The 144,179-nt window shown below is 43.6% G+C and overlaps 2 protein-coding genes across 7 annotated transcripts; one reads left to right on the top strand and one right to left on the bottom strand.

Moving 5' to 3' along the window:
- Window positions 1-23,479: 23,479 nt before the first annotated feature.
- Window positions 23,480-99,495, top strand: CEP162 (centrosomal protein 162). Of its 4 annotated transcripts, none has more exons than XM_084827022.1 (28): window positions 23,480-23,634; window positions 29,782-29,876; window positions 31,654-31,764; window positions 37,659-37,785; window positions 45,313-45,462; window positions 46,169-46,355; window positions 47,881-47,945; window positions 48,697-48,776; window positions 49,949-49,976; window positions 54,620-54,742; window positions 55,746-55,937; window positions 65,242-65,323; window positions 70,530-70,809; window positions 72,431-72,686; window positions 73,738-73,868; window positions 74,393-74,620; window positions 75,142-75,279; window positions 76,555-76,667; window positions 78,046-78,151; window positions 78,874-79,000; window positions 80,474-80,637; window positions 81,881-81,985; window positions 83,498-83,728; window positions 86,004-86,674; window positions 89,060-89,201; window positions 94,478-94,576; window positions 96,729-96,863; window positions 98,086-99,495. In XM_084827022.1, the coding sequence occupies exons 3-28, from the start codon at window positions 31,705-31,707 to the stop codon at window positions 98,293-98,295; spliced, it is 4,230 nt and encodes a 1,409-aa protein (XP_084683148.1). In that variant the 5' UTR covers window positions 23,480-23,634; window positions 29,782-29,876; window positions 31,654-31,704; the 3' UTR covers window positions 98,296-99,495. The 4 variants fall into 4 exon arrangements, with proteins under 4 accessions (XP_084683148.1, XP_084683146.1, XP_084683145.1 ...); XM_084827020.1 differs by lacking the exon at window positions 23,480-23,634 and adding an exon at window positions 44,160-44,312 and having other exon boundaries at window positions 29,792-29,876; XM_084827019.1 differs by lacking the exon at window positions 23,480-23,634 and adding an exon at window positions 44,160-44,312 and having other exon boundaries at window positions 29,792-29,876; window positions 70,527-70,809.
- A 1,565-nt stretch (window positions 99,496-101,060) lies between these two features.
- MRAP2 (melanocortin 2 receptor accessory protein 2) lies at window positions 101,061-125,842 on the bottom strand. 3 transcript variants are annotated; one of them, XM_084827023.1, is made up of 7 exons: window positions 125,407-125,560; window positions 115,489-115,610; window positions 115,144-115,319; window positions 110,551-110,673; window positions 109,459-109,595; window positions 104,241-104,340; window positions 101,067-103,385 (listed from the first exon to the last, which is right to left on the bottom strand). In XM_084827023.1, the coding sequence occupies exons 4-7, from the start codon at window positions 110,571-110,573 to the stop codon at window positions 102,992-102,994; spliced, it is 654 nt and encodes a 217-aa protein (XP_084683149.1). In that variant the 5' UTR covers window positions 110,574-110,673; window positions 115,144-115,319; window positions 115,489-115,610; window positions 125,407-125,560; the 3' UTR covers window positions 101,067-102,991. The 3 variants fall into 3 exon arrangements, with proteins under 3 accessions (XP_084683150.1, XP_084683149.1, XP_084683151.1); XM_084827025.1 differs by lacking the exons at window positions 110,551-110,673; window positions 115,144-115,319 and having other exon boundaries at window positions 125,407-125,842; XM_084827024.1 differs by lacking the exons at window positions 110,551-110,673; window positions 115,144-115,319; window positions 115,489-115,610 and having other exon boundaries at window positions 101,061-103,385; window positions 125,407-125,709.
- Window positions 125,843-144,179: the final 18,337 nt, after the last annotated feature.

The following is a 144,179-nucleotide window of genomic DNA, read 5'->3' as shown; positions in this document are numbered from 1 at the left end:
GGGGACTCGTAAGAGTCTTCTCCAGCACCACAGTTCGAAAGCATCAATTCTTCGGCGCTCAGCCTTCCTTATCGTCCAGCTCTCACAGCCATACATTACTACTGGGAAAACCATAGCTTTGATTAGACGGACCTTTGTCGGCAAGGTGATGTCTCTGCTTCTTACTATGCTGTCTAGGTTGGCCATAGCTTTCCTCCCAAGGAGCAAGCGTCTTTTAATTTCATGGCTACAGTCACCGGCTGCAGTGATCTTGGAGCCCAAGAAAGTAAAATCTGTCACTGCTTCCATTTCTTCCCCTTCTATATGCCAGGAAGTGATAGGGCCAGATGACATGATCTTAGTTTTTTTAATGTTGAGTTTCAAACCAGCTTTTGCACTCTCCTCTTTCACCCTCAACAAGAGGCTCTTGAGATCCTCTTCGCTTTCTGCCATTAGGGTGGTATCGTCTGCATATCGGAGGTTGTTGATAATTCTCCCAGCAATCTTAATTCCGACCTCTGATTCATCCAACCCGGCGTTTCTCATGATGTACTCTGCATATAAGTTAAATAAGCAGGGTGACAATATGCAGCCTTGTTGTACTCCTTTCCCAATTTTGAACCAATTGGTTGTTCCATGTCTGGTTCCTACTGTTGCTTCTTGACCCTCGTACAGGTTTCTCAGGAGACAGGTAAGGTGGTCTGGTACTCCCATCACTTTAAGAATTTGCCACAGTTTGTTGTGATCCACACAATCAAAGGCTTTAGCGTAGTCAATGAAGCAGAAATAGACGTTTTTCTGGAATTCTCTTGCTTTCTCCATGATCCAGCGAATGTTGGCGATTTGATCTCTAGTTCCTCTGCCTCTTCGGAACCCAGCTTGTACTTCCGGTAGTTCTCGGTTCGCATACTGCTGAAGCCTAGCTTGTAGGATTTTGAGCATCACCTTGCTGGCATGTGAAATGAGCGCAATTGTGCGGTAGTTTGAACACTCTTTGGCGTTGCCCTTCTTTGGAATTGGAATGTAAACTGACCTTTTCCAGTCTTGTGGCCACTGTTGAGTGTTCCAGATTTGTTGGCATATGGAATGCAGCACTTTAACAGCATCATCTTTTAGGATTTTAAATAGCTCGGCTGGAATACTGTCATCTCCGCTAGCTTTGTTGTTACTAATGCTTCCTAAGGCCCACTTGACTTCACTCTCTAGGATGTCCGGCTCAACTTCAGTGACCGCACTATCATGGCTATCAGGGACATTCAGATCTTTCCTGTATAGTTCTTCTGTGTATTCTTGCCACCTCTTCTTAATCTCATCTGCTTCTGTTAGGTCCCTGCCTTCTTTGTCCTTTATCATGCCCGTCTTTGCACAAAACGTTCCCTTGAGATCTCCGATTTTCTTGAAGAGATCTCTAGTCTTTCCCATTCTGTTGTTTTCCTCGATTTCTTTGCATTGTTCATTTAAGAAGGCCTTCTTGTCTCTCCTTGCTATTCTCTGGAACTCTGCATTCAGTTGGGTATATCTTCCCCTTTCTCCCTTGCTTTTCGCTTCCCTTCTTTCTTCAGCTACTTGTAACCCTCATCAGACAGCCACTTGGCTTTCTTGCATTTCTTTTTCTTTGGGATGGATTGAGTTGCTGCCTCCTGAACAATGTTACGGACCTCCGTCCATAGTTCCTCAGGCACTCTGTCTATCAGGTCTAATCCCTGAAATCTATTCCTCACCTCCACTGTATATTCATCAGGGATATGATTTAGGTCATACCTGAACGGTTTAGTGGTTTTCCCTATGTTCTTCAATTTAAGCCGAAATTTTGCAAGAAGCAGCTCATGATCTGAGCTACAGTCAGCTCCAGGTCTTGTTTTTACTGACTGTATGGAGCTTCTCCATCTTTGGCTGCAAAGGACATAATCAATCTGATTTCGATATTGACCATCTGGTGACGTCCATGTGTAGAGTCGCCTCTTGTGCTGTTGGAAAAGAGTGTTTGCTATGATCAGCATGTTCTCTTGGGAAACCTCTATTAGCTTTTGTCCTGCTTCATTTTGTACACCAAGGCCATGCCTGCCTGTTATCCCGGTGATTTCTTGACTTCCTCCTTTAGCATTCCAATCCCCTATGATGAAGAGGACATCTTTTTTTGGTGTTAGTTCTAGAAGGTGTTGTAGGTCTTCATAGAACCGATCAACCTCAGCTTCTTCGGCCTCAGTGGTTGGGGCATAGACTTGAATTACTGTGATGTTGAATGGTTTGCCTTGGATTCGTACTGAGATCATTCTATCGTTTTTAAGATTGTACCCCAGTACTGCTTTTCCCACCCTTTTGTTGACTATGAGTGCTACTCCATTTCTTCTAAGGGATTCTTGGCCACAATAGTAGATATGATGGTCACCTGAATTAAATTCGCCCATGCCTGTCCATTTTAGTTCGCTGATTCCCAAGATGTCGATGTTCAATCTTGCCATCTCATGTTTGACCACCTCCAGCTTACCTTGATTCATTGATCTGACATTCCAGGTTCCTAAACAATATTGTTCTTTACAGCATCGGATTTTCTTTTCAAGTTAGAGTAACACTAGATAAAACCCATTGGATACAATCCATTGTTTTCAATACTCTTAGTGGTGCCATTTCCTTTGTCCTCTTAGTGAGCCAGCAGCCACGGGGACAAAAGGCAACAAACAGCATCGATGCAATGCTACAGTCTGGTAAAGGGAGTATTTTTTCAGTTATTGATCTGGCTGCATTTTTAATGTTGACTTTGAGGCAAATAGCAAAGTTAAAGAACATGTGGTGTAGCCCTTGTAATAACACACACACACGCAACACACACACACGCAACATTACAAGACAGAATATCAGTCTATGACCCACACACTGGCCCTGTTTGTATGTAACCATGGCAAATTGTGGATTAATTAATTAACCCATGATGTGCCAGATCACATGCCTGGTGTGTGCTGCTTCCACATTGCATAATCCACCTCCAATCAGCTTGATCAGAAGCTGTTTCATTACGTGCGAATGCAGACACTATGAGTTATTCATGGATTAAACAACTGACAGTTAACCTAAGAACTAATAGTAGGTTCCAGATCTTGTGCAATTTGCCGGAGCCAATCAGAATCAGTGATAGAGCAGGATAAGATTCATTCTGAGCAACGAGCTGCTGGCCCAGGCCCTTCTCTGCAACAGAGAGGGTGAGCCTGTACAGTTAAACCAGGACTTGTAGTGTGATATACAACAGAGATTTGTGCTTCCCTATGTGACATGCTCTCTCATGAACAATCAGTCCCGGAGTTCCTTGTGCATAGGCAGGAGGGAGGGAGAGCTGGCAGGAGGGACAAAGCACCTTAATAATCAGGGAAATTGATCCCAGGGACAGTGGAACCGAGTGCTGGTTTTACCTAAATAAGTAATCCTATATGCCATGGGAGAGGAACCTCTGGCCCTAATCTGGCCTGTGGAGGCTCTCTGTCTGACCGGGAGAGCTTCCTTGGATTCTTCCAGGGGGCAGGGTTTGGCCCCCAGATCAAAGAGAAATGTGAGGAGTAGCAGTGAGGAGGTGGGCAGCAGGATTGCACTGTAAATGTCTAGTTCCCATTCATACACACCATCCTGCCATGTTTGGGTATAAATACAAATTTGGATGGGATGGGATTGTGGTATGTATGCTTGTACTGGGCCCGTAAAATTATGCTTAGCTCCTGGTTGCAGCCATGCCTGCTTCCTGATGAGTCCTCCTGTATGGTACCAATGTTTGTTGCATTCACACTCTAGAGCCTATATTTTTAGATGTGTACTTGAAATATCATAGGTGTATACCTATAAACCCCTTCATGGATCACTGCCTTGTTGTGGCGAAGGCGCTTGCGTAACTCAGTGAAGCCATAAGCTATGCCGTGCAGGGCCACCCAAGACGGACAGGTTATGGCAGAGAGTTCTGACAAAATGTGGTCCACTGGAGAAGGAAATGGCAACCCACTCCAGTATTCTTGCCAAGAAAACCCCATGGAACATATCATAAGGCTAAAAGATATGATGCCGGAAGATGAGCCCCTCAGGTCAGAAGGTGTCCAATATACTACTGGGGAAGAGCAGAGGGTATTTCCAAGTAGCGCCAGAAAGAGTGAAGCGGCTGGGCCAAAGCTGAAAGGACACTCAACTGTGGATGTGTCTGGTGGTGAAAAGAAAATCCGATGCTGTAAAGAACAATATTGTTTAGGAACCTGGAATGTCAGATCAATGAATCAAGGTAAGCTGGAGGTGGTCAAACATGAGATGGCAAGATTGAACATCGACATCTTGGGAATCAGCGAACTGAAATGGACAGGCATGGGTGGATTTAATTCAGGTGACCATTATATCTACTACTGTGGGCAAGAATCCCTTAGAAGAAATGGAGTAGCACTCATAGTCAACAAAAGGGTGGGAAAAGCAGTACTGGGGTACAATCTTCAAAATGATAGAATGATCTCAGTACGAATCCAAGGCAAACCATTCAACATCACAGTAATTCAAGTCTATGCCCCAACCACTGATGCTGAAGAAGCTGAAGTTGATCGGTTCTATGAAGACCTACAACACCTTCTAGAACTAACACCAAAAAAAGATGTCCTCTTCATCATAGGGGATTGGAATGCTAAAGTAGGAAGTCAAGAAATCACTGGGATAACAGGCAAGCATGGCCTTGGTGTACAAAATGAAGCAGGACAAAGGCTAATAGAGTTTTGCCAAGAGAACACGCTGATCATAGCAAACACACTTCCAACAGCACAAGAGGCGACTCTACACATGGACATCACCAGATGGTCAATATCGAAATCAGATTGATTATGTCCTTTGCAGCCAAAGATGGAGAAGCTCCATACAGTCAGTAAAAACAAGACCTGGAGCTGACTGTGGCTCAGATCATGAGCTTCTTGTTGCAAAATTTCGGCTTAAATTGAAGAACGTAGGGAAAACCACTAAACCATTAAGGTATGACCAAAATCCCCCTTCATGGATCACTGCCTTGTTGTGGCGAAGGGGCTTGCGTAACTCAGTGAAGCCATAAGCTATGCCGTGCAGGGCCACCCAAGACGGACAGGTCATGGCAGAGAGTTCTGACAAAATGTGGTCCACTGGAGAAGGAAATGGCAACCCACTCCAGTATTCTTGCCAAGAAAACCCCATGGAACGTATCACAAGGCTAAAAGAGATGACGCCGGAAGATGAGCCCCTCAGGTCGGAAGGTGTCCAATATGCTACTGGGGAAGAGCAGAGGGTATTTCCAAGTAGCGCCAGAAAGAGTGAAGCGGCTGGGCCAAACCCGAAAGGACACTCAGCTGTGGATGTGTCTGGTGGTGAAAAGAAAATCCGATGCTGTAAAGAACAATATTGTTTAGGAACCTGGAATGTCAGATCAATGAATCAAGGTAAGCTGGAGGTGGTCAAACATGAGATGGCAAGATTGAACATCGACATCTTGGGAATCAGCGAACTAAAATGGACAGGCATGGGTGAATTTAATTCAGGTGACCATCATATCTACTATTGTGGCCAAGAATCCCTTAGAAGAAATGGAGTAGCACTCATAGTCAACAAAAGGGTGGGAAAAGCAGTACTGGGGTACAATCTTAAAAATGATAGAATGATCTCAGTACGAATCCAAGGCAAACCATTCAACATCACAGTAATTCAAGTCTATGCCCCAACCACTGAGGCCGAAGAAGCTGAGGTTGATCGGTTCTATGAAGACCTACAACACCTTCTAGAACTAACACCAAAAAAAGATGTCCTCTTCATCATAGGGGATTGGAATGCTAAAGTAGGAAGTCAAGAAATCACCGGGATAACAGGCAGGCATGGCCTTGGTGTACAAAATGAAGCAGGACAAAAGCTAATAGAGTTTTGCCAAGAGAACATGCTGATCATTGCAAACACTCTTTTCCAACAGCACAAGAGGCGACTCTACACATGGACGTCACCAGATGGTCAATATCGAAATCAGATTGATTATGTCCTTTGCAGCCAAAGATGGAGAAGCTCCATACAGTCAGTAAAAACAAGACCTGGAGCTGACTGTGGCTCAGATCATGAGCTGCTTCTTGCAAAATTTCGGCTTAAATTGAAGAACATAGGGAAAACCACTAAACCGTTCAGGTATGACCTAAATCATATCCCTGATGAATATACAGTGGAGGTGAGGAATAGATTTCAGGGATTAGACCTGATAGACAGAGTGCCTGAGGAACTATGGACGGAGGTCCGTAACATTGTTCAGGAGGCAGCAACTCAATCCATCCCAAAGAAAAAGAAATGCAAGAAAGCCAAGTGGCTGTCTGATGAGGGTTACAAGTAGCTGAAGAAAGAAGGGAAGCGAAAAGCAAGGGAGAAAGGGGAAGATATACCCAACTGAATGCAGAGTTCCAGAGAATAGCAAGGAGAGACAAGAAGGCCTTCTTAAATGAACAATGCAAAGAAATCGAGGAAAACAACAGAATGGGAAAGACAAGCGATCTCTTCAAGAAAATCGGAGATCTCAAGGGAACGTTTTGTGCAAAGACAGGCATGATAAAGGACAAAGAAGGCAGGGACCTCACAGAAGCAGATGAGATTAAGAAGAGGTGGCAAGAATACACAGAAGAACTATACAGGAAAGATCTGAATGTCCCTGATAGCCATGATAGTGTGGTCACTGAACTTGAGCCGGACATTCTAGAGAGTGAAGTCAAGTGGGCCTTAGGAAGCATTAGTAACAACAAAGCTAGCGGAGATGACAGTATTCCAGCCGAGCTATTTAAAATCCTAAAAGATGATGCTGTTAAAGTGCTGCATTCCATATGCCAACAAATCTGGAACACTCAACAGTGGCCACAAGACTGGAAAAGGTCAGTTTACATTCCAATTCCAAAGAAGGGCAACGCCAAAGAGTGTTCAAACTACCGCACCATTGCGCTCATTTCACATGCCAGCAAGGTGATGCTCAAAATCCTACAAGCTAGGCTTCAGCAGTATGCGAACCGAGAACTACCGGAAGTACAAGCTGGGTTTAGAAGAGGCAGAGGAACTAGAGATCAAATCGCCAACATTCGCTGCATCATGGAGAAAGCAAGAGAATTCCAGAAAAACGTCTATTTCTGCTTCATTGACTACGCTAAAGCCTTTGATTGTGTGGATCACAACAAACTGTGGCAAATTCTTAAAGTGATGGGAGTACCAGACCACCTTACCTGTCTCCTGAGAAACCTGTACGAGGGTCAAGAAGCAACAGTAAGAACCAGACATGGAACAACCGAGTGGTTCAAAATTGGGAAAGGAGTACGACAAGGCTGCATATTGTCACCCTGCTTATTTAACTTATATGCAGAGTACATCATGAGAAATGCCGGGTTGGATGAATCAGAGGTCGGAATTAAGATTGCTGGGAGAATTATCAACAACCTCCGATATGCAGACGATACCACCCTAATGGCAGAAAGCGAAGAGGATCTCAAGAGCCTCTTGTTGAGGGTGAAAGAGGAGAGTGCAAAAGCTGGTTTGAAACTCAACATTAAAAAAACTAAGATCATGGCATCTGGCCCCATCACTTCCTGGCATATAGAAGGGGAAGAAATGGAAGCAGTGACAGATTTTACTTTCTTGGGCTCCAAGATCACCGCAGACGGTGACTGTAGCCATGAAATTAAAAGACGCTTGCTCCTTGGGAGGAAAGCTATGGCCAACCTAGACAGCATAGTAAGAAGCAGAGACATCACCTTGCCGACAAAGGTCCGTCTAATCAAAGCTATGGTTTTCCCAGTAGTAACGTATGGCTGTGAGAGCTGGACTATAAGGAAGGCTGAGCGCCGAAGAATTGATGCTTTCGAACTGTGGTGCTGGAGAAGACTCTTACGAGTCCCCTGGACTGCAAGGAGGTCAAATCAGTCCATCCTAAAGGAAATCAACCCTGAGTGCTCATTGGAAGGACAGATACTGAAGCTGAAGCTCCAGTATTTTGGCCACCTAATGCGAAGAGAAAACTCCCTGGAAAAGACCCTGATGCTGGGAAAGACTGAAGGCAAAAGGAGAAGGGGACGGCAGAGGATGAGATGGCTAGATAGCATCACGGATGCAATGAATATGAACTTGAGCACACTCCGGGAGAGAGTGCAGGACAGGAAGGCCTGGCGTGCTATGGTCCATGGGGTCACAAAGAGTCGGACACGACTGAACGACTGAACAACAACATGACCAAAATCATATCCCTTATGAATATACAGTGGAGGTGAGGAATAGATTTAAGGGATTAGACCTGATAGACAGAGTGCCTGAGGAACTATGGACGGAGGTCCGTAACATTGTTCAGGAGGCAGCAACTCAATCCATCCCAAAGAAAAAGAAATGCAAGAAAGCAAAGTGGCTGTCTGATGAGGCTTTACAAGTAGCTGAGGAAAGAAGGGAAGCGAAAAGCAAGGGAGAACAGGGAAGATATATCCAACTGAATGCAGAGTTCCAGAGAATAGCAAGGAGAAACAAGAAGGCCTTCTTAAATGAACAATGCAAAGAAATCAAGGAAAACAACAGAATGGGAAAGACTAGAGATCTCTTCAAGAAAATCGGAGATCTCAAGGGAATGTTTTGTGCAAAGACGGGCATGATAAAGAACAAAGAAGGCGGGGACCTAACAGACGCAGATGAGATTAAGAAGAGGTGGAAAGAATACACAGAAGAACTATACAGGAAAGATTTGAATGTCCCTGATAGCCATGATAGTGCGTTCACTGAACTTGAGCCGGACATCCTCGAGAGTGAAGTCAAGTGGGCCTTAGGAAGCATTAGTAACAACAAAGCTAGCGGAGATGACAGTATTCCAGCTGAGCTATTTAAAATCCTAAAAGATGATGCTGTTAAAGTTCTGCATTCAATATGCCAACAAATTTGGAACGCTCACCAATGGCCGCAAGACTGGAAAAGGTCAGTTTACATTCCAATTCCAAAGAAGGGCAACGCCAAAGAGTGTTCAAACTACCGCACAATTGCGCTCATTTCACATGCCAGCAAGGTGATGCTCAAAATCCTACAAGCTAGTAGGGGTGGACGAAAGGCACTTACCTTTCGTCGAAGCTTGTTCGCGGTGGGGGGGAGGCGCTTCGCAGCTCCCCCCACGAAGTTCAGGCCGGGGGGGGAGGTTTCCCGCCTCGCCCCGGCCGAAATTCAGGCCAGGGGGGAGGCTTCCCGCCTCGCCCGGCCGCGAACGCCATTGTTTAAAAAAAAAAAAAAAAACCGCCCCCGTGACAGGCTACGTGACGATTAACGTAGCCTATGACGGCTAGATCTGCAAAGTCAGCCGTGATAGGCTACGTTAATCGTCACGTAGCCTATCACAGGTGACTTTAAAAAAAAAAGCGCGTACACTAATGGCGGCCCCCATAGGGAGCCGCCATTCGCGTTCCTTATTTAGTCGCTGTAGTCTACGTAAATGTTTACGTAGACTACAGCGACCAAATAAGGAACGGGAATGGCGGCTCCCTATGGGGGCCGCCATTATCCATATGCGCTTTTTTTTTTTTTAAAGTCACCTGTGATAGGCTACGTGACGATTAACGTAGCCTATCACGGCTGACTTTGCAGATCTAGCCGTGATAGGCTACGTTAATCGTCACGTAGCCTATCACGGGGGCGGGGTTTTTTTTTTCTTTTATTGGAATGGCGGGGGCGGCAGCCGGTCGAAAGACCGGCTGCCGCTCCCGCCCCACTCGAACACCCGCCGAACCGCCGGCCGGACCCGCCGCCGGGAGGGACATTCGGCGAAGGTAAGTCCCATCCCGGGGAGGGGGCGGGGTGCGGGGGGGTGCGGAGGATTTCTCCCCGAAACTTGTTCAGGAGGCCGAACACGTTGGCGCTCGCCCCCCGAAGTTTCGGGGAGAAATTCTCCGCCATCCCTACAAGCTAGGCTTCAGCAGCATGCGAACCAAGAACTACCGGAAGTACAAGCTGGTTTTCGAAGAGGCAGAGGAACTAGAGATCAAATCACCAACATTTGCTGCATCATGGAGAAAGCAAGAGAATTCCAGAAAAATGTCTATTTCTGCTTCATTGACTAAGCTAAAGCCTTTGATTGTGTGGATCACAACAAACTGTGGCAAATTCTTAAAGTGATGGGAGTACCAGACCACCTTACCTGTCTCCTGAGAAACCTGTACGAGGGTCAAGAAGCAACAGTAAGAACCAGACAAGGAACAACCGAGTGGTTCAAAATTGGGAAAGGAGTACGACAAGGCTGCATATTGTCACCCTGCTTATTTAACTTATATGCAGAGTACATCATGAGAAACGCCGGGTTGGATGAATCACAGGTCGGAATTAAGATTGCCAGGAGAATTATCCACAACCTCCGATATGCAGATGATACCACCCTAATGGCAGAAAGCGAAGAGGATCTAAAGAGCCTCTTGTTGAGGGTGAAAGAAGAGAGTGCAAAAGCTGGTTTGAAACTCAACATTAAAAACCTAAGATCATGGCATCTGGCCCCATCACTTCCTGGCGTATAGAAGGGGAAGAAATGGAAGCAGTGACAGATTTTACTTTCTTGGGCTCCAAGATCACCGCAGACGGTGACTGCAGCCATGAAATTAAAAGACGCTTGATCCTTGGGAGGAAAGCTATGGCAAACCTAAACAGCATAGTAAGAAGCAGAGACATCACCTTGCCGACAAAGGTCCGTCTAATCAAAGCTATGGTTTTCCCAGTAGTAATATATGGCTGTGAGAGCTGGACTATAAGGAAGGCTGAGCGCCGAAGAATTGATGCTTTCGAACTGTGGTGCTGGAGAAGACTCTTACGAGTCCCCTGGACTGCAAGGAGGTCAAATCAGTCCATCCTAAAGGAAATCAACCCTGAGTGCTCATTGGAAAGACAGATACTGAAGCTGAAGCTCAAATATTTTGGCCACCTAATGCGAAGAGAAAACTCTCTGGAAAAGACCCTGATGCTGGGAAAGACTGAAGGCAAAAGGAGAAGGGGACGGCAGAGGATGAGATGGCTAGAAAGCATCACCGATGCAATGAATATGAACTTGAGCACACTCCAGGACAGAGCGCAGGACAGGAAGGCCTGGTGTGCTATGGTCCATGGGGTCATGAAGAGTCGGACACGACTGAATGACTGAACAACAACAAATACCTATAAAAGGTTTTGGAAGAAGCCTTAAGCGCACAAACCTAAAGCTCAATGATAATTTACTCTGGAACATATGGTATATCCACCCAGAGATGTACTAAATGACTATGCCTGTTGCATTATCCAGCTCAATTAGGCAATTGGGCCTCTTCCTGCCGGCCTGCCGGCCTGCCTGCTGCGTTCAGAGCAGGAAGCTAACTATTTTGCATGGATCAGCTTAGACAGCCGGAACTTACATTAATAAGTATTTCATTTTAGTTGTTCATTTGGATGTCTCCCCTAAACATTCCTGGTTTGATCCCACAATCCTTGTAAGAATACAACACTAGAGCCCATTTAAGGAAAAAATGCAACTGAGTGTAATTCCAATTAAATTTCTGGTTTACCAAAAAGAGAACTGTAATCAACTTTGTGTTCAGTGTCTTTCCATAAAATGTGCAGTCATTACTTCTTTTTTTTAATCTTTCTTGAAATGCCAGAGAAATACTGATAGAAAGTCATTTGGTACCATTCATAACAGACATGAAATCATGAAAACTGTAGAATGATTTAGCAACATCCCAGTAATGCAAATAAATTATGGCAAATAAATTATTATAAATTATAATAAATTATAAATTTATTAATTAAGCTAAATTATAGCTCTTCCCATCATCTTGAAGGGAAACAAGATAAAAGCATAGCATGTAGCAAAGCAGCTATTCCATCAGCAAGCACTGAACTGTATATTTAAAAAATATTATTATTATTATTATTATTATTTACATTTCTATACCGCCCAATAGCCGGAACTCTCTGAGCGGTTTAAAATATTAAAAAACATTAAAAATGCAATATACAGAGATTAAAAACCATATATATATTTCTCAAGTTCAGTGGACTGGTTCACACATTATGTATTTTATGCGCACAACCTGTACGCATTAAAATGCAAAATGTGAATGTGACAAACAGCTGTTAGAAACAGATATATACAGGATTGGCTATGGCTCTCTGTTAAGTTTGCACTCAATGATAAAACTGAGCTGGTTGCTGCATAGTCTGTAAAAAGGACTATTATTGTTATTTATCTATAACAATAAAAGAGGAGGTCTGTCTGCCAGCACCATAGCACCAAGACCATGAAACCTAACCATGATTCCCTAACCAGTTTGAAACTAGGGAAGAGTAGTCCAAGAGACAGAGTTATATGGCTGTTCCCTTCCCACAGGAAAGGAGTGGACAGACCCAACCCTCAGGGGACTATAGGGGTACACCATGGCAGGGACCATGCCTAGGAGTGCCAGTGGGCTGTACCATTTCACGCATGGATTGTGATGATGCTCTGTGATGCGGCTTGGGCTATGCTAGGGGTTCTGCTGTGGCATCCTGATGACCTGAGTCCTTAGAGACTGAGGACAGTGATGCAACCTCCTCTGGATGCAGGGGAGTTGGCCCCTCGGGTCTTTGGAGAACGGGCCCCCGGGAAGTTGGACGTCTCATGATGCCTCTCCGTAGCTGAGTCTTCTCCCTGAACCATTAACTCTAGAGCCTCTTCCTCTGAGGACAAGAGATTGGAATCCTCTAAGGATGAAGGGTTCATGGTGCTGGGTCCAGGACATGGACATGGCTTCACTCAAATGGGGCAGGCACAATGAGTCCACTTCTGACAGCTACGTCGCTTTGTTTGAAAGCATGGCTGTATCAAACAAAGGGCTATTCCAATCTGTGTGAAGCTGGGTCCATTCACTAGTTATTTATATAACACGATCAGCATGCATGGTGCTTTACAAAGGACAGATCCCTGCCCTGAGGAGGAGTCTCAAGGCAAGCTCAGCTGTCTATTATCTAAGACTAGGAGTGGGAATAGATGACCACCTACCACATAGTGGGCTGGTTCATACTTTACTTCAGATGTCCAATCTGGCTCTATGCATAGAGCTAGTGTGCTAACCCTGCATTCACTGTCTGAAGGGGGGCTACACACATGCATACCCCCAAATTGTATGGGCAATTTCCCAAATAAAATCCAGGAACTGACCACATGATTATGGCGTACCCGTATGGGATGGTATATGTGTAAGCCCTGTTCAGATGGCCACCACTGTGTGGACAGCAGAGTCCAGATCAGACCTTGAAAGCATTGTCTGAATCAGCCCATGAGACTCTGCTTAAATCTCCCATTTGGCAGCTGTAGCTACACAGAAGGCCAACCATCTATAAGACTCGGCTGCACTGTGAGCAAAGAACAGCCATATCAGTAGGCATTCCCTGGCAGACATGGGACAGGCACACGGTTTGCATGCAGAAAGTCCCAGGTTCAATCCCCGATTTCTCTAGGGTAGGGCGGAAAACCACACCTAAAACCCTGGAAAGCTGCTGCCTGTCAGTGTTGACAACACTGGGTTAGATGCACCAAAGGTCTGACTCAGTATAAAGCAGCTTCCTATGAAGCACCAACACTTTTATCATTTAAAAGACAAAACTTCTATATTTTCTCAAATGTTTAGTGGCTTTTAGAGGATTCAGGCCACAATCCTATACACACATACTTGGGAATAAGTCCCATAGGACTCAATGGGGCTTTCTTCTGAGAAGACATGTGTAGGATTGCACTGTCAGTGGCTTTAGATGATTTTTCTGGTTATAATGTTGCATTTATACTGCTTATATCTTTGTCTTATTGGTCATCTCTATTTTTAAGTTTGATTGTTGTTTCTAGCTGCTGCTGGGTTTATTATTGTTTCTTCTTTTTAATTTTGGTAGCTGCTTTGTATACTACTTTATTAGAACAGTGGCAGAGAAATAGTTTGAATAAATAAATTAAATACTCTGCAAAGAAGCAAGGTGTTGGTAACACTTGGCTCAGCGTGTGGGGAGAGCCTGCAGGCGCCCAGCTGTACACATACTTAGAACTTGTGGACAGACATGTGAAAGTGGCAACAGCACGGGAAAGTGGTCTGTTTTCACCCAAGGCTTGCTAAGGGCTGGCAAAAGGGTCTAGAATTTAACACACTTTAGAATCAATAGAGTTATAGCAAACATGGTACAGTACAATCCACTACATATCTACTCAGAAGTAAGATCCATTATGTTCAATGGAGCTTACTCCCTAGTAAGCGTTTACTTACTCTTAGGTAAGTGGATATAGGATTGAAATTAGGGTTGCAGTCTTAATGTTCAATTAAGAAGTTAGAATGCAAATGTAGTTGGTAGATTTGACAAATAAATCATTTTTGCGTCATTAATTATTAGAGGAGTTTTACTAGCTATCCTAAAAGGAATGATAATAGAAGAGAGGCTTTTTTCTTCTTCTTTTTAAGGTTGCTGTAACAAAGACCACTATTCTGAATCACATGTTCTTTGTAGACCATCATGCTTTTTTTTTTTTTTTTTTTTTTACCATGTCCGCACCTTGTGGAATCTTGCTTGAAAAGTACTGCAGTTCAGTTGTCCTTTGTGGCTGTGATCCATTAAAGCAGCCCTAGTTTCAAAAGCCCTCTGCATGTGATCAGTTCAGACTTCTGGCAAGAGTGATCTGTCTCTTCCCTGGATGCCCACTGGGCAGGAAGGAAGAGGAAGAGAGAGAAAAGGAGGTGGCAGAAAGAGAAAAGGGGTGAGGTGTCTGCCACTGCCCACCAATGACATGTGGCCCTTGACAGATTATCCCTGAGGGAATGTGGCCCTGGACAGAAAAAAAAGGTTGCCCACCCCTGCATTAAAGCTATAGGTGCATATAAGAGAAAAGTGTGCACACCACTGCGAGCGCCTTTGAAGTTTCTACCACATCCATCTGGAATGCGGAAGGGACACGCTGCTATTCAATTTTAGATGTTAACATTTTTCAGCTAACTAGTGAGCTCCCTCTTTGGAATGTCAAATAAATCTAGATCCCCAGCTTTTTCCTCTATGCTTTCCAGTGAGTTATTGGGGACACTTTAAAGTGGTGATCCCTAGGCCCTACAATTAAAGAACCACTGACACAGGAATTGGAAGTCCATACCAAACTATCGTGATTGAAGAGCAAGGTTGCCAGATCCACACTGAAAGGTGGATTCTGAGGTAAGAAGACCCATCTTGTTCAATAGAGCTGTGATATCCTGAAAGGACGGACATTCTCTTAAACTAAGGGATGGCTCTTAAACAAGAGAACATATCTACTGATTAATCAAATATATTAATACATTAGCAACACCAGGCGATTTACATATAATCTTGATTCTGCCATTTTGACGGGTGCTATTGCAATGGGCTTCTTTGTTTTCTAAGATCTAGATTACCGAAGCACGTATTTTAGAAGACTGGTGAGGATCTCTTCCCTGAGATTCTTAGAAGAAACACCCATTCATGTGCTGTTTATTATACTTTAAAAGTACAAAAAAAATGAGCGGAAATAACTTTTTTCAGGCTGAAGAGTGACCTCAAGATGTGGGAAAGTTGTCTATTGCTTATGTTATTTTTACACCCACTTTTGAGTGCTTTGAGGCTACATTTCCCCTGAGTTATGACAGATATTGCCACCCACCTCAGTTCTTCCTGCCTCTGCCCTAACAGAACCTCTTTGTTGTTTTATCTAATCAAATTCAGAGGCTCTGCTAAAGTTGGCTCTTTAGACTGTTCAAAGTGGTTATATTTCTGATTTCCCAGGCTTCAGAAGAACTAAAAATAACCAAGCAAGAATCTGAAATGGAAGGCTGAAGCCTCTGCCAGCATTTTGAAGCAACTAAAGTTAGAATTAAAAACTGATTGCCTACAACATACAAGGTCTATACCTTTGATTCTGGCATGATGGTAGGAAAACAGGCCAAAAGAGATGCCTGACCAGGTGGCCAATTCTACTTTGTTAAGAAACACAGTCTTCCAACAGGAGCAGTTAAAAAAAAACATTCTCTTCTAAAAGACGAAATTGACTTCAATGGAACTTGTTCTAATTCAGGACTCAGTCATATGATCTGAGCATGAGATAGCATATATCGGGTCCTAACTCATGGTGAGTGGGAGATCCGCTACCACAGCAGCTCACCACAAATGTCACCTTTTGAGATGTCACTTTTTGCGCGTTTGCAGTGACTCACTGAATCCTGTGCATGGCAGTGGCCTGGGTCAGCACGGATTGAGTGCCTTAGAGTTCTCACACAGAGGATTTTTACACATTTCCTGGAGCTACCATGTATCCAATAGTCAACTGAATGGGTTTCAAGTGTGTCTAGGTATATACCCAATGCTCTCCATCAAGGTCTCATGCATTCCACATGAATTTTTACTGAATTTCCAAAATGCAGTGTTGCTCCCCTCCTTTAATATGTCATAAAAAGCCATTATGATGCTGGGCAGGAGGGTGGTGGTTTGGGAGATGTCAATAAGAAGCTATACTGTACACACAGAACTTCCTTCATGCCTCCTTGGACTAGGGATACTGGCTCTTACGCTGATTGTAGTTTGAAGTGCCATACATGACGTTCTGCACCTACCACTCTGCACTCCTGCCATGCCCCCAAGGTCAAAGTCCCTCTGGAGTGGTACCCCATGGGGTGGTGGGTGGGGATACTGCCAGAGGGAACTATCAACTCTTCTCATCATATTTATGGAAGTACTTTCCACTTACACATAAGAGAATTTGGATCCCAGCCCATAAGACTCACATATGATTTATTGTCTTTAGATTGAAAGCTTTGAGCATAGTTATTCAGAAGAAATATAATCATAATAATTAGTTTCATTAATTACCACCTCCATCTAAGCGCTGTCCAAAAGTAAAATAAAATAAAAACAAAAACAGACAGTCCCTATTGCTCATAGGCTTACCATCTGAAGGACAGAATTTTTGTCCCATTGCTGAGGCAGCCACACTTCGTTGGCAGTGGCTAAAGTTGCTCTACTTTAACAATTTTGGATTAAGCAAATCTGAATATGTCAAAAGATTTACAAAGCTCAGGATCTTTCCTACACATTTTCCTCACGGTCTACTGCTCTAACACAACAATGACGAGCATTTACAGCTGTTCTCTGGCTGCTTTCCCTATACCCATTTTCAGAACACAAGTTTGGACATCTAACTTCAGAAGCAGCCTTTCCAGCAGGAAGACACTGGAATGGATTTGTCAGAAATGGAATTTCTCTGGATGGGGCAGTCTACTGCTTATATAACTTAAATAACTTGCCTCCTATATTGGTATGTGGTATGTTCACACCAACATACTTATCCTGGGGAGTGCATTTGTGTCACCATTTTGGAACAGCCCCTTCATCGCCCACTGCCTTCTTAAACCCTGAGAGCCAGAGTTAGTTGTGGCAATAAAATCTATTGAATTTACAGATTTTCATTTTTCTTAAAAATGAATGCCTTCCAGCAAGCTAGTGGAAATTCTGAGCTCTACATGGCTGTACATGTGTGGTAAGCTCTTCCCACCACTAACCCTCCTATTTTTTGGATGGACATGCTCTGTGTTATTTTTATTGCATAGTCATGTAAGGAAGTAGCAGCTCTGGCCACGAACAGAGAATCAGAGAACGCAGTTTAAGGAACATTCTCCATTCACTGCTGTTTGTTTGCTTTTCATCCAGTATGAAACTTCTAACCTTTTTTTTAATGGCTTTGAAAATGGCCCAAGATTTATTATCATAATATCTTATTTCACATATTTGCAAGTTCAGTCCTGAAATACTATCTAATCAGATGCCTCGGCCAGGCTCAGCAGTCTTTCCCAATGTCTCTCTCTGTTTTAAAGCCTTATCACCATTTGGACATATTACAGTTCTGGAAATAAAACATACAAAAGAATAAGCATAGATTATTTTTTACGTAATACTACATTACTGCTACAAAATACTCACATTAAACATATTGTTTAACAAATCTGGAAGAAACTACCCAAGAGCAATGCATATTATGTGAGAATTGAATCACTTTTTGTTCGGGGGAGGGGTGCATTTTTAAGAGTCCAGTTCTGGTTCTGTTATAACATCAGCATACACTGTCTTTCTGTGTCATTGGCAGCCCTCATGCAAGGCAAACTTGAAAATGTTATTTCATAGGCCTTGGGAGTAGTTACATATCAGTATAACAGCTGCCAAGTCACTGTCTTGGGTTGATTAGAGACAAATTCCAGAAGGGTAGCCATGTTGAGCTATTATAGCCAAAGCAGTCCTATGGCTATAATAGCATCTTAAAGACTGACAACTTTATTATGGCACAAACTTTTGTGGGCTAGACAAAGCATCTGATACAGTGGGCCCTAGTCCTCATAAGCTTCACTATTGGAGACAAAAGCACATCTAAGTTTTGGTCATGCTTTATGTCTTGTATTGATTATTTCAAAAATATGCACAAAGGCTTGTTCCTACAATATACTCTGTACCTTCACCCTATCAGTATAGACCTTAACCAGAGAAAGACAGTAATGATTATATACTAGATCCCTGGTAATTGAGTTTTGTACCACTCAGTTGCTCCTGGATCCATCTGTGTTCCTACGTAGGTGGATGCTTATGGCTCCAGGCACTTTCAGTCAGTCCTGTCTAATGCAAAGGCTGAAGTCTTTTTCTTCCACATTCACATCTGGCATTGTATCTTTGTATTAACTCCGAGATTACTCTAATGTGTGAGACTGTTTTTGAAGACAGTTTAAGAAGTTGGACTAAATTATAAGAGGGTCACTTCTTGCCCTTTGATTCTGCATATGTTTCTGTTAATTTCAAAAGAAACCTACTTATGTATATATATATGAAACCTGAAAGCCTTGACCAAAGTAGATGGAGAAATAGAATTCCAAACCAGAATCCTCAACAGTAATTCCTATTGGACCTTGCAAAATGTCTTGATCTTTTCATATGAGTGGACACAGAATTCAGGCACATGAACAAGGCAAAATATTCAGCAAAATTGTTTTATTAAACAGTGTTACAAAATTTCTGAAGCCACATGACCCTCAAAACAAACACTTTGGCCAGATGGTTTTGTTTCAAAGATATTTGAGAGATGATATGGTCGTAGAGATAAAGATCATCACTTTTTCTGACCTAAAAAAAAATGCAGGTAGATACTAAGATGTATTCACACCAAAATAATGAAATATATAAAATAAAAGGGCTAGAGATTTTGAACAGAGATTGGGAGTGTGAGATTGCAGGTACAAACGACTGCAAGGAACTGCAAATACAAATGCAACCAGAGCAATTTTTCCAGTGAGTTGATCTGCCACCAAGTGTAGTGCTGGGGATGATCATAGGAAGCCCTCGCTCAAATACACCTCAGCACGAAACTCACTGGGTTGCCATGGGCAAGGCACCACCCCTCAGCCTCATAGGGTTTGTTGTAAACCTGAATGAAATAAGAATCAGAATACTTTGTAAACTGAAGAGTGCTATAGACATGATACATAATACGAAGTCAGTTAGAGGAGACAGCTCTTAAGTCTCTGAACATAACCCGAATAAAAACAAAGAGAGTGTATCTGGAAGACCTGAAAGGGTAAATACATTAAGGGCGCAATCCTATGCATGTTTAGACACACACAAAAAGTCCTACAATTCCCAGCATGCCCCAGGCAGCATGGCTGCCTGAGGCATGCTGGGAGTTATAGGACTTTTTTTCTGTCTAAACATGCATAGGATTGCGCCCTAAATTGAATTAGCTGCTATGTTGGATCTGTGATTTTCGATATAGCATCCGGATGAGCAAACTGAAAGACAGCTCACTTTTCTATACTTAGAAGAGCGGCCTGCCGTGGAATGAAAAACAAAGCCAAATGCTTGTATCTCCACTCCTGCTGCTCACTTGTAGCCTCAGGCTTCAAGCAACCTAGCCACAAATTTGCCAGAGGACCACCAACTCGGTCCCTGCTGAACAAAGTAGATACAGATGGAGCCATGTTGAGCAGTGATGCCAAATATCCATGCCAAAAAACACATTCTGTTTTACAGTTCTGTCACTGCTAAACTCTGCTTTTTTCATGCTGCTGCCAGTAGAACACCCTCACATCTGTTTACTTTAGTATTGGTCATAAGAACATAAGAAGAGCCATGCTGGATCAGACCAAGGCTCCATCTAGTCCAGCATTCTGTTCACACAGAGGCCAATCAGCTGTCAGCCAGGAGCCCACAAGCAGGACACGAGCGCAACAGCACCCTCCCACCCATGTTCCCCAGCAACTGGTGTACATAGGCTCACTGCCTCTGGTACTGGAGGTAGCACATTTGATCAACATTTTTGGTCAAACAAAAAAGGTTTTTTTAACACCCTGATCCTACCATCTATACTTCCTTAGATTGCAAAGTTTATGTAACGGTAATTATAGCAGAATCTTGGGCTGCAATCCTAAACACACTTACTAAAGAGTAAGCTCCATTGAACATCATGGGACTTCCTTCCAAGTGAACATACATAGAATTGTGCATCTGGGTACATAGGTAATCCACACTTGCTTGAGCCAAGCACCTCTGTATGTTCATTAAGCTTTGCTTTCTGCAAAGGCCAAAGGAATTCCAAACCCATTACTATATTCCAAACTCTTCCATTTCCATCTGGTTTCAGTATCTTGATACTACAAAACAAACTTCCCTTCATTCAGAGCAGGACTGGATAAAGATGCTGTAGGACTGGGCTACCAGGCTGTAGTCCCCACTCCCTGCTACTTGGCCCCAACACTGAACTCACACACAACATTTGCATGCACACAAAGATTCAAAGAAAATGCACACATAAAGAAACACATGTTATATACAACAATGCGTGGAGGTGGGAAGGAACCCTCCATATCTTACAGCGGAGGGGGCTGAACCTCAGGCCAATGGCCAAATTGTGGGGTTCCAATCCTGCCCTCTGAGGTGGTTTCCTGGCTTTTGCACAGGTTTTCCCCCCATTATAAAAGGTTGAAGTGCCTCTCCTGCAGCTTAGTTGCTGGGAGTAAGAGCTTTAAACCAAAATATGCTAGCATTTTGGGCCCACCCCGTTTGCTTTTTCCCCACCCCCTTTTGCTTTCAGTCCTGCTCACCACTGGAATGCAGCCCTCAAGAGTTTCTCCAACACTGAATTTGGCCCTTCATCTGAAGGAAGCCCCCCCCCCCCCATCATCTTCCTTGCTTTCCTGGAAGCCAAAGACTTTAAAAAAACAACACCTTCACACATTCATTGCATGCTGGCCAAAGGGTCTTGAATTCAAGGGGACACAGTGCTGCTGGCCCTACTCCTGATTTCATGCGGCTTCCCTGGCCCCACCCTTGTTGTCCACATGTTGAATGTGGATACAGGGGAAGCCTACGCAAAGTGGCCCAATTTTTTTTTAATAAACCAAAGACAAAGTTTGTTTAAAAGGAATTATTTATGTTTTAAAAGGTCTGGAATGCTCTGAATGGAAAGTGTGGACTCTCCCTTATGCTTTTTGTGCATGTGAATAGCAAATGCAGAGAAGGGAGGGTACGAGACAGCAAAACAAAATGCTGTGCTGTAAGAATTTGCTGCGTGCACAGTAGTTTGGAGGAGGATGTGCTGGTACCCCCCCCCCCAAAAAAAAACAGAGGGCCCTGGGCTGCAGCCCACTTTGCCTTAATCCTGCTTCAGTTTAGAATAAGCAACTTCCCTGTTCCTCCAAAATATGCAGGATGAGTGAACATGTGTACAGGGGGAGCAGAATCATGATGGCAAGCTCCACCATAATCAACATGCATGCACCCAGTTGAACGTCTAGGGATGTCCATGCGACTCTAGACTGGTTCACAAACATGTGAGGGGGGAATGGGGTCAAGCCCCCTGGGAGTGTGAGCATGATCATGGAGATGTGGAGGTCAGGAGGTCCCTGTCTCTCCCTAATTTTTTTCTATTCTATCCTCCCCAGATTCTTAAAGTTAGTCTGTTTGTGCTGGAGTGGCCCTCTTCCTTACAATCAGGATCTCTATCAAGTGACTTGGCCATTTGCTTTTGTGTGTGAAATGGATTTGTGCTGGAGCAAAAAGAGGTTCAGAGTAGTGGCTATGCGTTGCAGTGCTCAGACCACTGGCTCTGCCTACCATTTGCTGCCCTGCTGTATGCCCCATCAGCCATAATGGGAACCAGCTGCCATGGGTGGGGCGGGGAGCCCCACTTCATTGAAAGGGGCCTTGCTCCCAAATTTAACTCTGCCTAGGAGAGCAAGCATGATCATCTTCAACCGTAAACTCCTTGACAGAAGTAAAAATCCAGGGATTTGAAGTAAATGTGACACAATGAGAAGCAGCAGTGCTTGTAGAACAGCCTTTCCTAACCTGGTGCCCTCCAGATGTGTTGAGCCACACTTCCCGGGGGGTGCTTGGAGTTGTAATCCCAACACATCTGGAAGGCACATCTGGAAGGGTTGGGGAAGGTTGTCGTGGCATATTTGATGACGACCATGGCATGGTCCGGCAGCAAGTTGCCATCACCAGATGGAAGTTACAAACAGGCCTCTCTAATCTCTGGATTGCCTTACTTCCTTCCCCCCACCCTCCAACCCCTAACCCACTTCTTCTCTTGCCCTCTCTCCTTCCCCGTGTTACGTGGCTCTGCACCATGTCTTCCGCAACCTGAACACGAGGTGCGGGGATGCCACTGCCAATGCCTCCATCCCCCCATCCTATACGGTATCTCCCTTTCGGTGGATGTCTCTACATGTAACGGGGAGACTAAGAAACAGGGCCGGCTCCCGCTTTCAAGAGGCCTCTTTTCTTTTTCTTCTTCCCCATTGAGCTCTGCCCACAGAAATCAATCGAGCAATTCTAGACTTTGCCTGTGATGGCTGCGCAGCAGCATGCCCGCCCTCAAACAAAAAGTAGCAGCGAAGAGTAGAGTTCATTCATTCTCTGGCATTTTCGGGTGGGGAAGAAGCGTTTCTTAAGGGTCTAAACATTAAAAAGTGCCCGTCTGCATGCAAGACAGTGAAGTACGAGGCTTCTGTATGCAAGACGCTGGATTCGGGCTGGGAGGAGGCCTACAGATGAAGAACTCCAAAATCCGTGGTATTGCAATTCCTTTACTAGGCCAGCCAAAAGAGCACATTCCCCACCCACACATCTTTTTGGAGGGGGTGATACGTTGGTTGGCTTAATACAGTCAATACACTAATAATGGATTTTGGAATTTTCCTTATGGCCAACACGACTACCTTTGCTTTTTGATACATGCACTTTGATCTTCTGTCGGGGGGACGGGGGACGGGGGGGCGTCATTTTAAAATGGAGTCTCTTATATGAACCCGGAAGTCACCCATAGAGACAATTCTAATTTTTCTTATCTCTGTGCTCTATGCTCCCTCCTTCCCATCGTCTGCAGTCACGTTGTCGTACGCGAAGAGAGAAATCGTTTATACCACGTGACAGCGGACGGCGAAGGCGCTTTTTTCCTCCATATATTTTCCCTCTCCCGTCGGGGGTTGTCTCACGTGACCAACACGTAGCCTATCACGGAATGGAGCGCTTCCGCCACGGTGGCCCGGGGGGCTCAGTTTGTTTCCAAGGAAACCTCTCCGCTGACGCCTGCGGTGGATGGGCTCAAGTTGTGCCGTTCCGCGGAGAGCTCCGCCTCGTCAGGTGAAGTCCGAGGAGGGGATTCTGGAAGCGAAGCGAGTCTTGCCTTCGCTTATTGTCAGTTCCCGGGGCAGACGGGCAGCGGCCTCGTCCGGTGGCTCCTCCGGCAACGGGAGGGGAGGGCGGCCCATGTCACCTCGCGGGCTGCTGGTGATTGATGGGGCTGGCGGGGGAGTTCCCCGCAGCTCGAGCAGCGCTCCCTGCTTCGCGGTTCCTGAGGGAATCCTGACGTATGAACCCTTCTGCTTCATACGTCCCTGAGCCGAACCCCCGGTGGCACCAGTCACGCAGCTAGGTACCGATTTGCCAAAAGAACCGGGGTTGGATGCAATCATAAACCAGGGTTGAAAGCCACCAGGAATGGCTTGGCCCAGAGTAAGGGGAGTTTGGGCAAAACACGTCTCCCAATCCTAAAGTCAGACTTGAGACCCAGTAGCACGATGGTGTCCACCGTGCCTGGAGGGCAGGGCAAGCTAATGGGAGATAGGTAGAACCAGGTGCAATAGGGTATGAGCACCAAGACGCATTTCCACTTCATTGACCCCGTGGGTTTCTCCTCTTGCGCAAATCCATTCTGCACAAAGGGAAACAGGCAAGTGACTTGATTAAGATCCTATGTGCAAAGCAGATGATGGTGTGTATGTGGGTGGGGGGTGGAGGGATTGTCTGATCCATGCCAGAACACAGAAAACCACTCCTTTGAACCCACTTTTTTATTTCTGCTCCAGAACAAGCCCTTTTTGCACAAAGGCAAACTGAGGCTAGGTTTAAAGCAGAGATGGGGAACTTGTGGCCCTCCAGATGTTGTTGGACTGCCATTCCGATCATCCCTCACCATTGGCTATGCTCCACTCTTGAAAAGAAACCACCCTGTTTAGGATTTAGCTAAATTATAAGTGAACTAGAATTAGAGGGGGAAAGCCAAGTTTGCAGCTGACATCAAATAGTACTACTACTAGTAGTAGTAATAATAGCAATAACAACAACATTTGATTGCTTGAAGGAGCTTAAGCTGATGTACATTTTTTTAATTCTCACAACAACCCTGTGAAGTAGAATAGGCTGCAAGACAGTGATAGCCCCAAGGTCACCCAGTGAGCTTCATGGCTGAGTGGGGATTTGAATCCAGGCCTCCTGAGTACTAGACCAACACTCTAACCACTCTGTCACACTGGCTGTCACTAAGGATAGTAAAATCCCAAGTAGACTGTGAAGAGCTCTGAAAGAATATCTCCAGACTGAATGGGCAGAAGAACATCAGATGAAATTCAGTCTGAGCCTAACCATACTTATTCAGAAATAAGCCCCACTGGGTTCTATGAAACATACTCTTTAGTAAGTGTGTTTACGATTGCAGCCTCTGTAGGTAAGTTCAATGTGTGTTGAAGTCTAAATTAGATGTGATCACTTTGGGAAAAAGAAATTGGGGCTGGGAGGAGATTGTGATCTATTGGATCACAATAGAAAGGTCACTGAAATGTTAAGTCAGTGCAACAGGCAAACTGTTAGGAAAGATTAGGAAAGGAGCAGTACGTAAAATAAATATTTTTTGCTATTATCTAAATGTGGTGTGTGTAGCATAAGTATATGGTGTAAGTTCAGATAACCTCAACTCAAAATCGGTATGGAGTACTGGAAAAAATATAGAAAATGGCGACTAAAATGATCAAGAGGTTGGCGCGATTTCCCTACAAAAACAGCTGAAGTCCTTGAGTCTTTTTCATAAAGAAAATAATACAACTTGTGAACATGCTTGAAATTCATAAAGTTACAAATAGTATAGAAAGAATGAAGAGAATTTTTTCTCTCCTAATATTCAAATGTGAGATCACCCAATGTTGTTTTGCAGTTTGTTCAGGATGAGAAAAGGAAGTATTACTCTGTATGATGTCATATTTAACTTAGGGATTTCGCTACCCCACCATTTGTTGATGGCTATTAGCTTTAAAAGGGAATTGCCAAATTTGTGGAGCATAGATCTGTTAATAGCTCTTAGCCATGATAGTTAATAACTATCATGGCTAAGAGCTATTTGCCTTGTTGTGGCGAAGGGGCTTGCGTAACTCAGTGAAGCCATAAGCTATGCCGTGCAGGGCCACCCAAGACGGACAGGTCATGGCAGAGAGTTCTGACAAAATGTGGTCCACTGGAGAAGGAAATGGCAACCCACTCCAGTATTCTTGCCAAGAAAACCCCATGGAACGTATCACAAGGCTAAAAGAGATGACGCCGGAAGATGAGCCCCTCAGGTCGGAAGGTGTCCAATATGCTACTGGGGAAGAGCAGAGGGTATTTCCAAGTAGCACCAGAAAGAGTGAAGCGGCTGGGCCAAACCCGAAAGGACACTCAGCTGTGGATGTGTCTGGTGGTGAAAAGAAAATCCGATGCTGTAAAGAACAATATTGTTTAGGAACCTGGAATGTCAGATCAATGAATCAAGGTAAGCTGGAGGTGGTCAAACATGAGATGGCAAGATTGAACATCGACATCTTGGGAATCAGCGCACTAAAATGGACAGGCATGGGTGAATTTAATTCAGGTGACCATCATATCTACTATTGTGGGCAAGAATCCCTTAGAAGAAATGGAGTAGCACTCATAGTCAACAAAAGGGTGGGAAAAGCAGTACTGGGGTACAATCTTAAAAATGATAGAATGATCTCAGTACGAATCCAAGGCAAACCATTCAACATCACAGTAATTCAAGTCTATGCCCCAACCACTGAGGCCGAAGAAGCTGAGGTTGATCGGTTCTATGAAGACCTACAACACCTTCTAGAACTAACACCAAAAAAACATGTCCTCTTCATCATAGGGGATTGGAATGCTAAAGTAGGAAGTCAAGAAATCACCGGGATAACAGGCAGGCATGGCCTTGGTGTACAAAATGAAGCAGGACAAAAGCTAATAGAGTTTTGCCAAGAGAACATGCTGATCATAGCAAACACTCTTTTCCAACAGCACAAGAGGCGACTCTACACATGGACGTCACCAGATGGTCAATATCGAAATCAGATTGATTATGTCCTTTGCAGCCAAAGATGGAGAAGCTCCATACAGTCAGTCAAAACAAGACCTGGAGCTGACTGTGGCTCAGATCATGAGCTGCTTCTTGCAAAATTTCGGCTTAAATTGAAGAACGTCGGGAAAACCACTAAACCGTTCAGGTATGACCTAAATCATATCCCTGATGAATATACAGTGGAGGTGAGGAACAGATTTCAGGGATTAGACCTGATAGACAGAGTGCCTGAGGAACTATGGACGGAGGTCCGTAACATTGTTCAGGAGGCAGCAACGAAATCCGTCCCAAAGAAAAAGAAATGCAAGAAAGCCAAGTGGCTGTCTGATGAGGCTTTACAAGTAGCTCACGAAAGAAGGGAAGCGAAAAGCAAGGGAGAAAGGGGAAGATATACCCAACTGAATGCAGAGTTCCAGAGAATAGCAAGGAGAGACAAGAAGGCCTTCTTAAATGAACAATGCAAAGAAATCGAGGAAAACAACAGAATGGGAAAGACTAGAGATCTCTTCAAGAAAATCGGAGATCTCAAGGGAACGTTTTGTGCAAAGACGGGCATGATAAAGGACAAAGAAGGCAGGGACCTAACAGAAGCAGATGAGATTAAGAAGAGGTGGCAAGAATACACAGAAGAGCTATACAGGAAAGATCTGAATGTCCCTGATAGCCATGATAGTGTGGTCACTGAACTTGAGCCGGACATCCTAGAGAGTGAAGTCAAGTGGGCCTTAGGAAGCATTAGTAACAACAAAGCTAGCGGAGATGACAGTATTCCAGCCGAGCTATTTAAAATCCTAAAAGATGATGCTGTTAAAGTGCTGCATTCAATATGCCAACAAATCTGGAACACTCAACAGTGGCCACAAGACTGGAAAAGGTCAGTTTACATTCCAATTCCAAAGAAGGGCAACGCCAAAGAGTGTTCAAACTACCGCACCATTGCGCTCATTTCACATGCCAGCAAGGTGATGCTCAAAATCCTACAAGCTAGGCTTCAGCAGTATGCGAACCGAGAACTACCGGAAGTACAAGCTGGGTTTCGAAGAGGCAGAGGAACTAGAGATCAAATCGCCAACATTCGCTGCATCATGGAGAAAGCAAGAGAATTCCAGAAAAACGTCTATTTCTGCTTCATTGACTACGCTAAAGCCTTTGATTGTGTGGATCACAACAAACTGTGGCAAATTCTTAAAGTGATGGGAGTACCAGACCACCTTACCTGTCTCCTGAGAAACCTGTACGAGGGTCAAGAAGCAACAGTAAGAACCAGACATGAAACAACCGATTGGTTCAAAATTGGGAAAGGAGTACGACAAGGCTGCATATTGTCACCCTGCTTATTTAACTTATATGCAGAGTACATCATGAGAAATGCCGGGTTGGATGAATCAGAGGTCGGAATTAAGATTGCTGGGAGAATTATCAACAACCTCCGATATGCAGACGATACCACCCTAATGGCAGAAAGCGAAGAGGATCTAAAGAGCCTCTTGTTGAGGGTGAAAGAGGAGAGTGCAAAAGCTGGTTTGAAACTCAACATTAAAAAAACTAAGATCATGGCATCTGGTCCCATCACTTCCTGGCATATAGAAGGGGAAGAAATGGAAGCAGTGACAGATTTTACTTTCTTGGGCTCCAAGATCACTGCAGCCGGTGACTGTAGCCATGAAATTAAAAGACGCTTGCTCCTTGGGAGGAAAGCTATGGCCAACCTAGACAGCATAGTAAGAAGCAGAGACATCACCTTGCCGACAAAGGTCCGTCTAATCAAAGCTATGGTTTTCCCAGTAGTAACGTATGGCTGTGAGAGCTGGACTATAAGGAAGGCTGAGCGCCGAAGAATTGATGCTTTCGAACTGTGGTGCTGGAGAAGACTCTTACGAGTCCCCTGGACTGCAAGGAGGTCAAATCAGTCCATCCTAAAGGAAATCAACCCTGAGTGCTCATTGGAAGGACAGATAATGAAGCTGAAGCTCCAGTATTTTGGCCACCTAATGCGAAGAGAAAACTCCCTGGAAAAGACCCTGATGCTGGGAAAGACTGAAGGCAAAAGGAGAAGGGGACGGCAGAGGATGAGATGGCTAGATAGCATCACGGATGCAATGAATATGAACTTGAGCACACTCCGGGAGAGAGTGCAGGACAGGAAGGCCTGGCGTGCTATGGTCCATGGGGTCACGAAGAGTCGGACACGACTGAACGACTGAACAACAACAAATGATAGTTAATGGATTCTGTATCTGAGGGACAAAGAAGAGGAGATGGCCCTCAACTTCATATACTGCTTGTAAGCTCTGTATACTAGATGCATCTGGCTGCTCACTGTGGAGATCAGAATGTTGGACTAGATGGATCTTTGATCTGACCAAGCAAGGCTATTCTTATCACCCATGATTAGCCCTGATCAGATCTACGTACATGTAAGTCTGCTTAGGATTGGGTCTATGCAGTTGGAATTTTCAAAAGCCTTTGATCTTAATAATTTCAGTAGTACTGTTGGGTTTAGTAGAACGACTGGATTCTTGCTTTCAGCTCAAAATATCATTACAGCTTTATAGGCACTGTGCTAAATTTGTAGAAAGAAATACCTGCACAGTGCATAGGAAAATCAGATACATTTTATGAAGAAAACTGAAGTTAATTTTTACAAAAGCCTGAGATTAAAAAAATCTTGCTTTGCTTAGTTGTATGCATTGTCAGTAAAGCAATTCAATATTATTTCTTGTACCCTTTAAAAAGGCAGATTACACTATGTGTCATGAAAGGTGCCTTTGTAATCTTCTTACCATGTTTTCTAAGACTTTTTTCATGTGCTTACATAACAATATATTTAATTTAATTCTGTGCACTTGTTCCTGTTCTGTATTGTGCTACCAATGTGCTGTGTAGGTATCAGTTGAGCACTCAGATATAGAAATTGGGGGGGGGGGTGTTTTTTATTAAATTTCTTCATCGCCCATCTGGCTGGTCACCCAGCCATGCTGGGTGATGTACAACAGTACAATTTAAAACAGTAAAACAGTTTTGTTCTGGGGAACACCTTGTGTAAGCAGTTGTCATATTGAAAGAGCTTTAAAGTGTCATATTGGGAACTAATCTGGACATTCATCATTTACTTTTTATTTATAAAGCACGTTTTTCCATGGATCCTGAACTGCTTTCAGAAAGTCTTCTGTAGTTCTGTCCATCCATCTGTATTGGCACAGGAACAATTCTTCATTGGCAGGTAAGTGTGCCAATGAATTTATATTTGTAATGAGAGCGGGTGGAATTCAATTATGGGGAGTATTTTAGTAGGGCTGTGCATGGACCCCCTGATCGGACTCGGAGGCCACTTCAGGGCTTCTGAGGCAGACCCAATTCAGCTCGGGCTGATTGGGGGCGGGGGGCTGACTCATTTCAGCCTACAAAGCCGAAGCCGGATTTGGACATACAAATCCCGCTTCAGCCCCCCCGCCCCAACACACCACCCAGCCCCCAGCTCCTTACCTGGGCCCAGGGGAGCCGGTGCTGCCGGCAGGAGCTGCCACTGCCGGTGCCACCAAGGGCGCAAGTACCAGCACTGCTGGGAGAGCTGGCTCCAGGGGAGCCACCGGTGCTGTGGGGGAGCTGCCGCCGCCGCCAGCTCCTAAGCTGTTTGGACATGTGCCAGCAGCCATCTTGTTGTTCTGGAGCGGGGGGGGAGCCATTTTTAAAATGGTGATTCCCTGTATTTCCGGAAATACAGGGAGTCACCATTTTAAAAATGGCCTCCCCTCTCCAGAACAACAAGACACCTGCTGGCATGCATCCATAGGACCCAGGTAAGGAGCTGGGGGCTGGGCAGCGGCAATAGCGGCGGCGTGGTGGCTGGGCTTCTGGATCACACTGAAGTGCTTCAGAGCAACCCACTTCACTTCAGGCTTCTTTGGGCCCCCTCTGCTTTGCCTCGGAGGCGGCCGAAAGCACCCCACTTCAACTCAGAGCTCGGGCTTCTGGCTGAAGCAGTGCACAGCCCTATGTTTAAGTAATTTACTGATCTGTGCAAACATATATGAGAACTGTACAGCTAGAAAGTAACTCGGGAGATATCCAAGTAACACAATGCTATGAAATATGCTGCCTAGACTTAGGGCACAATCCTATAGAGATAGACAAGTGCCCTCGACCTCCCTTGAAGTCGAAGGCAACCGCCTATCCAATGCAGGGCCAAGGCAGCATGGAGGAGAGAATTTCCTCCATGCTGCAGCCGCCCTGCACTTTCTTCCTAATGTGGCATCAGGGAGGGGGTGGGAACAGGGCTCAAGACCACAGAGGAAGCTATCTAAAACTGCTTCCGTGGTCTCCTTCCACCTCCACCCCCAGGAACACCCCATTTTCACCCCTTCGTGCTCCGTGTTACAAGCACAGGCAGGCATGGAAGGGCAGCCACCATGGTTCTCTCTGTCCTCATATAGCTGGGGCAGTTTCCCAGCTATGAGCTCGTAGTGCTGTCTACAAGATCATAGCTGAGAAGCCGAAAAATCCGATCTCCCCCAGATGCTGCCTAGGGAACGTAAGATTGCTCTCATTATATTAAATAAGTTCATAATGATCCAATAATAAGGACCATTTTTGTAGTGTTGGTTGGAGTAAGTGGCTTCTTAGATATAACTAATCTTGTTTGCTTGCTTGCTTGCTTGCTTGCTTATTTATATAGGGCCATCAGCATTCATGGCTCTTTACAAAGTAATTAACAAAAAAAATATTTGCGTGCCAAGGAGCTTTTGTTGACCTCAGTCTCCCCAAACTAGTGCCTTCCAGATGTGTTGGACTGCACCTCCCATCATCCTCAGCCAGCATGACCATGCTGGCTGTGAATGATGGTAATTATAGTCCAACACATCTGGAGGGCACCAGGTTGGGGAAGGCTAGTCTACCCCAAGGATAGAAGCTTGGCTGAGAAGAGTTTTCATTTTAAGGCTGTGGTCCTTCTTGTAATAATTACTTTGCTGCAGCAATTACATTTTGCTTTTTCATTTTAGTGTCTGCTTAGTAATTTCAGTGATTTGGGAGTTTAAACCCAGTTGCTGACTATGGCTCACCAATTTTCAGAAGAAGACTCGGACGAATTGTTTGAAAAGTTCTTGAAAGAGGTACAACTATCTTTTTCTTTAAGTGTATATTTTAAGTGTAATACCACCCTGCCATTGCCCCATTCTAAGGGCTTCCAGAGTGTCCCCATCTCCTAACGTCACCTCAGTCTGGTGTCAGTCGCTAGCTCCATCAAGAGGGTTTCCCAATATGTTTAGCAGCATGTAGCGCAAAGCTGTCCCACTACTGCTCTATTTGCCTTGCCTTGCATGTCAATGTAGATCTTGGCTATCCATTACCAAAATGCTGTATTTTGTGACATGAATCTACACTGCAGAATTTGTGTATTTAATTGTGGGTAAGATCACAACTGTAGTCCATTCAAGTGAATAGGCATAAGCTAGCCTAAATCTGAGTATTTCTGCTCAAGTGGGTTATGGACCAAGCTGCTATTTATGTTCTGAGGGTGTATATGTAAGATGTTACAACACAAATTAGTTATCCTTTATTGCATTCCCTTTTACTGCTGGTCATTGTGAGATCCATGGCTGAGAACAATGAGTCAGTAAAACTCTTCTTAAGTTACCATTTTGTGTTGGATGTTGGGACATTGTTACCAAATGTGCTTCTTCTAAATATGTGTAGAAACTTGTGCACATTCTAAAGACATTCATTGAGACCTGTCTGGTGTAGAGGTTAAAAGTGTCGGGCTCGGACTCAGGAGATCTGAGTTCTAGCCCTCACTTGGCCATGAAACTCACTGAGTGACTTTGGACAGTCATTGACTCTTATCCTAACCTACCTCACAGGGTTGTTGTGAGGTTAAAATGGAGAGGAAGGGAGAAGAATCATGTATGCTGCCTTGGGCTCCTTGGAGGAAAAGGTGGGATATAAATGAAATAAATAAATAATTAAAGCGTCTTTTAACCTTGGCAGTAGTGTGCCTTTGGCAAAGACGGGGAACCCAAATAATCCACACCACACAAACATCTTTAAATAATGGCAAATTTAATAACCACAAGCAAGAATTTAAAATGTACATTCATTACATCGGGGAATGTAACTCAGTAGAGCAATTGTAATTAAAAAACAAGCAAGGAAAATATTGAAAATCTTTAGAGCCTGCAGAGAGAACTGTATTTGAGGGGAAATTAATGCTGATCTCTCAGAGACTGACTCTGCAATTTAAACTAGGCCACAGACACGTGTTGACTGTTCAGCCTGCTAGGTGTGTGGGGTGAGAGGTTAAAGAGGTGAGGATTAGAGAAACCGGGGTCCCTAACACTCTTGGAAACAGAAAATACATTATTGGGGTGAGCTTTAGAAACTGTGGAGGAAAGAAGGGGATTGAAGGAACATACCAGCATATTTTAGCATAAAGCTCTTACTGACAGTAACAAGCCTTGGGAGAGGCATTTCAACCTTTTTGGATAGGGTAAGAAACAACATAAAAATCAGGAAACCACCAAACAATCAGTGGTTGGGGGAAAGGGGTGAGGTGAGGGGAATGGAGTGTGGCCATCTGAGGAACCCAGGAGGGCCAAACTAGGACCTTCAGAGGGCCAAATTTGGCCCCCGGTGTACGTGTGTGTATGTATGATATATATGAGCATATGTGTTTGTATTTAAAGAGAGAAAGAAAGAGCTTGGGAGAGAGAGCAGGTGTGTGTGTGTGTGTACACGCACACAAAGATGTTTGTTGTCTGAGATAGAACAGATACTTATGTATTGCTGTGGCTGGGGTGGGGCCTTGTCCCTCCATGCCTTCTACTCCTAGCCATCTGCTCCTAATTCTTTGGAAATTTGTACCCATATATTTAGTGTACTTCAGGGACATTAATGCAGCCAGCCTATTTATTCATATTAGGGACAAGGAGGGGGAGCTGGGGGTGGTGACGGCCAACAGGAAGCTCTGGCGTGGGCTGGTCCATGAAGTCACAAAGAGTCAGAAGTGACTGACCAAATAAACAGCAATTTCAGTCTTGCACATAAAGTGTGTGGGATGATGACAATGACGTGATACTTCTAACCATGCAGAGTTTCAAGCGTCGTGATCTCGAAAATACTTAATAGTGCACATCATTAATGAGGCAATGTGGTTGATTTAATTATTACTACATGTGAACTTTTAAATGCTGCTATCACTGTGTGTTAACTTACTAATAACAACCATCTGCCTTTATCCAACTGCTTTGTGTACACCATATTTTTCCATATCCATACAGAGTGCCCTTGTTTGTTAAATCAGCATTGGAAGGGTACAGTTAGAAAGTCTTGGAGATTCCTTCCTTTTTTAATATTTCTCTTTATGTTAGTGATCGGGCAATTGATATATCAGAGAACTATAATGGCAATTTTTCTGTAAGTGTTTTCTTCCCCAGCTGTTACTCTACTATTTGAAGTTGACAAGATGGCTCGACATAGAAGGTTTCCAGATCTCAGTCACAACATCTGGGGAGGTTTCAGTTTCTTCAGTTACAATACTCTGAGGAGTATCAGCATCATCCAAGTCCCACTTGCTGAACAGAGGATGCAGTTAGTCACAAAAGAAATAGCAAGTGATAACAGAACATGCATCAGACACCTGTCAATAGCTCCCAACTCGTTGTTTTGGGGCATGGTATTGCATTAATACTTGTGCTTTGCTTCAAAAACCAGAACTTAACTTTGACTCTTTTATTTATAGGCTATACATTAAAATTATATTAAAAAAGAAAATCTATCCTTTCCCTGAATAGTACAATAGCTTGGAAGAGTAAAAATATACACTGTTATTTTATCTTTATCACTTACTGAAGGCCTGCTCCGTATGCTATATTTCGCTACATGGAATGTATAGACCAGCTTTCCCTAACCTGGTGTCCTCCAGATGTTTTGGGCTAAAACTCCCAGCATTCCTGACCATTGGCCATTGTAGCTGGGATTGATGAAAGCTGAACATCTGGAGGGCACCAGGTTGGGGAAGGCTGTCAAGAAAAGGTTTGCAACCTGCATGGAGATCACTATGGCCTGGTTTAGCTGCAAGGCCAGACCATGGTTTGCACTAACCATAGTTTAGACTTCAAACTATGGTTTGTGTTCCAGACATACAGGTAGAGCATGGTTTATGCCAATTCTTTCTTCTCCTTCCTTTCCCGGGAATCCCTGGATGCTGTTCCAAGTATTGGCTTCCAAGGTTGGAGCAACATCCTGAATCATGGATTGTCAGTTTGGGTATAACATAAAAACACAGTTTCAAACCATGGCTTTTGATCCTGGCTTCTCACAAACCACAGTTTGTTATATGGTGTTCATTCAGATTTCACAACAAAGTATGGCTTTGCAAATCATTATTTGGTGTTATATCTGAACCTTCTCAGTGAGTGACAATTGCACATGCAAGTTTTGGGTGTATAGGCAAGTGCTTTTTTGTGTTATCTGTCTTTTTGCAGATGGTTTTGTTGTATTTGTGCTTTTAGAAAGTTTTTGATGGCATTTGTGTATGTTGTTGTGTTTATGAAAGTTATAAGCCACCTTTGGCTCTTTGGTGAGGAAGGGCAGCGTATAAATAAAATTATAAATAAAGAATAAAAATGTGTTGATCTACATGTAGACTGCACACTTTTTCATATACGGAAGTGCTTTCCATGTACAAATATGCAACATGTATTGGCCTTAAACAAATTAAATTGCGATAGCCTTGTAGTACTAAGCAATTTGCCAAATAGGTCCACAAAACCGACTAATTCACAAACTATTTGACTAGCCCACCTTCCCACACATACCTGTTAGCCCAGTCTGCCCCAATCTGGGGCCGTTTAGATGTGTTGGACTGCAACACCCAGCATGCCACAGCCAGCCATCTGGAGGGCACTAGGTTGGGGAAGGCTGTGTTAGCCATTTATGGTGCATGAACAGCCTGAAAGGGCTAAAAAACCCAACCAGCTTTCTTCTAGATTACAGATGCTTTATTTTCCTAAAGTGAATTCTTAGTCAACCCAGGTGAGTAGCTGTTTGTAAGCCTGGCTTTATAGTCCTTACCTATTCACTTCTCTAAAAAAGATAAAGGTCAGGGGATTTTGTTTTTAGGGATCTTGACCTCCGATAGGCACATTTGGATTGGAAATCTAAGAGCTAAGCTAATAAGCATGCAATGGCCTAGTTTTTTTTCAGATATTCATCCAGAGGTAGCCTTTCCTGTAATGGTCTTTTCTTCACTGTATGTCATGATAAAGTTCAGATGTGATAAGACTATTGTCATGTTAATGGGTTGTGAATCTCAACCCTAAGATCACATATAGGTATGTATCATTTGAGATGCTTTAAAAGTAGGAGTTGTAGTGTTCAGGACATAGTTATAGATAGAATCCTCAGAGTATGTGGACAGGTTCTGCTAGAGGTACAAAAACGGTCAGTGTGGGACTTTTCACCTCAGACTGTGTTTTTAAAAAAACCTACTACTTACTAGGTTCTTACAGACTGGGTTCAGACAATTAGCATGGGAAACAATGCAGTATGGGTTGTTTCCCCCACCCCCCACCCCTCACCCCCCACCCCCCACGTGCTGGTCATGTGACCATCATTTCCCTAATTACTGATGCTGCGTCATCCGAACCCAGCACACGGTGCAGTGGGGGTGTCTTCTTACCCACCCTACAACCCATGGCTTGCAGTAGAGGTTGTGGGGTGGGTGAGAATCTACCCCTCCCTGCCACGTTCAGATGACAGAGCAACCCATGATGCAACACGGGTAATTAGGGAAATGTCGGTCGTGTGACCAGCATGTGTGGGGGAAACAACCCATACTGCCTTGTTTCCCCTCCTGATCGTCCACACATGGCCATAATGTTGCAAAAAATGAAAAAAAATAAATAAATTACATTTATTACCTTTTTTATATTTATGATTCCCATGAGTCAAATTTGGATATCACTGGTAGAACAATTGTAGCTATTACTATGCCTCTTCTATGTAAAATCTAAAGTTTTTTTTAAGTTAAAAAGACAACAAACCCCACAAACTCTTAGAATTGCACATTGCAGCTAGCTTCTAGGAAACCCGTGGGAATGTCTCCTAGGACATACCACTGCTGACTTGATAGTTGCCATTCTCCTACAAAGCCTGAAAGGAAGACAACTGTGTGAAACCGCTGCATTAGAAATGTTCAAGAAGTTTGAGTCCACCCAGTTAAGTCTGAATCAAGATAATAGTTTCAGATCCCACTACATGTATTAATTAATTTAGCAATGCGGGAAAGATTGTGTGTTATCACCAATTACTACCCACGTGAATGGTACCTGTGCTTAAAGCTTTGCATAGAATTGTCACGTACTGTTGTTGGATTTCAGTGCCATTTGACTCCACCATTTACACACACACCCGCCACCCCAGTCTATAACCATGTATGTATATATCTGCCAATTGAGGATAAAACTTCATACATCTGATGAAGTGGACTCTAGTCCACAAAAGTTTATGCCATAATAAATCTGTTGGTTTTTACGTTTCCACGAGCCTCTGAGTTTGTACGGAAATATTGTGATATAATTTTCAGCAATAATACCTAGCCTTCAGACAACATATATACATATACATCCACATTTATATACACGTACAGCACAAATATGGGAAGCAGACTCTCCATTGTTGGAAATGGCAGTGATGGAAAATAAACTTTGGAGAATTGTCAGAGACTAATGTGTAGACTAAAATACAAGAAAAAAGGCTAGAAACATAGCACAAATATTTTACTTAATCATTATAATATGACTTCTCTGGTCCTTCAACAAATCAGTATGGATATGATCAAGCCAAAGTTATTTACTTTTAAGATGCACTGAGTTTTAAGCACATACTTAATTCTCCTTGAAATCAGTGGGATTTAAACATGCTTAACTTTGGCTGGATCATGCACTATTTACAGGGAGCCAACAAAAATAAACTTTAACAGCACAAGTGATTTTTGTTTCTAATTCAGTCTCTTTCAGATGATTCGCTTGGAAATGAACCAAAGAAGAAATCCAGTATTCCTGAGAGTATTGGACAGGCTAGGAATAAGAAGCATTCTGTGCCATGGTGGATATCTGAGGAAGATTCAGAGGATGGTAGTGAATTTTGTTCTGTTTTGTGTAATGTCTCTGTTATTTGTGGCCACAAGGTGTCAGTCAAAGCCTTTTGTGTCGATCCCTGTTGTTGTTGTTGTTGTTTTGTTTTTACTGCATAGCAGCTCATGTCTCCAACACAGTAATTTTCAGTTTTGAAAAATGTGTTGCTACATTCAAAATACTTATAGCAGAAGCAATGTGCATGATTAAGTATATGAAAGATGCCTCTGTAGGCAGAACATAATGCTCTGAATGCAGATTGAATTTACCTGTGCAAGGTTTTGCATAAGCTGAATTCTTGACAAAAATAGCAGCTCTGCATGCAGAAGCTACTTTCTACCACATAAGATGTCCTCTGAATTAAAATCAGTGTCTTGGATCCTAAGAAGTTCAGAAAAGGAAAGTTTCCTATTCTCTTCTCCTTCTTGCAGCCATCTGTGCCCCCCCCCCAAAAAAAAAACCTTTCTGGAGGGTCAGGGCCCCTCCTGAACAATGTGGGATGTGGTGCAGAGGGCTGCAGTGAGCAGGAGGGGAGGGGAAACACTCCTTCCATGAGCTTCCTTAAGTTAGCTTATTTTAGGATTCAAGCCAGTATCTTTTATGAATCACATTTCAGAGCAAGCATAATTGGAAGTCTGAAAAATATAGGTTAAGCCAATACAAAGTTCTTTTCTATTCTAAGCTGTATTCTAGTCGTACCTTTTCCTTCTTATTACTGCCAATAATTCAAAAAATCCATAAGGAGATCTGATTAACCTATAAATAAGTCTGTTCCTCTTCTTTCTTCTGGAGTATTTCAAAGTGCATGAATACTGTCTCCTTAATTACTTCTACATTTAGGCTACTACAGACTAGCAAAAATGAGAAGGCACACTTGCAATCCTAAACATATTTATTTGGGATTAAGTCCCATTGAGTTCAGTGGGACTTCCTTCTGGGTAAGCATGTGAAGGATCTCACTGTGATTTGGTTCATATATTCATTGGGAGCTGAAATAGCATAGGATACTTTAAGCAGGAGTGGGCACCTTCTGACCTTCCAGATATTTTGGCCTACAACTCCCATGATCACTCACCATTGACTATGCTAGCTAGGGCTGATGGGAGTTGTAGGCCAAAACATCTGGAGGATCACAAGTTGGTTATCCCTCCTGTAAAGCACAGCAATCCTCCTGCTTACTTTCTATCCAAAGTGTAGATCTGACAGACCCATATATTAGATGAGCAAGTGTCTTTTGCTGTATGTAATCTATCATTATGTATTGTCTGTGTAAATATACAGCTCTAAATTCCTGCATGCAAGCACAAGTATGATAAATGGTTAGTTTCTCATCCGTCTTCTGACCAAACTTGGCTATACATTAGGAACAAGAAGTGCGAAGAACAAAGTAAGTTTTAGGATTGTTGGAAATCAAATATTTCCAAACAGATAACAATTATGGGAAGAAACTTGGTTTATTTTCTCTAGATAGTGTGCCACGCATTTCCCATCAAATCTGAAAATCTATTTTTCAGTTGTGGAGAAAAACCATGTTGAACTGCACAGTATTGCTTTCATGAAGTCCGCAGAATTATGTTTGCTGTGCAAAGTCTTACTCTAAGGGCCTCATCTTTTTATATGATGCATTTGTAAATCTGTTTCTACAGCATTTTCAGCATTAGACTGCGATCTTAAGCACCCATATTTTGAAGTGTGTTGATTTCAAATGAATAGAGCAAGTGAAGATGTTTAGGACTGAGGTGCTAGTTGGCTTTTTGTTTTGTGGTCTTTGTTTCTATGGCCTGGATCTAGACCTGCTGTTCTTTAAATAGAAGTGCTCCTTCTGTTCATGGAAGGCAATTTGATCCATCAGCAGTTTTCACCAGTCCCCCCTTCCCCTGCAATCCAGTCTATCACCTCCTATATGTTTCTGGAGGGTCCCCCAACCCTGTGGAGCAGATTTTCATGGAGGAACAGAAGGAAAAATAAGCTAAAATCACAACCTCCTTTGGTCAGTGGGAACATCAAGTGGGTGGGAGTCTACTCCCAGGATCTCTGGATCCAAGCCTATTAGTTTAAGCAGCCTTAGATTTTGGACTGCTCTGAGTATATGATACATAGACTGAGATGCTCAACATCGCATTAGTTCAACTACAGTCACTAAGATTCCAGAGGAACACATGGTCTGAGAATCAAAACCTAAACCATGCCGTTGGTTTTATATTAATGTTTCTACGTTTTGTTCCATGAGCAAAAGAGACGTTGTTGTTACTGCTGCTGCTACTGCTATAGACATTCTGCATTGACTGACAGGAGTATCTATCAACATTGTTGCAGCACTTCGACAACAGGTTGAAAGTTGCAATGAGGTATATGCATAATTCAAGGCACCTTAGGGCGCAGTCCTATTCATGTTTAGAAAGAAAAAAAGTCGTACTACTCCGGGAGAGAGCGGAGGACAGGAAGGCCTGGCATGCTATGGTCCATGGGGTCACGAAGAGTCGGACACGACTGAACAACAACAACAACAACAACTCCCAGCATTCCCCAGCCAGCCATGTAGGCTGGAGAATGCTGGAGTCGTAGGACTTTTTTTTGTCTAAACATGCATAGGATTGTACCGTTAATTACTTGTCAAGAGAAGACTTTTTTGTTTTGTGTGAAATGCCTACAAGAAGCCTCCCTAATCTTAGTGCTAGCACACCAGTAGAAAGCAAGCCAAATCACACTGTAGTCAAATGCAGTGCTGCCTGGTGAGAGAACTCCCATATTCTTATTAGCTTCAGATTGGGGAAAGGTGGATTTGCAGTGTTCACTGAGAACAGAAGTCTCAGTGAAACAAGCCACTTATGTGGCTGCATGGAAGGTGTAATAGTTCTTATTCATACACTGAGACATTCTTGAAGAAATTATTAGCTATGTTAAGTAAGAAATATATCTCTTACCAGCTTATTGCGATAGTATACTTGGATCCCTTTGTTGTTAAGCAAGGCTGTTTCCAATCCCAGACTTCCACGCTCTGTGTGTTAAAAAAGAAATCAAAGCTATCTGAACAGTGCTTCTTTTTTCCTCTTTGATTAAATCTTTTTTGGACTTGTTTGTTTTTGCTTTTTGGTCACTATCGTAATTTTTTTCTCTATGTCCTCCCTGGATTGCTCAAGTTCCTAAGACAAACAAGTTTATCAAACAAGGGAATGAGAAGAAATTTACTGGGGAAAAAGATTACATGGTTGAAGATGGTGAAAAGAAGATACTCCTTTCAAATAACCAGTCCGGTACTAGATTACATTCCCTGTTTGTAGATACCAGCTAGCTGTTGTGCTGTGTTGCAAGTAAAAATCAATTCCTCCCCAGTAATAATGTGTTTCTTTTGTTTGATTGTAGCTGTTCTGATCAAACAAAGATGGCTTTAGTAATTATGTGTGCTATTGCCAAAAATAATTAGAGAACAACCTAGCAGGAATGAGTTGGTCAAAATGGAAGGTTCCTCTTGCATGTAGAAGGGCCTAGGTTCTATCCCTGGCCCCTCCAGGCAGGACTGGGGAAAATGCCTGTCTGAAAACCTGGAGAGCTACTGTCAGAGCATTTATTTTATTTCTATATAGGTTGCCTTTCAGGATTCCCTCTCAAGGTGGCAAGTACCTCTCAGGTAGGCAATAGTGAGCTAGTTGGTCTCACTCAGTATAAGGCAGTTTCTATATTCCTATGAAGTAGTTGTATGTACTATGAAATAGTTCTGTAATCTTTCTTTGTTTCATGAACAAAGATGATGTATGGTTTAATGTTTAGTGAGGGACTAGGATTGAGCAAGCTCAACCTGGACATGGTCTCCTCCAATGTCTTTGTGTTTGCATAGGGGCCTGTCATGCAGTGTTGAACTATGCAATCTGAGCACAATAGGTTGTGTACAAATTGTGTGGTATGTATGCAAGATCCTATGTAAACATGGTGTCCATTGCGTGGATGTCGCAGGGGCCTGGACTGGTTCCTCCACTGTAGGTTGGATTGAATGTCTGCACAGGACTATAGTATTCCAGTTTTGTGTGAATTCCAACTTTTGCTTTGAAAGAGATGGAGTTTGTAAAGTTACAAAACCCTGTACTGGAAGCACTGGATGATTGAGGGCTATCCTGCAACTGTAGGTTTGGCATAGTGTAAACATTACCTCTCTTGCTTAATTAGATTACTTTTAACACCCTTTGGAAAAGAAAACTATGAAGTAAAAAAACACTAATCTATGGGTTGTATCCAGTAGTTGCATGAGTGGAAAGCAGCTCATACACAAATCCTCCCTTTCCCCTGCAGCTCCCTGTACCCATTGAAAACCTCTCCAGAGGGCTGGGAAAACCTACTGACCATACAGGGCTACAGTAGAAGTGGGAAATTGCTCAAAATTGAATGGGGAAACCTTGCACTGTCAGAGCCTCATGACTTACACCAGGGAATGCATGGGAGCAGTTCAACCCTACTGGTTCTCCTGGATCTTCCAGTGGTTTTTGTTACCATCAACCATGGTATCCTTCTGGACCATCTAGCTGGGTTGAGCTTAGAATGCACGGTGTTAAGGGTGGTTCCATTCCTTCTTGGAGGACCAAGTGTGTAGTTCAGGTGTTCTCCTGGCCTTGACACTAACTGGGAAGTTCAGGTGGTAGTGGTGACTAGGCACCGGCTGAGGCTGCTATGGCAACTGTTACCCTATCTGGAAAGGACAAAGTTTGCCTCAGTTATACATGCACTAGAGATATCCAGGCTGGACTACTGTAATGTGCTCTGTGTGTCTTTAAAGGTTCAGAATCTTCAACTGGTGCAAAATCCCACCACCCAAGTACTGGTGGAGGTTAGGTGGTCAGAGTATGTGATACACATATTGTAACAATTACAGTGTTTGCCAGTGTGTTTCCAAGCCCAATTTAAAGTGCTGTTATTGACCTTTAAAGCTGCAAAAAAAGCTTGGGACCAAGTTACCTGAAGAATGGCCTTCACCTATATCAGCCTGCTCACACTCTTAGATCAGCATCTGAGACCCTACTTATGTGCCTGCCTGTGAGAACAATTAGGTTGGCGGGCACATGGAAGAGGGCCTTTTCAGCAGTGGCCCCACATTTGTTGAAGTTGGTTCCAGTGGAAGCATATCAGGCCCCATCATTGTAGGCCTTTAAGTGGGCACTAGAAACCCATTTTGTGTCCCTGCTAGCACAATTGAACTTTTTCCCTCACTCCTGCAGCCCTCGGAGCCACCCAAAAATAATGCTCCAAAGGGTTTCCCAGCTCTCTGGAGCAAATTTTATTGGGGGGATGGTTGTGGGGGGGAATCTCCCCCTTCTGCTGATGGGAATGTTTATGTCAGTGGAATGACACCTTTGGATAAAACCCTTTGTTTTTACTGGGCTATGTTACCTGTTTTACTGTTATTGTTACTCTTATAACTTCTTAATCTTATTAGTAAGTTGTTTTATGTTTTTAAAATGTATTGTTCATATGATGTAAATTTAGAAACTGCCTTGGGAGGGATTTGTCCTAAAAGGTGGACTACAAATATTTTAAATAAATACATAAATAAAATGTAGGTAAATTCTGCAAGTTTTATGCTACCACTTGCATGGAGAACATATTTGGATTTAGTTTCCTTAAGCAATACTTTAGTTTGCAGTATGAAACAGCTTGGATCCAACCCATTGCTTCATGGTCTCTTCTGTATTTGTTAGCATCCTTTGACTCCTTTGAAACATCTTAGTGAATTAAACTTTTCAGAAAGGAATGACAGCTTGTGTTGGCATTGGAGCTGCACATTAAAAAGGGTGTAATATATCAATGTGTGATGCTGATATTGACATTTAGGCTTCTGGATTGTTGTCTGAGCCACTACCTCACTCTTGCAGAGTCTGCTGAGTTGTGGGAAAGCATTTTAGAAATAACTATGGAACTGGCAGTGCTTTGGTGCACTGCCAGTTCCATAGTTATGGAACTGGCAGTGCACCAAATTCAGTGCAATTTTTGGCAAAGTAGCATACCAGTTATACTACCTTTTCTTATTATCCATTTTGATAGCTAAGTCTCACTGCAAACCGTACTTGAGCATCCAGTTGATTTATTTATTTATTTATTTATTTATTTATTTATTTATTATTTATCTTTCATACTGGGCAGTCAGATTCCTTTTCAAGTCAAATGAAAATGTATAATGCTACTTGTAGTGTGAGATATATACCTTTTCAATCAAGCATAATTAAATCCAAAAAAGGCATGATCTTTTTAGAGGAGCTGCCTAATTATGTGCGATATAAAATATGAAAATAACTGCATGTTGAGTCATTTTTCAGCTTGATAACATTATTTATCCTTCTCTTTGGCCCCTAACCCATTACTCATAAACACTTGTGACTGTTTATGTGTAGTTAAAGTAGTTACTCCTAAACCTTTTTCAAGCGCATCCTGCAGCAAGGCACTGGCTAAATACAATACATTGGAAAAATCACTTAATGCAAAGAAAAGTATACATTTAAACAAAGAAGAAATTCCTGCTACTGACAGCCATGACGATACTGAGGGTAACAAATCTACTCTGTTTTTTCTGTGTGATATTTTTTAATTTAAAAAATTGAAACACACACCTTATTCATAAGAAGTGTCTCTTCTGAATGAACTTCGTTGGTTTTTACAACCAAGATGAAGATGGGCTTAGTTAAGTAATCAGGGCTCTGTTTCTTGGACTATGTATGAATTTAGTTATTTGCTTTACAACTTACCTAATTGTTCATCTTTCAACCACTTATTAATAGAACATTCAACCCTTGGGGATACCTAGCTGTCAGATATGAACAGCGGCTGACAGTGAGACAGCATGCATGAAACAAGAAGTCATCTTGGGTGAATTTCCCCGTAGGGCTTATGGCGTCGGCTGCCAGTTTTAATATTAGAGGTGCGGCGACGGCATACTGTAGCTTCTCATTGCGTACAAGAGGGTGGGTTGTGGTGGTGGTTGACAAGCCACCCGCAACCCTAAAACAGCCCATGGGCTCTGGGTAGCTTGTCAACCACCCCAACAACCCACCCTTGCTGGGTTTGCACATAATGATAAGCTGGCGTAGTGAGGGCTTGGATCAACAACTTGGCGCTTGTGGGCACCATAACCCACTGTGGCTAATAAGCCACCATGGGCTGTGGTGATCATGTGAACCAGGTCACTGTGGAGCTAACAGGGACTGGATATATGTTGTTGTTTTTTAGCAATAATCTGGAAAGTGAAGTTGCCAGGTTATTATGCTGACCTACAATAGAGTCATGAGTGGTCAAGCAAAGATCAATAGCTGGGATCTAAAGAGCCCCATGTGCTTTGTGTGTGAATTGGAGGGGGTATTAATTTCATTTTCATGTTGCCACCCCTCATGTGGCTTTTTAAATATTGCAAGCAATATGTAAACTGTATTGACCAGCTAAGTGCTCTTTGAGATCTTGATCATGCAGTAGACTTGTACTTCATCAAAATATTCATGTGTTCCAGTATAGACTTTGATACCAATATTTTCCTTTTCCCTTCTTTGTTCTAAGGAATACGTGGCACAAGTGGTAGCTTTCTGAAGTCAAAAAGGCTTTCTCATTCTGTTGTGGAAGTAGATGAAGATAATGCAGAAGGCATTCAGCTCCAACAACCTAATGTTGTTTCTGTCTCTTTAAGCAGAGATAGCCTGGAAACTAATGGTAAAAGTGCTCGAGACACTCCAACTTCCTTCTCCCTCACTCCACTATATTTTAGCCAATTAGTATCCAGCATATCCCAGGATATGTTACAGTGTGTCTTTAAACAGATGTTTATGCTGAATAGGTAAAAATACTGAACTGATCACTTCAAAAAAATGTTATATATTTATTTTTACACTGGTGCCATAATTTAAAACACGCTGGGATTGGTCCAGAGATTGTAACACATTTCAGTCCTATTGAAATCAGTAGAGTTTTAGGTTTATCTGAATTGCTCCCATTATATAATTGCTCCAATCCAGCAGTTCACTCTAACCAAAGAAATGCTAGCGTATATACACAGCTCTCCTACTATCCAAGACTTCTTCCCTGTTGATTTCTGTTGAGAGAACCAGTTTACCCACTCATTTTTTTGTAGTCCTAGATTTATTTCCTCTGTTGAAATACATTGGAATACAAAGCCACATATAATAGATGTGTGCATCTGAGTGCTTGTGAATCTGTGCTTTGGAATGGATACATGTAAGATCAAGCCATGCATTTGATAGCATAGATCTGTGCATTGTCTTATTTAAAGCCATGTTTGGACATTTTTAGGTAGTCTTCCCCCATAATTATCCCCTGATGAAAATGAATGCATATTAATTGACCGTACTGATTTATATATTTGTATTACTGTTTATATTCTGATGCTTTTACAATTTAGATTCAGTTGTTGCTGTGGGGCCTAATGAGAATTGTTTAGTAGCTGGATTGGATACTTTGGAAGAAGAAGAGGAAAAGGAGAGGTTCTTTGCTGACCTTGAGAAAGGAGCATCATCTACCATTGACTATTCAAGGTTAAACAAGGAGCTGGACTCCAACGATTCGGAAGCATTACAAATATTTCTACGGTAAAGTAAAAGAGAGCAACAGTGGTAGTAGTATCAGAACTCAATGCTTTGGAAACAATCACAGCAATGAGCGTCTGAAGCAGAATTTGAACTGCTTAGAGATTTTATCATGTTAAGTGATATATAAGGATTGTTAATAAATACATATGTTTTAAAACATCCATGTTTTTCTAACAATGAAACCCCAATTCTGTGCTCTGAGTACATTATGCAAATCAAATATTCTGGCTATGGCAAACTTATATCCATGATTCTGGTTGCAAAAGTGTGTTTTTGCAATATTTTGCAACAGAGATCCAGTGTGGTGTAGTGGACTAGGGCTCGGGACCGGGAGACCTGGATTCTATTCCCCACTTGGCCATGAAGCTCACTGGGTGGCTTGGGTCAGTCACTGACTCTCAGCCTAACCTAGCTAACATGATTGTTGTGAGAATAAACTGAGGAGGAGGAAGAAGAGGAGGATTATGTGTACACTGCCTTTGGCTCCTTAGGGGAAAAGCAGGATATAAATGTAACAAATAAATAAATAAACAGACATTGAAAATTGCTTCCTTCAGTGATGGGGCATACAAGAGGACCTCTCATGGAGGTCACAAATTATAGGCAGGCTCATATGAGAGGAGGCAGTCTTTCAGCTATCCTGGCCCCAAGCCATTTAGGGCATTATAAGTTAAAACCAGCACCTTGAATTGTGCTTGGAATCAAATTGGAATCCAGTGTAGTGGCCAGTGAGATATGATCTTTAAAGCACATGCCAGAGAACAGCCCAACAGCCGCATTTTATGCTTTGTAGTTTTTGAACACTTTTCAAAGGCAGCCCCATGTACAGCGTGTTACAGTAATCCAAACACAAAGTAATTAAAGCATGGATCACTTTGGACAGATGAGCCTTCCCTGGTTTATTCAATTATTGGATTAAACTCCCAGTATTTATCTGAGGAAAGACATCTAAGATCTATTTATTAGAACAAATTCAAGCAAGCCTTTATGATATATTAAGATTATGCATTTTCAGAGGATCCCTTTCATGGAAGGAACTTTAACACAGCAAATGAAAGGAAAAGAAATAAGAATAACATTTGCAACCATTTAATCCAAAATTATTTTTTGCTTGTGTTAAAAAATGGTTGACCCATGGTGTGCTATGCCTTAAAAATGACCTATGGATTGGAGTCCTATTTATCCTTTAGGAAAGCATTCATGTTGCTTAGGATTCAGCAGTTTTAAGTGAACACCATAATAATATAACTTTCAAACTCTGTCATTCTTATCTGTGGATATGGTGGTGTTGAAGACTTTACCTGAGAGAATTATGTAGAGACTTCAGTACTAACTTTAAAAGTTGTCTGTATACAGTTTTTGTTCTTTGTATTTAGAAAAGCATGCTGTTAGTTGCCAGATCAGCAGAGCAGTCTAAACTATGAGCATTAAAAAATACATTTTCATTCTAATACTGAGTGATAATTACTTATGATAATTACTTATGATAATTACTTATCATAAGTAATACTGTCATATGTTGTAGGAATCATCCAAAATTAAAACAGATGGAAGAAGGAGATGATGAACCTAAGGATCATGAAAAATCTGGTAACTATACATCCGTGGCTTTGAGATAATTTGCTTTTTAGCCAACATTTTAAGAACAATTATTAACGAATGGAATTAGTTGCCAAAGGATGTTGTCAAAGCCAGTAGTTTTAATCGACACTTTCTGGAATATAGGTCACTCAGTGGCTATAAGTCATGAGTGTTTAAAATACAGTCTCCATACTTTGAGCCAGTAAGGCTATAGTTACCTGAGAGTAATAGAACATATTGTTCCCCGCTGTTGGTGGCAGAGTACTGGACAGGATATACCTGCGGTCTCATCCAGGAAGGTAGATATGTTCCAACAGTGCATATAGCATCATGCCAGAACTGGTGAACACCATTTTTCTGTACTTACTGCAGAATATCAGCATTTGCAGTACAGTGTGTGTGCTTTGGATCTGTACAGTGTACTTTAAATGAACAACAGTTTAAGTACTGGGGTTTGTTTGCACAATCTAGATTCTTTTCACTAGAAGGAGAGGTAAGCAATTCTTCCTCCTCCTGGAGCAATTCTGCTGCTCTTTGAACATGTACAGTTTGCAGCTGGCTGAAAAAGGAGGCTGGGGATGCTTTTTCATGAGTGATCTGCTGATAGAAGGGTTCTAGTCTGTGGCTTGAACTAACATCTTCCCAGCCATTTGATCTGATCCAAGGAAAGTTTATATAGTTTTTTGTACAGGAAAACAGTATTGCTGTTCCTGCGTATTTCTTAGGAAGAATTAACATATGTCTTCTTCCAAACACCCAGGTGATTATAGTGGGGATTTTGAAGACTCAGAATCTAATGAGGACAATAAAGTTGAACAAGCTGTCCTGTCAGAAGCTAATGTGAGTATTTTGAACAAGTACAGCCATTTTATATTTCAAACATTACCAGCAAGTAAATCCTGTGATTTTAATGGAGCTTATATCCAAGTAAGGACTTGTTCAGACACTTACAGCGCAAGCTTAAACATGTTTACTCAGAAGTAAGGCACAGTGCATTCAATTATCGCTTCAGTGAATGCATGCACAGCAGCCCCAAAGATTCTGATTCTAAGGTAGTGGTATGGCATAATGGATAAGATTTATTGGTTAGCCTTGCTATGGGCACAGGGGTGGAAATGTTGTTATAATATTTCATAACCCGCCCTTTCAGTCACATTTGGATCACTCATGGTGGCTTACAGTTCTGGGAATAACAAAGAACAATAAGAATATCAATGCAATGCAATACAATCCGAAAACAGCTGCAGATTAAAAAGTGTGAGAAGGGATCAGCAGCTTAATGGTAGAGCACCTGCATTGCATACAGAAGGTCCCAGGTTCGATCCCCAGCATCTCCAGGTAGGGCTAGGAAGGAATCCTGCCTGGAACCCTGGAGAGCTGCTGCTGCCAGTCAGTGTCGACAATCCTGGGCTAGATGGACCAAGGATCTGACTCAATTTAAGGCAGCTTCCTGGTGTTCATGTTGCATAACTTCTGGTAAGGTCAACTGCTCTTACTCTGAAAATTATTTCTCGGAAGAATATATATTAAATTATTCAGGTATTTTCTCTTTTATTTTCAAGCTGAGGTTATATCCAGTGGTGTCCTTCTGCCAGTCAAACAGACACTGCTAGTGGATTGAATTATCCTTCCCACCCCATCAGCACTCTGCTTTGCTCTGGAAAGTTGGGGGATCCCCAGAGCAGATTTGGAGTGTGCAGCAGGGCTGAAAAGGGAAAGAGGGGAAAGGAAACTTCTGTTGCACAACCAGAGGTCTGATTATGTAATGTTGTTTTTTTCATTTGATTGTTATGTTTTGTTGCTCAGAACTGCAGTATCAGTTTTCAGTAGTGTAAATCTTCTGAATTAGTCCCACTTGAACTTTATGCAAGTGCAAGATTACAACTCTAATGCACTGCTAACAGCCATGCAGTTAGCAGTGTAAACTCTTTCAAAAAGGTTTCCTTTTTAGCAACTAAAATACATACTTTCAGAGTCCATACATATTCATACATGTTCTCTTAATTTTTTAGGAAGAAAAGACTGACATGCTGGCTAAAGGTACAAAATTCAAAAGATGTAACAAAACATGTTATAAATAAAACATACAACTTAATTTTTGCATACAGCTTTGTTGTGCCCAAATTTTGCTGGAACATAGTCAGAAATAATCCATAGGCCCACATCTTTAAAAAGACTTCAGTGGTAGTTTTCCTTTTATTCCATGGGTGATGCTTGCTATTGGGCCTGGGCCATTTATACTTCCCTTTGGAATCAAAATAATCAGTATTTATCATTCTTATTTATCTCCATTTTTTGTCTGGAAAGACTTCAGTAAGTTTTGGTGTCAAATCTCTCATTGGTAATCACTGTAACACAGACTGTTGTTCTTGGGTTGAATCTGCCTAGGAGTCAGTTTGAGAAGATAGTTCAAATGTGTAATTATCTAGTGTAAGTCTAAACAGTTACCCTCAGCTTTAAAAGAACTAAAAAAATCTAAGTAATACTGGATACTTTATTATTAGATTTCAGTACAGCACCAATCTGTCTACAAAGACAAGCCCACTTGCACCGTTACCATTCCAGCTTGACTTACTATGAGAAGTGGACTACCCTGTAGTATACAGGTTTACTTAAAAATATGTCCCCAGAGTTCGGTGTAGCTTTCTTCCAAATAAGTGGGCATAATATTGCAGCCTGGGGGAACAAACCAAATCTAAGCAGAGCTAGAGGCAATTGCCTAATAATGAAGAGCCATAGTTATCGTTTATACATCAAACATTAAATAGTGAATTGTTTGGTATAATAACAAATTGTTTTTTATACAAGCTCTGTTACCAGTTTTGCTTGTCCACCTTGTTTTTCATTTAATGCCGTTCTACCTTTGAAACATATTCTAGCCAGTCTAGAATATCCTATTTGTGGACTTTTCAGTAGGCAGTATCCAACAGGGCACTATCTGGCCCTCCTGCCAATGCTGTTGCACAAGTGGGACCCACTGTTTGTGCAATCGAGATTGAACACTTCCTAGAGGAAGCCCAAAAATGAATGGAAATGTTAGTTTTTGGATCGGGACAGATCAGCGTAGCTCCATTAAGTGAGCTCCACTGATCTGTTGTTGTTCAGTCATGAAGTCATGTCTGACTCTTCGTGACCCCATGGACCATAGCTCGCCAGGCCTTCCTGTCCTCCGCTCTCTCCCAGAGTGTGCTAAAGTTCATATTCATTGTATCGGTGATGCTATCTAGCCATCTCATCCTCTGCCATCCCCTTCTCCTTTTGCCTTCAATCTTTCCCAGCATCAGGGTCTTTTCCGGGGAGTTTTCTCTTCGCATTAGGTGGCCAAAATATTGGAGCTTCAGCTTCAGTATCTGTCCTTCCAATGAGCACTCAGGGTTGATTTCCTTTAGGATTGACTGATTTGACCTCCTTGCAGTCCAAGGGACTCGTAAGAGTCTTCTCCAGCACCACAGTTCGAAAGCATCAATTCTTCGGCACGCAGCCTTCCTTATAGTCCAGCTCTCACAGCCATACGTTGCTAGTGGGAAAACCATAGCTTTGATTATACGAATCTTTGTTAGCAAGGTGATGTCTCTGCTTCTTACTATGCTGTCTAGGTTTGCCATAGCTTTCCTCCCAAGGAGCAAGCGTCTTTTAATTTCATGGCTACAGTCACTGTCTGCGGTGATCTTGGAGACCCAGAAAATAAAATCTGTCACTGCTTCCATTTCTTCCCCTTCTATATGCCAGGACGTGATGGGGCCAGATGCCATGATCTTAGTTTTTTTTAATGTTGAGTTTCAAACCAGCTTTTGCACTCTCCTCTTTCCCCCTCAACAAGAGGCTCTTTAGATCCTCTTCGCTTTCTGCCATTAGGGTGGTATCGTCTGCGTATCTGAGGTTGTTGATAATTCTCCCAGCAATCTTAATTCCGACCTGTGATTCATCCAACCCGGCGTTTCTCAAGATGTACTCTGCATGTAAATTAAATAAGCAGGGCGACGATATACAGCCTTGTCGTACTCCTTTCCCAATTTTGAACCAATCGGTTGTTCCATGTCCGGTTCTTACTGTTGCTTCTTGACCCTCGTACAGGTTTCTCAGAAGACAGGTAAGGTGGTCTGGTACTCCCATCTCTTTAAGAATTTGCCACAGTTTGTTGTGATCCACACAAGCAAAGGCTTTAGCGTAGTCAATGAAGCAGAAATAGACGTTTTTCTGGAATTCTCTTGCTTTCCCCATGATCCAGCGAATGTTGGCGATTTGATCTCTAGTTCCTCTGCCTCTTCGAAACCCAGCTTGTACTTTTTTTTAATTTATTAAATTATTTTAATATATTTACTTCCGGTAGTTCTCGGTTCACATACTGCTGAAGCCTAGCTTGTAGGATTTTGAGCATAACCTTGCTGGCATGTGAAATGAGCACAATTGTACGGTAGTTTGAACACTCTTTGGCATTGCCCTTCTTTGGAATTGGAATGTAAACTGACCTTGTCCAGTCTTGTGGCCACTGTTGAGTATTCCAAATCTGCTGGCATATTGAGTGCAGCACTTTAACAGCATCATCTTTTAGGATTTTAAATAGCTCAGCTGGAATACTGTTATCTCTGCTAGCTTTGTTGTTAATAATGCTTCCTAAGGCCCACTTGACTTCACTCTCAAGGATGTCCGGCTCATGTTCAGTGACCTCACTCTCATGGCTATCAGGGACATTCAGATCTTTCCTGTATAGTTCTTCTGTGTATTCTTTCCACCTCTTCTTAATCTCATCTGCTTCTTTTAGGTCCCTGCCTTCTTTGTCCTTTATCATGCCCGTCTTTGCAGAAAACGTTCCCCTGATATCTCCAATTTTCTTGAAGAGATCTCTAGTCTTTCCCATTCTATTGTTTTCCTCTATTTCTTCACATTGTTCATTTAAGAAGGCCTTCTTGTCTCTCCTTGCTATTCTCTGGAACTCTGCATTCAGTTGGATATATCTTCCCCTTTCTCCCTTGCTTTTTGCTTCCCTTCTTTCCTCAGCTACTTGTAAAGCTTCATCAGACAGCCACTTTGCTTTCTTACATTTCTTTTTCTTTGGGGTGGATTTAGTTGCTGCCTCTTGAACAATGTTACGGACCTCCATCCATAGTTCCTCAAGCACTCTGTCTATCAGGTCTTAAATCTATTCCTCACCTCCACTGTATATTCTTAAGGGATATGATTTAGGTCATACCAGAATGGTTTAGTGGTTTTCCCTATGTTCTTCAATTTAAGCCGAAATTTTGCAAGAAGCAGCTCATGATCTGAGCCACAGTCAGCTCCAGGTCTTGTTTTTACTGATTGTATGGAGCTTCTCCATCTTTGGCTGCAAAGTACATAATCAATCTGATTTCGATATTGACCATCTGGTGATGTCCATGTGTAGAGTCGCCTCTTGTGCTGTTGGAAAAGAGTGATTGCTATGATCAGCGTGTTCTCTTGGCAAAACTCTATTAGCTTTTGTCCTGCTTCATTTTGTACACCAAGGCCATGCTTGCCTGTTATCCCGGTGATTTCTTGACTTCCTACTTTAGCATTCCAATCCCCTATGATGAAGAGGACATCTTTTTTTGGTGTTAGTTCTAGAAGGTATTGTAGGTCTTCATAGAACCGATCAGCCTCAGCTTCTTCGGCATCAGTGGTTGGGGCATAGACTTGAATTACTGTGATGTTGAATGGTTTGCCTTGGATTCGTACTGAGATCATTCTATTGTTTTTGAGATTGTACCCCGGTACTGCTTTTCCCACCCTTTTGTTGACTATGAGTGCTACTCCATTTCTTCTAAGGGATTCTTGCCCACAGTAGTAGATATAATGGTCACCTGAATTAAATTCGCCCATGCTTGTCCATTTTAGTTTGCTGATTCCCAAGATGTCGATGTTCAATCTTGCCGTCTCATGTTTGACCACCTCCAGCTTACCTTGATTCATTGATCTTACCTTCCAGGTTCCTAAACAATATTGTTCTTTACAGTATCGGATTTTCTTTTCACCACCAGACATATCCACAGCTGAGTGTCCTTTCGGCTTTGGCCCAGCCGCTTCACTCTTTCTGGTGCTACTTGGAAATTCCCTCTGCTCTTCCCCAGTAGTATATTGGACACCTTCCGACCTGAGGGGCTCATCTTCTGGCGTCATATCTTTTAGCCTTGTGATACGTTGCATGGGGTTTTCTTGGCAAGAATACTGGAGTGGGTTGCCATTTCCTTCTCCAGTGGACCACATTTTGTCAGAACTCTCTGCCATGACCTGTCCGTCTTGGGTGGCCCTGCACGGCATAGCTCATGGCTTCACTGAGTTATGCAAGCCCCTTCGCCACAACAAGGCAGTGATCCATGAAGGGGTCCACTGATCTACCCTGTTCCAAAAATGAGCGTTCCAGTTTCCCCTGGAAGTATCCGTTGCACAAGCAGTAGATGCCACTTACGGAACAGAATCGGTGGGGCACAATGGAATCTGCGGGGGCATACCACCCTGTTGGATACTGCGCAATAGCTGTGCATCTCATCCTGAACTTTAATTCCAGGGACAGTTGGGAGTGAGCTGGGATTACTTTACAAGCAGCATTGTGGTTAGTGGAAGAGCAGAAGGTTGATGCTGTATAGTCTTTGCATAGGCTATTTTATTTTATACGAGTTACAATCCTGTGAAGTGACAGTATTCTCTAACTTCTATTTTCTTTTTAGTTGTCCTTCTTGATTCCCAAGACTCAGCTTTGGAGACTCAAAAAGCCAAGGAACAGCAGGATGCAGCTGTGACAGAACATTACCTACCTCAAGAAGTCACTGCAGATGAAATGAACAGAACAGGTAAGCCTTCTTTTTAATGACGACTTATTTCCTCATCTCCTAACCATGCTGAAAATTCACTTCAGAATTATCCTTTCATCATGGATTGTAAACCTTTAGGGGCCCATCCAACCAAAGCTAAGGTCTTTGAAGTCCCATAGATTTCTCTAGGAGATAAACAATAGAAGGGGCTTTGAAGTGCTTAAGTGTAGCTGGATCTCACCCTAATTGTTTAATGTTTTCTCAAGATATGTGAGCATGTAGGCAAAGCCTAAGTTTTGAAATTCTAGTTCTGAATTGGAGAAGAAAAAGAAAAGTAAAAATACAAGATTCATTTGCTTTGTTTTTGTTTGGTTTTCATTGGTTATTGAATTTTAATTAAGTTCTAAGGATACAATGCACATTTTATTGTCATCAGTGACAATCAGTTTTAATAGCTGTGAACTGCAATCCTGAGATTATTTACTTGGAAGTAAGCCCTCCAGAACTTGGTGAGATTTAGTCTCAAGTAAGTTTGCATAGGATTGTAACATATAACTTATCTGGAAGCAAGCCCTATTGAACTCAGTGGCTGGGTTCAGACAATCAGCAGGGGAAACAACGCAATGTTGGTTATTTCCTCCACCCCCGTGCATGCTGGTTACATGATTGGGATTACCATAATTGCACGCACCACAGATTACCATGTCATCTGAACCCGGTGCATGGTGCGGGTGTAGTGACTTTTCACCCACCCTACGACCCCTACTGCAAGCCATGGGCTGTAGGGTGCGTGAAAAGTCACTATGCCTGCACCAGGTTGAGATGATGACACAGCAACCTATGTTGCAGCACGATTAATTAGGGTAATCCTGGTCACACAACTGACGCTGTGTTGTTACCCTGCTGATCTTCTGAAACTGGCCAATGTATAGGACTGTGCTGTTTGTCTCTTAGGTTATTAATAGTATTATTTTACTGGCTTGTTACTCTTGAATAGATATTTCAGTTTACTACAGCTTGATTGACTTCTTTCCATCCTCAGGTATTTCCTGTGGGCAAACAAATAGTGATATTGAAGCTTTGCATCAGGCTTACTGCCACATTGAGCAGTCTTTAGGAGATACTGATGAGCAAAAAATTCATGCTGATGAAATAGAAACTGCAGAGAACTTGATCAAAGAAACTTCACAGGTTAAAGAAGACTGCCCCAAAAATACCTCCACTACAGATTCTGGTAAATTCTGAAACTTCCAATACTTGGTTGATAAGGCATATTTAAATAAAAGATACATGTTAACCTCTGGATAGAACCAAAAAGAAGACAGAAATTTGTCCTTTCGAGTAGATACTAGAATTTCCACTACTATTGTTTGTATTGCAATATCACTGATGACCCCATTCATTTACACTTACAGAGGTGCGGCAGTCACTTCCAGAATTGTGTAGGTGAGACTAATTGCAGGAGTATTTCCCACCTAATGATCATCCAGGTGGGAAGGATAGCAGGCAATGATTGGATGGGAGAGATTCAGGTGATTGGCCCTGCCAAGGGGATTCCATTATTCATACACAAGGAAGTGGTCCCCACACAGTTGAGGGTGCATTTGAATACAATCAGTGATTCCTTTTCTTAAATGTTAACCATATCGTTTTTAGAGAGGATATAGGAATCTGCATTTAGCTAATCTTGCTGTGAAGATTGTATCTGTCACAGAACCTACTACGTTCTATGAAATCCTGAAAAAACTCAAGGTTTAGTTTCTAACAAGAGTGGGTGCCTTGTTCTCATTGTTCCTGGCTGAAACCTTGTTCTGATTGTAGAATGTCGATCATTAAAAATTCTACATCCCTTTATCTTTTACACACTCTTAACAAATGAAATGAAAAAATCAGAGTACATATCTTTAGCTTTTAAAAAAAGTAAGGCATTCCAAAGATTCCTGTATTCACATTCTCCAGGTGGGAAAATGAAGTGTATTTGTAGACTATACAAGGAATTCAGATTTATCAGTCTTTCAGACACAGGCACAAGCTTGTACCGGTAAACTGGGGATGGAGATCTTGAAGTTCCTTTTGGACCTGGTTTGCACATAATGACAATCCAGAGTATGGGTTAAGTATCAGTTGTCGTTGATTGTGGATTGTTGTTGAATCTTGGGTTGTTGTTACATCCAAACCCTGCACTATGGTTTAACTATGGGTGATTCACCATGAACAACTCAGGAAGAGAACCCGTGGTTTGTAGTTGGGTTGTAAACTCTGGGTTGTTAGTGGTTAACAACTCATAGTTAAACCACAGTGCAGCATTGGCATGTAACAACAACCGACGATTCAGTGACAACCCTTGGTCAAGGACAACCAGTACTCAACCTGTACTCTGGGTTGTCATTACATGTGAGCCAGGTCTTGGAGTCATGTTTCTTAACCCTTCCTCCCCAGTTCATCCATCTTCAGCACTCAGGCCTCCTGTTTAGTAGGCTGTGATTGCAGTATTACCAATCCACAGGTCGGTTAAATATGGATCCACGCTGTTCCACAGGTCAGCATAATTGCTGCTGCAGCCTGTCTTCCAACATGTGCATGGCTTCAGGACCATTGTTGAGGTCAGGTTTGAGGTTACCATCATTGCTTTTAAAACTGCAGTTTGTACCATGACTGCTTGTTCTTGTTGTTGTTCAGTTGTTAAGTCGTGTCCAACACTTCGTGACCCCATTGACCATAGCATGCCAGGCCTTCCTGTCCTCCGCTGTCTCCCGGAGTGTGTTCAAGTTCATATTCATTGTATCGGTGATGCTATCTAGCCATCTCATCCTCTGCCATCCCCTTCTCCTTTTGCCTTCAATCTTTCCCAGCATCAGGGTCTTTTCCAGGGAGTTTTCTCTTCGCATTAGGTGGCCAAAATATTGGAGCTTCAGTTTCAGTATCTGTCCTTCCAATGAGCACTCAGGGTTGATTTCCTTTAGGATGGACTGATTTGACCTCCTTGCAGTCCAGGGGACTCGTAAGAGTCTTCTCTAGCCCCACAGTTCGAAGCATCGATTCTTCGGTGCTCAGCCTTCCTTATAGTCCAGCTCTCACAGCCATACATTACTACTGGGAAAACCATAGCTTTGATTATACAGACCTTTGTCGGCAAGGGGATGTCTCTGCTTCTTACTATGCTGTCTAGGTTTGCCATAGCTTTCCTCCCAAGGAGCAAGGGTCTTTTAATTTCATGGCTACAGTCACCGTCTGCAATGATCTTGGAGCCCCAGAAAATAAAATCTGTCACTGCTTCTGTTGCAGAACCCAGAGTCAGAGAGACCACGGAGTGAAGGAAAAAGAGATTCTTTATTTAACGCGCGGGCTTAAGGCTGGAATCATTTCTAAAGAGCCAGAAGCCCCGATTTACATTAGCACATTGTTTTTATAGATATTGTGACACATAGGAAACGGCTCCTCCTGTCCCTCCCATGTGGGGTTGCAGTCCTCAGCATTTCATCTCCTAGCACCATTGTTTATAATACAAGAACTGGGTTATAGGGTAGCCGTGATAAGCAGAGAACAGAAGAGAACAGCAGAGAACAAGATATACAATTGTATGACCTTTGACAAGATAAGGAATTCCTGTGTCTCGTCAGCTTACAACAATATATTCAAGGGAGAAAGAGCTCAGCAAGAACATGAAGCATGAGACTGCATGAGGCTACTTAGTCTGACCCCCGATATGGCTGCTACATTCTCCCCTTAAATGCATAATTTCATTACAATTATAGCATTTCATTACACAAATAGACATTCCGGTTTGTGAAGCATAACACAGGACTCTTATAGCAACTCTCTTACTTAATATCTTGTTGAGCAATTAGAGCATAGCGGGCGGCAGTTATATTAGCCGAGACATAAAACAGATTGGTTAAACAGCGCATAAGACAAGGAATGCAAAGGCATAACAGTATCTCTATGAACAACACTGGTAGAATTAGGATGAACAATGCCTTAAGCCAGCTAAGATCTGGAAGCCAAGGGGTTAACCAGTTTAGCCAATTGTTTTCTTATTGTTATGTCAGCCACTATATTATGCATGCAGATTATTGATGTGAACATCTACAGCATTACTATTATTAGTCAAATTAAATGATGGGGGAGAAAAAGATAAAAAAACCTGTTTGCAGGTATGTATCCAGGGTTTAACTCCAGCTACTTTTATAGCTGCGGGGGTGGAAAGTCTGACAGTTTTCAGTCTTCTCTATCTGGGAGTCAAAGGGTTATTTTTCCCTCTTTAATTCATACTTTAATTCTTGGTTGGAAAGGATGAACTTCTGTGATGGGAATTGGGGGCTTATTTTCTAAGACAAAGCGACGCTGGGCTTGAAGAACTTTGCTCAGTGTTTGGACTTCTTGTTTAAGGCTAATGTTTGCTTGCTCTTGATGCCACTTTAGTGTCAATTATGAAGTCAATGTCACAGCTTCTCACAGTCAATGTCACGGCCCCTCTCAAGCTGTTTTCTCTTTCGCCTGTTCTGGCTCCTTTGGTTTTCTCTTTTGTGTATTTGATTCATTTTATTTGGGCATTCATGCCACTAATGTCTATCTTGTCTATACTGGGCACACTGTGCCTCTGCCTCTGCTGGGTCTTCTTCTATTTCTTCATCCACGTTTTCTTGGGCCTCTGGGTCGAGGGGGGTATATTGGCGATAGGCATCTAAAAGACGCTCCAAGTACGCTCTGGGGCCTCGGTGGCACCTTGCAGCACTTTAGACACTTTGGTCATATTAAATGACTTTTTCGTACCTGCCTTCATAGCTTCTAACAGCAGGGTTTGATACTGGGTGAGGCGCTCTAGCCCCGCTTGTGTTTTGGGATTCCAGCGGGGGGGGGGGGGGAGTTTACTTACAAGGAGACTTTATTGGGTAACTTACAGCACACAGGCGTACCTAATGGTTGGATTAGACAGCTTCTCTGAACCACGAGCTGTTGGGCTAAATGGGTTTTATACCATACATGTTACCCATGAGGCAGCACAACACTAGCAAGCATTTTCAGCATAGGCTAGAAGTGTTTGGTTTTCAGGCACAGCTTTTTGTAAACAACTTCACTTCCCAAAGTGCTTGATAACACTTTTATTCATTAGTATGGGAAGATTTTTTCTCTTTCTTTTGCTTTCTTTTTTTTTGCTGATCTGCCTGTATTGCAGATCATGTTTTAAACTTTTTACATAAAACTTTCTGCTCTATGCACTAGCCTTGTCTCTTTATTTGTATTTTTCAAGTTAAACTCACTTACTTAAACCTTTCTGCCTTACACTAGTCTCAATGACACACATTTGGGATAGGCTCTTCTTCTCCTTGTAGTTACATTTTTTTCATTTTAAAGATCTATTACATTATTGTGGCTACTTTATCCCAGGTAATAAGCTCCAGGCACAATCAGCTGCTTTTAATTTACCCTGGGGGCAACTATGGCCACGCTTCTTCTCTTTGCTTCTTGCCTCTTCTTTCTTCTTTTTTTCCTCCTTCTCTATCTGTCTGCTACTTTTTCTATTTTCTCTTTTCTACTTGCCTCTGTCTTTCTCAACTTGCCTTTTGTCTTTTTTTCCTTGTCATCTATTGGGAACCACACTCAGTATTATTTGGAGTTGCAACTAACACTAATCTGCAAATATTACATATATTTTATGATATCTAAGAAATCATAAAATATACACAACAAACTTTTTCTGCAATAACACAATGAATGGAAAACACTTTTTGCATGGTAAGGCATGATGGAGCAGATCTAGCAATCATACTGCTCTTCTGGCTGAAAGCCCAGGGCCCATCAAAATTAAGGGATGGGCATACTCACACATGCAAAGAGTTCTAGGTCACCATTTTCGCATCAGCTTCTCTATGCTGCATGAGCTTTAGCAGAAGGACATCTAAAAGTCATAGATTAAACTCAGCCTGCTGTACACTGAGCTGACTACAAACACAGACACACGGTCTACAGCGATGAGAGTTCAAGTTTATCAAAAGCTTCACAGCACTGTCCATGGCAAGTCTTTGACAATTTAAAATTTTAGTCCATGTGCAGAGTGTCTCTAAAAAGCCCAGACAATGATGGAGGCAAACAGAGAAGGCTTTGGGCAATGAAGATGAGATGTTTCTAGCAAAGGCTCTCCACTTTTGCATCAGTTTAAAAAGGGGAACTGTGGCCCTACACCCCTTTTGACAGACAAGGGCCTTTAACTTTTTAGCAAGGCCTCTGTCTAAACAGAGCGGCACAGCTCAGCTCTCTAGCCATGACGCTTTAACCTGGGCAACTCCTCTGTAAATTTTATTCTACTTCTGTCAGGTTCTCACAGACATTTTAAAAACTTACTCTTTTTTTTTTCTTTTCTAACATTTTCTAACTGAGAGTCAGTGTAGTGTAGTGGTGAGAGTGACGGACTGGGAGCCGGGAGATCCGGGTTCTAGTCCCCACTTGGCCATGGAAGCTCACTGGGTGACTTTGGGCCGGTCACAGACTCTCAGCCCAACCTACCTCACAGGGTTGTTGTTGTGAGGATACAACGGTGAGGAGGAGGATAATGTAAGCCGCCTTGAGTTCCTTGCGAGAGGGAGAAAGGCGGGGTATAAATGCAATAAATAAATAAATAAACATGTTACATGAAAGCAAAGTGCCGAAACTCAGGACGCTGGGGGGTGATGGGCATCGCCTTATACTTGCATTTTTCAGGCAACCATTAATCTTCGGGGAGGCGGTGGGGTGATTTGCAGGACTTCAAAGGCAAGCTTCTCAGTTTGTTTGTATTTGTAAATCCCGAGCTCAAAACAGGACATGATGAGGTACAGGGCAGCTAAATCTTTGCTTTGGCACGGGCAACAAATAACTCGGGTCAGCTTTCTTCGCTGGGGTCTCAAACAGGAAAATAGTCTTAATTTAAAGTTGTAACATCACTGACAGCGTCAGCCAGCCAGCTACACAGATTTCACTGTTTTTCAAGACAGTTACTCCAATATCTTCTTTTCTTCTCAATCAGGTTGGGTCTCCCAGCTTACACAGTTTATTGCAGCTTTCAGGAGCATGGTAGTAGCGCAATTTTGGCTTGGCCAGGAACATGCTGTCTGGTTTCTCGGTCTCTTCAGCACACACACTCAGGCAGTGTAACACTGGACACTTAAATCAGTGAGATTTTTTTATTGCAGGGAATCCCACAGCAAAAGCTTAATAGTTACGCTCTTCAGAAATCATATAGCTGATGGTCTACAGGCTCTATGCAATTCTAGGACAGTTCAAAGCTAAACACGGCTACCTTGACAGAGATCTTCATCATGGTCTTTCAGCTTCATTCTGCCTTGGGACTGTCTTATGGCACACTTTTCACTCAAAGAGGGGTCTAGCTTGTGCTCTGGGGGCTGATTCTTTACTTTTATTTTCCATTTTGCACCTTCATCTTCTGGGTCTTCATTTTCAGTTTCCATTTCTTAGGGATTTCATCTTAATAAGGCGAGGTGATGATGTTGCAGAACTCAGAACGTTGTGGGCAATTTTCCTGCCCCCCCTCTCAGCGCGCTAGGCTACTTCTTCGGCCTTACACTCTCACGCTCCCGCGCTTTGTTAAAAGCCAGGCTGTCCTGCAACAACATTTCTCTAATTAACAGCCTCAGATCTTGTGTGTTTTTTTTTCTCTTAGCTCGACCTTGAGCTTTTTGCTGTTTTCTCTCTCCATTCTGAATTTTTAAAAAAAAAAACCTTTTTCCTTTTTTGTTTGACATACATCTCAAGGGGGTGCAAGTCTTGAGCAGTAGACGATGACTGATGAGCAGTAGACGAGCTCGCCTCCTCTTTTTTGTGAGAACACATCTTTTTAAAGGTCACCGCCGATTTTATTAAATCTTTTGCCCAACACTTCAATTTTTCTGTTTCTTTTATTAATGCTGATTGAGGTGTAAGAGGGGAACCTCCCGATCCCGTAGAGATGAAAGTCTCAGCAAGCAATATCTGGGAGTTGAGGACCGTAGCTGAAATCGGCGAATTACTGCTGGTGGGGCTTGAAACTGATGGCGACAGTTTTAAGTTAAAGCGAGGGGCAATGCCTCTGCAGGGGGGATGGCAGGGGCTCAGGAGCCACCGGATTTGGATCTCGACTGGGCGGTCTTACAGTAACATGGGCCCGTGGTGGAAGCAGGGCATAAGCAGGTGGAAATGCCGTTAGCTCTGCCAGATCTTTACACGGGGCTTCTAACACTGGTTGTAATTTCTTGGCCAATTTTTCTTTTCTGAGCACTAAAACTTTTGCCTGGGATTCTAGGCATTTCTTTAGCCATGGAGGAGAAGCGTGGACTATGGAATCTCACGAGTTTATGTAGGGAAATTGGTCGGGGTGCCCAGGTCTCCTAACCACAATGGCATATACAGGGCTGATTTTGCTGGGCTCCAAAGAGCCTTCAGTAGGCCATCCTACACCGAAAGACGGCCACTCTATTTCACACAAAGTCCGCAACCATTGAGGATTCATGGGGGGATCCCCATAATCTCCACTAAAACCTTTCTTAAAATTCACTAGCATACATCCCAAGGGGGTGCAAGGTTTGCTTCCCCCACCACCCATAGCCTCCCTCTTAAATTGAAGACAGACACAATTAGGGAAGGGGAATTGGTCAGTTAGTAAGGGGTCTCACTGGCCAACACAAGAGGATTTTACACACCACGCACTTTGCTACTGGCCTGGGCACCTGGACGGTCAATGGTATGCGTCAGAAACCGCAGTAGCCACTCACACAATCATCAATCTCTCCACTGCATCCATATGTCCCTGCCACCCACTTTTCCCACTTTTTACCAGAGCGGAAAGCGGCTTCCCCAGCTTCTTCAGCTTTCTACTGAGTACTGGCTGTGCTGAGTACTGGCGCCTGCTCGGGGGTGTGATCAGGCCCCCCTTCTACCCGCAAGGAGTAGGTTCTTTTCGTATACGTATACTAACACTGACCTTCTTCATAAGGCGGGGCCCTCTTTTTTTCTGCCCAGTGGCCTTTCTCCCTAAAGGCGGGGCCCTCTTTTTCCCATATATTTGCCTTTCTCCTGAAAGCTTCCAATGTGGGTTTCAACTCAATTGTAGCTGCAATACAGGCAGGGCTCAAGTTCCTTCCTCCGCTTCCCAAGGTTCTCTTGCCGCTCGCTGCCGTTCGGGCGATCCCAGGGCAGGCTTTCTCCCGTTCACCCAACAAAAAGGTTGGTGGCGCCAAGAAAAGGAGGCGTGCACTGAGCTCGTCTTCCTGGTGCTGCGATTAAGAGCAGGCAAATGCCACCTGTCTGGCTCAGAGCCTGCCACATCCGAGTCACGGCACCATTTATGTTGCAGAACCCAGAGTCAGAGAGACCACGGAGTGAAGGAAAAAGAGATTCTTTATTTAACGCGCGGGCTTAAGGCTGGAATCATTTCCAAAGAGCCAGAAGCCCCGATTTACATTAGCACATTGTTTTTATAGATATTGTGACACATAGGAAACTGCTCCTCCTCTCCGTCCCATGTGGGGTTGCAGTCCTCAACATTTCTTCTCCTAGCACCATTGTTTATAATACAAGAACTGGGTTATAGGGTAGCTGTGATAAGCAGAGAACAGCAGAGAACAAGATATACAATTGTATGACCTTTGACAAGATAAGGAATTCCTGTGTCTCGTCAGCTTACAACAATATATTCAAAGGAGAAAGAGCTCAGCAAGAACATGAAGCATGAGACTGCATGAGGCTACTTAGTCTGACCCCCGATATGGCTGCTACACTTCCATTTCTTCCCCTTCTATATGCCAGGAAGTGATGGGGCCAGATGCCATGATCTTAGATTTTTTAATGTTGAGTTTCAAACCAGCTTTTGCACTCTCCACTTTCACCCTCAACAAGAGGCTCTTTAGATCATTTTCGCTTTCTGCCATTAGGGTGGTATCATCTGCATATCTGAGGTTGTTGATAATTCTCCCAGCAATCTTAATTTCGACCTGTGATTCATCCAACCCAGCTTTTCTCATGATGTACTCTGCATATAAGTTAAATAAGCAGGGCAACAATATACAGCTATCCACTAAAAAATATCTTGGAGAATTGGCCTAAATGTGAAATAGTAAAATATTAGGAAGACAGCGGTAGAGAAATAAAAGCATTGAAAATTAAAATACATATATCAAAGTAAAAAATCAATGGTTTGGAAGTAGTCCTGAGAAGTTATGAATTAACTCACAAAAGGGATATTGCTGTTTACACTTGTTATGTTGTGGACAGGAGAGATCAGGTGCCCTGTAACTGGATACTACCTATAGTCATAGTTCTATAGGCATACTGGACAAAAAATGCCAAGGGCACAATGCATGTTTAGACACAAAAACACATGTTTAGACACAAAAACGTCCTACAACTCCGAGCATGCCTCAGCCAGCCATGCTGGCTGGCAGATGCTGGGAGCTGTAGGACTTTTTTCTGTCAAATCATGCATCAGATTACGCCCTGACTCTGTTGGTAAATGTTATTTGAAAGTATTTTGTGCATTGATCTAGAAGGTTGTCATTTCCTCTTCTTAGATTTGCCAACCATAGAAGAATTGATGAAACCTATCAGAGCAGATTCATCTTTTGCCAGGGGCTATGACCTGGAACCTGCAAGGTATTCATTCTAGAAAATGCTTGGGTTAGCCAATGAATAATTTTATGTCCTTTGCATCTGAACTATTTTTCTCCCACTCCCTCAGCATTTGTCCAAATGATTTGGGAGTCTGTCTTAGTCTGCAGTTTGTGTTTTGGAGTTTAGAGAGAGTAGTTAAAGAAGGTCTGGGAACCTTGAAAATGGTCCGGAAGCTTCAGTTGGTGCAGAATGTGGCCACCTGAGTGTTGGTGGGGGAGAGACAATTAGAACATATAACTCGTATGCTGTCACAGCTTCTCTGCCTACCAGCATGTTTCCAAGCCCAATTTAAAGTGCAGGTTTTGACCTATAAAGCTGTAAATGGTTTGGGACCAAATTACTTAAAGGATTGCCTTTACTCATATCAGTGTGCCTGCACCTTAAAATCAGCAAGAGCGGCCCTCATCATTTGCCCACCTGTGAGGGCATTTAGATGGGCAACTGTATGAAAGAGGGCCTTTTCTGTGGTGGCCCCACACCTCTGGAGTAAGTTGCGATCATGGGTCCACCAGACCCCATAACTGTAGGCTTTTAGGAAGGCTCTGAAAACATACTGTTTTACTCTGGCCTTCCCCTGATTTTTTATTGGACTGGGTTGTAGCTGCAGTTATGTGTTGTAGGTTTTGTTTTTATGCTGGTGTTTGTTGATTTCTAGAATGTTTGCTGCTTGTTACTCTTGTTACTGTTTTTATTACTGAATCAGTTTTTATTATGTGAGCTCTATTGTTGTATGCCACCTTGGGGGGGTATCTGCCCTGAAAGGCAGCCAAGAAATGTTTTAAATTAAAAAATAGTCTTAAAATCTAATCTTGAAATCACTCCCCTATTGCCAGCACCCATTTAATAACAACATTGACTGGTAATTTTAACCTTGATGCTTGGATGCTGGTGCGTGCTTAAAATGGAATTTGTTCAGGCCTTTGGTCTGATTCAGCACCACTGTTCTTATGATGCGATATGGCTTAGATGCTGCTGACACAGAAAGGACAATACCACTTCTTATATATGTGATTATCTGGATGATCTAGACCATGAATGGGAAACCTCTTTCAGCCCAAGGGCCGAATTCAGGTTTGGAGAAGCACTTGGGGGCCACATTCCAGTGGTGGGTGGGGCCAAAGGCAAAGCGGGCGGGGTGAAAGGCAAAAGGGGTGGGACACAAATGCCACAATTATCACCCTGTTGTAGGTTACAGCTCTTACTGTCATAGAATCATAGAATAGTAGGGTTGGAAGGGGCCTACAAGGCCATCAAGTCCAACCCCCTGCTCAGTGCAGGAATCCAAGTCAGAGCATCCCTGACAAATGGCTGTCCAGCCTCGTCTTGAATCCCTCCAGTATGGGAGAGCCCACCACCTCCCCAGGTAATTGGTTCCATTGTCGTATTGCTCTTACAGTCAGGAAGTTTTTCCTGATGTTCAGCCGGAATCTGGCTTCCTGTAACTTGAGCCCATTATTCCGTGTCCTGCACTCTGGGATGATCAAGAAGAGATCCTGGCCTTCTTCTCTGTGACAACCTTTCAAGTACTTGAAGAGTGCTATCATATCTCCCCTCAGTCTTCTCTTCTCAAGGCTAAACATGCCCAGTTCTTTCAGTCTCTCTTCATAGGGCTTGGTTTCCAGTCCCCTGATCATCTTTGTTGCCCTCCTCTGAACCCTCTCCAGTTTGTCTGCATCCTTCTTAAAGTGTGGTGCCCAGAACTGGGCACAGTACTCCAGATGAGGCCTAACCAGTGCTGAGTAGAGGGGAACTAGTACTTACCGGGATTTGGAAGCTATGCTTCTATTAATGCAGCCCAAAATAGCATTTGCCTTTTTTGCAGCCACATCACATTATTGGCTCATATTCAGCTTGTGATCGACAACAATTCCAAGATCCTTCTCGCTTGTAGTGTGGTTGAGCCACGTATCGCCCATCTCGTAACTGTGCATTTGGTTTCTTTTTCCTAGGTGCAGAACTTGGCATTTATCCCTATTAAATGTCATTCTGTTGTTTTCTGCCCAGTGCTCCAGTCTATCCAGATCACTTTGAATTTTGTTTCTGTCTTCCAAAGTATTAGCTGTCCTGCCCAATTTTGTGTCATCTGCAAATCTGATGAGCATTCCCTGCACCTCCTCCTCCAAGTCATTAATAAAAATGTTGAAGAGCGCTGGGCCCAGGCTTGAGAAGATCCCATTGATAAGCACTCTTTGAGTCTGATTCTGTAGCCAACTGTGGATCCACCTGATCGTTGTTTCATCTAGCCCACTTTGAGCTAGTTTGGTCATCAGGATATCATGGGGCACTTTGTTGAAAGCTTTGCTGAAGCCGAGGTATATTATGTCCACAACATTCCCACAGTCCACAAGGGAGGTTACTTGATCAAAAAATGAAATCAGATTCCTCTGGCAGGATTTGTTCTTGACAAATCCATGTTGGCTTCGAGTAATCACGGCATTGTTGTCAAGGTGCTTCCGGATGGATTCCTTTATCATCTGCTCCAGAATTTTCCCAGGGATTGATGTCAGACTGACTGGTCTGTAGTTCCCAGGTTCTTCCTTTTTACCCTTTTTGAAGATAGGGACAACGTTAGCCCTCCTCCAGTCATCTGGCACTTCCCCCATCCTCCATGATTTCTCAAAGAGAATAGACAGCGGTTCTGAGAGTTCTTCTGCCAGTTCCCTTCTTACTCTAGGATGCAGTTCATCTGGCCCTGGAAATTTGAACTCATTCAAAGTAATTAGGTGTTCCTTGACCATATGCCTGTCGATCTCAAGCTGCAATCCTGCCCCTTCAGCCTGTACTTCCCCTTTGCCAGGGGGGTCATAGACCCTCTTTTGGGAGAAGACTGAGCCAAAGTAGGAATTGAGCACCTCTGCCTTTTCTTTGTCCTCTGTTATCGTTTTGCCATCCTTATTTAATAGCTGAACTACCATTTCTTTCCTCTGCCTTTTACTATGCACGTAGCTGAAGAAAGCCTTTTTGTTGTTTTTAGCATCCCTCGCTAACCTCAGCTCATTCTCAGCTTTAGCCTTCCTGACGCCATCCCTGCAATTCTGTGCTATCTGTCTGTACTCTTCCTTTGTTACTTGGCCTTCTTTCCACTTCCTATATGTGTCCTTTTTTGTTTTCAGGTCATCCCTAAACTTTTTGTGAAGCCACATTGGCTTCTTCTGTTTTCTTCCACCTTTTCTTCTTGTTGGAATTGTTTGTGATTTTGCCTTGAGAATTTCCTTTTTTAAAAGCTCCCACCCATCTTGAACTCCTTTTCTCGTTAGCGTCGCTTGCCATGGGACCTTACTGATCATTGTTCTGAGTTTATTAAAATCAGCTTTCCTAAAATCCACGGGACTCAGCTTTTGCTTCCCTTAGAACCAAGAACTCAAGTACAACATGGTCGCTTTCCCCCAGAGTTCCTGTAACTGCTACTTTATCCACTAAGTCATCTCTGTTGGTTAGGATCAAGTCAAGGATAGCCGATCCTCTAGTTCCTTCCTCTACTTTCTGTAGGAGGAAGTTATCTGCCACACAAGTCAGGAATTTCCTGGAGGGGCCATGTTTTGCAGAATTTCTCTCCCAACAAATATCGGGGAAATTGAAGTCCCCCATTACTACTACATCATGCTTCCTTGAAACATGGGCTATTTGCTTTTCAAAAGTTTCATCCTCGTCTTCTCCTTGATTGGGTGGCCGGTAGTAGACTCCGACCACCAGGCTCCTTTTATTCTTTACTCCATTTATTTCAACCCAGATGCTCTCGATGTGGCTACCAAGCTCCTCCTCCTGTATTTCTGTGCAGAGATATGTATTTTTCATGTACAGTGCAACCCCACCTCCCTTTCTGTTCCTCCTGTTCTTTTTGAACAAGGTATATCCTTCAACTGCTGTATTCCAGTCATGAGAGTCATCCCACCAAGTCTCAGTTATACCTATCAGGTCATAATTTCCCTCCTGTATTAAGAGTTCAAGTTCGTTCTGTTTGTTTCCCATACTCTGGGCATTAGTATATAGACATCGAAGACCATGTGCTTCATAGTCTGGCTTTCTTCCTACACGTGTCTGAAGACTATTATTGGGCGCTATCAGAGCTGTTCTCTCCGTTGCAGTGCATGCGCCTACGTCCATTGTTACCCCCAACATTACATCTCCCTTCCCCGTAGGATTCAGTTTAAAGCCCTCCTGATGAAGTTCTTCATGCTGTGGCCAAACACATTCTTCCCATCCTTGGTGAGGTGCAACCCGTCCCTAGCCAACAGCCCATCTTCCAGGAAGTATAGCCCGTGGTCCCAGAATCCAAATCTCTCTCGTCAGCACCACCTTCGTAGCCAGTCATTCACCCGGAGTATTTTTCTTTCCCTTTCTATCCCTCTTCTAACTACTGGAAGGATGGATGAGAAAACTATCTGGGCCCCAAAGTTCTTGAGTTTCCTTCCCAAAGCTTCAGCTAAAGTAACTAAAGCTTCAGAGGGGCATTTCAGCATTTTAGAGTGGGGGGGAAATACTGCACAAAAGCCAGGAAACCACCAAACAATCGATCGTTGGGAGAAGGAGGGTGTGGTGAGAGAGGGTGTAGCCATCTGGGGATCCCAGGAGGGCTGGATTTGGACTGCCCCAATCTAGAGTTATGCATAGTTTATTTTCCCATTATGTATCAATATACATTTTCAATTGTGATACCTCACTGTAAACACTTGCCTTGATTTTACCTTCCAAAGCCAAGCTGGTTGATTTAAAAAAAAAAATGAAGTGAGAGAACTGCTAAGATTGGGCATCATTTCCAGCTCATCTCATTGCACCAGCAGTATGACCCCTACCCTAGTCTGTTCTGATGAAGCAATAGCCATGGCTGTTTCTTTTTTTTTACTATACCCCAGTACAACTGTCTGCATCAATCCCTAATTGGGACTGGCTTTTACAGTAAGGGGCTTTTAGAGAAAATAGAGAACATGAAGCTGTCTTTATCCCACTTGGTCGGGGATAAGGTGCTGCTTTTTAGCTGCTGCTGCTGCACAGTCTGCTGTTGCCATGATTGCTTAAAGCCCATCCTGCAGGATCAGGTACATTTAATGTACTCCATTAATAGTTATGTAACAGTAACGGGTAAATCAGTATCAAATGTATATAGTGTTTTGATAGCATATCATCTGTGTTAGAGAGTAAGGAAAGAGCAGGTGTAATCATGTATGCCTTTTTTTCCGTGCTCCAGTAGTTCTGTGAAAGTCACACACAACAATACAGATGAATTAGTGAGCCATTTCCCTTTTAAAGAGCACCAGAATGATACTTCTCTGGAAAAACAAAACATTGGCTGTTTGTTGGGCCGTCATAGTGAGCAAGAGAATGTTTCTGTTCAGCCAGTTGCAAAGGAAGATAGTCCTCAGCAAAGGGCTGGCAAAGACAAAGTGGCTGATAAAATTAAACATAATACCTTGAGACAAAATACTCTTACAAATTCTTCGGCTTTGCATCAAGACAACAAACCTAACCAGGTAAGCAGCACCTGGATGTCTTATTTAAATCATACAGGTATAAAGATTAACTGTGCACAGAACATATGATGATCTATTGCCTTTTTCACATTAACCTAAGTTTATCTGTAGAAGTTTAATTGTTGGAGACTTATGAGCTGGATGGTATGACACTTTTCAAGACATTCTTTACATGTCATGTATAATTAGTGACTGCCTGTTCTAGTTCATACGTAGCACCATTACATGCAACCTGTTTTACAATTCTGGATAGATACAGCATATTGAAAAGTAATCCAGTTTTATGTGTGCCTCTAAACCCCAGTTGCTGGGAAATATGAGCAGGAGGGCGCTATTTCACTTGGTCCTCCATTCGAACTTCCCATAGGCTTCTGGTTGGCACTCTGGGGACAGAATGCTGAACTAGATCCAGTTCTTCATATATTTTTGTGGTGCAGTTAGGGATGTACGAAAGTCACTTACCTTTTCGCAGGGGTGCTTCGCGGTGGGGGGGAGGCGCTTTGCTTCTCCCCCCAAAGTTCAGGCAAGGGGTGGGAGCCGTCCCGCCTCGCCCGGCCGAAATTCAGGCCAGGGAGGGAGGCTTCCCGCCTCACCCGGCCGAAATTCAGGCCGGGGAGAAGCGCCCCGTCTCCCCGGCCGTGAAAGTGTAAAAAAAAACAAACAACACCCCGTGATAGGCTACGTAACGATTAACGTAGCCTATCACGGCTAGATCTCCAAAGTCAGCCATGATAGGCTACGTTAATCGTTACGTAGCCTATCACGGGTGACTTTGAAAAAAAAAAGAAAAAAGCGCGTACGCAAATGGCGGCCCCCATGGGGCACCGCCATTTGCGTTCCTTATTTGGTCCCGGTAGTCTACGTAAAGATTTACGTAGACTATGGCGTAGTCTACGTAAATCTTTACGTAGATTACCGGGACCAAATAAGGAATGCAAATGGTGGTGCTCATAGGCTGCCGCCATTTGCGTACGCGGTTTTTTTTTCAAAGTCACCCGTGATAGGCTACGTAACGATTAACGTAGCCTATCATGGCTGACTTTGGAGATCTAGCTGTGATAGGCTACGTTAATCGTTACGTAGCCTATCACGGGGTTGTTGTTGTTTTTTACTTCAGCTGAAATGGCGGCGGCGGCAGCCGGTCAAAAGACCGGCTGCCGCCCCCGCCGAAAGCCCGCCGAACCGCCGCCGGGACCCGCCGCCGGGAGGGACATTCGGCTACGGTAAGTCCCATCCGGGGCGGGGGGGGAGAATTTCACTGCCAATTCCGGGGGGCCGAATGCGTTGGCGCTTGGCCCCCTGAAGATTCGGGAGAAATTCTCTGCCATCCCTAGGTGCAATATGTCCTAGATCCTGCTGTGCCCTAAAATCGGCAATCTACATACTTTTCCCTAAATGGCACAATTTTAGAGCATGATGGTTGATCTGCTTAATTTTGAAACAGACAAGAATTTATTATTTCTTATGTATGTGATTATTTGGATGAGTAATACATAGCTTATTTTCCCCTTATGTATAAATATAAGACTTCAGTTGTGTTATTAACCTCACTGTAAATACGTGACTTTATTTTACATTCCAAAACCAAGCTGGTTGATAATATATATAATGTTGTCCACAGATACGTCAACCCAATGCTTGGAATAAAGAAGGTTTAAATTCAGTGATGAATAAACAAGTGATCTATAAGACTACCAAAAACACAGTTGTTCTACATCGAAAAAAATCTCTAAGTGGACTTCATAGCTCTGTTAGAAGTTCTGGGTATGGAAAATCCAGTTCTTCATTAAAGCATTTTTCCACTGGTAATGAAAAGACATTAAAAGAAAGCATCAAAAAGCCAGTTTTGAAAGCCAAATCTCCTCCAAGGCAAAAAGGTAATCACTTTTTGTCTTTATTTTAATGAAGGAAAAATATTGAGTGAAGAATCCCTCAAGATCGTTACATTACTACATGCTACATCTTGTGAGACAATAATACTATTTAAAAACATGAAAGCCTCAGGATGTTGAAATACGTTTTTGGCATCAATGTTTAGTAGATTGACCAGAGCTCAACATAGAAATATGATTTATACAAGGAATTTCAACCTCTTTAAAGCAAGATTGATACTTAACTAGGATGTGAAAATTATATACTTGAAGTTTGTCAAAATGTATTTTGCAAACTATTCAAGATTTGCAGGGAAATATCTCTGATCTCAAGTCCTTTGAAGTCATTGCAGGCAGTGGGTGCAGTGGTAAGACAGCTAGACTTGGATATTCCGTGAAGGACTTCATTTTGTGACCTAAAGCTCACCCAAAGGGAAAATACCATCAGGGCCTGTGTATGTGTGTTCTTCTTCCTCTGATTTCCACTGTGAAGTGCTGCTGTACATATTCTTTGAACAAGGTGATAGTTTTAAAGAGCAGTTTGATGATTGCAGGCGGGGCGGGGGGTCAAAAGAGAAACTCTGGAGAAAAGGGTTCTACTTTGGGCTAAAGGCAGATTTCACAGTGATATATCAGGATATGAAAGCAGAGAGATAAGAGGAGCGGGGTGAGGCTGTATACAGATTGACAGACATATGTGCATTGTTTGAACATGCACATTCCTTACATAACCAATGTTTAAAGTGGATCTTGTCCTGAGAACTGTAAGAGTGTTTCTTGCAGTTTTAAATGTATAGGGAGGTAATGGAATATAGAGAAAAGGATAGTGACCTGTGGAAAGAGATTTGGTTTTATGGTAGAGCTACTCCTTTAGTTTGTATCCAGCTATTTTTAAACTAGGAAAACAAGAACAGTAGTAATAGTAATAGCTCCTTTTTGCATAAATTACATTAATTACTTACAAAAATATGAGGTTTCTATATACATTTTGTACAGTGCTTAAAGGTAGTGTTTTTAAAATGTAACACCCAATAATTATTATTTTTCCCTCTCAAAGAAACATCTGGAACTGAGATCATACAGGCAACAGATCCAGTTACTACAAAAAGGAATTACTGTGCTACACCTGGACAGTCATCTGCAAGTAGTCTTCAACAGCAAGTTAAAGATTGCATCCAGACCCACCATGTAAGCCACAGAGTCACGGCTTTTAGATTGGCTTTCTTTAAATGGAGGTACAAGAGAAAGTAGTATAGCAACAGAAGTATGCGTTCGCAGAATATTGTGAAAGCCTGCTGTCCTGCACTGTCTCTGTGTCACCCAAGTAGTCTACCCTCCAAGATGAGAAAGGAGAATGTGAACACAAGTTGATGCCCCCTTGTCTGGTGTAATCCATGGGCAGATGTACATTGAGACTGTAATGTAACCTCAGACGTTGCACAGAAAGTGCATGCAGGCATTCAAGGTCTTGTTTGCCTTACAGAAGCATTCTACCTTTCCTTTCAGTTCAATAGAGTGGTGTCCACTGTAGGCAGCCAGTACTGCTGCCATTTAAAACTGCATATGGTGCTGCTGCTGACACATGACACATTTCAAAATACCGAATGAAACTATTGGTACAAACTGCAGTTTTAAAAGCAATGATGGTATCCTCAAGCCTGACCTCTTGGTTCTTTGAGATATCTGAATTTATTTTCCCCCTGTCTCATCAGGTTGCTTCATATTCTCCTTCCCAAAGTAATGGAAGGGAGCTTTATTTACTAAAAAGAGTTCAGGAAGCTGAGGAAAAATTAGATGCAGCTCATGATTTGATTCAGCATCTAAAATCTACATCTTTGCAAAAGGAGAAGGAAATGGAGACAAAAATCCTGCAAATGAAAATGCAACGAGATAAAGACCTTTTTCAGTTAAACCAAGAAAATTATGTTCTTCAAACACAGGTACTAGTTATATCCTTTCCCTATTCCATAAAAGGGAAATAAAATCACCTTATAATCCATAAAATTACCTATTCCAAAATAGTCTATTTTGATACTGTCCACTAAGAATACCATTTATTGTCATTTTAATTTCTGATAAAATCAAATTCTAAAGCATTTCATGCAGTACATATATAGTTATTCATAGCTGAAGCTTTTAAGATAAAAGTGGTTTTGCTCATAGCTGATCAAGTTGCTTTTTTCTACTCTTTATCTGTCTTGCTATATTGCATGTAAGAATATATAATATTAGCCAGAGATAAGACCTCCGTGGTAAGTGTGTGGGGGGTATGTACTGTTTTCATAGAATGGGATAAACTCACATATGTCATCCTAAGCTCCTTGGAGGAGGGTCTGGATATAAATCTGATTATTAAAGATAATAACATTTCATTACATGTAGAATAACCTTTTTAATAAGACCTCTTTCTGCCTAGCAATTTTATATGGTGCACGTTACTTACCGTGCATTTTTTTCTCAGCTAAATAACAGAGAGGACCTGAACAAGGGAACAAAGTGGTCACACATTTCGGGAAGAATTCCAGATGATGGAGAAATGTTGAAAGAGATCCAAAAAGAAGTCCAAAATCAGGAGATCCTTCTTCAAGGGTATCAGCAGGTAGAGATCTTTTAATGGTCTGACTAAGTAAAGCATATAATGTATTGAGACGACAACTTAAAAACCTAAAAGCAAGGTCAAATACCCTATTGGCTGTGTGCTCATTGGTAGAAACAAATATAATGGGTTAAATCCAGTGTCACAAGAGTGGACTTCCACTTGACAATAAGACTTCCCCTTCATCTCCTCTCATCTGCAGCCCCCCAATCTGCTCCAGAGATCCCTCAACTCTCCTAAGTAGATTGGGGTGGGCTGCAGCAGGGAGGAGAAATTTGTTCTGCCATCTGTTTGTGTTCTGCTGGTGGATGACCAGCATTGGACCAGCATTGCAATAAAGCTGCAAGTTTCAGGATTTGAACAAAAACCTCTTCACTACATAAAATACCTTGGAGACACTGGGTTCAGACAACATGATAACCCATGTTTCAGTGACAACCCATGGTTCAATGACAACCCATACTCAACCCTTGAGTGTGGGTTACCATGTTGTCTGAACCTAGTCAGTGGCCAGGTTCTCATGATCAGCAGGGAAAACCACACCATATGAGTTGTTTCTCCCTCTCATGCCTGGCATTTGCCTAGTTACCCGTGCCGCAGGTTGCCATGTTGTCTGAACCCAGCGCACATGGTGGTGGTGGCAGCTTCTAACCCACACCACAGCCAGGGTATTGTAGTAGGGGTTACGGGATGGGTTAGAAGCCACCAACGCCACACACTGTATGCGGCGCAGGTAATTAAGCAAATGCTGGGCATGCAAGCAGCATGCATAGGGGTGGGGAAAACAACCCATAGTGTGTGGTTTCCCCCTTCAATCATGTGAACTGGTCAGTGGGTTGGTTCACACGATCAAAATAAGCCACTGTGGCTTATTTAAACATAACATGTGCTGGGCATGATTGGAGTAATTTCTGGCCAGGTGCAGCTTGTTGTGCCATCCAGACCCAGGAGACATGGCTTGTTGGAGGGGGAAACAACCTTCCAATAGCCCTACAACAGCCCATGCGTTATTGTAGTGTTATCTCCTCCTCCAGCAAGCCATGCTGGCAGTGATTATTCAGATCGCACTACACACACACCGCAGTTTAAATAAGCAATGGTGGCTTATTTTGATTATGCGAACATTTTCAGTCTATAGCCTGTAGACCATACACTGGTTAAAGTGTTTTGTTGTCACAGAGTAATAGCTACCCTCTGGCATTTCTAAAGTACAGTTCTAATTCAAGTCTTCCTGCATGAATGCATCATGATTAAGTAAAATAATTCTTGATCTTTAAGGAAAATGAGAGATTATATAAACAAGTGAAAGAGCTACAGCTGAACAACAAGAAAAATGAGGAAAATATGTTTAAAGAAAACCAGCGTTTGATGACTGAGTTAGCATCCTTACGGTGAGTTTATTGGAACTTCTGATAAAACACTATGGTGGCTTTGAATAGGTCTTAATACATAAAGCAAAAATAAAAAGAAAGCTGCCCACTTATGTGCGCATAAGCCTCATTTGACACAGTGGGACTTACTTCCCAGTATGTTTGCATTGGATTGCATTGCATATGGAGGTAAGCATGTACATGTCAGGGTTGCCCCTGAGCGCAGCGATTGGCAGAGTAGCTCAGAGTCTGAAGAGGAACCACAAAATGTGGGGGAGGAAATTTCCCAGGCCTGGACAGAGATGGATAGGCCTACTCCTCAAGCTTCAAAGACACAGCTGGATGGAGAGGGCCCCTCTTCACCCATCCCTGTGAGAGATAGCAAACAGGGAGAAGTGGGGCTGATAGAGCCTGAATTCTTAGACGCAGATGTAGAGACAAGAGAGAAATGGCAGGGGCGGAGCTTAGGCGATCTGCCTGACTGGCCTGGCAGGAACAGCTGCACTTAGAGTCCTCACGAGATAGAGGCAGATCCCCACCCCTTAAGTGAGACAGCAAGCTCGTCTGTTCCTCAAACGGTGGGCAACTTTCGTAGTTTTCCTTTGAACTCCCTGAAAGTATTTTCTTTGTAGACTGTGGGTCACTGGCAATTAGCATCTGAATAACCCATTGAATTAAGTGGATTAAAAAGCCTTGGAATTGAAGTCTCTTGTCTGTGTTTTGATTTGGCTTTTGAAGTTTTACAGTAGGGGCAAAGGGAAACGTGACAGTACATACCTCTCCCAGTGAAATCAGTGTGGGCTTAATCACACTTAGCTTTGGCTGGATCGCACCCTCTGTCTTATACCAGGTGACAGATGTGTAAGAGTTGCATACCAAATATTACCTCAGTTTTAACATTGATAAGCGGATAAGAATATATTGGTGGACTTGTGATTTCTAGTTAATACCATAAAGAGAAATGTTACCATATGAATCCATTGGAACAATTAGTTATTTTTCTGCACAAGACACATTTGTTTACATTATGAGTAACTTTGATTTAAATGGTAAGCAGAATATTTTATGAAATCTGTGAATGAGCAAGAAAATGAAAACGTCTGGATCACCTGTTGATTTCCATTTATTCAAATTGAAGTTTGTTCTTGAAAATGACCATTCAAGAATTCCCACTGTAAAGGTTCAGAAAACCCATTGTGGCTGAAGAGGTACCACATAAGCAAAGCATTCTAGGAACACTCTCTGTCTTTTGCAAAGGATTAGTGCTGGAAATGAGCTCAGCAAGGGGCTCTGGAATAATGGTCAGAATGGAACCACTCCATGTGTCATTTGTGAAGCACAATGTTTTATGCAAAATTACTCATCTCCCCTCCCCCTCCACCCTTTTAATTTAAATTAGAGAACAAGTTGATAAAAATAATATTTTGTCACATGGAGTGCAGAATGCTGAACCAACTGGCAATCAGAGTTTCACAGACTTGATTTTAGAACTTCGAGCAGCCAAGGTAAGTGCCTTTGCTATCTCTGTGGACTACTTTGCTGAAATACTCACTGCTTTAAAAACTAAAAATATTGCCAACAAGATTCTGACTTCATTTAATGTGGACATCAGGTTTAAAGCCCTAATGGCTTGAGAGGCAGGTTAACTGCAGGAATGTCTCCTCCCATATCCACGTACCAACTCACAGTGCCCCTTTCTTATGGCTGGACAAACATTTTTCAGTGTTCCTCATCTCAGCAATTGTCCAGCTCCTCCAACTTCATTAGGTCTTCTATCCATCCATTTTCCTGCTTAATTTAAGTTAATGTACTTTCATATCTAGGCACCTTGTTGTAGGCACTTCCTTCACGGCATTTGGTGGGGACACTGGAAAGAGGGCATGACATGTGATAAATAGAATGATCGTGACTTGCCTAAGACCATACAATGCACTTCAAGTTCATTTAAGCTTTGGTTTTCCACTGTTGAACTAAATGCTATAAGCTGTACTACACTGGCACTGTTATGGTGGGTGGTTAAAATTGCAAACCTGTACCCCTTTGGGCAGCTGTGCAAACTGTTTGCTAGATATGGGAAATATTTTCCCATGCTGTGTCCCCAGTACAGCAGATGGGTGCATGGAAATCGCTCACTACATCCAGGTTCAGTTCAAAGTTTCTAACAGCTTGTATCCTCGTAGCTTGTTTTTCTATATCCCTTTGTTCTCTTTTGCATGGTGGGGTGAAGGCTATTGAAACCAATTTGCTTGAAGAGAGAAAGCGTCTAAAGCAAGATAAACAAGCCCTTGAAGTAGATTTTGGGCAAGTGAAGAAGGAGCGAGATTTGGCAAGAGCCCAGATTGCTTCCATTTCAGGTAAATCACTGTTTTGAAGAGGCTATTACTCCCTTTAATAGTAAGATCATTGCTCTTCACTAGTATTTCACTAAAGAAATTAAAACTAACCTTGCATTGTGCCTGTGACAGTGAAGCTTTGTTTTGAACAGTGCATGCATCAGAGAAGAGCAAGGGGATCATAAGATACAGCAGAGGGGTGGGGCCAACGGAAGGGGGCATGACCATCTGAGGTTCTCCAGCCAGTCTACCCAATATTGTCTAATCTGACTGGTGGTAGCTCTCCATGGTCTCAGTCAGAGGTCTATTCCATCCCCTGTTACCTGATCCTTTCAACCAGAGATTGAACATAAGAATGTAAGAACCATGCTGGTTCAATCCAAAGGTCCATCGAGTGCAGCCAACCAGCTGCCCACAGGAAACCCACAAAGAGGACATGAGTGCAATAGCACCCTCCTGCCCACGTTCCCCAGCAACTGGTGTACAAGGGCATACTGCCTGTGATACTGGTGGTAGCATACAGCCATCGGGACTAGTAGCCATTGATAGCCTTCTCTTCCAGGAATTTGTCCAATCCCTTTTTAAAGCCATCCAAATTAGTGGCCATCACTCTGCCTTGTGGTAGCAAATGCCATAGTTTAAGTATGCACTGTGTGAGGAAGTACTTCCTTTTATCTGTTCTGAATCTCCCACCAATCAGTTTCATGGGATGAACCCAGGTTCTAGTATTATGAAAGATCCTCTGCATACAAAGCATTTGTGTTGTCACTGAGCTAGAGTCCCTCATCCTGGAGGAATGCCTTGCTCTCACAGCCTTTGAAATATGTGGTAGAGTGGGGGGTGTCCACCCACTCTTCCACTACAGAAAGGCATTACCCACACATGGATTGGGCAGAGACAGGCAACAAGGTGGTAAGGCCAGAGAGTTCTGAGAGACAGCATGTGTTAAGGGGTGGGAGGAGGGTGAGAAATTCTCCCACAGTCTTTTTGATAGGCCAAGGGAGGAAATTACTAACAAAAATATTGGCTGCAGGCCACCAGTTCTTTGTATTTTTGTGTAGTTAGATCTTCCTACGTGAAAGTAGCATGTGTCTAATTAAGATGGGAGGGAAGGAAGGAGGGAAGGAAGGAACACCACCTCCCTAAAAAGAGCTAACCATCCTCACCCCACCACCATGAAAAGTTCTAATCATCAAACTTTAAATAACAATTTAAAAAAAATAGTTTTTTTCACCACAAAGAACCCAGGGGGAAACGGCTATTGCTTTTGTTTTGGTTTGGTACTTGAATGTTGACTTTCAGCTCAACACTAATGCTTTGTAAAAAGCCTTCAAATATGTAGAATGATTTTGCCTCATTTAAAAAGCAACAATAAAGAGAGAGTGTGTGTGCATGTGTGTGTAATAGAGCAAGCAAGAGAGAGAGAGAGAGAAGTTAGGTGTGAGTTAAGTTTGCTTTGTCACACATTTTTCAATGGAATATTTTACCTCCTAGCTGAAAAATCATATGAGATTAAGATTATGGAAGAATCCTACAAAGACGAAATTAGTCGTTTGCAGAAAAGACTCCAGTGGTATGCAGAAAATCAGGAGCTCTTGGATAAAGATGCAGCTCGTCTTCGAGGAGCAAAAGAAGAAATTGATAAACTGAAACTAGAGGTGATGGCAGTGTCAGACTGCTCCAGTGCAGTTGACGGGGGCCCAAGACAAATGCTCTCTGTAGTTAGGCATTAGGGGCAGGTTTCCCACTTGCTCATGCAGAGCTAAGAAAAGACTAGAGTAACATGCAGCCCTAAACTTGATGTATTTAATTGAAAAGCCTGCCATTGGCCATGATTTTCTATGAACACAGCAAACACAGCCCTACCTAACATCTCTGTGGTTATTTATGTATGTATTTATTACATTTATATCTGGCCTTTTCCCCTCTGGCAAGGAACCCAAGGCAGCTTACACAATCCTCCTCCTCTCCATTCTATCCTCACAACAACTCTGTGAGGTAGGTTAGGCTGAAAGACAGTGACTGGCCCAAAGTCACCCAGTGACTTTCATGTCTGAGTGGGGACTAGAACCTGAATCTCCTGAGTCCCAGTTCAGCACTGTAACTACTACACCACACTGGCTCTCACACGGGTTAGAAAGTTAGAATTTAATATCACAAGGGCCATTAGGTTTATATTGGAACGATTGTCCCTTTGATCACTTAGACAAGCAAGCAAGACTAAATCAACAGCTTCTATATAGTTCAGGGAGTATTAGCTGAACTATACTGGCCTATTGGTGAAAGAAGGCTTCATTGACTGATGTGGCCTGTCTTGGCCAGAGTTGGGTGGTGACACTTGGGCTGACCCCCAACATGACACCCCTCACATTTCAATTCAAGACCCACTGAGGGCTCGCATGCTGACACACATCTCTTCTGCTCACGTTTTTGGTTTTTAGATTTCTCTGTCAAGAAGTAGACAAAACCATAATTTGCACAGTCCTAGGCTGCCAGAGTGAGTTTGTCCCCAGCCTATGTGCTGCATGTCTCTTGTTTTATGGTAGGTCGGGATATGTCCTCTCCAGAATTGGTGTCCAGGCCTTAATTCAATTGACCCCTTTCCACTTCAGCATATGTGGTTCCAACATGCTGCACATGTAGGTTAGCACTAGATGCACTGGAATAAAACAACCCTTTCATTTGCCACATTGGTTGCTGATTTCTCCCAACCACTTAAATAATTAGTGAGACCAATAAAACAGAAGGTATAATTTCATATGCACTGTGGTTACCAACTTCAGTGTTTATCACTCAGTCTTTCGTTGGAAACAACAAACAAATGTTGCAGTATTTTTGTGTCACCCTAATGAATAGATGGCTTACACCTCTCTTCAGTGTACTTCTCCATATATTGCGTAGGTTGACAAGCTTAGAAGTGAAGCTGGGAATCAGTCTGCACAGCAAAAGAAACGGCTGAAGGACAGGGCAGCAGACACAAGACGAATTCAAGACCTTGAGCGGCAGGCATGTAATCATCTATTCCTGTTCTGTCATTCACAGTGAAGTCCAACAGACCATCACAACTGCAGTGCTGTTATGGGTGCTTTGAAATGCTTATGCTGGGGCAGGGGGAATGGATAAATAGTACGGCAGGGGGTGGGGGGGATGGTGTAAGGCCAAATAATCAGCCTTCTAAAATAATAGTTCCCATGGGTTATATCCACTGTTAGTCTAACCTAAGTCCCATTCAATTCAGTGGCTATTCTCTAAATATGATTAACATTGGATACAACGTCATGTGTCTTAAAAATAGCTTCTCTGGTTTAGAGCATTGTATCCAAAGGAGAGGTGCTTATCTTCAGATGTGTGAGGGGCACTTGGGTGTTGGAGAAGAAGCTTCAATCCAGGCTTCAAATGTGGTCTACAAATATTGCTGATAGAAATCAGAGAATAAACTGTTCTTTTGTGAATTATATATGTATTTTGTCTAATTTACGTATGCCTTTAAACTATTATTTTTCTACAGCTAGTTTTCTTGTGTATATATGTGTGCATGGCACATATATACCAAAGCATCGCCCAACTAGTTCCCGATCCCAAGGGGACTTCAGGCTTTTATTCCTAGAACATAGGAAGGTGCCTTAGACTGGATCAGATTATGTGTCCATCTTGACCACAGTATTGTCTACTCTGGCAGACAGTGACTCTCCAGGGTTTCAGGCAGAGGTCTTTCCCATCATCTGCTGCTTAATTCATTTCAACTGGAGATGCCAGGGATTGAACTTCGGACCTTCTGCATGCAAAGCATCTGCTCTACACTGAGCTATGGCCCTTTCCATTGATCTCAACCAACTGCATTGTACTCACCTCCCCAACATCTAACAAACCACTTTTGCAGCGGAGGAGACTTGTGATAAGGCTCTGAGTCTGCTGTTCAAAGTTAAAAACAACAACAAAGTTTTTATTTATTTATTTATTAAATTTATTAATCGCCCATCTGACTGGTCACCCAGCCACTCTGGGCGATGTACAACCCACCATAAAACAATTTAAAACAATAAAATTTTACCATAATTTTTTTTTTTTTAAATACCCTAACCCACCCCAAATGCCTGCCTGAACAACCACGTTTTTAATGCACGACGGAAGCTCATTAAAGAGGGGGCATGACGGAGTTCCCTAGGGAGGGAGTTCCACAGAGTGGGGGCCACCACAGAGAAGGCCCTCTCCCTCATCCCCACCAGTCTAGCTGTCCTGGCTGATGGGACAGAGAGAAGGCCATCTTAATTTACTCTTTGGATCCCAGCCATGTCTCATTGACAATAATGCTTCATAATTTAAAATGCTCTTACTAAAAGGTTCACAATGCAATCCTGTGCAAGTCCCTACTGGGAAGTAAAAGCCCCATTAATGCGTTTAGCCTTTCCTGGCAAAAGTATTAAGTGTCATTGGAAATGTACAATTTATATGATTTTTAATCCTGTTAAAGCTTGTTTCCATAACTAATGTTTAACTTGTTACCCTACGTTTTGAAAGGTTAAGGAAATGGAAGGGATTCTGAAAAGAAGACACCCAAATTCTTTGCCGGCTTTGATATATGCTGCTGCTACAGCGGCTTCTGAAGGAGATGGTGATGCTTCAGCAAAAACTACCACAGTTGATTTCCTTGAAAGAAGAATTAAAAAGTTAGAAGCAGAACTTGAGGGTAAAGACGATGAAGCTAAAAAAAGTCTCCGTGCTATGGAACAGCAGTTTCAAAAAATAAAGGTGACTTAGGCTCTATACTATGCTTTTAAGTAGCAAGATTATTTTTTTCCTGACAAGTAGCTTAAGCTGCTTCTAGGCACTTTGAAATGGTGGCTGAATCCTGCAGTAGGGAATAAAGAAGGAAGACACCAGTGAATTAAATAATATCTACCTTTAAATATTCTTTTTAAATTATAGATATTCTAGCATCAAGATTTCAGCAACTTTCTATTATAGACAAGTGCCCTGATCTAGCTATGTTCATTCAGCCCACAAGTGCTGGCTCTGATGTGGATTCAGATCTGTATTCATATTAAAAGACACATCCAGAGAATTCATAAGGGCTCAAATGAAGGGCTCAAATCACAGTGGGAATGTGCATCCATATTTGCACATTTGCCTCCAGATTAGTGTGTGTGGAAGGCTGTTTAGATGTGCAGATCTCTTGCTGTATTAGGGCGCAACTCTTTCAGAGTCTTGGAGAAGTGTTTGCTGTAACTTGCACAAAAAGAATGTGACTGTCTGGTAAACTTTGTGTATAGACTGATCAGATATGCAAATAACCAGTTTGCCATTGAATGCTGAAAGATGGCTCCAGCAATACACAGCAACCTGCTTGCACAAAAAAAACTCTTACACAGTCAGCGTATTTGTCTGAGCAGTGTTCTCTTGCAGCCATAAACTCCTATGAGATCATGGCTCCATTTTGTGAAAAGAAGCATCACTAATGGAGATACTTGTTTTCACATAAGTGGAGCCACAATCTCTTAGGAGTTTGTAGTTCTTATTTTAACGCTGCTCAAGCAAGCAGGTGTGTTGTTATGGTTTGCCACTGGTGTATTGTTGGTCAGGGTCCTTTCTTAAAAAAATGTGCAAATCACTTCTTACAGTCAAAAGAAAAGAAAAGAAAGGGTGACAAAGGGTGTCATCCCCCAAACTCCATATTCAAATGGCTTCTATTCCTGTCACTGGGTCTCCTATGGAAGCATTGTTTGGCAGATGCCATCCACACTCAACAAAAGCTGAAGTGCTTTCACTTTGAGTACCTGTAAAGACAGAAAATAGAAGACAAGTTCAACTGCTAACAAACTAATAATAAAACTAATAATAAAAGCCAGCAAAGGATGTGAAGAGAGTTGCCAGCGATCCTTTACAATCCTAAGAGGAGAAGAAACAGTTCAAACCAATTATGGCATAAATATTTTCACTTCAAGATTATTTCAAATGCTTCTACCCTAGTAGAAGCATTTGAAATAAATGAAGTGCGAAGCTCTGGTTTAATTCTCACGTTCAGCCTCTTCTGTTTCTTTGCCTGTGCACTTATAATTCAGTATCACCCTTGAATATTGAGTCAACAACAAAGGGACTTGTTATGCACATTTATTATATTATTGGGCAGTTCAAGCTAGATTCACCTATCAGTTTTCATGGTGGGGTAGGAAAGATATCAAACAGATTCATTGTGAAGGCTTCGGCTGCAAATCTGTGGTCCCTGGGAGGGTATCTCTGGGGTCATAGGACCTTCCTCTACATGGAGAGGGGAGTCTGCAATTCAGGGTCCTCTTTAGGCAGCTTTCCACCACCATGGCTGCCCCAACAGCAGTGCTTTGCCAGCAGTGGACCCCAAAACTGGAAGATTCAGGAGAATATCGGGTTGGCTGAGGATCTGCAGAAGCCTAAGCCCCCTTGTTCCCTGACATGCCCCTGACCAAAGCTGGAACCTGCAGTAGCCTGAGATCTGGTATGGTAAATTCCCTCCCATTGGAAGCAAAAGGAGGGGAGGGAAGGGAAGGGAAAGAATGCCCCCCCCCCCAACTTCCTGTCCTGGCCAGCAAAAGCCAGTGGGTCTTAGGGAATGGTGGGGGCTCTGGTGCAAACGTTCCACCACCACTGGTAGGATCCATCCAAAATGCTTCAGCCCACACTTCAGATAAAAGTTGCAAATTAAAAGATGAAGAACAGGGGAACGATACAACTGTGTTCTAAAACAAAGTTTCTAGAACAATGTGGTTTACTAATACATTGGGGATTGTTTACATAATTGTTTCATTTATTGTTATTGTTAAATATTTATATCCCACTTTTCTACCAATAAGTTCAAGAGCAACTAACAAAAAAAGAGGGGTGGGGAAACAGTAATACATTAGAGGATAAACAGACAATATTAAAAACCACAACATGAAAAGCAAGCATGAAAAACAGAAATTTAATATAAATCATTAAAACATTGTAAGATATTATGCAAATCAAATGACATTTTCCTATGAAGCTTCATGTCATGTGATCTGTTTTGCAGCTTCAGTATGAGAAAAGGATTGGGGCACTTGAACGGCTGCTGACCTATAAGCTGCTGAATGAGCCACAGAAGCTTGAGGACAAGACGGCCCACCTTGCAACACTTGAGCAAGAACTTTGTAGTGTAAACGAAGGCCATGAGGTCACAGTAAAAAACCTTAAAGCAGAAATTGATTCCCTTAGAAGCCAGGTAGCTCAGCTAGAACTGCAGAAGAAGGCAACAGATGATGCAGACCTACAGTCACTAGAATCCCAGGTGGAGCAGGCTCATGCTAAAGCCAGGTTGGTTAGACTGAATCAGGAAGTGCTTGCCAAGAACAGAGAGGTACAAGACCTCACAAAAACCGTAGAAAGGCTTCAAAAAGAGAGGAGGATTATGCTGTCTGCAAAGGATTCATCTGGCAAAACTGACAGTAAAGAAAAACCTTCAGGAATCTTGAAAAAGGATATTGTCAACTCTAATCAAAGGAACCCCAGAAATGAAGAGTTATTTCCTGGCACTCTTGATGATAAAGTATACCAGCCCAATGCCTTTGCTGACTCTCATATTTCAGAAGTCCTGCAAGAAAACACCCAGCTGAAAGATGAATTAGAAAAGCTGACCCTTGAACTAAGCCAACAAAGGTTAAAAGCTCAGGCAGCACTGGCAAATTCTGAAAGTCTTGTAAGAAGGTAATCTCTTTATTGCTGAGCAACTTTTAAAGTGTTATGACCAAGGGTCACTCCTTGGCTTAGGGAGCTACCAAGTGGCAAACTAAGTACTTGATCTGAAGCCGCATAGGCTCTCTGAAGTGCACGCAGAGTTCCCTGGTAGCAAGGGCTCCCTTAACTCACAGCCATGTTGGGAGCAGCTCCACACACAGGTGACAGGGTCAAACTATGTGCGACCCAACTTTAAAGCTGTTATTTGCCTTTAAAACAAAGCTCCCATTGGCACCAATCGCATGTTTGCATGTTAATTGCATTCTTGTGGTTATGTTTGCATCTAGCTTGGCCCTAATATTGATGTGGATGTGGAAACCTTTCCTTACAGAAGACCTCTATGTGCTTGCTGGTGGAGTAGAAAGCATTTTCAGCCCATAGGTCATGTTTACAAATTCAGCTTGTATTACCAGCCGAAACCAAAAACCTGTTGTTTCAGAGTACTTGGATTTAACTGGATGTACATCCTAGCCCTATATAAATTTTGGTGACATCCGTATGTATGGGCTGCAGCCACATTTGCAGCTAGGCTGAGCTCACATGGACGTGCAAAACAACAAGTATGCACTTGTCAATATTGTTAAAGGTGACCGCTCTCTTGCCAGCCTATGACATAGTGAGCCCTTTGAGCTGCGTACTCAGTTTTATTTGTATTCTGTGATTTTACCCAAGTACAGTTATTTTTCCTTGCTGATCAAACAACAGCAGAGGGGTGAAGGGAAATTTTGATTAGAAACACCTGTCCTTTCTTCCCCTCCTGCCCTACCCCACCACTGTCCCAAATAAATTGGTAGCTTTCTGCAGCTGCATTACAGGGTTTTTTCCTTCCCTAAATGGGAAGTTGGTCACTCTTAACCCATATAATGTGTAATTTGGCCCTAAAATTTCCATTGTTCAGTGTCCTGCATAAATCATTGACCCTTCCCATGATTAACAGAAGCAGAATGCTTTATGAAAAATGATGCAAATTTGTTTAATTTGCACAATATATACAAATGGCAGAGTTCCGTTTTTCTTGGCCCAGAGTTTGTGGAGGCTTATTAGAACAGAGGACCGACAGCCTTGACTCTGAGTAAGAGCCAAACCACATGTTGCATTAAATGCCTTACTCCGTTTAAAGCATGTGTGTTGTGTGACTAAAACGGTCGCTGCGTTGGGCAGCGGGGGGCAGAGGAACGAGGATTGGTGCATGGAGAGGGGGTCAGCCCATCCTCCCTCACCATGGTCCCAACATACATATGCTGTTCGTCATGGGAGAGAAACACTTTTGGCGCCATTAGTAGTTTCCCTTCCGTGGCAGATAACAGCTTTGGAGGGCCAATTTCCCCACAGTGCAGGGAAAAGGATTAAAATCCATTTCCTACGTGCCACAGTCCCCCTTGTGGCCTTTTCTAAAAAAAACCCCACACATACAAAACCTTCAAATACATTAAATGTGATCATGCATTTAACATAACTTGGAGCTTGGCCCTAAGGTAATTGTTCTAATCAGTGACTGGGGGTCAAACTAAATGTGACATTTGCCCATCTTTGGCTCTGGTATGGGTGGGAAAGTGGAAGACCTGAGTTTGATTAGGACCATAGCATGGGGGCAGAAAGGCTTTTTAAGCCTTTACTCCTGTTGTAGTCCCAAGCGGAGAAAAGCTCCCATGGGCACATTTCCTTCAAAAATGAATACATGCAAAGTGCCAGTTCCAATCAAGAGCATAACAAGAGTGAAGACACAGACAGACACTGACCTGATTAGCATGTAACAACAACCCATCAATTTAAAAACTGATGGGTTGTCATGCACAAGTGGGCATACTGCCTCCCGCACACCTGTCACTTCCGTTTTTACTGCACAGCCCATGATTGGCTCCTTTGTAGGTTGTGGACCCTGATGTCTGAACCTGGACCAATAGGTTGTTTAGGGGCTAACTAACCCAGAGGTTAACCCATAGTTTGTTGTTTTTAAACCAATGGGTTGTCATTACTTACAAACAGGCCCAGAGAGTTCTGATCCGGGTTGACCACCTTTCCAACAGCTTTTTATGTTGAGAGAGAGAGAGAGAGAGCAAGCAAGCAAGCATGTCAGTGCTAAAGGTGTGAATAATGTTGTATTTGGTTTGGCCCTGAAATGGACATTTCTTGAGCATTCCCATCCTGTGTCCCTCTTTTATATAGTGGGGTAAAGAAATATTGTACATCAAAAACTGTGGGCGGTAAAGGAATGATTGTACCTACTGTTGCAGGACAGTTGCTGACATAAAGTACATGCAAATGTAAAGGAAGATGTGCATCACTTTGGAGGAAAATGAGTGTGCATTATTCTCTGCTGTTACAACAGACATTTCTATTTTATAATGTTTATAGGGCAAAGGAAGACTCGGAAGAATACATTGCAGCGCTTAAAGTATCACATCAGAAAGAGTTGGAGAAGATTCTTTGTCAGCATGCTATAGAACATTCTGCTTCCAAAGCAGCTGAGTTAAATAGCAAAATTTCAACACAAGAGGTAAGGTAGACCAGTTGTCAGTCTCAGTGCTTTAGAAGACATGCAAGTGTACCTTGTTTTGAACACTTCGTTCAGTAAACTTGCCTCCCAGATGTTGTCTAGTGCCAAGTATAGTTTATGAAGGAAGCAAGAGAGCAATGAACATTTAAAGGTGTAAGGTTCAGTGAGAAAGCATGGATCAGTTGCTACTGGGAGAGAAGTTCAGGAAATAAATATATACCTGTATTGCTTCCACTGAGCTGGCAAACTTCCTTACCATTACAGCAACTTCTTAGTTTTCCCACCACATGCACTGCCATCTTTACATTGCCCTTTGTCAGAGTCCACACACACCCCGCTCTCTCTCTACACACACGTGCACACACACACACATTCATTCAGTGAGCTTCCCTTCAGGACACAACAAGCTGTCCTGGGTGACCTACTACTTTTCTGAACATAATGCTTCTCCCTTTTATTCTCCGTGAAGCTTCTTTCGCCTTGCAGAGCAAAAGTTCCCTTGTATTCTCTTCTGATCCCAGCACATCTTAACTGCTACAGAACCCTTCTGTCTTCCCGTGTAGTAATCGGTGCCTCATCTGCTTGAAATAGTCTCCTTCCCTAAAATGAACCAGCCTGCTGTGCATAAAACCTTCCCCTCTCATTGTGCACCAAAAAACAGCAACCCTTCTCTGTATAAATAGTGTTTTCCCTTCAATTTAGAAAGGAAGCAGTTGAGAAGATTTATGATGATAAATTGCGTGAATAAACTTAAGATAAATAATAGTTCCCTGTTCTCAGTATGCAAATATTCAAGAACATCTTCCAGAACCAGCAGGCAGCATTTTTGAAGGAAAGTAAAATAGATGCTTTAACACCATGCATACAGAATACCTGATTCATGGGATTTGTTATTGCAAGATATTGTAATGGCCGAATAGCGTAGCCGCAGCAACCTGTTGTGCAACAGCAGGAGTGCTTGGTTCGGATGTAGGACGCTCAGGATTGCGGTCCCCACTCAGGGTACAACTACACATTTCCTCTCAACATCATATCCTTAAAGTCTCACAACTGCCCCTCTACAAACCAGGGCTGGGAGGAGTGCTTGGTGGTGCCTAACCCTTCCCTTCTTGTTCTTCTGGAACGTCCCCCTACCAGCCCGGGTTGGGGGAATTATGGGAGGAAACTGCTGGGTGAGGGAAAGATTTCAGCACCTTCCTCTTGCCCAGAGTTTCTCCACTGTATCCTCTGAGCCTAAATTTGCCACAGGCTGTAAAGACACAAGGGTGAGGCAGGACAAAGGTTACTGGGTAGCTTTGGTCGAGGCACTGTTTCTGAACCTCTTGTGGTTGGGAGGCTAAAATGCTCCTCTAAGTTCCTTGTAGGAAGGGTGGGGTGCAAATATTAATAAGAAAGTAATGTTAATGTTTTAATAACATTAACTAAGGTTAATGTTTTAAAAAATAGAGTGTATGTGGAGAACATAGCACATCTGTATATTAATATGGAGCATGATTTTTCGTTCACTCTATTTCGACCCCTAAATATTATCCAGTCAAGTTCACAATGGTCTCAAATTAAAGCTGCCGATGCCTAGATTTGCAGAAAAATAATCTCATCCCCGAAAATAAACTGACAGCTTCGTGATTGATTGTTAAAGTTTATAACAATTTGTTATCACGGAGCCAAAAGGGTGCGCAATAGAAGATCCTATGCATTCACTTTTGATGTCTACAATTGCAGAAAAATAATTCAATTTTTAAACATCAATAATTAAATGTTGAAGCTTTTAATTTAGACACATCTCTAGGGATGTATGAAAGTCACTTACCTTGAACGAAATTTGATTCGCGGTGGGGGGGAGGCGCTCCGTCCCTCCCCCCGAAATTCTGGCGGGGGGGAGGTGCTCCGTCCCTCCCCCCCAATATTCTGGGTGGGGGGGAGGCGCTCTGTCCCTCCACCCCCGAATCCTGGCCGGCCGGGCCGCAAACGGCGGCGGCCATAGCCGCCGCCGTTTGCGTCCCTGCAGTCAGCCGTGATAGGCTATGTAAATGTTTACGTAGCCTATCACGGCTGAGAAAAAAAAAAAACCGTGCGGACGCCGCCATTTGCGTTCCTTATTTTGGCACGTCTAGTCTGCGTCTAGTATTTGCATTCCCCTTATTTTCGCCGTAGTCTACGTAAATGTTTACGTAGACTGTTTGCAGTCGTGTCCGACTCTTCGTGACCCCATGGACCATAGCACGCCAGGCCTTCCTGTCCTGTGCTCTCTCCCGGAGCATGCTCAAGTTCATATTCATTGCATCGGTGATGCTATCTAGCCATCTCATCCTCTGCTGTCCCCTTCTCCTTTTGCCTTCAGTCTTTCCCAGCATCAGGGTCTTTTCCAGAGAGGTTTCTCTTCGCATTAGGTGGCCAAAATATTTGAGCTTCAGCTTCAGTATCTGTCCTTCCAATGAGCACTCAGGGTTGATTTCCTCTAGGATGGACTGATTTGACCTCCTTGCAGTCCAGGGCACTCGTAAGAGTCTTCTCCAGCACCACAGTTCCAAAGCATCCATTCTTCAGCACTCAGCCTTCCTTATAGTCCAGTTCTCACAGCCATACATTACTACTGGGAAAACCATAGCTTTGATTAGACGGACCTTTGTCGGCAAGGTGATGTCTCTGCTTCTTACTATGCTGTCTAGGTTTGCCATAGCTTTCCTCCCAAGGAGCAAGCGTCTTTTAATTTCATGGCTACAGTCACCGTCTGCGGTGATCTTGGAGCCCAAGAAAATAAAATCTGTCACAGCTTCCATTTCTTCCCCTTCTATATGCCAGGAAGTGATGGGGCCAGATGCCATGATCATTGCCTTGTTGTGGCGAAGGGACTTGCATAACTCAGTGAAGCCATAAGCTATGCCGTGCAGGGCCACCCAAGACGGACAGGTCATGGCAGAGAGTTCTGACAAAATGTGGTCCACTGGAGAAGGAAATGGCAACCCACTCCAGTATTGTTGCCAAGAAAACCCCATGGAACGTATCACAAGGTTACGTAGACTAGACGTGCCAAAATAAGGAACGCAAATGGCGGCGCCCATGGGCGCCGCCATTTGCGTACGCACGGGTTTGTTTTTGTTTTTTTTTACTCAGCCATGATAGACTACGTAAACATTTACGTAGCCTATCACGTGTTTGTTTTTTTTTACTGGAAATGGCGGCGGCGGTAGCCGGTCGGAAGACCGGCAGCCACCGCCGGAGCCGCTGCTGCCAGGAGGATTCGCCCAAGGTAAGTCCCATCCCGGGGCGGGGGGGGGGGGGGAGACCGTTTCGCCACCAATTTCGGGGGGCCGAATGCGCTGGCATTCAGCCTCCCCGAGATTCATGGCGAAATTCTCTGACATCCCTACATCTCACTTCTCACTGTATTGTGATGCAATTACCAACCGATGCTGAACTATGTAGGCTCCCCACCATTGCTAATGCTCCCCACGTTATCTCAGTCAAAACCTATCTGGAGGGGTTTTCCCCACCACATTCCAGCAGTGGGTGGGGCCAGACCCAAAGGGGGTGGAACCACAGCCAAGGCAGTAGAGCTACAGAAGTGGCTCTTAAATTTGTCCCGTGCGCAACAGCGGGGGGAAAGACATTTGCATCTAGGCATTCTCCTTCCCCAATGTGTGTGAGGCCCCCTTTGTAGTTGGAAGGAATCGATAATTGTACTTAGAGTAAATAACATTGGTAATCTGGAGTGGGGCCAATAAAGGGGCGTGGCCTCAGAAGAGCCTGGAGGTCTGGATTGGGAGGCCTGAAAGTCCACATTTGGCCCACAGACCAGAGATTCCACATCCCTAACTCTCCTGCATGCTATAGGATGTGCGCCAGGGGTGTTGGAGCTCTTTCAGACCAAAGTCCAAATTCCCTTTCAGAGAAGCTCTTGGGGGCTGCATTCCAGTGGTGGGCAGAGCCAAAGGCAAAGGGGAGGACCCAAAAGACCAAAAATACCAGCCTGTTGTAGCTTCAAGCTCCTAACTGCCAGTCACTCAGCCTTAGGAGAGGCATTTTGACCTTTTAGAATGGGGGGGAAAGCTGCACAAAAGCCGGGAAACCACTAAACAATCAGTGATCGAGGGAAAGGGTATGTGGCCATCTGCAGAACCCTGAAGGGCCAGATTTGGCCCCCGTGTCAGATTCTGCATCCCTGATGTGTGCAATCCCCAGTGCCTTGGGCTGTCCCTGTCTAGGGAGAATGTATGGTGTAGCTCCTTCAGATACAGAAATATATTTTCTTAGATTACTGTTACGACATGTTGTTGGTGCCACCAGTTACAAAGATATCAGAATGTATAATGGGGTAGTATATAATACTTTAAAAGCAACAACTCAAGCACAACATTTACTAATTGAAGATGTGGAATGGCAAAGATATTTAGAGATAAAGAAATAATGGTAAAATCAACATTTAGTACTTAAATTAGCACTTTGAATTCTTTACACGCACTTCCATTATGAAATTTTTCACTGTGTGATGTATATTAAAATGTGAAGCGATTTCTTTGGTAATCAATATCTCAAGTTCCAGTTGGCTGATTTACATAATTCCTTTTATTAAAAATTAAACCATGTACCTTACAGATTTGGCGAAAAATACCAAAAATCACTTTGGGGGCTAATTTCATCAAAATAATTGGAAAAAACGTTGTTCTGTTATGTATAATTCTGAACTGTGGGTCATAACAATTTCTGGGGGGGGGGGTATTTTGAAAAAGCTTTCAATACTGAACAACTTTCTTGTTTGCTATACCAGTCTGTCTCTAGCAGTTTTAATATAAATTTAATACGAAGTTGTGAAATCTCAAGATCGGGTAAAACAGCTGATTAATGAAGTTACTAAATCATACACACACGGTTGTGAATTTTTTTGCAACAGGTACAGCTAGTCATTAGTTATTCACCTCATGCCTAAGTCATTCCTAAATTTCTGTGACTGTTGTATATTGTGAAAGATAAAGTGCTCCCTAGAATTATCAGGTATGACAAACAGAGAATTGATCTAAATATATCCCTGAGCTGGTCCTATATAGCTGCAGTTATAATTTGTATGCTTTTAACTGGAGCAGTTAATGTGCAGGCCTCCAAGAGCTGTATGTTTACTCTGACATAAATCCCACTGAACTTAATGCAACCCCACTCAACAAAACTGCAAGTTGTTAAAGCGAACTACCACACTATGTTTGCTCATAGTAATATTCAAGAAATGCTTTACGTTAAAAAAAAGTAATTTAATAATTGAGGATATCTTAATCTTTTCACAGATCTTTATTAAACATCTTCAACAGCAAGTTTGTGAGTTGCGGAGAGATCAGGAAGCCCTTGCAGTTTCACAAAAGAGAGAGGAAATCCTTCAAACAGAGGTAAATGGAAAATCAGAGTACTTTAAAACATTATACTAATTTGATTCTGGAAACCCACAGTTAATAAAAACATGTAATACAGTGGGCCACGATTTATTAAACCAGGGGCAACTCTGGTGACTGCATTCTGCTCTCTTCCCCCCTTTCCTTGCATACCAGCTTTGGTGCTTACATATATGGTCATGGCTCCAAATCAGGGTTTCCCATTTCATCTGAAAACAGGAAACTGCATTTTAATCTTGGACTCCAAACCAAGATACAAAACCAGGGTCTGATCCTAGTTTTGTGTTGTGATTTGGAGTCATAAGAATAGCTGGGCTGGTCCATCCAACCCACCATTCTGTTCACACAGTGGCCGGCCAGAGATTTTCACAAATTCACTAAAGCTCAGTAACTACTGCACATAAGTGCACATTTGCACAAATCTCCCCAAACATTTTTTAAAGGCAAATTTGGGCAAATCATCCCACAGGTGGGGGGGAAAGTGTCACTGTCTAGGGAGGCAACAAAATGGAGAAGTAAATTGACTAGTGTCATGTCAAGATGTAATAGAGAGAGGATATCGTTAGCGGGATCATGAGGAGGGATCAGGTTTTTCGGTACTCTTGCCAAGCAGCTCTGTAGCCCTTTCCGATAAGCCATGCACAAGCCATCATGCCAGATTTGCATGGCATGACAAGCCACTCTGAAAAAAAGCCACAATCAACAACCCAAGAAGCCATGTCTCAGGGTGGCTTGTGCATGGTTAATAAACCATGCTGAGGAAACTGCTACATGATGTCACAGCAAGCCAACCTGAAACAAACAAGGCTGACAACCTACTTTGGGTTGTTGTGTCGTGCGAACCGGGTCAATGAAAAACTCTGGTTTAAAGTAACCATTATAGAAGTGCTGGATGTGGCAGGGATGGGGAGAGGAAGAAGATAAGCATGATACTTGTTTTGGGCTTAATAAAACTTAGTTTATTAAGCTGGCATTGTAAAAGCAAAACCAGCCCAATCTGGTATGCGTAGTGTTCACAGTCTGTATCAAATGAATGCCAGTAATATAATGAAAGCAACAGGTAAAAACTAACTTTAAATTTTAAATAAATCTGGATTGAGACAGAACATACAAAAGTTACAATTCCTGTCTCAGCTGAGCTTGCTCAAATGCGTTTTTGTCACTTATTTGAATGTTGTTGTTTTTAAAGGAAAGCTCACTGTTTTATTAGAGACCCACAGAAATTGAGTTCATCAACACCTGTAATTCATGGCTCAGTTCCTGACTCATTTAATAGCAGACCCACATAAGACATCTAAAGGACTAAAAGCAATATGGGGGCAGACATAAGCTCATCTATCCCATTTGGAGTAAGCAAGCAGGCAGAACCATGTCCACAGCATTAATTAATTAATTATTTCTCTACCACCAAATATCTGAAGCTCTCTGGCTTCCACTTAGCAAATCCTCATTAAAGATGATATAAAATTGTATCATATTAAAGGCAGTTAAAGATGAATAAAATTTTATCATATTAACAAAGCCCTCTCCTCCGTGTTCTGGGGTGGCTGTAAGGAACAAAGGTCCCTATTTGTGGTGGTCCTGCTGTTGTGTTCAGACATTTTCTATTTTTGAAATAATTTTAGAAATAGTAGAACTCGTTCAGTTAGACCTCCAAATAGCACTCCTCTCACTCTTGAAAGACTCCCAAGAGAAGATAAAGAATGTAACCAATTGTTATTGGTTGCAGCAGCCAGAATGGAAATTGCCAAGAGCTGAAAAAAGGGCAGAGGATATAGTTGGTGGTTGGTTTTCAAAAGTTTGGGGGATTGCTCTTGCAGAGAAATTGACATGTTGCAGTGGATGGTACCAAACCAGATTTTTTTTTTTAAAACATGGCTCCCTTTTATATTAAAGATTGTCTGGGTTGTCCCCTCTTCTGTCTGGAGAGATTACATTACTTGAAAATAAATATAAACATCAGTTAATATTTACCGGTTAAAATATGTTGACAAATGCAACTATGCAATCCTTTGATCTTCCTAGTTTGTGTGTGAGTTCTGTTATTGTAACCTCATTGTTGTTGCATTTTGGAGGGTAGAAGTTCAATAGTTTGATCACATTTTTTTAAACCTTGGTTATCATAGAATCTCCCAATCTCACATTTTAGATGGCAAAACTATTAGAAGAACTCAGAGAGGCTAGAGAGAGCCAGACTCCTGAGATGAAACGCTTTGTGTGTCTAGAAAGGAAAATCAAACAGTTGGAATCCAAATATGAACAAAGAGAGCAAGAACTTCAACAGGTAAATAAAGCAGGGAGTTCTTACCTGAAAAGGTCAATGTTTCATGCTTATATTGGCTTTTCGCAACCTGGCTGCTATAGCAACCATTCTATAACATCATAAACATCCTCTCTCTTCAGAGTGCTAAGCTGCTGTGAAAGTATTAACATGCAGGTATAATTGAGTTAATGCGTGCATCGAATGACAGCTCATGGTAAGCACTAAAAGTATGGAACATAAATGAAGACTAACTTCAAAATCCACCTTTTTCCTCTTTGTAATGTATATGTATCTATCCCACACCTGGGTAGTCTCCTAGCCAGGCAGCAATCTGGTGAGAGAATTTATGAATTACAGCCCACTATTGTGCAAGCTAACATGTTCGGTGAAGCACATGGATGGATGGTCAGTCCTGCTTCCTAGTAGAGGGTTGGGCTTGATGGGCTTCTAGGTCATTCTAATACTGTGATTAAACATTCATGTTCAACTGTTGTGTGGATTCTCTGCCGCACGAGACTCTTGCATAAAAAGACTTGATTGAGTATGAACATTGAATCATTGGCCAAGTTGCAGGGTTCACATTCAGAACTCCAGCAGGTTGGCACCGAGAACTTGAAATACAGCCTTCGCCATCCTGATGTGTTGGACTACAATTCCCATCACTCCCAGCCAGCATTGCCGTGCTGTAACATGTTTTTTCAACTTCTTCCTTCTGTACTGGAGTGCTGGCCTTTTTTCTGCCTCCTCCTTTAAAACCTTGAGAAAGTCTCTCTTTTATTCTTATTTAAATAGGTTCCAAGGTCTATTAGGCTGAACTGATAATTAATTCTGTTTTAACCATAACTGAATTATAACAAGTTTGCTAATAAAACTTTTTTTTCCCTCTGTAAGAATTAATGAGCTCTCTTCACAGTTCAGTTGTGAGGATTTGGGGCTATTGGTTATTGGTCTCAGGAAAAAAAAAAAAACACGTTCACAGAGCACATTTCATAGGATCAGTCATGGGAAGAAAACTGCATCAGTACCACTTCTCAAGACTTCAGTTGACCATAACTGTAATTTTTGAATGGTATTTGTGGAATCTTTCCCTTCTCCCAAGGATTTTTAAGCAATAATGAAAAAATGTTAGTGTAAATTTTCTGATAATGAAATAGTTAGGATTAGAATTATGTTGTTCTCTTATATCAGTGAATGTGCATCTAAAAATTCTGTCTAGAGATCAATATAATCTCTTGCCACACAGGTAATACAGGAAACACAGCATATTGCAGAAATGGAACAAATCCAGGAAATTGAGAAATGGAGGAAGCTCGCTCTGCGGAAGAATCAAGAGCTGGAGAAATTTCGAATAGAGCTAGATTCAATGTTGGATGTTCTACGGCAACTGCAGAAACAGGGTGTCATCATTCCAGTAGGTGGCTCAAACATGCCAGAAAGTTACTGGAAGATTTAAATGCGCACAAGTTAATAAGAGAAGGGAAGCTTTAACAGGAATAGAAATAATCTGAAAGTATTCCATGAAGGCCACTAGTTTAATTTTTAAGGCTGTGTCCAGATTTCTACTGTATATTTATCTCAACTTTTGTTGATAATTTTTAATGTATATATTAAATATTGAATGTAAATTTGGAGTGTCAATCCTGGGGGTTTTCCTTTACAAATCCAGTTGCTAAAACAGTATCTGTCATACATTACGGGATGTGTTAGAAAAGCTTTGTCTACTATAGTAATGAACTGTGGTGCTGGAGGAAAATTCTGAGAGTGTCTTGGACTGCAAGAAGATCAAACCAGTCCATACTCCAGGAAATAAAGCCAGACTGCTCACTTGAGGGAATGATATTAAAGGCAAAACTGAAGGCTTTGGCCACATAATGAGAAGACAGGATACCCTGGAGAAGATGCTGATGCTAGGGAAAGTGGAAGGCAAAAGGAAGAGGGGCCGACCAAGGGCAAGATGGATGGATGATATTCTGGAGGTGACGGACTCGACGCTGGGGGAGCTGGGGGTGGCGATGGCTGACAGGAAGCTCTGGGATGGGCTGGTCCACAAAGTCACGAAGAGTCAGAAGCGACTGACCGAATAAACAACAACAAACTATAGTAAACCCATTGCCAGTTCTCTGTCTTTACAAGGCTTCTGAAAAGCTTGAATGATGTGACCAGGTCTAATTAACAGTTGGTGATTAGGTAGTTGTAACCATAGGCAGGGAATAATGTTGACTTCCATGAGATCTATTGTCTTCAGTTATTTTGGCCAGCAAACCTTAGTCTTCATTCCTCCCGCTGAGCCTGTATGAGTAAAGGAGCGTCTTCCCCATTGAAGAAATGAAATATGCAATAAATCTCTTTCAAGTATGAAGCCTTATGCTATAAAGTATATAGTAAAGCAAAACCACTCAGCCCTGTATGCTAGTAATGTTATATCAGATTCTTATCAACTGAAATAATGCCAAATGCAAGATGTCAAAGCTGTGTTGGTTTGGTGTAGCCTAGTATACTTCTGAGCTGGAAAATAAGCAGCTGAATGCCACTGCTTAATGGGGCTTATTTTTTAGTAAACATGTATAGATTGCACTGCAAGACTACTATAACCAATAGACTTTTGGCTGCAATCCTTACCTGAGAGTAAGACCCATTAAACTCAATTGGATTTACTTCTGAGTAAAACCTATATAGGATTGCATGGTTAAAGACGCACTTAACATTGTGTTTGTGGCCAAAGAGTAGTTAATATAAAAATAATGAAAAATGTACAGTACATTGTGGTTACTCTCTCACATCTTTAAGAGCTGAAAGAGTGGCCATATTAAAAGTTTAAAAACGCTATATAATAATTTGCCTACTTCAGCCAACATTGTATTTCTAATTCCCTTTATAGCTGCCCTTATAGCAAAGACCTTCTTGGTTGGTTATGTTGTTTATTTTCTATTTGACTAGTGCATCGTCTTTTGCTGACCTTCCATATCTGTGTCCTATCTCTAGTACCAGAACTGTCTTACCTTGGTAGCCTGCTTGATCATATCCAATTACTGTTTTGTTTAGGCCCCAGCATAAGTGTCTTAATCTTGTCCTAAGTCCTGATCATCTCACCTTTTCTCATTTCCCTTTATGTGACACTGTCTAGCCTTTATATCTTATCCTTCAACATCCTTTACTCACACCAGAATTTCCTACTCCCCTCTTTTCCCCATCTACTCTTGAAATTGTCTCCTAGGACACATTCTTGCTAATCTTGTTTTCTATTGTATTTTTTCCCTTTATGGGACTGGTCTTAAGCATGTAATGAAGTTTCCGTTTTTTCAAACAAAGCATGTTGTTCCTTAGTTAAGTTTCCACCTTTTTAAGATGAAGAGAGGTCTTGTTACTGACTTGCTTCGCACGTCACACTAAGCCATAGTGGGTTGTCATTGTGGGTGGTTGCAGGGTGGCTTAGCGTAATGTCCGAAACCATAGCAGTGAAAAACTCTGCCAACCACTCCTCGCAATCTTGCTAATGATATCCCTTCTCTATTACATCTTGAAATGACACTAGTCAGTTTATTCCTCTACTACCCCCCTAGACAGCAACACCTCTTTTCCCCACCCTCGGAGAGATTCGTGGAAATTTAACTTTATTTTCTTTATTTTTTTAACTTTGGGGAAGATTTGTGCATATCTGCTCAGGTGCAGTAACTACTCCACTTTAGTGCAGTAGTTACTGCACTAAAGTGGAGTAGTTACTGCGCTTTAGCTGATTTGCGCAAATCTCCCCAAAGGTGAAAAAAAAATTAAACCCTCTACTCCACTAATGAGCACAAATGCTGAGGTTTTGCTGCAAAGGCCCATGGGATACATTCCAGGAGCGGGCTGAAAGACTAGGGGGGAAACAAGCCACAGCAAGCTGCAGAGCACCTGATCCGCTGTACCTTATTTTCCAACCCACTGTACCTTATTCTCAGGGTGATTTATCGTGACGTGCAAACTCACCCACTGACTAGGTTTGCACAACATGCCAGTGGTTGACTGTGGGCTTTGTTGAATCATGGGTTAGCGTGTTGTCTGAACCCAGAACATTTTCTTCAGGGTGGCTTGTTAATGACACACTATAGGTTGGTGTGCTGTGCAACCCCAGTCACTCGCTTGATCCACCCAGATCATTCTCAAAATATAAGGTAGAATTCCTTTTTGCCTTGTCCTGCTCCTAGTTTTAGGCTTTGCTAATTAACAGTGAAGAACTAAGGCAATATCTTCTGCATGTTTTTAATTGGGATAATTCTATTAGGATAATATACATTTCTCATGTGTTGCACAGATGAAGGCTTACTAAATAACTATATGTACACCCAATAACTATAAATGTGCTGTGATGACAGAGTAAGTAAGGTAGTGACAAAGGCACACATAATAAAAAATGCAAGAACATACATAAGAAGTGTGTGTACAGTACTAAGATCAGTACTAAGATATTCAGTATACTAAAATGTAGGCTCTAACCCCACAGGACAATCACAGTTGTAGCATCTGCACAGAAGGTAATGCTGAACTGCTTACATAAAATGCCAGCAGATTACAGTCTCCTAAGCCTGATGCATCTTGTCAAAATAAAAGCAAACAGAGAGGTACAGGTTGTTTTTTCAGGCATCTCAGAGGCAATTGTTAACCTAATAGTTGCTGTTTAAGTACTATCAAATTCCTTGGAAGTGGACTAAGTGAACTTCATGTTCAACTGACACTTGATGTCAGTTCTAGTTCTTTTGCACTTCCATGAATCTTGAAAAAGTCTACTTAAAACAGGACTGGTATGCTAGGATGGGAAGGTTTCAGGTTAGAAAATGATGATGTGACATTGGCAACACATCCAATTATAATGGCTCGCCACTCGCAGGTCCTGAGCAAAAGCAGAGCAATTAGCCATTAAGGCTATTTTCAGACATCAAAGCCAGTTAAAATCTATGCATGATGCTGGTCCCTTTCTGCCTGAGAAGCCAGTTCTGCTCATTCCAAGTCAAGGGGCTGTCCTATTTGTACCCCACTCAGCACTGGAATTTCCAAAATAAAATGCCACTGGTGTGATGGGTTTGTTTGAACATTGATGACATGCTTTCCACAAATGAGACAACTGTCAGTGTGGCCAAGAAAATGCTCTGTGCTGCAAGTGATGATTGCAATTATCAATACAGCCGTTACAAAATGAACAGGTAAAGTTATGTAGCTGGTTTTAACACTACTGAGCAAGTTCATCAACCCTCCTGCAGCCTGGTCCTATAGAGAGTTGAGCATACCTGAGCTTGTTGATAATCAATAGACCTGTGGGCTCCTGACTCTGCATATGATCAAAGAATATGCATGGGATATAAAGGTCTTTGTGATATCATTAACATTGCACCACATTACCTCACCTTTCCTGGAGATTACATAAAGTAGGCGAAAGATGGAGGGCAAGCTAGTAAAGGTACAACTGCAACTGCTCCACTCTCTAAATGCAGTACAGTTGTTAAAAGTGTAAAAAGCGTGTGCATTTGCACACGCGCACATGCATGTACTACGTACTTCAAAAAGCAAAAAAAGGAGAGTAGGAGAGAGAACAGCTAACTTCTACTAAAGCCATATACAAAATCGCCATTTCAGGCTAAAACCATGCCAGTATCTATGCCAGTGGTGGGCAACTTGTGGCCTTCCGGATGTTTTAGCCTACACCTCCCATCAGCCCTAGCTAGTATCACCAATGGTGAGTGATCATGGGAGCTGTTGGCCAAAACATCCGGAGAGGTATAGGTTTCTCACCTCCCTGGCCTATATGACAGTAAGGAAGCAAACAAACCCCAAAATGATTTCCTTTACTAGCAGATGGTTAATGCATACATAATACTCCAGCATTACTAAAAACAAGTGGCCTGTACTTCTAAACAAAAAACAAACTAACAAAATAATGGCAAGTAATGTACAAGCCTTGGGTCTTAACAAACACTGAAAAAGACAACATAAAACAATCCCATGTTGTGTACCAAAAGCGTGTTCAACCAACTGCACTCCTTGTGCCCATGAATAAAAGATAGGATGGGAGCTGAAGGAGAAATGTTTCTCTTTTAATGTAGACCCAAAAGGTGTGATGCTAGGACTCCCAGCTAAAAAAAAGACACGAACTCAGAAATATTTTGTTCCAGGTTTCTTCAGTGAAGAATTTGGTGGGAAACTTGACTCACTGGTTTGTTCTCTAAAATGATAGGCGGCTCTGAAATCAGCAGGTCGTCTTCACCCAGGGAAGAATTCTGCTCAGTGTTCACAAAGTTGGGGATGTTGAATTTTGTGTGGCAATTCAGCTCCTCTTCCAGTCTCCCGCTGTTCTGAATGACCTCCTGGAAGTGGATGTTACTGTCCCTAACTGGCACTTTGAGGCACTGTTTTGCCCTGTCCATATTCTCAAATTCATTGATGTAGCAGTGGAAGAGCAACCTGGATTCTTCAGCAGCTTGTGGAGAAAAGATCCTGTCAGAATCCAGCGGCCGGCCAAACTCAGCCACAAAGTTGTTCATGCAGAACCTTTTCTCAGAAGACTCCGTATTCCTAGAAAGCAAGGAGAGGGGAACTTTGGGTAAGAAATTAGGTGTGGTGGAATTCAGGCACAGTGTGGGAGATGAAATGCCAAAACCAAAACTTCATTAATCATACACCCAGAAAATGTCCTTGCCTACAGCATGTCTAAATGAGACATACTGCAATGTGCAGTTCTAGTGTTTTGGGGGTGTGAAATGCTCACAGTCTGGTTTGGGCATACTACCAATGCCAACCATGGTAGCTCGGGGCTTCTCTCCAGAAATCCTGGTGTCACAGTGTGACATGGTGTGTAAACGCAGCCAGTCCCGCAAACACAGTGTGATTCAATCAGTGGCATTTTAACTACTGATGCCAATGTCAATATCCAGCTGTAGAGCAAAGGAGATGCTTTAGTCAAATATAACATTTAGATTTAACTGTCAACAGCTAGAGCATCCGGCAGTAGTAGTTCATTAGTCTGACCTATGCTTAATTTGCAGTATTATCCTATACATACTACTTCAGAAGGAAGCCCAGTTGAGTTCAATGGAACATCCAAGGTGAGCACAGGATTGCAGCCCAAGACCGCAACCCTGTCTCCGCTTATCTGGCAGTAAACCCTGTTGAACTCAGTAGGAATTTAGGGAGTTGCCACTGGTCTTGCAAGTCAGGCCATTAGTCCATCTGTCTACACTGACTGGCAGTGGCTCTCCAGGATTTCAGATACGGGTTTAACCCTACCTGGACACACTGGAGATTTCACCCGGGGCCTTCTACATGTAAAGCGTGTGTTCTGCCACTGAGCTATGGCCCTTCCCCTGACACTCATGAAGTCCGCTGATGGCTCAGTGCCTAGACCTTCTGCTACGCATTGGCTGGACTTACTCTTGGTGTGGAGCTCCAGTCTTTGCCAACAAGGTCAGTACAAAGAACATAAAAATGACAAACACAGCAAGGCCGACCCAAAACCCAATCACAATGGAATCTGTAAGAGGAGGAGGAGAGGTTAATTCATTGGTGCAGGAAGGGTGGGGAATAAACTTGGATTAATACAAAAACAGTATATCTCTGTCCCTGATTAAAAAAAACCTGACATTGCAATGTAATACAAGAGTTGAAATTTCTTTAATTAAAGTATTTCTTGGCCGCCTTTCCGGGCAAGAGCCCTCCAAAGGCAGATGTTTGGCAATTTTCACCCAGCGGATCAGCTTTGCCCAGTCCCTGGCACATTAGGCTGAGGGTATGTGTACCTTTAGCCAGCCCAAGCCAGCAAGGACCCTTTTTGTGCAGAAACACATTTCTGCCGTCTGGATCTGGCGCCCACAATATTCCAAACATGTAACTGGCCATGTCAGCTGTGAACTGTGGTGATCACTGGCTTGGGAGCAGGAACAGGGGTCTAAATGCCCCTTCCCACCTCTCCCTCCAGCCCATAACAGGTAGTCAACAGTGGTAGAGCTCACATTGCTAGACAACACATTGCTAGACAACTGTTTGGCAGGAGAGATGCTTAGTGCAGCCTACTGCTGGGTGTAACAGTCTCTGGATTGGGGCCTGGGGCCTGTCTTTTTATCAGCCAAATACCAAAAAATATTTTAATGTCTAGTCAGAGTAACAGACCAAAGAAAACCTACACACTGCTACATAAACACTCCTGTAGCACATCTGTAACATGGAAACAACCTCTCTGTGGTTTACATACAGTCAGGGCCAGAAATATTGGAACAAGGATAACTGTTTTGGCAGTTGGCCTCAGCACACCACCACATTGAAATTGAAAGGAAACACACCCAGATGGGAGCGAAGTCAGGACTTCCAGCTGTAATTCAAGGGGTTTGACGAAAGTGGGGCACTAACCATTCAGGAAGTACAGCCAGTGGCATACACACACACCCATCCTTGGTGGCTCATAAGTAATGGAACAAACCAACATAATTTCAAACTTAAGGATCGCCTTTAATACCTGGATGAAAATCCTTTGCAGTCAATTATTGCCTGATGTCGAACCCATGGACATGACCAAATGCTGAGTTTCCTCCGTCGAGATGCTTTGCCAGGCCTTTACTGCAGCTGCCTTCAGCTGCTGCTTGTTGGTGGGTCTTTCTGCCTTCGGGCTTGTCTTCAGTCTTGTCTTCAGTAAGTGAGAAGCATGCTCTATTGGGTTGAGATCAGGTGACTGACTTGGCCATTGAAGAACATCCCACTTCTTTGCCTTCAGAAACTCTTGGGTAGGTTTTGCTGTATGTTTTGGGTCATTATCCATCTGCAATATGAAGCAGCATCCTATCAGTTTGGCAGCATTCAGCTGAATCTGAGCAGAAAGTATAGCCCTATACACTTCAGAATTCATCCCGCTGCTTTTATCAGCAGTCAGGTCATCAATAAACACCAGTGACCCGGTTCCACTGGCAGCCATACATGCCCATGCCATAACACTGCCTCCACCAGGTTTGACAGATGATGTGGTATGCTTTGGATCATGAGCTGTTCCTTTCCTTCTCCATACTTTTCTCTTCCTGTCATTCTGGTACAAGTTAATCTTGGTTTCATCAGTCCAAAGAATCTTCTTCCAGAACTGGGCAGGCTTTTTTAGGTGTTTGCTGGCAAAGGCTAATCTGGCCTTTCGGTTCTTGAGCATTACCAGTGGTTTGCATCTTGTTGTGAAGCCTCTGTATTTACATTCATAAAGCCATCTCTTGACTGTAGATGTTGACAATGACTTGCCTACCTCCACAAAAGCGTTCTTGACCTGGCTAGATGTTGTGAAAGGGTTCCTCTTCACCATGACCAGAATTCTGCGGTCATCCACGTTAGTTGTCTTCTGTGGTCTTCCAGGCCTTTTGCTGTTGCTGAGCTTGCCAGTTAATTCCTTCTTTTTCAGGATGTTCCAAACTGTTGTATTGGCCACTCCCACTGTTTTTGCTATCTCTCTGATGGGTTCATTTTGTTTCTTCAGCCTTCACTCGCATGGACACCTCTTTGGACCTTATGTTGGGAGTTCCAGTGAACAGCTACCAAATGCAAATGTGACACTCAGAACCACCTCCAGGCCTTTTCTCTGCTTGATTGGTCATGGGGAACTCAGGAAACAGACCACACCTGGCCATGCAGCTGCTTGTCAGCCTTTCGTTCCATTACTTATGAGCCACCAACGATGGGGGTGTGTGTATGCCACTGGCTGTACTTCCCGAATGGTTAGTGCCCCACTTTTGTCAAACCCCTTGAATTACAGCTGAAAGTCCTGACTTTGCTCCCATCTGGGTGTGTTTCCTTTCAACTTCAATGTGGTGGTGTACAGAGGCCAACTGCCAAAACAGTTATCCTTGTTCCAATAGTTCTGGCCCTGACTGTATATGCTTTCTGGCATCTCTTTTTCAATGCTCCCATGGATAAATTTAGCACAAGCAGGGAACGCAAACACACGTGATGTGAAGTACACAGAAAAAGATACTAAAAGCTACTTTTTGTTAGCTATATCATTTCCAAACAATAAAAGCAATGACTACAGCATGACATCGGAAAGCAGCCCGTAATTAAGGCTGATTGCAGCTTCATTATGTTCACTCCCATTGAAAGTTTTACATACAACTCCAGCAAACAAATTCCATTTGGAAAAAATGAACATCCTTTCATTGAGGGCATCATAGTTATTACTACAAGAAGTCTGGCTGCATGTTCAGAAGAGCAGTTCTGATCTACGAGACAAATCATTTAGCATGCCCATGAAACAGAAAGAGCTCATCTGCATCATAGTTTAGCATTATGAGGACAAGCTGCAGCAAGCCTCAAGACCCCTCACCCCTTTCCTTGTGAGAGAGAGTTTAAAAGGATTCACTCCCATTTTTTATTTAACCATAGCTTGTCATATCATTCAAAACTGGCAAATTGCGGTTAATCTTAACTATGGTTTGTTTGAAACAAGCCAGCTTCAAACCATGAGGTACAAAGCTATCTTGTCTGAACAAGCTATAGTTAAGATTAACCACAGTTTAAGGGTTTAGATGCAATGCTAAACTGTGGATGATCTGAAATGGCAGTGGAAGCTTCCAGACTGCTCACGGTTGCCCCAGAGGAGGAGAGACCCAAGCTCACTGTGGCTCATCCTCATAAGTCAACACAGGGTAAACAGGCGTAATATAAAAAACAGAGCTCACCACACATCCCTCCAGCATAGAGGGAGGCTGGTTTCATAATGAAAATGACAGGTATGCACAACATTGCATTGAACTCTAGCTCAGAAGTTGGCCCCCTTTCCTCAGGAAACTCTTTTTTTGAAGTTCTCTGGAATTGGAGGAGGGAGGTTCCTTATTAACACCACAGAGGGGAGTACCTGTCTATCTATCGTCTATCTATCTAAAATAATTTCTAGGCTGCCTTTAAAGGTGGAAGACAGACGCCAACCTCCACTTTACAGCGCAAGTTTCTGTTCCAAACTTAATGAACCCTTTTCCCCCCAGAACTCATCCCTCAAATATACATAAAAATCGGCTGAATGCACTGAAGCTGTCTTCAAATCAGCCTCACTGCTTTCATTCACCCATAGTATTCATAGTATTTCAGCTTAAGTGGGTTTTGGAGGGCTGCTGGGCAAGACCCCCTCAATGGCCCCCTCGCTCAATGAGTCGACCTTCTCACCACCATTGTGACCAGCTGCTGTTGCTCCTCATCGTCCTTCTCATCACTGCTATCACTGGTTTGTTTGACAGGCAGAGAGCCTGGGAGGAAGTGGGCAGGGGCATCTGCTGCACCTCCTTCTCGCCACCACCGTTGCTTGGGCCACACTGAATGGCAGGTGAACAAGCAGCTTGCCATGGCGAAGAGGAGGAGCGAGCTTGGGAGTGTGGGCCCTCGGCTGGTGCTCAACAATGCCTACCCATGACAGCAGCCCTTAGCTTAAGCCTAGCCAAAGAATGGAGTGTATGTCCCTGTACTGGAAAACACATACACAAAGCTGACACTCAAGGATTGTTGCTTGCATTATATCCTGTGTTTATAGAACTGATTCAGATGCAAAAGAAACCATGGTTTCCTGCTTCTCCTCTCTTCCTCTTTCATGTGCTAGAGAAGACTGGAAGCTTTTGCTTCTAAACTGCCAACAGTTCCCTATCCAAATGGGAGAATTGTGGTTTGTTTAAACGAAGGTTTGAGAACAAGCCAGGATTGGAAACTATCATTTGATGCTGACTTCTTTCAATAAACATACTTTAAAGAAATCATAGTTCCCCGAGTTCAGATGGCATAGGGAATTGTACGTGGTTTAAAAGTGAAAGCAGAAGCTTTCAGTCTCCTTTTCTGGCATGCAAAAGAAGCAGAGGACGCAGGTAGCCCGAGGCTTGGGAAGGACCGTTCACTTCGCAGGAAACCATGATTTCCCATTGAGGCCTTTATCTCTAGGTTACTGATGCTTGGAAAAAGCTGCCTGACAGAATAGGCCAAAATGCTGTTTATCTGACCAGTCCATCTGTTCCCTGACTTTGTGGTATGGGAATACATGATATTCCTATCCTTCCACCCAATTTGTCAACAAGAGTTTTCTAGCATCATTTTTATCTGGAGACATTTTTCTCTGAACCAAAATCCATTATTTCAAATTGTGGGCACGAATAATGAAGGATAATGACATTTTGCAAAATAATGATGCTATTGAAGTGTGGGTGTGTGTATTCAAGCAAGCAAAAAAGAAGAAGCTGTTTCCAAAATACATTTTCTTGTCATTATGAGAGCCAGTGTGGTGTAGTGGCAAGAGTGTTGGACTAGGAGCCAGAAGAGCCGGGTTCTAGTCCCCACTCGGCCATGGAAGCTCACTGGGTGACTTTGGGCCAGTCACAGACTCTCAGCCCAACCCACCTCACAGGGTTGTTGTTGTGAGGAAAAAATGGAGGAGGAGGAGGATAATGTAAGCTGCCTTGGGTTCCTTGCAAGAGCAAAAAGGCGGGGTATAAATGCAAGAAAGAAAGAAAGAAAGAAAGAAAGAAAGAAAGAAAGAAAGAAAGAAAGAAAGAAAGAAAGAAAGAAAGAAAGAAAGAAAGCAAGCTAGCTAGCTAGCTAGCTGAAAATGGACTGAGATGATTTCTGAAATAGAGAACTTCCCAATAGGACTTACACTTATGAGCTTTGAGGTCTTCAAAAGAAACTGGCCCATATTCATAATATTCATACTCCCAAGTGTAATCCGAATTAGATAATAAAGCATGTTGGGAAGTCCTGTTGGAAATAAATCTGGGTCCAGCCATCTCCAACCTGTATCAAAATATAAATGCAAAGACGACAAACTTCAGCAAGAAAAAGCAATTCCAATCCCCACATGGACACACCCACCCACCCACCATCACTCAACATACCACCCGCTACTCTGCACGCTCATCTGACTTGCAACGGTCCTCTTTTCATACCAAGGTCAATCTTCCCCACCAGGTGCCCTCCAGATGTTTTGGACTACAACTCCCATATCACTTACCATTGACCATACTAGCTCTGGCTGATGGGAGTTGATGTCCAAAACATCCGGGGGGCACCAGTTTGGGGAGGGCTGCCCAACTTCTTTCCAGCTCTATTGTTAACATGGCTAAAATCAGCAATGGAACTGGCTGACCATGAGGCCATTCCAGAGCAGTTTGATGCTGGGAGTGAGGTGATGCAGCCATGCAAAAGTAACCCAATGCATCTCCAAGATCCGTTGAGAGATGCTGGGCATCTGTTATGAACCCCCGTGTTACATTTTTATATTTTTAAAATCTCTCTGTTTTATGGGTGTCATACAAAGCCACTGTTAGGGACCTTAAAAACCAGTTCAAAGTACATTAAAGAAGCAATCCTAAGCACCCGGAGAAGCCTGCTGAGGGGCTGTCAGGTGCTGCAGGCCTCTTTCTCCACCAGTGCTGTCGCTGCTCCGATGGCAGAAGAGGGTGGACGGGGGCATGTCAGAGGCGGACTGGGAGAGGCCTTGGATCTACAGAATCCATTTTCCAGATACACCTCCAATATGGGAGAAAGCCTACACCAACCCTGGACCTGGTGTATCTTCCTTCCCATTGAAACCAATGAGGGGTAAAATTTAAAAACTACCAACAGAGAGGGGGGAAAGGGAGAATGGAGCGGAAACCCCACCCCACCCCCACACACACACCTTTTGCCCTGGCAGGCACAAGCCCAGCAGGACTTAGTAAGTACAATCTGATCCACCACAGACTCTCACCTGCTCCCCGCCCCCGACTCCATAGGATTGTTCTGTAATAGTTCTCCTGGAGCCTCATAACAATTTCCACTTTAGAGAAAAGGGAACTCTGAAAAATGTGCACACACGCATAAAGACTATTCTCTGCAGAGATAATTAAGGTCTTAATTATTTAGATGTTAGAAAACAGTACATGCTCAGCTTTTACAATGAAATTAAACAGGCTTAGAAGTGTGTAATGTTGGTGGATTGTATACAGTCAGCTCTTTCCAGGAACAATTCATATCTTCCATATGGTCATTGGGCTTTTCTAGATGAGGCTTTCAACCCACCACTTTACTGTGGCTTCTGCTTCTGGATTCTTTGTGGAATTAAGATCGAATCCTCTACACACGTTTGTTTGTTTTTCCAGGTTTTTTCCTTCTCTGCCTTTCTATATGTTCTGCTACATAACCTCTAAGTGGCGCTGTGGTATAGCACAATTGCGCAACTACAACAGTGTTTCATTCCCCCAAATACCAGACTTTCCCTGATCAAAAAAACCCTGCAAAAATGCCTGGAAAGCATGGGAGAGGCCCTGGAGGATGACAGCATTATCTAAAGCACCCACAAATTACTGTGAGTAATCATGTGTGCACAATAGAAAAGTTCATTGTCTAGCGGGCTCTTGTTGTCCTATCTTGGTAAAAAAAAAATTCCTCACACTTTCTAATGTCTCACATCAGTTAACTCAGAGGCATGAAGTAGGCTCTAGTTTTATGTTTAATGGGTATATATAAGCACATTATTCATCACGATCATAGCATTCTGCCATCTTTTAGAGTTATCATCACATTTATCCACTTATCAACTCCACAAAGCAAGCAGAGAGGCACTGATGTGCCCCAACCAAAACTTCCAACTTGGCCAAACGCAGCGTTCTCTGCTCTATACCAAACTGGCCCCATTTTTGTACTCATTGGGTTAGATCCAAACTTAGTTGTGCTTAGGGTACACCCACTGAAATCAATAGGCTTTAAGTCAGTCATGACTAACTTGTCCCACTGATTTCAATAGATCTACTCCAAGCGTGACTAAGTCTGGATCCAACCCATTCACATGTGGTCATCGGTCCTCATTAACCCTTCCTTTGCTTAGTTTTACACTTGTGAACTTTCAGTTGAGTTGTTTTAATACTACAAACTGAAGTGCTAATGCAGTATCCTTTAATAAGAGATCAGCTACTAGCCTAGATCGTGAACCTCCAACATGGCTAAGGCATATCTCCCTATCCTGGCCCAAGGGCTATTTCAGACCCAAGCTGGCCACTAGGTCTGCTTGACAGACAGCCAGAGACATCCTAGCTCCCTAAATCAGTGTTCCTGTATGGTAAAAAAAAAAAAAAAGTGTCCCCAACCAGTCGTGTCCGACTCTAGGGTGCGGTGCTCATCCCCATTTCTAAGCCAAAGAGCCAGCGCTGTCCGAAGACGCTTCCGTGGTCATGTGGCCAGCATGACTGAACACCGAGGTACATGGAACGCTGTTACCTTTCCCGCCGAGGCGGTACCTATTTATCTACTTGCAATTTCTTGCTTTCGAACTGCTAGGTTGGCAGAAGCTGGGGCTGAAGACGGGAGCTCACTCCATCACGCAGCACTCGGGTCTCGAACTGCTGTCCTGCCGACCTTCCAGTCTGCAGTTCAGCGTCTTAACCACTAAGCCACCGCGGCCCCTTTCCTGTATGGTACACATGCCTAAAAACATACGTTGGTTCACACTGTACATTTTCAAGTGCACTTTTAGTATGCCTCAACTGCTGTACACCTAAAAATGTAAGATGGGAAGAGACCCTTAAGTGATGCCATGTTCTTTGGCCGCTTGGTGTTCAAAGAATAGTTGAAGAGGCTGGTGGAATAGATTTGGCCCAGCAATACTCCAGACTGTTATATCAGAGATCCAGTATGATGCTTGTTGACTGAGGTTTGGGGGGAAGGGTGTGTGTGCAGGGACAAACTTCCATCTATGCTGATGTCATCCTGCAGCACGCACACAGATCTGAGAATCCTAGGGGCTGGGAAATTGAGGGCAGGGAAACCTAAAACACAAATGCTTCTCTATCAAAAGTGTGAAAGGAAGGAAAGAAAATAACTGAGCTTTTAGGCACAGCAGACTTTTAAAACGGTATTTCCATATCATATTAATACTTGCCGGCTGCTGTTTAGGATAATTAAAGCATCCCTTCCATGCCACCAATTACAGCCAGAAGTGGTTATGCACTATGGAGTGTTTTATTATCAAAGCAGCCTGTCCAATTAATAAGCACAAAGCAGTGGCTGAACAGATTCCCTTTCCTCAGTTGGTTATCACTGATTCCATTTTTCTGTTCCAAAAGAAATGAAGGGAAGAAATGGCACGGACAGAAATTCATCCCACGAAACTGTTCTGTGCATATTTGCATTGTTTCTGCCTTCTGCACAAACCCCCATGATGTGACATGAAATTAGATCCTACCCTTCCCCCAAGTCCTAGGTTGAGGACTCGGGGTCAGGATTTTTTCCCCTCACTTCTACGGGTGTATGAACCCCACTTACCAGTCTGCTCCGGGGTCCACTGGGGGGGGGGGAGGCGATCCGTCCCTCCCCGCAGAATCCTCACCGCAGAGTGGAACCGGCAAGGGCCGTCCGCAGCCAGACTTCTGTCCGCTGCCGGGCTGCGGCCACAAATGGCGTCCAGCATAGGGGATGCCATTTGCGTCCCTGCCCTTTGCCATGATTGGCTACTTAAATATTTACGTAGCCTATCACGGCAAAGAGCAGGGACACAAATGGCGTAGCGGACACCATTTGCATCCCTGCTGTTTATGTGATTGGCTACGTAAATATTTAAGTAACCAATCACGGCAAAAGGCAGGGACGCAAATGGCATCCGCTATGCCGGACGCCATTTGCGTCCACAGCCTGGCAGCAAACAGCTGTGGAACAAAGAGGACGGACCTGGACCGGCCGGCGCCAAGTAGGGTCCGTCCCGACCTTAGTTCACAGGGTGGCGGGGGGGAGCAGTCCATTCCACCACAGACTCTGGGGAGCCGGATTCTAAAGAATCCAGCCTCATTGGAGTCCATGGCAGATTTCTCTGCCATCCCTACTCACTTTGCACTGCAGTAGGGATCATCTGATTGGGGGTGGAGGGCACTGTTTTGCAGTGGTTCCATTCCTACTTGGGTGGCTGTTTCCAGAAGGGGGTGCTGGGGGATTACTGCTCTGTTCCATGGCAATTGTGTCACTCGGTTCTGTAGGGCTCAGTTTTATCCTCTATGCTATTGAACATCTACACAAAACCACTGGGGTGTGGGGGGGGGAGAACAAAAGTGAAAAACTCACTTCAGCAGCAATCAGCTTTGGTGCCAAAAACCTGCCTAAATAAAAATGTATTTGCCTGCCAGTGGAAGAATAACAGGGAAGGAGTCAGCCTGGCAGGGAGTTCTGGAGCCTGCGCGCAGCCACCAAGAAGGCCCTGTCTCATTTCCTGCCAAATGTGCCACTGACAGTCATGGGACAAAGAGAAGGGCCTCTCCTGAGGATCTTAAAATCCAGGCAGGCTCACAAGGGAGAACGCAGTCTTTCAAATAGCTGGGCCGGAAGCTACATAGGGTTTCATAGGTCATAACCAACCTTTGAATTATGCCCAGAAATGGACCAGTAGTTGGTAAAGCTGCTGTAACAAGAGAATCACATGCTCCCCCATGTCAATAACCTGGGTGCAGCATTCTGGTCCAGCTGAAGTTTCCAAACACTTTTCAGACATAGCCTCAGATCTGACATCTCCAGAAATGGGCACAGTTTAGCTAATGAGAATGAATCTAGAGGGGCAGGAAGGAGAGGCTCCAGTGAAAGAACATAAAGGAGAAAAAAATATCTCAGTTGAAAGAATGTGCCATAGCAATGCTTGTATGTAGAAGCAAGTTTCACATAGAAATATTTATGTATGGTGTGCATTTGTATCATAACAGTCTGACACTTTAGAACACAGAGGAATTCAATGGTGAAAAAAATCAATTAAATGCAGAGTTAAGGCATTGTAGCACAACGCAGCAAAGGATAGAAGATGGAACTGTTTCTCCTATTCTCAATGGCCAATGTGCACAGAGACAGTATTCAGTGTTTGTAGCCAACCCTATTCCAAGGGCTGAGAGATTACAGCCATTTCAGCAAAAACCAGCAGAGCAGAGTCACTGTTCCCAACGGATTCACAATTTAAGTAAATTATGTAGCAAATGAAATCTTCCACAAAATTGAGGGCAACAATGATCCCTTGCAATGACACCTAAAATTAGGTGGTAGACTAATTTTAATGGCCTGTTGTTAGAGGCTGATGGATCCAGATGGTTTTCTGAGGTTCTTGGGGAATTTCCCAGTTTTAGTTGAGCCTCTGGTTTCTGCTTGGAGAAATACGTATTACCCAGGCCATCGATAAAATCACACTCGTGCGTCCTCAACGCAATCGTAGACTCACATCGGCACCATGATATTCTGAGGAGCTGAGTTGTCCTGTCTTAGCAAAGCCTTAATTAGGCTGGCCCTGCAAGCAGAAGTAGTAATGACTGAGAATGGCCTCTTCAAGGCCGCTTCTACTTACAGTAGGTTGATAAGGTTGTCCGAAGGTTGTCCGAAAAGCCAATTGTCAAGCAGCCCAAAAGTCACACAAGGCAAACTTCTGAGCATGGAATCCAGGCAAGGCTGAAGCAAGAGGCAAGTCAGGTCCAGTCCACAGGTCTAAGAAGGGCCAGTTTCCAAGGCAGAAGATCAGGTTCACTGAAGACACACAAACACGGGAAGCACGCCAGGACGTTGTTTTCAGTGACCTGCTCACACTGCTTGCCATGCTTTCACCTGGACACTGCCAGGACATGCCCAACTCCCAGCTGCAACTCATTTATGAGCTTTGCAGAGAAGCTGGCTATAAAAGAAAACCATTACAGACCTGGATTTCTTGCTTGTAGCTGGGTACTTTTCCGCAGTGGCCAGGTTTGCTGCCTAAGCTTCATTCTTCATCACTCCTGAGGGCTCGGTGGTCCTGCCATGTCCAGAAGAATCCGAGTCACTCTGGGATGGAAGAATCGGAAAAGGGAGGCTCTCACTGGGCATTCCAGACAGACCTGCCTCTTCTTCAGCTGCACGACCACCATCCTCCTGCGAAGCTGCCTCTGGAACATCCTTGGGGAAAAGAGAGCTCTCGAGCTCAGGCAAGGTAAGTTCTTCATCGGAAGACTCTTCGGGGCGAGGGGGAGGCATGACATGAAGGCTAAGAAATTGCTGAAAGCTATGAATAGCTAGAAGGCAAATAGTAGAAACCCATGACAAACGCAACTGAATGGAATGGGGCTGTTCACCCAACATGCTAGCCTATACTCAGTGACTGAGTGTGGGTTGTTTTGAACCGTGGGTTGTTTGCTGAGCCATGAGTTATCATGTTGTCTGAATGCAGCAAGGGTGGCTTGTTAACCATGCAATGTGACTTATTTTTCTTGAACAAATCCCTTTGAGAACCCATGGCTTGTTGTTGGGTTGATCAGGGTGGTTAACAAGCCACCCTGGCTGTGCTCAGACAACACGATCACCCATCCTGAAGAAAATGTGCTGCATTGAGACAACACACTAACCTGCCGTTCAACAAACAACTCACAGTTCAAAACGACCCACACTTACTCACTGAGTGTGGGTTAGCACGTTGTGTGGACAGGCCCACAGAGACATCAGTTTAGAGCTTACTGTGTGGCAGTGATGGTGATGAAGAAATCTTACTTTTCCGCCACCACCGCACTTCTTTGATGTTGGCCAGTGGGGGTTTTTTAAGAGGAAAAAAGCCAACTCTCTGCAAGCCAGGAAATCAGATGGACTCCTATGACCAATTTGCATTACAATTTGCAAATAAAGTCACTCATATTTGTTCCAACTTGGATGGCATAATTTTGACATAGTCAGAGCTGGACGTGGCCAGAGTTCTGTCTAATCATGTTGTATTGGATAGGTCTCGCCTTGTGCATCCTGATGATGGGGACAAGTTACTTAGTGTAACTTGGTCACCAGCTGATCTGTGGATTCATTTCCTTTCTGGATGTTAAAATCTGGCAGGACTTACCACCTGGACCTCAGAGATGGTTAGTAGCTCTCTGGGGGAGGGCGAGGTTCCACTGCAAGCTTCAGTAGGCAGTAGTTAAACCCTTGTTTAAAATAAATGGGACCCCTTGATTCTGGATAATTATCATCCAATATCTATCATTCTTGAGAATGGTATTAGAAAAGGTGGTGGCTTCTCAACCCCAGTCTTGGACTATACTGATTATGTGCATCCATTCCAATCTGGTTTCCAGCCTGGTTTGGGGACAGAAACCGTGTTGGTCACCCAAGTGGACGATTTATTCCAGGGAAATAATGCATCCCCGTTAGTTCTCCTGGATCTCTCAAAAGCCTTTGATACCACTGACCATGGTATCCTTCTGGGTCACCTAGCTAGGACAGGACAGCGGGGCACAGTGTCACAGTGACTCCAGTCCTTTTTGAAGGGATGTAGACAGAAGGTGATGTTGGAGGAGACTCCTGGTCTTCCACATGGCCATAGGCCTTTGGAGTGTTTCAGGATTCTGTCATGTCCCTCACGTTTTTAAGTATCTTCATGAAACCACTGGGAAAAGTCATCAAGAGATATGGGCTAAAGTGTCATTGGCAGGCAGATGACATGAAGTTCTAACTCTCATTTTCTCCAGCGAGGCCCAGAGAGGCTATGGAAACTGTGAACAGGTGTCTGCAGGAAGGTTGGGATGGATGAGGGCAAACAAGCTGAGGCTTAATCCAAGTAAGATGGAAGTACTGTGTGTTGGGAAACCTGCCTATATCAATATGGAGGTGTGAGACCAGTGTTGGACGGGGTTGCACTCCCCCCAAAGAACCAAGTGTGCAACTTAGGGCTTCTCCTGGACTCAGTGCTGTATATGGAAGCACATCAGTTACCAGGAGTGCCTTTTATTTATCAGCTTTGGCTGATTCATGAGCTGTATCCCTCCTATCTGGAGAAAGCAGACCTTGCTACAGTTACCCATGACCTGTTTACATCCAGACTAGACTACTGTAATGTGCTCTACGTAGGGCTGCCTTTGAAGACTGTTTGGCTCTTCTCAAAGCCTAGAATCTGGGCTTTCCCCAGTGCAGAGATATCAAAGCCTGACCATGGTGTATTTGAATAGGTCAGTAATCAGATGGCAAAATATAAGAAGCATAATAATGATGTCCTTCACTAATTTTACCATGTTTAAGAACATCCTAGAATTTTAAAAGATTAACTCACAATTTTGAACATTTGAGATTAAGCAATATGATGTCCTACACAGCTGGCCTCTTTCCACCATAAATTTCAAATGACATATTTAATTTGGCATATTATTATCAAATAAGATATTCAGCTTAGTCACATGCACTCCATTTAGGACTGAACAAATTACCCACTTCTCCATATGCTTTTACACTCACTGTCTGCAACTACAATACACACTGTTTATTAAACCCTAGTGCATCCAAACATAATGAATGTCTGGCATCTTTCTTCCCCAAAGAATACTTCATTACTAGGAAGCAAGTCAGAGAGAGGAATAATTGGATTATTTGAATGGAGTAATTACTAAAACAACCCAAAAGAGGGTCAAAACAGAAAGGGAAAAAATGACCTTCTAAAATAGCTGCCGCAAATCACAACAGAGGTTCCAGCCTTTTTGCAAGACAGACCATTTGTCTCTTGGCAATCAGTAATGAATGGAGGAAGCTTCACAGTGTTTCAATAATCCAAACTATCCCACAATGTTGCATTCTTTTTTTAGCGTGAACAGATATAAAAACTTATTTTTCAGGGCCTGCACAGGGTCTAGACGTTGGTCAAGCAAATGGGCAGGCACTTTGTTTTTACTGAGGCCATATACATGCATGCTCAGGCAATTCCAGATGCTGAGATTTATCCACGACTATTGCACAGCCTCCAACAAATCACAGCAACCCCCCATTGCGGGGGGGGGGGGGGGGTATCACCATTTACCAAGCACTCAAAACTGCTAACTAGACTTGCTGGTAAACTGTGATTCTGGGCCCAGCAAGCACAATTGCTCTGTGCCTCTCTCTGCACAGAGAAAGGGGCAGTCCATGGATACCATGATCTAGCACCCACTGACCCTGTAGGGGTGACCTGGAAGGCAATCCGGCCCTCTAGGCTGGAACAGTTCCCCACACCTGACCTACTGCCAGGCCAGTACCATTAAAATGCACTGTATTACACAAAAAAGAACAGCCCCATTTAGCTCCCTCCTTAAAAAGCTCTGCACAGTTACTAAATGGCGCTTTGGTCATGTGCGTAAAAAGGACTTCTAATAATGAGGAAGAAAAGCTATGGATGGGGGGGTGTTTTTACATATGCATTATAGGAGACGCTTTGGCAATGTCACTGCCCTCTTTCCCCTCTTCTCTGTGCTATTCAGAGGGGGAAAGATGATAATTTGGCACCATCCTCTACATTAGACAAGTTCCAAGTCACTTAATGCGGCCCTCTCCTCCCACTTGTTCGTAAGCTTCAGTCTTCACTGCAGCTTTTGTCCCCCTTTCTTTTAAGATGAAAAATAAAAGAAACACTCCTCGATGGTAAGCAGTTCAAATTATACCTAGTCAAAGTTACAGCGGAACAAGTTTTGTGTTGATCAAAATCTCCGATTAGCCCCAGAACTCTATTATTACAGTTTTTTCATGCAGGCAAAACACACCCACCCTCTTGCTGACCTTGCCCCCCACACACAATCTGCATTTCTCCTCCATCATTACAGAAACATGATGTGCAGACTCAGGTACGCCTACCGTTCACCTTCTTGATGGCTTCTGCTCCCCCCTGCTTTCTACTGTGTAATTATTATGACTGCGCAATTTATTCTTTAAAAAAAATCCTTCCAGCTACATCCACATTGTACAAAGTCAGAGAAATATGACTTAAGAGGGCATGAAGTAGCAGCCTCTGGACAGCTGTTGCACTTAACTCCTTAAGGGTGAAATTCTATGCATGTTTAGACAGAGAAAAGGCCTACAACTCCCAGCATTCCCCAGCCAGCTGGGGAATGCTGGGAGTTGTAGGCCTTTTCTCTGTCTAAACATGCATAGGATTGTGCCCTAAGGGTGCAATTCTATGACCACCAGACAGCAGCTAGATGGCCATAGGACTGTTCATTTTTTGGGAATTGACCTCGGAACCTGCACTCCAAGGTTGGTTCCTGGAAAACCACCTCCCGCCCCTGCCCCCCATAGGCGGCACAGATTGTTCCCAGGTTCTCGGCTCAGAAGAGCAGCATGGAACAGGGCAAAAGGGGGCAATCCTGGGGACAGGGAGTGCCGAAGTGCTTCCTATGTGTCGTCTGGCTTCCCCCCACCCCACTCTGAAGTCCCACAGCTAGCCAACCAAAATTGGCCGTCTAGCCGCGAATGCAAGGCGGCTGGAGCGCGGAGAAGATCACCTCCACACTCTGCCCACCCTGCATTGGATTGGGTGCAATCCTATGCCTGTTTAGACAGAAAGTTGTAGGTCTTTTCTCTCTCTAAATATGCACAGGATTGTACCTTAGGAACCAATGTCCCTTGGTTCATTCAGCGGCCTCCAACCGCTGTGTGGGGAAAATCCAGATGAGTGTTACGTTTCAATATTATCTTATAGTGATTGATTGATTAATTACATCCCTTTTTTCCTCCAAGGAGCCCAAGCTACTGTCAGGATCTTCCACCTCTCCATTTTATCCTCACAACAACAACCCTGTGAGGTAGGTTGGGCTGAGAGTCTGTGACTCGCCAAAGTCACCCAGTGAGCTTCATGGCCAAGAGGGGACCAGAACCCGGATCTCCCAAGTCCCAATCCAGCACTCTAAGCATTTCTACTACACCACTACACCTTTAAGTTGCCTTGGAAGGTGTACCTTTAAAAAGGTGGGGTATAAAGAGTTTTAATAAAGTTTATTTATTAAAACTCCTTATAGCCTACCTTTTTTTATTGTTGATTATTATTAATAAACAAACAAGCACCCTACAGAATACACGGTAGGGGTAACTTGCAGGGCAAATACAAACCTAAGTCCACTTCATATCTTCTCCGAGTGGCACAGCTGCCATTAAAAAACAAACAATAATTGTTTAAAACGGGGGGGGGGGAGCAGAGTATTTAGAACTGTGTCCACTGACCATCGCCCACCACTGACCATTTCAATTTGGCTCATGGCTGCACTGCCTCAGGTCATATCTGCCTGCTGTGCATGTCGTGATGGTCACCAATTTAGATGACTTTAAAGGGAGACTAAAGAAATTTCGGGAGGATAAGGCGATCCTTATCAATGGCTACTAATCACGATGGCGATATATTACCACCAGTACTGGAGGCCTCCGTATGCCTCTGGATACCTGTTGCTGGGGAACATGCGAGGAAGGGTGCTATAGCACTTATGTCCTGCTCTTGAGCTTCTCACAGGCATCTGGCTGGCCACTGTGGGAACACAACACTGGACGAGACAGGCCTTTGGACAGACCTTATGGCTCCTCTTATGTTTAAGGGCTTGAAATATATTGCAGCGGCAGAGGCAAAGAGGAGAGGGAACTGGGTCTCCAATACCCCACTACAAAAGATTAGAGGAAGGCTCCTTTGCTATTCCCGTCTTGGTATCCCCCAATGGGCAGCCCAAAAGGAGGGAGGAGAATCTTCTACCTACTGGCAGGTGTGAACAAGATAGTTTTGAGAGGGAAAGCCTCTACAATGGAGCATTGTGCTGGAACTCGGCCAACAGCTGCCATCCAAAACAGTCATACAGCTTCCCTTTTGCCCAGATGGGTCTTGGCACTATGGGGAGGGTTGGATGGTAGGGTCTATATAGCCTCCTGCATCTCTTCTGCCCTGCCCAATCCCAATTTCTGCCAGAGGGCTTCACCACACAAGGCTAAAATCCCCCATCCTTACCAGGGCTTTTGCTTCCAGATTCTTTGAAAGATTAAGATCGGCTCCTTTAAATAGGCGGACACATCCTTTGAATCGCAGACTTCCTTTCTCGGCAAGTTCTATGTGTTTCATTTTACAACCACTAGATGGTGCCGTGGTTATAGGACAACTCCATCATTACACATAGGTGATAAATCAGAGTAATGTTCCTTATCGGGTTATCTCCAGTCTTTTAAAAAGCGGAATAAAGGTTAGAAAGCACGGGAGATGCCCTGGAAGTTGACGACATCATGTAAAGGACCCGCAAACCTCCGTGAGTGACCAATCACGAGCATGCAATAAAAGCCTCGTGTAGAAATGCTCTCAGTCATCCATAGTAAGAATGACAGTTTGGAACAAGGATATCGATTTCTAATCCTCAGGACAGGCTAAGCATCCTCAGTAGCCCTTTTTATTTTATTTTTTCTTCCTTACACAAGTGCAATATGAGTCCTCATTTCACATTCACTACAATAGACACTAATCTTTTTCCAACATACATGAGGCTAGCAGCATTTCAAATATTTCCATACATCTTTACAGTGTCACACTGAATCACATTAGGCAGGAAAGCCAGCAAAGTTTTGTGGAAGTGTTTTCTAGCCCCAGCCACATGTATTGATTTTATAGACCCCGAAGAATACCGGAAATCAGCAGCTCCAGAGCCAGCATGCCTCTCCTTGGCCATGCACCTTCGCCCTCATATTTAATAACACTTATTAAGTACAGAAACACTAGCTAGGCTCTGCACAGAAACCAACAATAATGGATCCTGCCTGCAAACTTACAAATCCACCTGCCTTTATCGAAAATCACCCACTGGAAAGCAATATGAACAAACGACATTTGCTGTATGGCAATACAGCTTGTTTGGAAACAGTGTGCGGGGATTGTTGATGGAGTGGTACCAAAAGTTGCCGTTTGAATGGAAGGATACAGAAGCAATATGTGGCCACTGATTTCCAGCTTGGAGTCTACACCAGTCACTTCAGCTCCCCTCTTCCTCATAGCCCTTATATGCTTGGTAAGTACTTAGTTAGCATTCCCCCCCATGCTCTGTATAGAAAGGGGGTGGGGGAAGAGTCTCACTGTCACAAACAAGACTGAGACCTAGATTTGGACTGGGGAGATCTGGGTTCAAATAGCCACAAAGCTTACTAGGGCACTGACTCGCAGCCTAACCTGCCTCTTAGGGTTGTTGGGAAGATATATTGGATGCCATCCCTGAACATATTGGATGAAGGGCAGGAACAATCATAGTCAATATTCCGCAAGCCTATCAGCGAATGTTAGGGGAACTTTCTGTCATTCGTTGGCATTCTCACTACCTTTATCCCCATCTCACCTACATTTGTCCCTCTGGATTATCGTACTAGAGGTCTGTGGGGAGGTTTTGTTTTCATTAGTAAATGAAACTCAAAAATTAGAAATCTAGAAAGGATTCTTGATGCAAAGAATAAAATATGAAATCCTTGATGCAGAACAGAAATGAATATGGTGCATTTGATAAAACAAGAAAGAAAAAAGGATTGTTGCACATCAACACTTATTGAATCCTGAGCCCCAGCTGCAAGAGATTTGGCATCAAAACCTATCTGTGTCCTCTCAGTTTGCTCGAGGGGGGCAGAATGTTTGTTTATTTACTGTTAACCTGGAGGATTTTAATATTTTCACAGCTGGACAGATAAGGATCAGAAGCATCAGTCAGCCCAGTATGATGCTTGCTTCACAGAATTGCTATAATACCAGCAATGAAACAACCAGAGAACTGAAACAAATGCTTCACTTGCAGGCATTCCCAGTAACTTTTCATATCCTCGGCAAGCAAGGTCTCTCTCAGTTCAGCCAATACGTGTCTGTCTGGGCACATGTTGTTCTGACTCTCTCGGTTCATCTTTTCTCTGAAAACTAATTATAAATTTAGACTATGGTCATCATACACAGTAGTTCCAGCCATAACAGATCTGCTCTAGGCATATGAGCAAAAAGGTTTTTCATTCTGGATTAACAACACCAAAATACTTCCCCCAATTGACTTACATTCACACTGTGGTGCCAAAAGCCGTTTCTCAAATTCCCAAATGTGCCTCCAGGGCCAAAAAAACCTGGGGACCCCTGTCCTGTACTGCTATTTGCAGTATCAGAGGCAGCATGGCTATGTACACCAGTTGCTGGGGAACATGGGCGGGAGGGTGCTGTTGCACTCATGTCCTGCTTGTGGGTCTCCCGAGGGGAGCAGGTTGGCCACTGTGTGAACAGAAGGCTGGACTAGATGGGACCTTGGGCTGATTCAGCATGGCTCCTATGTTCTTACGTCTGGTCGTGAGCCACCTAATTTCCATAATTACCCTCGCTGGGCACGGTTGTTGTGACATCCAAACACATTTTTAAAAACCAAAGGTATTTCTAATTCTGCTGATATTGACAAAGATGGACTTCAAAAGAATTTGGTCAATGCCTAGTGAACTTTCCAAAGACATAAGGGGGGGGGGGGGTCATCAGGCTCTCTATTGGTTGGGGCTTTGGTGCCTTTGCGCTTCCACAAAGCCAGCATTAAAACATTCATGCGACTCTGATTAAAAAAAAAACAACACCTGTGGACAGTGGCATGACTAATTCTCCACATGAAGGCTATGCCTCTCATCTATTATACAGGGAACGCAATTATTTCACAGTAGTGTCTGATCTGAAATTAATGTGAGTTTGCGCTAACATGTTAGTGGTAAGATGAATTAGAACCAGGGATACCTTCTGGTTTTCTTTCTGTTGGGGATGGTCTATACGGCATCACCAGTGAGGGAGCAAAGTAGGTGCACTGTGATAAGGTCACCTGTCACACAAGGATAAAATGTCCTTCTTGACTAGACACAGGATCAGCAGCAATGGCAGGTTACAAACAAACAGCTTCATACTGTGACTTGAAATTGGCCCCCCCAACTCGGTGCCCTCCAGATGTGTTGGGCCACACCTCCCATCATCCCCAGCCAACCTGGCCACGAGGATGGGAGTTGTAGTTCAACATCTCTGGTGGGCACCTGGTTGGGAAACGCTGCTGTAGATCAACCTGTCTTTTCTGTAGCAGCAATCAAGTAGGTAAGAGCGTCATCAGAGTGGGGTAAAGCCAGTGTGGTGTAGTGGTTAGAGTACTGGAGTGGGGCTCAGAAGACCAGGGTTCTAGTCCCCACTCAGCCATGAAGCTTGCTGGGTGACTCTGGGCCAATCACTGACTCTGCCTAACCTACCTCACAAGGTTGTTGTGAGGACAAAATGGAGGAGGAGGGGGACGACAACGACCATGTAAGCCATACTGGGTTCTTTGCAAGAGGAAAAAAGGCGGGATAGAAATGTAATAAATAAAATAAAGGGATGTCCTCCCCCCGCCCCCGCCCCTCCCTTTCGCGACCTGCATTATTCGCACGTATAATACAATCCCCAACGAATCGATTCGATTTCAGAGCAGGGCATCTCCGCCTCGCCCGCCTGGTGTTTATTCAGAGCCTCCCGGCCATACATCAACTCCACACGGTGCCTTTTTCAAACGGAGGTTTCAAAGCGTCACCGCGCCTGCTGGAAGACAAGGCGGGCGCGGACGACTCTGGAAATCAACCCCAGGACTTGTTTCGGCGGGAGGACGCGCTCAGGGCCAGGCCGTGAAGGAGGGGGGCAGCCGCGCCCCAGTCTGCCGGGACCCAGCCACGGCCACAGCGTCACAAGCGCGCTGAGCGCCCCGCTGGGGGCATCTCGTCTCCCGGCGGAGCAGAGCTCCAGCCCGCCCAGCCAGCGGCCAGGACCCCTTAGTTTTGCGAGGCAAGCAAGCAGAGGGGGAAACGCCCAGGGCTGCTCTCCCCGGCCGGCATCTGCACCTACCTGCGCGGGTCGCCCTGCGCTCGATCCCCTCGCCAGGCGCGCCCCGCTCTCCGTCCCGGGCAAGGCGCAAGCCGCTTCCATTCATAAGACGCGGTGTGCGCCGCAGCGAGGCGCCCGCGACAGGCGGCTCCGCCCCTCAGCCGGTCTCCTGAATGAAGGCGCTCGAGCTCCGCCCCCCCGAAAAGAGCCGAGGCCACGGCGGGGCGGGGCGGGGCGCGCGCCGCTCTCGCTCCCTGGAAGAGAAGGCGGGTGGGATAAGTCGACGCGTTGTGGATGTTACCGCTTCAAGGGCATCTCCACACCAGCCTAAAATCCTGCATTTAAAACGGGGCTTTCTGCTTCCGTTTTAAATGCAGGATCACAACGACGCCCTTTCTCATGCGCTTCCTTCCCCCTCCTCCCCTTCCCCCTCCTTCTCCCCGTATCTGAGTCTGCCATTATCTTTCCCTGATCTCGCTCCTCTTCTTGCCGCTTGGACAGCTCGTTGTCCGCGATCTATTCGAAAACGGAACCGAGGGCACTTAGCGCAGGAGGGTCACGGCGGAGGCACGGCGTCATGTAAAGGGCCCGCAAACTTCCGGGAGGGAGCCAGCCGTCTCAGCCGCAGGAGAAAAGCTCCGTGTGAGCGAGCTCCAAATTGCGATGGAGGGGGAGGGGCTCTGCTCCAACTTCCGCGAAAAATCTGCTAGTAGAAAACTAGCACCTCGGGGAGACGTGATTAGGATAGGCCACTCAGGGCTCTGGCGGAGTGTTCAAAAGTATGACCCCATCACTTCCAAAATGACCTCCATTGTGAAGTGGCACTGTATAGAATTCTACCCCCTCGTTCTATGTAATATGATGATGATGATGATGATGATGATGATAAACATTTGTACAGTACTTTTAAGAAGCCAAAGCACTGCACATGCATTCGCTACTTGTAATCCTACAGCACCCGTGTAAGGCATTACCCTCCATATTGCAGAGAGCAGGAGAGACACTGGGGCTTAGAGACAGTGGTCACCTGGGGGCTTAGCAACCTGGCTCCCTCCAGATGTTTTAGATGACAAGGCCCATAATCCCTGATCATCAGCCATGCTGACTGGGGTTTATGGGAATTGTGACCCAAAACATCTGGAGGGCACCAGGTTGTCTACCCTTGCTCTAGGCAAAAGCAGCTGCAATAAAAAAAGCTGCATTTGCCTCTTTCTCTCATTCACAAAGGGCTACCCTTTCTCATACTTCCATTAAACCCATAGGTGCTTTTCAACAGGGGGCTTTTAACCTGCCACTTTACCAAGGCTTCTGCTTCCAGAATCATTGTGGGATTAAGATCAGCAACTTTTCACATGTTTTTTTTTCCTGGGGGAGGGGGGTCTCTGCCTTTTTATATGTTCTATTACACAGCCACTAGGTGGCCTTGTGGTATAGCAGAACTGCAGAACTACATAAGGGCTCCATACCACCATTCACAAAAATACCAGACTTCCCTTGTTAAAGAATACATGCTAAAATGGTTGCAAAGCCCGGGTGAGGCCCTGAAGGATGACAGAATGACCCGCAAACTAGTATGAGTGTGGAATCATGAGCGCACAATAAATGCCTCTGAGAAAGGCTCTGAGTGGTCCTGGATACACCCCCATCTTTCAACCTAACCTATCTCAAAGGGTTGTTGTGAGTCTAATAAGGTTATATTTCAATGTCCCCTTTTCGAAGGGGCGGGGGGGATAGAGATGTAAAGCTACAAAAAGATACAATGGGTTGTATCTCGTGTTAATCCTACTTAGAGTAGACCCATTTAAATACATTTGACACAAGTTAGACTAACATTGGATACTACCAAAGATATAGATAAATACATTTGTCAGTGATAACCAAACACAAAAGAAGATATTTAGACAGCTGCACAATCGGTGTATCCGGCTTACTTACATAGGTAATGAACCAGAAGCAAGCACCTATCTGTGCTTCTGGCTTTCACCTCCTGAAATCACTAACTTTTGATGGGTCCATTTCTCCACTTCATGTATCTTTCAGACTTTACCTAACCACACAAAAAAGGGAAAGCAGTCATGTTGACCATAAGGAAAATGTCAACATCCATATTAGGGCATGGACCCTGGCAGGTGTCCAACCATGCCAATGCTTGATGCCAGCCACATCCCTTCCAGCACCTGCTTGAGCCATTCTGAATAATGCATTTAAGTCTGCATAGTATCTGATACCATCAACTCATGACTTTTGAATGAGAATTCTCTCTAAGATTTAGGCAGATCTAAAAGGGTTTGCAAACCAAGTCCATCTCCACTGATCAGTCGCATTGATCTTTTCCTACATTAATTTCCCCATTGTGACCCATGTTACAATCAGGATTAAGATTTTATATGTGGCTCAGACCAATCCCATGGTTATAAATATAAAGAAGGGATTCAAATGGAATTACCCTGTTGCACAATGATATAATTATGCACGAATACACACACACAAAGAGCTGCAAATACCATGGTATTACAAATGCATCAGTTTGGGCAGATAGCTCTTCCGTAGGACACCATCTTTTAGTATATGACAAAAGCAATCAATCTCCCGCTCCTTGAAGTACCTCTGCCTACCAGGGATAAACGGATAACAGAGGTGGTTGAACAAAAGGAGAGGCTAGAGATCCGGTCAAAGCAACTCTGCTATCAATCAGTGGTGGTGGTAGTATTTTGAGCCATAAGATTCTCCAGTGAGCTACCGCCTGAGTATAGCTGCTCAAAATCCAGCTAGGGTTTATTCTGCTGGTATATTTACCAGCGGAGGCTGGTGGCTCCAATGTCAGTGGGGTGATAAATCCACTCCAGGTTTTAGTCAGAACCAGTCAGAACTCTAAAGGAGCTATCCAAGGTGCAAACCACCTTGGGTAGCTCCTTTAGAGTTTTGACTGGTTGTGACTGAAACCCGGAGCGGATTCACTGCCCCACTGACATCAGAGCCACCTGCCTCCGCTGATATTTATACAACAATACATATCTCAGCTGACAAGCAACGTAGCAACACAATACCTCAAATTGGGGAAGGACATACGACCAGATTCCTACTGCCCACAGCGACTACAAATCTAAGCCTTTTACCAAGCCAAATGATGTGATTATGGCTTGCCAAGATTTCAAAGCCTTCCGGTGAACATATGTTCATTCTTTGAAAGAATAGAAGCTTTGGAAGAGCTGTCATTTTTAAGGCAATTCTCCTACCGAACCACAAAATTCTCCCATTGTTGGAAGTCTCTCTCTTTTCAAATACTATCAGATGATTAAGCTTCACTAGATCTGTGGAATTAGAAATACTGACACTTCCACGCACTTTGGATATAATTATAGGATTGTGGGGTGGTGCTTTTTTCCCCCAGAAATATGGTGTTCTTCCTGAAAAGCAATAATTTCTGATTCATCGTAATTAATCTTAAACTGGAAATCAAACCGAAGTGCTCTATTTGTTTTCGTATCTCTGGGATTGAAGGCTCAAGGGAAGAAGCATCTAAGACAGTGCCGGCAGAGAAGGTCCCATTTTGCAGTGGTTATTGCCTGTGTGAATACTGCTAATTAATGGGTTACTGCATTTTGATTCAGCAAAGGGCTCAAGCAAAAGAGCAAAAAGGAGTGGTGAAAGGGGACAATCCCAATAGGTAACCCTCCTAACAGCAAATAGCAGTGAGTAAAATCCATTAGCTCTAGGGTGGCACCCCGGCTGTGGAATGAGCTCCCTAGTGAGGTTCGCCTGGCACCTACATTGTATTCCTTCCGCGCCAGGTGAAGACCTTTTTATTTTCCCAGGCACTTTAGCTTTCTAGACTTTTAGTTTTGCTGTTTTAAATCTGTATTTTAAATCTCTCCATTGCTGCTAGGTTGTATTCTGGATGTATTGTTAGATTGTGGTTTTAATGTTTTTATATTTAATATTGTTTTACTGTGTGCTTTTTGGTTTTTATTTTTGTGAACCGCCCAGAGGGCTTCGGCTATTGGGCAGTATATAGATGAAATAAATAAATAAATAAACTGGTATAGAGGGCGTCAAACACCCAGAAGAAGCGTGATCCTATATTTAAGTGCTACAACATGCACAGAATATATAAACCATCATCTAGCCAAAGCGAATGTATGGAGCTCTTGTTAACAAAAAATCTTATGTGCAGGTTGGAAAAAGTATAAAGCAAGTGTACAGCACTTCTTTCACCCCAAGGGCCAAATTCCAATTCTTGGAGGCTGCACTGCAGTGGTGGTGTGGCCAAAGGCAAAAGAGGTGGGGCCAAAAATACCAGCATATTTTAGGCTAAAGCTCCTGCTTCCAGTAACTAAGCCTTAGAGGCATTTCAACCTTTTTGAATGGGATAAAAACTGCCCAAAGATCTGGGACGTCACCCAATGATTGGTGGTGCAGGATGGAGCCAGGGGAAAGAAGCGTGGGTAACCCCAGAGGTTTGGACTGGGAACCCCCAGATGCAAATGCAAATGGGTCTACATCTGACCCATGGTCCTGAGGTTCTGCACCCCTGGTATAAAGAGTGCAGCAGCGAGCACATGCATGTCAATCAGGTTCCAACCTGACTATGGCAGAGACTTGCGTTTGGTGGCTGTTTGGGGGATCTGAATTTGGTGTCTGATTGGGGGGATTCTTCCGCACTTGGTGCTTCTAAACGTTTCAGTGGCATTTGACACAATGGATTGTGACATCTTGCTCGGATAACTTGGTGGGATAACTGAGCTTGCTCACGAGTGGCTGCTTTCAAGCTTGGAGGAATGTACTCAGAAAGTGGTAAGTGGTGGAGTGAGTTCAGACCTCAAGGGTATTCTGATGATGCCCAGGTCTCTATTTTATTAGATAAGCAGCCAGGAACTAAATGAGGTTGAAACTGCAGAGGAGATTGAAGTTGAATCCAGTCAAGACTGAAGGTGATGTTGTTGAAGAGACTGGATACTCTGGAAGGGACAATCTGGCTGACGAGTTTGCTATTGGCCCATTGCAACAGGTACCCAGCTGGCAGATGTTCTTGGACCTAGCACTATATCGAAAGGCACAGGTGATAGCTGTACCCAGAACCACCTTTCATCAGTTACCTTTTTGTGTGTAGACAGCTCTCCATCTTACAGAAGAAGGGTTTTCCCAACCTCATCCACTACTTCGTAATGCGTGCTATATGGAGCTGCCCTTGACAGCAAATCAAAACCTTCCATGCTGGAAAGCATTGATGTTCATTTCCTGGAGAATATGGGGAGGAAGAAGCAAATACAACACATTTTACATTAGTTGTATTTGTTACCAGTTAGCATCTGGATTCAATTCAAAGCACTCTACTAACCAGCACTGTAGTTTTAAGGCCTATAAGGGCACAATCCTATGCGTATTTAAACAGAACAAAGTCCTACAAGTCTCAGCATTCCCCACCCAGCATGGCTGGCTGGGGGATGCTGGGACCTGTAGGACTTCTTTCTGTCTAAACATGCATAGGATTGTGTCCTAACAGCATTATTACCTATGCTGTTTTTACTACCACTACAGCTACCACAGAACATCCATCAGATGTCCCAGGGTTGCAATCCTTCATTTCAGTGAGTGTGAAAGATCTAGATTTTGGGGAATATTTCATGAAATATGCAAACATTTCTTTGAAAATACAACTTTGATTGATTTCTCATCTATGTCAAAGATATGAAGCGGTTTTGAGAAATGTGTTGTACCACATCGGCATTAAAATATTAAAATGGCTCATTATGACTATGTTAAGGTCAAGATAAAAATAATTCTTCAATATGCTATGTAATGAAAATGTGATGGATATGCTTACTGAGGCTTTTCTAGCAAGAGCTGATAGGGAAAATCAGGTATATCCATGTATTTCTACACTGAGAATGTTTATTTTATATCCCACCTTTATGCAAAAGAAAATGGCACTTAAGGTGGCTGACAAAATTCAGATTAAAAACAAAAGAAAACAAAACAAATACATTAAAACACAATTAAAGGCACAATAATAAAATAAATAAACAGCACCAACCAATTAAAAATACCTTCAACAACAGGCCAGCTTATAGGCCAAAAACGCCTGCCTGAATAAAAAATGTTGCTCTAGTTCAGCCTTACTCAACCTGGTGTCCTCTGATGTGTTGGACACATCCCTTCAACCCCAGTCATTATTCACAGAATTTCACAAGGGGCCAAGGTGACACAGTCTTCCATTTGCAGTCCTCCTATGTTTTCCCACTGCTTCTTCTTTCTTACCACAAAAAGTCTGCTAAAAAGAGGGAAATGGAAGAGCGCACGACACCTTTTGATTCATGGGGATAGGAGCCCTCCCTCGAGGAGTACCCTCTGAAGTTTTCATTTGGGGTTGGGGAATCCATTTTTATCTTTAGATGGTTTAATCAATTAATTACATTTCTGTACCGCCCAATAGCAGAAGCTCTCTTGACAGTTCATGGCAGTTAATGAGGCAAGACCGGTAACTGAAGGCAAGAATGATTTCAAACGGCACAATTATTAGTGCTAATGAGTAGTACCTATTAGGCCATAGTGTGCACTTCTTTTAAAGAACAGATCTCAGTATAAGTCTATGAACAGGAGTGTGAGTATAATTTCTGTATCACATTCATATCCTTGGGTAAGAACAGCTGCATTTTATTACAGAGGAAACTGCCTTATACTACATCAAGACTATTTCCCCATTTAAAGCCTGGTCTGGTCTGCTTGGATTGGCAGCAGGTCTCCAGGATCACAGGAAACTTCTGCATGCAAATGGCTCTACCACTCAGCTATGGTCCCTCCCCCTGACATTCTGAGCAGTGTGTGTGTGTGTGAGAGAGAGAGAGAGAGATTATTTAGTCTGCTAGTTAGGGGAAGGAACAAGGATTATGGAGGGCAGGGGTAAGGAGCATGCAACCTGCAGGCCCTATGTTGCTCCTGCTGCAGCCACCACCAACCCCAATCGTGTTGTTTTTTTTTAACTCTGAAAAATGGTGTCTGTAGCTGCTATGGAGCACCAAAAGAGCTACATAGGAGCTATGGACACCATATAATTTTTCAGCATCCACTGGGAGGAGTGGCAAAAATGGCCCCGCAGTTGCCCACCCCTAATGTAGCTCACTGAAAGACAGCACCCTGGACACTGAAAATTCAAACCAACCCTATCCCATCCTTTGGCTTCTGGTATTTTACTAGATGCACATTCTACACCAGGGGTTGGGCAACTTGTAGCCCTCCAGATGTTTTGGCCTACAACTCCCACCATCCCTCACCATTGGCTATACTAGCTAGGGCAGATGAGAGTTGTAGGTCAAAACATCTGAAGGGCCACAAGTTGCCCATCCCTGCTCTACACAGTTCTTTTCAGTCATAGGGGCTAGGTACTTGCTTTCAGCATGAAAACTGAGTTGCTCAGTTTTCACTTCATTCTGCATTCTGTATTAAATTTTACATGTTTGTCTGTTTGTTTGTTTGTTTGTTTGTTTATTTCTATACCACCCAATAGCTGAAGCTCTCAGGGTGGTTCACAAAAATTAAAACCAACAAGCACACAGTAAAACAATATAAAATATAAAAACATTAAAACCACTATATAACAATACAACCAGAATAAAACCAGCATAAAACCTAGCAGCAATGCAAAGATTTAAAATACAGATTTAAAACAGCAAAACTAAAAGTCTGGAAAGCTATAATGCTAAAATGCCTTGGAAAATAAAAAGGTCTTCACTTGGCACCAGAAGGAATACAATGTAGGTGCCAGGCGAACCTCAGGGAGCGCATTCCACAGCCAGGGTGCCACAGCAGAAAAGGCCATCCTCCTAGTAGCCACCCACCTCACTTCCTTTGGCAGGGGCTCACGGAGAAGGGCCTTTGACAATGATCTTAAGGTCTGGGCAGGCACATATGGGAGGAGGCGATCCTTCAGGTAACCTGGCCCCAAGCCGTTAAGGGCTTTGAATGTTAACACCAGCACTTTGAATTGGGCCTGGAAATGGACTGGCAGCCAGTGCAGCTGGAAAGGTACTGGCATAATATGAGCTCGTTGGCCAGTCCCTGTTAACAATCTTGCTGCCCTATTTTGGACCAGTTGAAGTTTCTGGACCGTTTTCAAAGGCAGCCCCACGTATAACGCATTGCAGTAATCCAGACAAGAAGTTATCAGAGCATGGATAACTGTAGCTAGGCTATCTCTGTCCAGATAAGGGCGTAGTTGGTATACCAGCCTAAGCTGATAAAAAGTGCTCCATGCCACTGAGTTCACCTGTGCCTCAAGTGACAGTTCTGAGTCCAAGAGCACCCCCAAACTACAAACTTGATCCTTTAGGGGGAGTGCAACCCCCTCCAGAACAGGTTGAATATCACCTAGCCAGGCAGACGAACCACCCACTAACAGCACCTCTGTCTTGTCTGGATTGAGTTTCAGTTTATTAGCCCTCATCCAGTCCATTACTGTGCCCAGGCCCTGATTCAGAACAGCCACTGCCTCACCTGGGTTTGATGAGAAAGAGAGGTAGAGCTGGGTGTCATCTGCATATTGATGGCACCTCAGCCCACACCTCCGGATAACCTCCCACAGCAGTTTCATGTAGATGTTAAACAGCATGGGGGATAAAACAGAGCCCTGGGGAACCCCGTGGCATAATTGCCATGGCACAGAGCAGTAATCCCCCAGCACCACCTTCTGGAGTTGGCCATACAAATAGGAGCGGAACCACTGCAGTGCAGTGCCTCCGACTCCCAACCCAGACAACCTATCCAGAAGGATACCATGGTCGATGGTATCGAAAGCCGCTGAGAGATCCAGGAGAATCAACAGGGTTGCACTCCCCCTGTCCCTCTCCCGGCAAAGGTCATCCCACAGGGCGACCAAGGCAGTTTCTGTTCCAAAACCAGGCCTGAAGCCTGACTGAAATGGATCTAGATAATCTGTTTCATTCAACAGTGCCTGGAGCTGTCCTGCAACCACCCGCTCAAGCACCTTGCCCAGGAAGGGGATGTTGGCCACTGGCCTATAATTGTTAACCTCTTCCAGGTCCAGGTTAGGCTTTTTTAGGAGTGGTCTGATTACCACCTCTTTTAAAGAGGCCAGCACCACTCCCTCTCTCAAGGAGGAATTTACAACCTCCTGGACCCAGCCTCATCCCCTCCTTGTTTGATGTAATAAGCCATGAAGGGCAAGGGTCAAGCACACAAGTGGTCGATCAGACTTGGCCAAGTACCTTGTCCGCATCCTCAGGCCTCAGTAATGAAACTCATCCAATAAAACTGGACCAGATGGTGCTCTGAACGCCTCGACCAATGGAACTGCATTAATCGTGGTGTCCAATTCATGGCGAATCTGAGCAACTTTATCTTCAAAGTGCCGTGCAAACTCATCACAGCATGCAACTGAGGGTTCCAAAGTCTCTCTCCCTGGCCCAGAATGTAACAGGCCATGAACTACTTGGAAAAGCTCTGCTGGATGACGCTGAGAAGATGCAATGCTGGTGGAAAAGAACTGTCTCTTTGCCGCCCTCACAGCCACAGAGTAACCTGTGTTCAGTCAGACTCAGCACGAGTTTTCCTTCACCTGCGTTCTAGCCATCTCCCCTCTTGCTTCATTGCCCTCAGCTTGGGTGTATACCAAGGAGCTGATTGGGCTCTGCTCAGAGAGAGAGGGTGCTTGGACGCAATCATGTCAACCACCCGAGTCATCTCTGCATTCCACAGAGCAAACCACATCAAGCATGTGCCCTTTTACGTGTGTTGGGCCAATGACATGTTGGGACAGCCCCATGGTTGTCATGGCAGCCATGAAATCCTGAGCTGCCCCGGATACAGCCACCTCAGCATGGAAGTTGAGATCCCCCAGGACCATCATTAGGGGTGGACGAAAGTCACTTACCTGTCCTCGAAGCTTTTCGCGGTGGGGGGGAGGCGCTTCGCTGCTCCCCCCATGAAGTTCAGGCCGAGGGAGGGAGGCTTCCCGCCTCGCCTGGCCGAAATTCAGGCCGGGGGGGAGGCTTCCCGCCTCGCCCGGCCGAAATTCAGGCTGGGGAGGAGGCGCCTCGCCTCGCCCGGCCGCGAACTCAAAAGTTTTTTGTTTTTTTTTAAACGCCCCCGTGATAGGCTACGTGACGATTAACATAGCCTATCACGGCTAGATTTGCAAAGTCAGCCGTGATAGGCTACGTAAATTGTCACGTAGCCTATCACAGGTGACTTAAAAAAAAAAAGCGTGTACGCAAATGGCGGCCCCCATAGGGAGCCGCCATTCGCGTTCCTTTTTTGGTTGCTGTAGTCTACGTAAATCTTTACGTAGACTACAGCGACCAAATAAGGAACGGGAATGACGGCTCCCTATGGGGGCCGCCATTATCCGTACGTGCTTTTTTTTTTTTTTTAAGTCACCCGTGATAGGCTACGTGACGATTTACGTAGCCTGTCACGGCTGACTTTGCAAATCTAGCCGTGATAGGCTACGTTAATTGTCACGTAGCCTATCACGGGGGCGTTTTTGTTTTTTTTTCTTTGATTGGAATGGCGGCGGCGGCAGCCGGTCAAAAGACCGGCTGCCGCTCCCGCCCCGGACGAACACCCGCCGAACCGCCGGCCGGACCCGCCGCCGGGAGGGACATTCGCCAAAGGTAAGTCCCGTCCCGGGGGGGGTGCGGGGGGCGGGGGGGTGCCGAGAATTTCTCCCCGAAACTTGTTTGGGGGGCCGAACACGTTGGCGCTCGGCCCCCCGAAGTTTCGGGGAGAAATTCTCCGCCAACCCTAACCATCATCCTAGGGGTCCTCAACACCAGGTCCGAGACCACCTCCGTCAGCTCAGGCAGAATCCCTAATCTGTCCTGGGTACCCAACACAAGGTACAAGCACTCAAGATCTGCACTCGAATGAGCAGGAAGCCTAGAGAGAGGGATCAAATTCCTATAGACCATGGCAACCCCCACCCTTGACCCTCAAGTTGGTGTTGGTGCTGCACCGAGTACCCAGGAGGGCACAGCTGAGAGATAGTAACCCCTCCCAGTTCCCCCACCCAGGTCTCAGTAATACATACCAGGTCAGCCCCCTCATCCACAATCAAATCATGGATGAGGGAGATTGGACAGAATTGTATAACAGAATTGTATAGCATACTATGATGCCAAAGGCAATTAAAGCTGCAATCCTATGCACACTTACCTGGGAGCAAGTCCCATTTAATCCAATGGGGTTATCTTCTGAGTAGGCATATGACTGCACTGTAAGCCACAATCCCAAACTGCTTACTCTTGAGAAATCCAACTATGATCAATGCAAGTGGAAAGAATTAGAAGCTTATGGCTGGGTAAAAGTCTTGAGCTTTGAAGCTGAGGATACTAGAACCAGAGACAATTTTAGCCTCTAGAAATGGTCAATAGGATGGCAAAGGTGAGTTGGGAGCAAGCGCCAGCGCCGGGTTTTGGCAGGCCCTTGGGCAAGACACCCTCAATGCCCCCCTCTCTCAGTGCATCTATCTTCTCACCACCATTATCACTCACTGCTATTGCACCCTCCTCATCCTCTTTCTCATCATTGCTACCCCTTGCCTGCTTGACAGGCAGAGCCAGGCCCCACAGCCACACCTCCAAGGAGACACCAAAACTCCTGGAAGCTGCGTTGATCCTGATCAACAAACCTGCACGAGGAGCAGGTCTTTTGTAATGTTAATGGGGGCCGATCTACATTGCGCCCGCCATCACAATGAATTCGGTGTCCTGTCGGGTTAAATACTCGCGCGTTAAAACGTGATTATTCACACTCACCCATTTTCCCCATAGCAGTGTTCATTGAATGCGCAAGCTTGGTTCGCACTTGAGCGCTATGCTGTTTTCCTGCTGTTTTCCTACGCGCGCTAGTCTGATCTCAGATGCTAAGCGGGGTCGGCCCCGGTCAGTAGTTGGATGGGCAACCGCCTGGGAATCAGGCTTCCTGCATTGAGCAGTGGGTTATTGTATCCCTTCAAATGAGACTAGGTTTTACCCCCTCCTATCTCCCGCTCCTGATGCTTTTTTAAAAATTCAGGTGTTATCCTCGCAGAATCGGGGCTTCTCCGCAATGTTTTTTTCTAATTCAGGCATGATCTTTGAAGCTTCGAAGTTGTGAAGCGTCACAAACATCCAGAGTGGGGATTGTAGTTGTTGTTCAGTCGTTCAGTCGTGTCCGACTCTTCGTGACCCCATGGACCATAGCACGCCAGGCCTTCCTGTCCTGTGCTCTCTCCCGGAGCATGCTCAAGTCCATATTCATTGCATTGGTGATGCTATCTAGCCATCTCATCCTCTGCCGTCCCCTTCTCCTTTTGCCTTCAGTCTTTCCCAGCATCAGGGTCTTTTCCAGGGAGTTTTCTCTTCGCATTAGGTAGCCAAAATATTTGAGCTTCAGCTTCAGTATCTGTCCTTCCAATGAGTACTCAGGGTTGATTTCCTTTAGGATTGACTGATTTGACCTCCTTACAGTCCAGGGGACTCGTAAGAGTCTTCTCCAGCACCACAGTTCCAAAGCATCCATTCTTCGGCGCTCAGCCTTCCTTATAGTCCAGCTCTCACAGCCATACGTTGCTACTGGGAAAACCAAAGCTTTGATTAGACGGACCTTTGTCGGCAAGGTGATGTCTCTGCTTCTGACTATGCTATCTAGGTTGGCCATAGCTTTCCTCCCAAGGAGCAAGCGTCTTTTAATTTCATGGCTACAGTCACCGTCTGTGGTGATCTTGGAGCCCAAGAAAATAAAATCTGTCACAGCTTCCATTTCTTCCCCTTCCATATGCCAGGAAGTGATGGGGCCAGGTGCCATGATCTTCGTTTTTTTAATGTTGAGTTTCAAACCAGCTTTTGCACTCTCCTCTTTCCCCCTCAACAAGAGGCTCTTTAGATCCTCTTCGCTTTTTGCCATTAGGGTGGTATCATCTGCGTATCTGAGGTTGTTGATAATTCGGAGTGGCGATAGGAGGGGGTAAAACTTAGTCTCATTTGAAGGGATACAACAACCCCCTGCTCAGTGCAGGAAGCCTGATTCCCAGGCGGTTTCCCATCTGACCGGGACCGACCCTGCTTAGCTTCCGAGATCACACAAGCACGCACACATCCAGCCCTTTGCTTGTTGCTGACGAAACAGGGGCTGCTGAGGAAGCTATGCGATCGGTAGCCGGAAGAAGACATGGGGCTGTCGAGAGCTGTGATTGGACAGGAGGGAAATACAAACACCGCCGCATATGGACAGGCGAGGGAGGGGACTATGACTGGATATGGTAGCAAAGGCGGAAAATCAGAGCACACTAAGGGGAAATACCGGGATATTAGGGTATTGAAAGCGGGAGCACAGAAGTGGGAAATTCCAGTTCCAATTCGAGGCAGCTACTGCGTAGTGTGAAAGGCGGGCGGTAAAACCTCATTGGAAGCAAAAAAAAGGCGGTAAGTGTAGATCCAGCTCGGATCTTCATTGCCCATTCAAGACCAGGCCATCCCAAAATTCTTTGCATTACCCCAAGGATAGCTCACAGCAATATATTCTTGCCAGGAAAATTCATTTCCTACCAGCTGTTGTGAGGTTTTCAGCTAAGCTCAGCAGGAATTCTGAGCATGGCAGATGACGCCGGTGTCTCTGCTAATCAAAAAGTGCCAGTGCTGCTGCCCTGCGAGCCCTGGGTCCATTACATTATTGGATGCAACCTTTACATGCTTCTTCTTGCCCCCAATACTCAGCAATTTCAGGCTTCCTCCTTTGGCAGCAGATCTGCTCAAAGAGACAAAGAAAAGCCAAGCCGGGAGGAGTTTTGACAACTCGTCTTTTTATTGTAAGATAAAAAGCTGTGAAGCTCATAGTTCAACTTGGTTTGTCATAATACTGGTAGAAGAAAGCAATTTCATCTGATAGAGGAAAATCTACTTCCCACCAGCCTGGGTTTGGCAGTGATTAAGAATGCCACTGAGTGAATTTGGCAATACTTTCAACAGTGCTGGACTTGGATTTTTAAAAAATTAGCTATTGAATGTCATGTTGTGAAAAAGTAATGATTTTTCCCCCTTTTAAAGTACATGAGAGTAGCAGACTGAACTCTGGGCTTTGAGGCAGCCATCTAGTATGCAGTACTAGTCAGCTGACTCCAAGAGCCAATCCCTGACCACCAGGCCCTATTAAAGCTCTAGCTTCTGCAGCATTTGCTCATCAGTCTAAGCAACTTCTCTCACACAGGAGAGTGTGAGCAGCCTTAGTCCTAGTTTGAAGTGCTTCTCTGGAATTTAACCCCTGATTGTTTGAACATGTTGCACCTTCTTCTGGCCCACTTGGACAGACAATCATCTTCCCGCTGTCCTTGAACCCAACAGCTTGGAGGCTTTCACCTGCCGAAGCCTAGCAAAGTAGAAAGCAGCAAGCCCATTTTTACAGGTGTCTTGAAAGCTACCAGAAGTTGAGTATTTCTCAGAATGCAGGAATGTCACTTCAGCTGGTATAAAACAGTGCAGCACGGTGCATTAGGCCCACTAACTGTGGTACTGGACATTTTGATAACATCTTGCCAATTCTGAAACTACTGCACAAGCTACAGGACTTCCAGGTACAATTCAAAGTGCTGCCTTTGACCTTTAAACCCTAAACGACCAGTTTACCTCAAGGACCACTGTCTCTCACATCAACCTAACCAGACCCTGTGATAGGTCTTTCTTGGTGGTGGCACACTGTCTCTGTGATATGCACTCCACAGAGGCTTGCCTGGCATTCACTCCATCTTTTGGGGACTAGGTGAAGATCTTTCTCCTTGTTTTTTTAACTGCTGATATGTGTTTTTATCATACTAGCCCTGGTCTTATGTGGCTTTAACACCTATCTCTGTTTGTTATGCTCTGCTGTTTTAAATGTATTATGGATGACTGATTGTTTTAAGTGATCTTTTTTAGCTACTTGGAGAACTGGGAGGGTGGGGCTGAAGATGGGAGATATAAATATACCTAGAAATAAAATCAGCTACCATGATGTAAATGTAACACAGCAATTACTGCTCCCTGGGAACCAGAGGGAGCTGGTAACTAAGCAGACAGTAATGGTGAGAAATAGGAACAGTTGGAGCAGTGGGGCTCTGGCAGTCAACTCCCTGCTGGGTGTGGGCTTTGGGAGGTGCCCAACAATGCCAACTCCTGGCCACAACCCAAATATTGCCACTTGTTCATCTGGCCGGCTGTGCTGTCCTGCCACGTGATGAAAATGTACCACTGTCTCTCTTCTCTGGATTTCAGTTCGGGTGCAACAGTATAGTATGTTCCTACTTCTTAGATGCATTCACCTTCTTAAGTGATTTTAAGGTAGACACCATGGTCCCTATGCAGATAAAAATAGTTCAACATTGCTTCTTCTTAAAGCAAAACCAATGCCCCTCTGTGGATGGAAGTTTGCACAATTCAATAAGCACACAGGAATTATTTGACAGCAGAGGGAAGCAGTCACTGTAAACAGAGAAGACATGAGTAAGCCTTTTTAAAGGGGGAGAAAATGTAGGGAGCTCTGTTGGCCCTTCAGAACCAGATCCAAGGGACAGATCCAAAAACTTCTAGTTCAGATGGGTTGAGTTTAATATGTTCACAGAAGGGCTTTTGATCCTGTAATTCTTCTGATTTTATTTCTAGGTATATTTATATCTCCCATCTTCAGCCCCACCCTCCCAGTTCTCTAAGTAGCTAAAAAAGATCCTGTAATTCACCAATTCTTTCCCCCTGGCAACCTCTAGAAATCTGCTCCAGAGGACTGGCGGACCCTCCAGAATGGCATAGAACGTGCTACAGACAGGGATGGGGAAAATAATAATAATTAAAAACAATACTTCCAATCCGCTAGGTCAAAGGCACTTTCACAAATGGAAGGGCTCATGTTCATGAAAGGAAACCACTGATACAACCCTCTATTTTCAAAGGAAGAGCTCCTCTGTTCTTAAGACTATTACAAATTTGGGGCTTTGCATTATCCCCAACATATTTCTCTCTACCCCCACCTTCTTGTTTTGCTCAATATCCAGTCTGAAGAAGAGTTCTAGTGAGCCTGAAAGCTTGTTTATTACTTTGTGATGTTTTTGCTGACCCTGAGTGCTTGTAGATGGAGGGGTCCTATCACTAACAATCAAAAGGCATTGTGCAGCTATTCCATTTTTTCTTCCTTAATGGATTTTTAGATAAGGATCTAAGGCTGTGATCCTATGCATACAGCCACATATTTTGGCTAACTGTATTCAGGGTAACTTTCTAATAGACATATATAAGGTGAGCTTCACAATAACATGGCAACAGGCATACAACTATGAGAAGATGTCCAAAGAATAAAATAAAAATGTCCTGACCTAGTCATTTCAATTTTTAGAAGCATTCATGCTCAGAGAATAAAGGAAGGAATAGGATGGAAGGAATCAAAACTGACTCCAGTGAACTGCATAGGAAGGTTTACAGTTTGTATATGGGTCTAGTAACAAATCTTCTCTAAGTATAACCTTATTATTACTGGCTGGTACAGATTACATCCTAGAGGACTGCCAAGTTTGTCCAGTGGGCTCGGGAGAAATAAAAATTATTGACTGGTATAGAAGACTAAGCCTGCTAATATAATAGGTTAATAAATATTGTCTAGACTTTGTGAAATGTTTTAATAGCCCCCTATGAAATGTTTTAATTAGCTTTGTCGTAATCACCCTCCGTAATATTTCTTATTTTGGTGTCACTTTCTGTTTAAGAGGGGTATTTTATTATGTTTCTGTATGCATATGGCCTGACGGGTTAATAAGAAATAAACTGAACTGAACAGTTTGTACATCTCATCATAGAGTTAAAATTGCACCAATCCTACCACTACATTTATTACACTATTAGGTTCTGGACAACCATAAAAAATAGGAGCAATCTTTTTATTAAATGTTTTACTAAAGCAAGGCATGTTCTGCAGAATTGCACATTTTATTTATTTCAGAAAATGTCTATAGTGCTTTTCATTTTTAAAAAATAAAGCCCAAAGTGGTTTACAAAATAAAATAATGATAAAATACAATAAAACCAGTCATCAAAACAATAATAAAGAATAAATCTCATTAAAATAACCAAGAGTAGCTGCCAACACCAGCAGTCAGGGAAACCTGACCAGTGATAACCAATGTTATCAACAAACTTGTCCACCTCACTGCTTACTCCTAATTCCAGATCAAATGGACAGCCAGTGTGGTGTAGTGGCTAGATTGTTGAACTGGGAGTCAGGAGATCTCGGCCATGGAAGCTCCCCGGGTGACTTTGGGCCAGTCACAGACTCTCAGCCCAACCTACCTCACAGGGTTGTTGTTGTGAGGATAAAATGGAGAGGAGAAGGACTATGTACGCTGCCTTGGGTTCCTTAAGGAGGAAAAAAGGTGGGATATAAATTAAATAAACAAACACCTGGGCAAACAGATTGTTTTAGGTCAAACTACCCCATAGTAGAAGCCCGCCTGATCATTCAACATTGTGGGTGGCCCAACTGAGAAGGCCTTTTTTCTCCACCATAGCCAAATGAACCTCAGTAGGCCACGGTATGGTCAGCAAGCCTCCCGCTCAGCATGTAGAGACTGGGACAGCCTATACAGGAGAAAGCCATCTCTCGGATAACCTGGTCCTGGAGCTGTTTAGCCCCTATACCTCAACAAAAGCTTTGCTTGTTGCCATCTAGAAGCATGTTGCCCTAGGCCAGCCTAATGCTCTTCAGATGTTTTGGACTACAGCAGCTCCCACCAACCTCAGTCACCATGGTTAATGGTCAGGAGGGAGTTGACCAAAATATCTAGAGATTGGGAAAGGCTACCGTAGGTATTAGAGCTCGATATCCACTGTGCACTGGGAGGAAAGGGCATCCTCACAGCTGCCACAAGGCACAGACTCCTTCTCCACACCAGACACATTCTAAACAGTTCTGACTCCTTATGCCTTTACCAGGTCAGGAAAGCAGTACTCTCACCAACAGAGAAAAACCCATGGCAGGAGCAGAGAAGGTTGCTTTAACAAGAGCTGTCCTTCGGAAGGGAGCTCACATGCTTCACTAACTAGCTCAAAACTTGGCAGGTGTGTGTTGGGGACTCAGCTGCCCATCAACAGCTGCCCCTCTCCACACACCTTTGTTTTGGCCTTCTGAGGACTCATCTCCTTTCCCCACCTCATGGCATGGGGATTTTCTGTGCTACTGGCCTGAGAAAGCCGTGTTTCTTGTTTTTTTAAAAAGGACATGTGCTCATAAAAATGCTAGTGTGCACAATAAGAGTTTGATTTTTTTAAAAGTCTGGTGGAGTGGTTAAGTCTTTTCCCCACTCTGTCAGATTTACTGGCTAGCAGACAGGGTGGGGGCAGTGAAAGTGATGGTTGGAGAGGCAGGCAGGCAAGAAAGAAGTAAGCAAGAAAGGAGGATTCCACACCAACCACATCAAAACCACACACCCAAACCAGGTGAGACAATGGGGCTGTTTCCACATCACGGCAGCATTTGGTGGCAAATCATGAGATTAAATTATGGATTAAGACCATGCATGAGATGATTCAGTTTTCTGTAAACAACCTCTGATCAGCACCATTGGAGGCTGTCAGCATGATGCGTGAATCCAGACCAATGGGTTGTTTAGGGGCTAACCAACCCAGTGGTTAAGCTAGCTACTGGGTTGTTTAGGGTCTAAAATGTGCCCTAAAATGGGTGTGAGATGTGCTGTCAGCATGATGTGAGAACCAGGTTTCTAGCACTGTCAATTCGTTCTTGAAAGATTTGGGCTGCAATTGGATTGGAAGATTTAAAAAGCTATGACC

The sequence above is a fragment of the Heloderma suspectum genome, chromosome 1 (genome assembly GCF_057233095.1).
Source record: "Heloderma suspectum isolate Gila_16-S chromosome 1, 16-S_ref, whole genome shotgun sequence".
In the NCBI taxonomy this organism is placed as follows: Eukaryota; Metazoa; Chordata; class Lepidosauria; order Squamata; family Helodermatidae; genus Heloderma; species Heloderma suspectum.
This window is presented reverse-complemented; position numbering and strand designations above follow the sequence as displayed.

What these genes read in the sequence shown, in the direction of transcription:
- MRAP2 (XM_084827023.1), bottom strand. Translation starts at nt 110,573, where the DNA reads ATGGAGTCGGGGGCGGGGAGCAG. An exon ending in GAGTCGGGGGCGGGGAGCAG is followed by an intron (nt 109,596 to 110,550) that starts GTGAGAGTCTGT and finishes ATTTTGATACAG; the next exon opens with GTTGGAGATGGCTGGACCCA. An exon ending in AGACCTCAAAGCTCATAAGT is followed by an intron (nt 104,341 to 109,458) that starts GTAAGTCCTATT and finishes CTCCTCTTACAG; the next exon opens with ATTCCATTGTGATTGGGTTT.
- CEP162 (XM_084827019.1), top strand. Translation starts at nt 31,705, where the DNA reads ATGGCTCACCAATTTTCAGAAGAAGACTCGGACGAATTGTTTGAAAAG. An exon ending in CCAGATTGCTTCCATTTCAG is followed by an intron (nt 79,001 to 80,473) that starts GTAAATCACTGT and finishes TTTACCTCCTAG; the next exon opens with CTGAAAAATCATATGAGATT. An exon ending in AGCAGTTTCAAAAAATAAAG is followed by an intron (nt 83,729 to 86,003) that starts GTGACTTAGGCT and finishes TCTGTTTTGCAG; the next exon opens with CTTCAGTATGAGAAAAGGAT.